The sequence below is a fragment of the Chiloscyllium punctatum genome, chromosome 18 (assembly GCF_047496795.1).
Source record: "Chiloscyllium punctatum isolate Juve2018m chromosome 18, sChiPun1.3, whole genome shotgun sequence".
In the NCBI taxonomy this organism is placed as follows: domain Eukaryota; kingdom Metazoa; phylum Chordata; class Chondrichthyes; order Orectolobiformes; family Hemiscylliidae; genus Chiloscyllium; species Chiloscyllium punctatum.
In genome coordinates, this window is record NC_092756.1 from 81,145,883 (window position 1) to 81,290,061 (window position 144,179).

Genomic DNA, 144,179 nt, shown 5'->3' on the forward strand with positions numbered 1-144,179 from the left:
CAGAAATACCAAAATACCAACGACCGACACTCCATCACAAGGTCAGAAATACCAAAATACTGACACACGACCCTCCATCACAAGGTCAGAAATACCAAAATACGGACTCCCGAACCCCCCGACACAAGGTCAGAAATACCAAAATAGTAACGACCGACACTCCATCACAAGGTCAGAAATTCCTAAATACCAACAACAGACCCTCCATCACAAGGTCAGAAGTACCAAAATACTGACACCCGACCCACGATCACAAGGTCAGAAATACCAAAATACTGACACCCGACCCTCCATCACAAGGTCAGAAATACCAAAATACGGACACCCGACCCTAAATCACAAGGTCAGAAATACCAAAACACCAACGACCGACTCTCCATCACAAGGTCAGAAATACCAAAATGCCAACGACCGACCCTCCATCACAAGGTCAGAAATACCAAAATCCCAGCAACCGACTCTCGATCACAAGGTCAGATATACCAAAATACTGACAAGCGACCCCCCCATCACAAGGTCAGAAATACCAAAATACGGACACGTGACACCCCCCATCACAAGGTCAGAAAAACCAAAATACCAACAACCGACACTCTATCACAAGGTCAGAAATACCAAAATACCAACGACCAACACTCCATCACAAGGTCAGAAATACCAAAATACCAACAACCGACTCTCCATCACAAGGTCAGAAATACCAAAATACCAACAACCGACCCTCCATCACAAGGTCAGAAATACCAAAATACCAACGACCAACACACCATCACAAGGTCAGAAATAACAAATTACCAACAACCGACTCTCCATCACAAGGTCAGAAATACCAAAATACCAACAACCGACACTCCATCACAAGGTCAGTAATACCAAAATACGGACACCCGACCCTAAATCACAAGGTCAGAAATACCAAAACACCAACGACCGACTCTCCATCACAAGGTCAGAAATACCAAAATGCCAACGACCGACCCTCCATCACAAGGTCAGAAATACCAAAATCCCAGCAACCGACTCTCGATCACAAGGTCAGATATACCAAAATACTGACAAGCGACCCCCCCATCACAAGGTCAGAAATACCAAAATACGGACACGTGACACCCCCCATCACAAGGTCAGAAAAACCAAAATACCAACAACCGACACTCTATCACAAGGTCAGAAATACCAAAATACCAACGACCAACACTCCATCACAAGGTCAGAAATACCAAAATACCAACAACCGACTCTCCATCACAAGGTCAGAAATACCAAAATACCAACAACCGACCCTCCATCACAAGGTCAGAAATACCAAAATACCAACGACCAACACACCATCACAAGGTCAGAAATAACAAATTACCAACAACCGACTCTCCATCACAAGGTCAGAAATACCAAAATACCAACAACCGACACTCCATCACAAGGTCAGAAATACCAAAAAACTGACACCCGACACTCCATCACAAGGTCAGAAATACCAAAATACTGACACCAGACACTCCATCACAAGGTCCGAAATACCAAAATACCAACAATTGACACTCCATCACAAGGTCAGAAATACGAAAATACCAACGACCGACCCTCGATCACAAGGTCAGAAATACCAAAATACTGACACCCGACACTCCATCATAAGGTTAGAAATACCAAAATACCAACAACCGACACTCCATCACAATGTCAGAAATACCAAAACACCAACAACCGACTCTCCATCACAAGGTCAGAAATACCAAAATACCAACAATTGACACTCCATCACAAGGTCAGAAATACCAAAATACCAACGATTGACACTCCATCACAAGGTCAGAATTAGCAAAAAACTGACACCCGACACTCCATCACAAGGTCAGAAATATCAAAATACTGACACCCGACACTCCATCACAAGGTTAGAAATACCAAAATACCAACAACCGACACTCCATCACAAGGTCAGAAATACCAAAAAACTGACACCCGACACTCCATCACAAGGTCCGAAATACCAAAATACTGACACCCGACACTCCATCACAAGGTCAGAAATACCAAAATACCAACGAGCGACCCTCGATCACAAGGTCAGAAGTACCAAAATACTGACACCCGACACTCCATCACAAGGTTAGAAATACCAAAATACCAACAACCGACACTCCATCACAAGGTCAGAAATACCAAAACACCAACAACCGACTCTCCATCACAAGGCCAGAAATATCAAAATACCAACGACCGAACCTTAATCTCAAGGTCAGAAATACCAAGATACCAACAACCGACACTCCATCACAAGGTCAGAAATACCAAAATACCAACGATTGACAATCCATCACAAGGTCAGAATTACCAAAAAACTGACACCCGACACTCCATCACAAGGTCAGAAATACCAAAATACTGACACCCGACACTCCATCACAAGGTTAGAAATACCAAAATACCAACAACCGACACTCCATAACAAGGTCAGAAATACCAAAAAACTGACACCCGACACTCCATCACAAGGTCCGAAATAACAAAATACTGACACCCGACCCCCCATCACAAGGTCAGAAATACCAAAATACGGACACCTGACCCCCCCATCACAAGGTCAGAAATACCAAAATACCAACAACCGACCCTCCATCACAAGGTCAGAAACACCAAAACACCGACGACCGACTCTCCATCACAAGGTCAGAAATACCAAAATACCAACGGCCGAACCTCCATCACAAGGTCAGAAATACCAAAATACTGACACCCGACACTCCATCACAAGGTTAGAAATACCAAAATACCAACAACCGACACTCCATCACAAGGTCAGAAATACCAAAACACCAACAACAGACTCTCCATCACAAGGCCAGAAATATCAAAATACCAACGACCGACCCTTAATCTCAAGGTCAGAAATAACAAAATACCAACAACCGACACTCCATCACAAGGTCAGAAATACCAAAATACCAACAATTGACTCTACATCACAAGGTCAGAAATACCAAAATACCAACGATTGACACTCCATCACAAGGTCAGAATTACCAAAAAACTGACACCCGACACTCCATCACAAGGTCAGAAATACCAAAATACTGACACCCGACACTCCATCACAAGGTTAGAAATACCAAAATACCAACAACCGACACTCCATCACAAGGTCAGAAATACCAAAATATCAACAATTGACACTCCATCACAAGGTCAGAAACACCAAAACACCAACGACCGACTCTCCATCACAAGGTCAGAAATACCAAAATACCAACAATTGACACTGCATTACAAGGTCAGAAATACCAAAATACCAACAACCGACCCTCCATCACAAGGTCAGAAATACCAAAATACTGACACCCGACACTCCATCACAAGGTTAGAAATACCAAAATACCAACAACCGACACTCCATCACAAGGTCAGAAATACCAAAACACCAACAACCGACTCTCCATCACAAGGCCAGAAATATCAAAATCCCAACGACCGACCCTTAATCTCAAGGTCAGAAATACCAAAATACCAACAACCGACACTCCATCACAAAGTCAGAAATACCAAAATATTAACAATTGACACTGCATAACAAGGTCAGAAATACCAAAATACCAACGATTGACACTCCATCACAAGGTCAGAATTACCAAAAAACTGACACCCGACACTCCATCACAAGGTCAGAAATAGCAAAATACCAACGACCGACACTCCATCACAAGGTCAGAAATACCAAAATACTGACACCCGACACTCCATCACAAGGTTAGAAATACCAAAAATACCAACAACCGACACTCCATCACAAAGTCAGAAATACCCAAAAACTGACACCCGACACTCCATCACAAGGTCCGAAATACCAAAATACTGACACCCGACACTTCATCACAAGGTCAGAAATACCAAAATACCAACGACCGACCCTCGATCACAAGGTCCGAAATACCAAAATACTGACACCCGACACTCCATCACAAGGTCATAAATGCCAAAATACCAACGACCGACACTCCATTACAAGGTCAGAAAAACCAAAATACCAACAACCGACTCTCCATCGCAAGGTCAGAAATACCAAAATACCAACAACCGACACTCCATCACAAGGTCAGAAATACCAAAATACTGACACACGACACTCCATCACAAGGTCAGAAATACCAAAATACCAACGACCGACACTCCATCACAAGGTCAGAAATACCAAAATACTGACACCCGACACTCCATCACAAGGTCAGAAATACCAAAATACCAACGACCGACACTCCATCACAAGGTCAGAAATACCAAAATACTGACACACGACCCTCCATCACAAGGTCAGAAATCCCAAAATACGGACTCCCGAACCCCTCGACACAAGGTCAGAAATACCAAAATACCAACGACCGACACTCCATCACAAGGTCAGAAATACCAAAATACCAACGACCAACACTCCATCACAAGGTCAGAAATACCAAAATACCAACGACCGACACTCCATCACAAGGTCAGAAATACCAAAATACTGACACCCGACACTCCATCACAAGGTTAGAAATACCAAAATACCGACAACCGACACTCCATCACAAGGTCAGAAATACCAAAAAACTGACACGCGACACTCCATCACAAGGTCCGAAATACCAAAATACTGACACCCGACACTCCATCACAAGGTCAGAAATACCAAAATACCAACGACCGACACTCCATCACAAGGTCCGAAATACCAAAAAACTGACACCCGACACTCCATCACAAGGTCAGAAATACCAAAATACCAACAACCGACTCTCCATCACAAGGACAGAAATACCAAAATACCAATGATCGACACCCCATCACAAGGACAGAAATACCAAAATACCAACAACCGACACTCCATGACAAGGTCAGAAATACCAAAATACCAACAACCGACACTCCATCACAAGGTCAGAAATACCAAAATACTGACACCCGACACTCCATCACAAGGTTAGAAATACCAAAATACCGACAACCGACACTCCATCACAAGGTCAGAAATACCAAAAAACTGACACCCGACACTCCATCACAAGGTCCGAAATACCAAAATACTGACACCCGACACTCCATCACAAGGTCAGAAATACCAAAATACCAACGACCGACCCTCGATCACATGGTCCGAAATACCAAAATACTGACACCCGACACTCAATCACAAGGTCAGAAATACCAAAATACCAACGACCGACACTCCATCACAAGGTCATAAATACCAAAATACCAACGACCGACACTCCATCACAAGGTCAGAAATACCAAAATACCAACAACCGACTCTCCATCACAAGGACAGAAATACCAAAATACCAATGATCGACACCCCATCACAAGGACAGAAATACCAAAATACCAACAACCGACACTCCATCACAAGGTCAGAAATACCAAAATACCAACAACCGACTCTCCATCACAAGGTCAGAAATCCCAAAAAACTGACACCCGACACTCCATCACAAGGTCCGAAATACCAAAATACCAACAACCGACACTCCATCACAAGGTCAGAAATACCAAAATACCAACAATTGACACTCCATCACAAGGTCAGAAATACCAAAATACCAACAACCGACACTCCATCACAAGGTCAGAAATACCAAAAAACTGACACCCGACACTCCATCACAAGGTCAGAAATAACAAAATACCAACGACCGATCCTCGATCACAAGGTCCGAAATACCAAAATACTGACACCCGACACTCCATCACAAGGTCAGAAATACCAAAATACCAACGACCGACACTCCATCACAAGGTCATAAATACCAAAATACCAACGACCGACACTCCATCACAAGGTCAGAAATACCAAAATACCAACAACCGACTCTCCATCACAAGGACAGAAATACCAAAATACCAATGATCGACACCCCATCACAAGGACAGAAATACCAAAATACCAACAACCGACACTCCATGACAAGGTCAGAAATACCAAAATACCAACAACCGACACTCCATCACAAGGTCAGAAATACCAAAAAACTGACACCCGACACTCCATCACAAGGTCCGAAATACCAAAATACTGACACCCGACACTCCATCACAAGGTCAGAAATACCAAAATACCAACAACCGACTCTCCATCACTAGGACAGAAATACCAAAATACCAATGATCGACACCCCATGACAAGGACAGAAATACCAAACTACCAACAACCGACACTCCATGACAAGGTCAGAAATACCAAAATACCAACAACCGACTCTCCATCACAAGGTCAGAAATCCCAAAAAACTGACACCCGACACTCCATCACAAGGTCCGAAATACCAAAATACCAACAACCGACACTCCATCACAAGGTCAGATATACCAAAATACCAACAATTGACACTCCATCACAAGGTCAGAAATACCAAAATACCAACAACCAACACTCCATCACAAGGTCAGAAATACCAAAAAACTGACACCCGACACTCCATCACAAGGTCAGAAATACCAAAATACGGACTCCCGAACCCCCCGACATAAGGTCAGAAATACCAAAATACCAACGACCGACACTCCATCACAAGGTCAGAAATACCAAAATACTGAAACCCGACCCTCCATCACAAGGTCAGAAATACCAAAATACGGACACCCGACCCTAAATCACAAGGTCAGAAATACCAAACACCAACGACCGACTCTCCATCACAAGGTCAGAAATATCAAAATACCAACGACCGTCCCACCATCACAAGGTCAGAAATACCAAATCCCAGCAACCGACTCTCGATCACAAGGTCAGATATACCAAAATACTGACACCCGACCCCCCCATCACAAGGTCAGAAATACCAAAATACGGACACGTGACTCCCCCCATCACAAGGTCAGAAAAACAAAAATACCAACGACCGACACTCCATCACAAGGTCAGAAATACCAAAATACCAACGACCAACACTCCATCACAAGGTCAGAAATACCAAAATACCAACAACCGACTCTCCATCAAAAGGTCAGAAATACCAAAATACCAACAACCGACTCTCCATCACAAGGTCAGAAATACCAAAAAACTGACACCCGACACTCCATCACAAGGTCAGAAATACCAAAATACTGACACCCGACACTCCATCACAAGGTCCGAAATACCAAAATACCAACAATTGACACTCCATCACAAGGTCAGAAATACCAAAATACCAATGGCCGACCCTCCATCACAAGGTCAGAAATACCAAAATACCAACGACCGACCCTCCATCACAAGGTCAGAAATACCAAAATACTGACACTCGACACTCCATCATAAGGTTAGAAATACCAAAATACCAACAACCGACACTCCATCACAAGGTCAGAAATACCAAAACACCAACAACCGAATCTCCATCACAAGGCCAGAAATATCAAAATACCAACGACCGACTCTTAATCTCAAGGTCAGAAATACCAAAATACTGACACCAGACACGCCATCACAAGGTCTGAAATACCAAAATACCAACAATTGACACTCCATCACAAGGTCAGAAATACGAAAATACCAACGACCGACCCTCGATCACAAGGTCAGAAATACCAAAATACTGACACCCGACACTCCATCATAAGGTTAGAAATACCAAAATACCAACAACCGACACTCCATCACAATGTCAGAAATACCAAAACACCAACAACCGACTCTCCATCACAAGGTCAGAAATACCAAAATACCAACAATTGACACTCCATCACAAGGTCAGAAATACCAAAATACCAACGATTGACACTCCATCACAAGGTCAGAATTAGCAAAAAACTGACACCCGACACTCCATCACAAGGTCAGAAATATCAAAATACTGACACCCGACACTCCATCACAAGGTTAGAAATTCCAAAATACCAACAACCGACACTCCATCACAAGGTCAGAAATACCAAAAAACTGACACCCGACACTCCATCACAAGGTCCGAAATACCAAAATACTGACACCCGACACTCCATCACAAGGTCAGAAATACCAAAATACCAACGAGCGACCCTCGATCACAAAGTCAGAAGTACCAAAATACTGACACCCGACACTCCATCACAAGGTTAGAAATACCAAAATACCAACAACCGACACTCCATCACAAGGTCAGAAACACCAAAACACCAACAACCGACTCTCCATCACAAGGCCAGAAATATCAAAATACCAACGACCGACCCTTAATCTCAAGGTCAGAATTACCAAAAAACTGACACCCGACACTCCATCACAAGGTCCGAAATAACAAAATACTGACACCCGACCCCCCATCACAAGGTCAGAAATACCAAAATACGGACACCTGACCCCCCCATCACAAGGTCAGAAATACCAAAATACGGACACCTGACCCCCCCATCACAAGGTCAGAAACACCAAAACACCAACGACCGACTCTCCATCACAAGGTCATAAATACCAAAATACCAACGGCCGAACCTCCATCACAAGGTCAGAAATACCAAAATACTGACACCCGACACTCCATCACAAGGTTAGAAATACCAAAATACCAACAACCGACACTCCATCACAAGGTCAGAAATACCAAAACACCAACAACCGACTCTCCATCACAAGGCCAGAAATATCAAAATACCAACGACCGACCCTTAATCTCAAGGTCAGAAATAACAAAATACCAACAACCGACACTCCATCACAAGGTCAGAAATACCAAAATACCAACAATTGACTCTCCATCACAAGGTCAGAAATACCAAAATACCAACGATTGACATTCCATCACAAGGTCAGAATTACCAAAAAACTGACACCCGACACTCCATCACAAGGTCAGAAATACCAAATCCCAGCAACCGACTCTCGATCACAAGGTCAGATATACCAAAATACTGACACCCGACCCCCCCATCACAAGGTCAGAAATACCAAAATACGGACACGTGACTCCCCCCATCACAAGGTCAGAAAAACAAAAATACCAACGACCGACACTCCATCACAAGGTCAGAAATACCAAAATACCAACGACCAACACTCCATCACAAGGTCAGAAATACCAAAATACCAACAACCGACTCTCCATCAAAAGGTCAGAAATACCAAAATACCAACAACCGACTCTCCATCACAAGGTCAGAAATACCAAAAAACTGACACCCGACACTCCATCACAAGGTCAGAAATACCAAAATACTGACACCCGACACTCCATCACAAGGTCCGAAATACCAAAATACCAACAATTGACACTCCATCACAAGGTCAGAAATGCCAAAATACCAACGGCGGACCCTCCATCACAAGGTCAGAAATACCAAAATACCAACGACCGACCCTCGATCACAAGGTCAGAAATACCAAAATACTGACACTCGACACTCCATCATAAGGTTAGAAATACCAAAATACCAACAACCGACACTCCATCACAAGGTCAGAAATACCAAAACACCAACAACCGACTCTCCATCACAAGGCCAGAAATATCAAAATACCAACGACCGACCCTTAATCTCAAGGTCAGAAATACCAAAATACCAACAACCGACACTCCATCACAAGGTCAGAAATACCAAAATACCAACAATTGACACTCCATCAAAAGGTCAGAAATACCAAAATACCAACGATTGACACTCCATCACACGGTCAGAATTACCAAAAAACTGACACCCAACACTCCATCACAAGGTCAGAAATACCAAAATACCAACAACCGACACTCCATCACAAGGTCAGAAATACCAAAAAACTGAGACCCGACACTCCATCACAAGGTCAGAAATACCAAAATACCAACGACCGACACTCCATCACAAGGTCAGAAATACCAAAATACTGACACACGACCCTCCATCACAAGGTCAGAAATACCAAAATACGGACTCCCGAACCCCCCGACACAAGGTCAGAAATACCAAAATAGCAACGACCGACACTCCATCACAAGGTCAGAAATTCCTAAATACCAACAACAGACCCTCCATCACAAGGTCAGAAATACCAAAATACTGACACCCAACCCTCGATCACAAGGTCAGAAATACCAAAATACTGACACCCGACCCTCCATCACAAGGTCAGAAATACCAAAATACGGACACCCGACCCTAAATCACAAGGTCAGAAATACCAAAACACCAACGACCGACTCTCCATCACAAGGTCAGAAATATCAAAATACCAACGAACGACCCTCCATCACAAGGTCAGAAATACCAAACTCCCAGCAACCGACTCTCGATCACAAGGTCAGATATACCAAAATACTGACAAGCGACCCCCCCATCACAAGGTCAGAAATACCAAAATACGGACACGTGACACCCCCCATCACAAGGTCAGAAAAACCAAAATACCAACGACCGACACTCTATCACAAGGTCAGAAATACCAAAATACCAACGACCAACACTCCATCACAAGGTCAGAAATACCAAAATACCAACAACCGACTCTCCATCACAAGGTCAGAAATACCAAAATACCAACGACCGACACTCTATCACAAGGTCAGAAATACCAAATAACCAACGACCAACACTCCATCACAAGGTCAGAAATACCAAAATACCAACAACCGACACTCCATCACAAGGTCAGAAATACCAAAATACCAACGACCAACACTCCATCACAAGGTCAGAAATAACAAAATACCAACAACCGACTCTCCATCACAAGGTCAGAAATAACAAAATACCAACAACCGACACTCCATCACAAGGTCAGAAATACCAAAAAACTGACACCCGACACTCCATCACAAGGTCAGAAACACCAAAATACTGACACCTGACACTCCATCACAAGGTCCGAAATACCAAAATACCAACAATTGACACTCCATCACAAGGTCAGAAATACCAAAATACCAACGGCCGACCCTCCATCACAAGGTCAGAAATACGAAAATACCAACGACTGACCCTCGATCACAAGGTCAAAAATACCAAAATACTTACAACCGACACTCCATCATAAGGTTAGAAATACCAAAATACCAACAACCGACACTCCATCACAATGTCAGAAATACCAAAACACCAACAACCGACTCTCCATCACAAGGCCAGAAATATCAAAATACCAATGACCGACCCTTAATCTCAAGGTCAGAAATACCAAAATACCAACAACCGACACTCCATCACAAGGTCAGAAATACCAAAATACCAACAATTGACACTCCATCACAAGGTCAGAAATACCAAAATACCAACGATTGACACTCCATCACAAGGTCAGAATTACCAAAAAACTGACACCCGACACTCCATCACAAGGTCAGAAATATCAAAATACTGACTCCCGACACTCCATCACAAGGTTAGAAATACCAAAATACCAACGATTGACACTCCATCACAAGGTCAGAATTACCAAAAAACTGACACCCGACACTCCATCACAAGGTCAGAAATACCAAAATACTGACACCCGACACTCCATCACAAGGTTAGAAATACCAAAATACCAACAACCGACACTCCATAACAAGGTCAGAAATACCAAAAAACTGACACCCGACACTCCATCACAAGGTCCGAAATAACAAAATACTGACACCCGACCCCCCATCACAAGGTCAGAAATGCCAAAATACGGACACCTGACCCCCCCATCACAAGGTCAGAAATACCAAAATACCAACAACCGACCCTCCATCACAAGGTCAGAAATACCAAAATACCAACGGCCGAACCTCCATCACAAGGTCAGAAATACCAAAATACTGACACCCGACACTCCATCACAAGGTCAGAAATACCAAAACACCAACAACCGACTCTCCATCACAAGGCCAGAAATATCAAAATACCAACGACCGACCATTAATCTCAAGGTCAGAAATAACAAAATACCAACAACCGACACTCCATCACAAGGTCAGAAATACCAAAATACCAACAATTGACTCTCCATCACAAGGTCAGAAATACCAAAATACCAACGATTGACACTCCATCACAAGGTCAGAATTACCAAAAAACTGACACCCGACACTCCATCACAAGGTCAGAAATACCAAAATACTGACACCCGACACTCCATCACAAGGTTAGAAATACCAAAATACCAACAACCGACACTCCATCACAAGGTCAGAATTACCAAAATATCAACAATTGACACTCCATCGAAAGGTCAGAAACACCAAAACACCAACGACCGACTCTCCATCACAAGGTCAGAAATACCAAAATACCAACGACCGACCCTCCATCACAAGGTCAGAAATACCAAAATACTGACACCCGACACTCCATCACAAGATTAGAAATACCAAAATACCAACAACCGACACTCCATCACAAGGTCAGAAATACCAAAACACCAACAACCGACTCTCCATCACAAGGCCAGAAATATCAAAATCCCAATGACCGACCCTTAATCTCAAGGTCAGAAATACCAAAATACCAACAACCGACACTCCATCACAAGGTCAGAAATACCAAAATATTAACAATTGACACTCCATAACAAGGTCAGAAATACCAAAATACCAACGATTGACACTCCATCACAAGGTCAGAATTACCAAAAAACTGACACCCGACACTCCATCACAAGGTCAGAAATACCAAAATACTGACACCCGACACTCCATCACAAGGTTAGAAATACCAAAATACCAACAACCGACACTCCATCACAAGGTCAGAAATACCAAAAAACTGACACCCGACACTCCATCACAAGGTCCGAAATTACAAAATACTGACACCCCACCCCCCATCACAAGGTCAGAAATACCAAAATACGGACACCTGACCCCCCCATCACAAGATCAGAAAAACCAAAATACCAACGACCGACCCTCCATCACAAGGTCAGAAACACCAAAACACCAACGACCGACTCTCCATCACAAGGTCAGAAATACCAAAATACCAACGACCGACCCTCGATCACAAGGTCAGAAATACCAAAATACCAACGACCGACCCTCGATCACAAGGTCAGAAAAACCAAAATACCGACACCCGACACTCCATCACAAGGTTAGAAATACCAAAATACCAACAACCGACACTCCATGACAAGGTCAGAAATACGAAAACACCAACAACCGACTCTCCATCACAAGGCCAGAAATATCAAAATACCAATGACCGACCCTTAATCTCAAGGTCAGAAATACCAAAATACCAACAACCGACACTCCATCACAAGGTCAGAAATACCAAAATACCAACAATTGACACTCCATCACAAGGTCAGAAATACCAAAATACCAACGATTGACACTCCATCACAAGGTCAGAATTACCAAAAAACTGACACCCGACACTCCATCACAAGGTCAGAAATACCAAAATACTGACACCCGACACTCCATCACAAGATTAGAAATACCAAAATACCAACAACCGACACTCCATCACAAGGTCAGAAATACAAAAAAAACTGACACCCGACACTCCATCACAAGGTCCGAAATACGAAAATACTGACACCCGACACTCCATCACAAGGTCAGAAATACCAAAATACCAACGAACGACCCTCAATCACAAGGTCTGAAATACCAAAATACCAACAATTGACACTCCATCACAAGGTCAGAAATACCAAAATACCAACGACCGACCCTCCATCACAAGGTCAGAAATACCAAAATACCAACGACCGACACTCCTTCACAAGGTCAGAAATACCAAAATACCAACGACCAACACTCCATCACAAGGTCAGAAATACCAAAATACCAACAACCGACTCTCCATCACAAGGTCACAAATACCAAAATACCAACGACCGACACTCCATCACAAGGTCAGAAATACCAAAAAACTGACACCCGACACTCCATCACAAGGTCAGAGATACCAAAATACCAACGACCGACACTCCATCACAATGTCAGAAATACCAAAACACCAACAACCGACTCTCCATCACAAGGTCAGAAATACCAAAATACCAACAATTGACACTCCATCACAAGGTCAGAAATACCAAAATACCAACGATTGACACTCCATCACAAGGTCAGAATTAGCAAAAAACTGACACCCGACACTCCATCACAAGGTCAGAAATATCAAAATACTGACACCCGACACTCCATCACAAGGTTAGAAATTCCAAAATACCAACAACCGACACTCCATCACAAGGTCAGAAATACCAAAAAACTGACACCCGACACTCCATCACAAGGTCCGAAATACCAAAATACTGACACCCGACACTCCATCACAAGGTCAGAAATACCAAAATACCAACGAGCGACCCTCGATCACAAAGTCAGAAGTACCAAAATACTGACACCCGACACTCCATCACAAGGTTAGAAATACCAAAATACCAACAACCGACACTCCATCACAAGGTCAGAAACACCAAAACACCAACAACCGACTCTCCATCACAAGGCCAGAAATATCAAAATACCAACGACCGACCCTTAATCTCAAGGTCAGAATTACCAAAAAACTGACACCCGACACTCCATCACAAGGTCCGAAATAACAAAATACTGACACCCGACCCCCCATCACAAGGTCAGAAATACCAAAATACGGACACCTGACCCCCCCATCACAAGGTCAGAAATACCAAAATACGGACACCTGACCCCCCCATCACAAGGTCAGAAACACCAAAACACCAACGACCGACTCTCCATCACAAGGTCATAAATACCAAAATACCAACGGCCGAACCTCCATCACAAGGTCAGAAATACCAAAATACTGACACCCGACACTCCATCACAAGGTTAGAAATACCAAAATACCAACAACCGACACTCCATCACAAGGTCAGAAATACCAAAACACCAACAACCGACTCTCCATCACAAGGCCAGAAATATCAAAATACCAACGACCGACCCTTAATCTCAAGGTCAGAAATACCAAAATACCAACAACCGACACTCCATCACAAGGTCAGAAATACCAAAATACCAACAATTGACTCTCCATCACAAGGTCAGAAATACCAAAATACCAACGATTGACACTCCATCACAAGGTCAGAATTACCAAAAAACTGACACCCGACACTCCATCACAAGGTCAGAAATATCAAAATACTGACTCCCGACACTCCATCACAAGGTTAGAAATACCAAAATACCAACGATTGACACTCCATCACAAGGTCAGAATTACCAAAAAACTGACACCCGACACTCCATCACAAGGTCAGAAATACCAAAATACTGACACCCGACACTCCATCACAAGGTTAGAAATACCAAAATACCAACAACCGACACTCCATAACAAGGTCAGAAATACCAAAAAACTGACACCCGACACTCCATCACAAGGTCCGAAATAACAAAATACTGACACCCGACCCCCCATCACAAGGTCAGAAATGCCAAAATACGGACACCTGACCCCCCCATCACAAGGTCAGAAATACCAAAATACCAACAACCGACCCTCCATCACAAGGTCAGAAATACCAAAATACCAACGGCCGAACCTCCATCACAAGGTCAGAAATACCAAAATACTGACACCCGACACTCCATCACAAGGTCAGAAATACCAAAACACCAACAACCGACTCTCCATCACAAGGCCAGAAATATCAAAATACCAACGACCGACCATTAATCTCAAGGTCAGAAATAACAAAATACCAACAACCGACACTCCATCACAAGGTCAGAAATACCAAAATACCAACAATTGACTCTCCATCACAAGGTCAGAAATACCAAAATACCAACGATTGACACTCCATCACAAGGTCAGAATTACCAAAAAACTGACACCCGACACTCCATCACAAGGTCAGAAATACCAAAATACTGACACCCGACACTCCATCACAAGGTTAGAAATACCAAAATACCAACAACCGACACTCCATCACAAGGTCAGAATTACCAAAATATCAACAATTGACACTCCATCGCAAGGTCAGAAACACCAAAACACCAACGACCGACTCTCCATCACAAGGTCAGAAATACCAAAATACCAACGACCGACCCTCCATCACAAGGTCAGAAATACCAAAATACTGACACCCGACACTCCATCACAAGATTAGAAATACCAAAATACCAACAACCGACACTCCATCACAAGGTCAGAAATACCAAAACACCAACAACCGACTCTCCATCACAAGGCCAGAAATATCAAAATCCCAATGACCGACCCTTAATCTCAAGGTCAGAAATACCAAAATACCAACAACCGACACTCCATCACAAGGTCAGAAATACCAAAATATTAACAATTGACACTCCATAACAAGGTCAGAAATACCAAAATACCAACGATTGACACTCCATCACAAGGTCAGAATTACCAAAAAACTGACACCCGACACTCCATCACAAGGTCAGAAATACCAAAATACTGACACCCGACACTCCATCACAAGGTTAGAAATACCAAAATACCAACAACCGACACTCCATCACAAGGTCAGAAATACCAAAAAACTGACACCCGACACTCCATCACAAGGTCCGAAATTACAAAATACTGACACCCCACCCCCCATCACAAGGTCAGAAATACCAAAATACGGACACCTGACCCCCCCATCACAAGATCAGAAAAACCAAAATACCAACGACCGACCCTCCATCACAAGGTCAGAAACACCAAAACACCAACGACCGACTCTCCATCACAAGGTCAGAAATACCAAAATACCAACGACCGACCCTCGATCACAAGGTCAGAAATACCAAAATACCAACGACCGACCCTCGATCACAAGGTCAGAAAAACCAAAATACCGACACCCGACACTCCATCACAAGGTTAGAAATACCAAAATACCAACAACCGACACTCCATGACAAGGTCAGAAATACGAAAACACCAACAACCGACTCTCCATCACAAGGCCAGAAATATCAAAATACCAATGACCGACCCTTAATCTCAAGGTCAGAAATACCAAAATACCAACAACCGACACTCCATCACAAGGTCAGAAATACCAAAATACCAACAATTGACACTCCATCACAAGGTCAGAAATACCAAAATACCAACGATTGACACTCCATCACAAGGTCAGAATTACCAAAAAACTGACACCCGACACTCCATCACAAGGTCAGAAATACCAAAATACTGACACCCGACACTCCATCACAAGATTAGAAATACCAAAATACCAACAACCGACACTCCATCACAAGGTCAGAAATACAAAAAAAACTGACACCCGACACTCCATCACAAGGTCCGAAATACGAAAATACTGACACCCGACACTCCATCACAAGGTCAGAAATACCAAAATACCAACGAACGACCCTCAATCACAAGGTCTGAAATACCAAAATACCAACAATTGACACTCCATCACAAGGTCAGAAATACCAAAATACCAACGACCGACCCTCCATCACAAGGTCAGAAATACCAAAATACCAACGACCGACACTCCTTCACAAGGTCAGAAATACCAAAATACCAACGACCAACACTCCATCACAAGGTCAGAAATACCAAAATACCAACAACCGACTCTCCATCACAAGGTCACAAATACCAAAATACCAACGACCGACACTCCATCACAAGGTCAGAAATACCAAAAAACTGACACCCGACACTCCATCACAAGGTCAGAGATACCAAAATACCAACGACCGACACTCCATCACAATGTCAGAAATACCAAAACACCAACAACCGACTCTCCATCACAAGGTCAGAAATACCAAAATACCAACAATTGACACTCCATCACAAGGTCAGAAATACCAAAATACCAACGATTGACACTCCATCACAAGGTCAGAATTAGCAAAAAACTGACACCCGACACTCCATCACAAGGTCAGAAATATCAAAATACTGACACCCGACACTCCATCACAAGGTTAGAAATTCCAAAATACCAACAACCGACACTCCATCACAAGGTCAGAAATACCAAAAAACTGACACCCGACACTCCATCACAAGGTCCGAAATACCAAAATACTGACACCCGACACTCCATCACAAGGTCAGAAATACCAAAATACCAACGAGGGACCCTCGATCACAAAGTCAGAAGTACCAAAATACTGACACCCGACACTCCATCACAAGGTTAGAAATACCAAAATACCAACAACCGACACTCCATCACAAGGTCAGAAACACCAAAACACCAACAACCGACTCTCCATCACAAGGCCAGAAATATCAAAATACCAACGACCGACCCTTAATCTCAAGGTCAGAATTACCAAAAAACTGACACCCGACACTCCATCACAAGGTCCGAAATAACAAAATACTGACACCCGACCCCCCATCACAAGGTCAGAAATACCAAAATACGGACACCTGACCCCCCCATCACAAGGTCAGAAATACCAAAATACGGACACCTGACCCCCCCATCACAAGGTCAGAAACACCAAAACACCAACGACCGACTCTCCATCACAAGGTCATAAATACCAAAATACCAACGGCCGAACCTCCATCACAAGGTCAGAAATACCAAAATACTGACACCCGACACTCCATCACAAGGTTAGAAATACCAAAATACCAACAACCGACACTCCATCACAAGGTCAGAAATACCAAAACACCAACAACCGACTCTCCATCACAAGGCCAGAAATATCAAAATACCAACGACCGACCCTTAATCTCAAGGTCAGAAATAACAAAATACCAACAACCGACACTCCATCACAAGGTCAGAAATACCAAAATACCAACAATTGACTCTCCATCACAAGGTCAGAAATACCAAAATACCAACGATTGACACTCCATCACAAGGTCAGAATTACCAAAAAACTGACACCCGACACTCCATCACAAGGTCAGAAATACCAAAATACTGACACCCGACACTCCATCACAAGGTTAGAAATACCAAAATACGAACAACCGACACTCCATCACAGGGTCAGAAATACCAAAATATCAACAATTGACACTCCATCACAAGGTCAGAAACACCAAAACACCAACGACCGACTCTCCATCACAAGGTCAGAAATACCAAAATACCAACGACCGACCCTCCATCACAAAGTCAGAAATACCAAAATACTGACACCCGACACTCCATCACAAGGTTAGAAATACCAAAATACCAACAACCGACACTCCATCAAAAGGTCAGAAATACCAAAACACCAACAACCGACTCTCCATCACAAGGCCAGAAATATCAAAATCCCAATGACCGACCCTTAATCTCAAGGTCAGAAATACCAAAATACCAACAACCGACACTCCATCACAAGGTCAGAAATACCAAAATATTAACAATTGACACTGCATAACAAGGTCAGAAATACCAAAATACCAACGATTGACACTCCATCACAAGGTCAGAATTACCAAAAAACTGACACCCGACACTCCATCACAAGGTCAGAAATAGCAAAATACCAACGACCGACACTCCATCACAAGGTCAGAAATACCAAAATACTGACACCCGACACTCCATCACAAGGTTAGAAATACCAAAATACCAACAACCGACACTCCATCACAAAGTCAGAAATACCAAAAAACTGACACCCGACACTCCATCACAAGGTCCGAAATACCAAAATACTGACACCCGACACTTCATCACAAGGTCAGAAATACCAAAATACCAACGACCGACCCTCGATCACAAGGTCCGAAATACCAAAATACTGACACCCGACACTCCATCACAAGGTCATAAATGCCAAAATACCAACGACCGACACTCCATTACAAGGTCAGAAAAACCAAAATACCAACAACCGACTCTCCATCGCAAGGTCAGAAATACCAAAATACCAACAACCGACACTCCATCACAAGGTCAGAAATACCAAAATACTGACACACGACACTCCATCACAAGGTCAGAAATACCAAAATACCAACGACCGACACTCCATCACAAGGTCAGAAATACCAAAATACTGACACCCGACACTCCATCACAAGGTCAGAAATACCAAAATACCAACGACCGACACTCCATCACAAGGTCAGAAATACCAAAATACTGACACACGACCCTCCATCACAAGGTCAGAAATCCCAAAATACGGACTCCCGAACCCCTCGACACAAGGTCAGAAATACCAAAATACCAACGACCGACACTCCATCACAAGGTCAGAAATACCAAAATACCAACGACCAACACTCCATCACAAGGTCAGAAATACCAAAATACCAACGACCGACACTCCATCACAAGGTCAGAAATACCAAAATACTGACACCCGACACTCCATCACAAGGTTAGAAATACCAAAATACCGACAACCGACACTCCATCACAAGGTCAGAAATACCAAAAAACTGACACGCGACACTCCATCACAAGGTCCGAAATACCAAAATACTGACACCCGACACTCCATCACAAGGTCAGAAATACCAAAATACCAACGACCGACCCTCGATCACAAGGTCCGAAATACCAAAATACTGACACCCGACACTCCATCACAAGGTCAGAAATACCAAAATACCAACGACCGACACTCCATCACAAGGTCATAAATACCAAAATACCAACGACCGACACTCCATCACAAGGTCAGAAATACCAAAATACCAACAACCGACTCTCCATCACAAGGACAGAAATACCAAAATACCAATGATCGACACCCCATCACAAGGACAGAAATACCAAAATACCAACAACCGACACTCCATGACAAGGTCAGAAATACCAAAATACCAACAACCGACACTCCATCACAAGGTCAGAAATACCAAAATACTGACACCCGACACTCCATCACAAGGTTAGAAATACCAAAATACCGACAACGGACACTCCATCACAATGTCAGAAATACCAAAAATCTGACACCCGACACTCCATCACAAGGTCCGAAATACCAAAATACTGACACCCGACACTCCATCACAAGGTCAGAAATACCAAAATACCAACGACCGACCCTCGATCACAAGGTCCAAAATACCAAAATACTGACACCCGACACTCCATCACAAGGTCAGAAATACCAAAATACCAACGACCGACACTCCATCACAAGGTCATAAATACCAAAATACCAACGACCGACACTCCATCACAAGGTCAGAAATACCAAAATACCAACAACCGACTCTCCATCACAAGGACAGAAATACCAAAATACCAATGATCGACACCCCATCACAAGGACAGAAATACCAAAATACCAACAACCGACACTCCATCACAAGGTCAGAAATACCAAAATACCAACAACCGACTCTCCATCACAAGGTCAGAAATCCCAAAAAACTGACACCCGACACTCCATCACAAGGTCCGAAATACCAAAATACCAACAACCGACACTCCATCACAAGGTCAGAAATACCAAAATACCAACAATTGACACTCCATCACAAGGTCAGAAATACCAAAATACCAACAACCGACACTCCATCACAAGGTCAGAAATACCAAAAAACTGACACCCGACACTCCATCACAAGGTCAGAAATACCAAAATACGGACTCCCGAACCCCCCGACACAAGGTCAGAAATACCAAAATACCAACGACCGACACTCCATCACAAGGTCAGAAATTCCAAAATACCAACAACAGACCCTCCATCACAAGGTCAGAAATACCAAAATACTGACACCCGACCCTCGATCACAAGGTCAGAAATACCAAAATACTGAAACCCGACCCTCCATCACAAGGTCAGAAATACCAAAATACGGACACCCGACCCTAAATCACAAGGTCAGAAATACCAAACACCAACGACCGACTCTCCATCACAAGGTCAGAAATATCAAAATACCAACGACCGTCCCACCATCACAAGGTCAGAAATACCAAATCCCAGCAACCGACTCTCGATCACAAGGTCAGATATACCAAAATACTGACACCCGACCCCCCCATCACAAGGTCAGAAATACCAAAATACGGACACGTGACTCCCCCCATCACAAGGTCAGAAAAACAAAAATACCAACGACCGACACTCCATCACAAGGTCAGAAATACCAAAATACCAACGACCAACACTCCATCACAAGGTCAGAAATACCAAAATACCAACAACCGACTCTCCATCAAAAGGTCAGAAATACCAAAATACCAACAACCGACTCTCCATCACAAGGTCAGAAATACCAAAAAACTGACACCCGACACTCCATCACAAGGTCAGAAATACCAAAATACTGACACCCGACACTCCATCACAAGGTCCGAAATACCAAAATACCAACAATTGACACTCCATCACAAGGTCAGAAATGCCAAAATACCAACGGCGGACCCTCCATCACAAGGTCAGAAATACCAAAATACCAACGACCGACCCTCGATCACAAGGTCAGAAATACCAAAATACTGACACTCGACACTCCATCATAAGGTTAGAAATACCAAAATACCAACAACCGACACTCCATCACAAGGTCAGAAATACCAAAACACCAACAACCGACTCTCCATCACAAGGCCAGAAATATCAAAATACCAACAACCGACTCTCCATCACAAGGACAGAAATACCAAAATACTGACACCCGACACTCCATCACAAGGTCAGAAATACCAAAATACCAACGACCGACCCTCGATCACAAGGTCCAAAATACCAAAATACTGACACCCGACACTCCATCACAAGGTCAGAAATACCAAAATACCAACGACCGACACTCCATCACAAGGTCATAAATACCAAAATACCAACGACCGACACTCCATCACAAGGTCAGAAATACCAAAAAACTGACACCCGACACTCCATCACAAGGTCCGAAATACCAAAATACTGACACCCGACACTCCATCACAAGGTCAGAAATACCAAAATACCAACGACCGACCCTCGATCACAAGGTCCAAAATACCAAAATACTGACACCCGACACTCCATCACAAGGTCAGAAATACCAAAATACCAACGACCGACACTCCATCACAAGGTCATAAATACCAAAATACCAACGACCGACACTCCATCACAAGGTCAGAAATACCAAAATACCAACAACCGACTCTCCATCACAAGGACAGAAATACCAAAATACCAATGATCGACACCCCATCACAAGGACAGAAATACCAAAATACCAACAACCGACACTCCATCACAAGGTCAGAAATACCAAAATACCAACAACCGACTCTCCATCACAAGGTCAGAAATCCCAAAAAACTGACACCCGACACTCCATCACAAGGTCCGAAATACCAAAATACCAACAACCGACACTCCATCACAAGGTCAGAAATACCAAAATACCAACAATTGACACTCCATCACAAGGTCAGAAATACCAAAATACCAACAACCGACACTCCATCACAAGGTCAGAAATACCAAAAAACTGACACCCGACACTCCATCACAAGGTCAGAAATATCAAAATACTGACTCCCGACACTCCATCACAAGGTTAGAAATACCAAAATACCAACGATTGACACTCCATCACAAGGTCAGAATTACCAAAAAACTGACACCCGACACTCCATCACAAGGTCAGAAATACCAAAATACTGACACCCGACACTCCATCACAAGGTTAGAAATACCAAAATACCAACAACCGACACTCCATAACAAGGTCAGAAATACCAAAAAACTGACACCCGACACTCCATCACAAGGTCCGAAATAACAAAATACTGACACCCGACCCCCCATCACAAGGTCAGAAATGCCAAAATACGGACACCTGACCCCCCCATCACAAGGTCAGAAATACCAAAATACCAACAACCGACCCTCCATCACAAGGTCAGAAATACCAAAATACCAACGGCCGAACCTCCATCACAAGGTCAGAAATACCAAAATACTGACACCCGACACTCCATCACAAGGTCAGAAATACCAAAACACCAACAACCGACTCTCCATCACAAGGCCAGAAATATCAAAATACCAACGACCGACCATTAATCTCAAGGTCAGAAATAACAAAATACCAACAACCGACACTCCATCACAAGGTCAGAAATACCAAAATACCAACAATTGACTCTCCATCACAAGGTCAGAAATACCAAAATACCAACGATTGACACTCCATCACAAGGTCAGAATTACCAAAAAACTGACACCCGACACTCCATCACAAGGTCAGAAATACCAAAATACTGACACCCGACACTCCATCACAAGGTTAGAAATACCAAAATACCAACAACCGACACTCCATCACAAGGTCAGAATTACCAAAATATCAACAATTGACACTCCATCGCAAGGTCAGAAACACCAAAACACCAACGACCGACTCTCCATCACAAGGTCAGAAATACCAAAATACCAACGACCGACCCTCCATCACAAGGTCAGAAATACCAAAATACTGACACCCGACACTCCATCACAAGATTAGAAATACCAAAATACCAACAACCGACACTCCATCACAAGGTCAGAAATACCAAAACACCAACAACCGACTCTCCATCACAAGGCCAGAAATATCAAAATCCCAATGACCGACCCTTAATCTCAAGGTCAGAAATACCAAAATACCAACAACCGACACTCCATCACAAGGTCAGAAATACCAAAATATTAACAATTGACACTCCATAACAAGGTCAGAAATACCAAAATACCAACGATTGACACTCCATCACAAGGTCAGAATTACCAAAAAACTGACACCCGACACTCCATCACAAGGTCAGAAATACCAAAATACTGACACCCGACACTCCATCACAAGGTTAGAAATACCAAAATACCAACAACCGACACTCCATCACAAGGTCAGAAATACCAAAAAACTGACACCCGACACTCCATCACAAGGTCCGAAATTACAAAATACTGACACCCCACCCCCCATCACAAGGTCAGAAATACCAAAATACGGACACCTGACCCCCCCATCACAAGATCAGAAAAACCAAAATACCAACGACCGACCCTCCATCACAAGGTCAGAAACACCAAAACACCAACGACCGACTCTCCATCACAAGGTCAGAAATACCAAAATACCAACGACCGACCCTCGATCACAAGGTCAGAAATACCAAAATACCAACGACCGACCCTCGATCACAAGGTCAGAAAAACCAAAATACCGACACCCGACACTCCATCACAAGGTTAGAAATACCAAAATACCAACAACCGACACTCCATGACAAGGTCAGAAATACGAAAACACCAACAACCGACTCTCCATCACAAGGCCAGAAATATCAAAATACCAATGACCGACCCTTAATCTCAAGGTCAGAAATACCAAAATACCAACAACCGACACTCCATCACAAGGTCAGAAATACCAAAATACCAACAATTGACACTCCATCACAAGGTCAGAAATACCAAAATACCAACGATTGACACTCCATCACAAGGTCAGAATTACCAAAAAACTGACACCCGACACTCCATCACAAGGTCCGAAATACCAAAATACCAACAACCGACACTCCATCACAAGGTCAGAAATACCAAAATACCAACAATTGACACTCCATCACAAGGTCAGAAATACCAAAATACCAACAACCGACACTCCATCACAAGGTCCGAAATACCAAAAAACTGACACCCGACACTCCATCACAAGGTCAGAAATATCAAAATACTGACTCCCGACACTCCATCACAAGGTTAGAAATACCAAAATACCAACGATTGACACTCCATCACAAGGTCAGAATTACCAAAAAACTGACACCCGACACTCCATCACAAGGTCAGAAATACCAAAATACTGACACCCGACACTCCATCACAAGGTTAGAAATACCAAAATACCAACAACCGACACTCCATAACAAGGTCAGAAATACCAAAAAACTGACACCCGACACTCCATCACAAGGTCCGAAATAACAAAATACTGACACCCGACCCCCCATCACAAGGTCAGAAATGCCAAAATACGGACACCTGACCCCCCCATCACAAGGTCAGAAATACCAAAATACCAACAACCGACCCTCCATCACAAGGTCAGAAATACCAAAATACCAACGGCCGAACCTCCATCACAAGGTCAGAAATACCAAAATACTGACACCCGACACTCCATCACAAGGTCAGAAATACCAAAACACCAACAACCGACTCTCCATCACAAGGCCAGAAATATCAAAATACCAACGACCGACCATTAATCTCAAGGTCAGAAATAACAAAATACCAACAACCGACACTCCATCACAAGGTCAGAAATACCAAAATACCAACAATTGACTCTCCATCACAAGGTCAGAAATACCAAAATACCAACGATTGACACTCCATCACAAGGTCAGAATTACCAAAAAACTGACACCCGACACTCCATCACAAGGTCAGAAATACCAAAATACTGACACCCGACACTCCATCACAAGGTTAGAAATACCAAAATACCAACAACCGACACTCCATCACAAGGTCAGAATTACCAAAATATCAACAATTGACACTCCATCGCAAGGTCAGAAACACCAAAACACCAACGACCGACTCTCCATCACAAGGTCAGAAATACCAAAATACCAACGACCGACCCTCCATCACAAGGTCAGAAATACCAAAATACTGACACCCGACACTCCATCACAAGATTAGAAATACCAAAATACCAACAACCGACACTCCATCACAAGGTCAGAAATACCAAAACACCAACAACCGACTCTCCATCACAAGGCCAGAAATATCAAAATCCCAATGACCGACCCTTAATCTCAAGGTCAGAAATACCAAAATACCAACAACCGACACTCCATCACAAGGTCAGAAATACCAAAATATTAACAATTGACACTCCATAACAAGGTCAGAAATACCAAAATACCAACAACCGACACTCCATAACAAGGTCAGAAATACCAAAAAACTGACACCCGACACTCCATCACAAGGTCAGAAATACCAAAATACTGACACCCGACCCCCCATCACAAGGTCAGAAATGCCAAAATACGGACACCTGACCCCCCCATCACAAGGTCAGAAATACCAAAATACCAACAACCGACCCTCCATCACAAGGTCAGAAATACCAAAATACCAACGGCCGAACCTCCATCACAAGGTCAGAAATACCAAAATACTGACACCCGACACTCCATCACAAGGTCAGAAATACCAAAACACCAACAACCGACTCTCCATCACAAGGCCAGAAATATCAAAATACCAACGACCGACCATTAATCTCAAGGTCAGAAATAACAAAATACCAACAACCGACACTCCATCACAAGGTCAGAAATACCAAAATACCAACAATTGACTCTCCATCACAAGGTCAGAAATACCAAAATACCAACGATTGACACTCCATCACAAGGTCAGAATTACCAAAAAACTGACACCCGACACTCCATCACAAGGTCAGAAATACCAAAATACTGACACCCGACACTCCATCACAAGGTTAGAAATACCAAAATACCAACAACCGACACTCCATCACAAGGTCAGAATTACCAAAATATCAACAATTGACACTCCATCGCAAGGTCAGAAACACCAAAACACCAACGACCGACTCTCCATCACAAGGTCAGAAATACCAAAATACCAACGACCGACCCTCCATCACAAGGTCAGAAATACCAAAATACTGACACCCGACACTCCATCACAAGATTAGAAATACCAAAATACCAACAACCGACACTCCATCACAAGGTCAGAAATACCAAAACACCAACAACCGACTCTCCATCACAAGGCCAGAAATATCAAAATCCCAATGACCGACCCTTAATCTCAAGGTCAGAAATACCAAAATACCAACAACCGACACTCCATCACAAGGTCAGAAATACCAAAATATTAACAATTGACACTCCATAACAAGGTCAGAAATACCAAAATACCAACGATTGACACTCCATCACAAGGTCAGAATTACCAAAAAACTGACACCCGACACTCCATCACAAGGTCAGAAATACCAAAATACTGACACCCGACACTCCATCACAAGGTTAGAAATACCAAAATACCAACAACCGACACTCCATCACAAGGTCAGAAATACCAAAAAACTGACACCCGACACTCCATCACAAGGTCCGAAATTACAAAATACTGACACCCCACCCCCCATCACAAGGTCAGAAATACCAAAATACGGACACCTGACCCCCCCATCACAAGATCAGAAAAACCAAAATACCAACGACCGACCCTCCATCACAAGGTCAGAAACACCAAAACACCAACGACCGACTCTCCATCACAAGGTCAGAAATACCAAAATACCAACGACCGACCCTCGATCACAAGGTCAGAAATACCAAAATACCAACGACCGACCCTCGATCACAAGGTCAGAAAAACCAAAATACCGACACCCGACACTCCATCACAAGGTTAGAAATACCAAAATACCAACAACCGACACTCCATGACAAGGTCAGAAATACGAAAACACCAACAACCGACTCTCCATCACAAGGCCAGAAATATCAAAATACCAATGACCGACCCTTAATCTCAAGGTCAGAAATACCAAAATACCAACAACCGACACTCCATCACAAGGTCAGAAATACCAAAATACCAACAATTGACACTCCATCACAAGGTCAGAAATACCAAAATACCAACGATTGACACTCCATCACAAGGTCAGAATTACCAAAAAACTGACACCCGACACTCCATCACAAGGTCAGAAATACCAAAATACTGACACCCGACACTCCATCACAAGATTAGAAATACCAAAATACCAACAACCGACACTCCATCACAAGGTCAGAAATACAAAAAAAACTGACACCCGACACTCCATCACAAGGTCCGAAATACGAAAATACTGACACCCGACACTCCATCACAAGGTCAGAAATACCAAAATACCAACGAACGACCCTCAATCACAAGGTCTGAAATACCAAAATACCAACAATTGACACTCCATCACAAGGTCAGAAATACCAAAATACCAACGACCGACCCTCCATCACAAGGTCAGAAATACCAAAATACCAACGACCGACACTCCTTCACAAGGTCAGAAATACCAAAATACCAACGACCAACACTCCATCACAAGGTCAGAAATACCAAAATACCAACAACCGACTCTCCATCACAAGGTCACAAATACCAAAATACCAACGACCGACACTCCATCACAAGGTCAGAAATACCAAAAAACTGACACCCGACACTCCATCACAAGGTCAGAGATACCAAAATACCAACGACCGACACTCCATCACAATGTCAGAAATACCAAAACACCAACAACCGACTCTCCATCACAAGGTCAGAAATACCAAAATACCAACAATTGACACTCCATCACAAGGTCAGAAATACCAAAATACCAACGATTGACACTCCATCACAAGGTCAGAATTAGCAAAAAACTGACACCCGACACTCCATCACAAGGTCAGAAATATCAAAATACTGACACCCGACACTCCATCACAAGGTTAGAAATTCCAAAATACCAACAACCGACACTCCATCACAAGGTCAGAAATACCAAAAAACTGACACCCGACACTCCATCACAAGGTCCGAAATACCAAAATACTGACACCCGACACTCCATCACAAGGTCAGAAATACCAAAATACCAACGAGCGACCCTCGATCACAAAGTCAGAAGTACCAAAATACTGACACCCGACACTCCATCACAAGGTTAGAAATACCAAAATACCAACAACCGACACTCCATCACAAGGTCAGAAACACCAAAACACCAACAACCGACTCTCCATCACAAGGCCAGAAATATCAAAATACCAACGACCGACCCTTAATCTCAAGGTCAGAATTACCAAAAAACTGACACCCGACACTCCATCACAAGGTCCGAAATAACAAAATACTGACACCCGACCCCCCATCACAAGGTCAGAAATACCAAAATACGGACACCTGACCCCCCCATCACAAGGTCAGAAATACCAAAATACGGACACCTGACCCCCCCATCACAAGGTCAGAAACACCAAAACACCAACGACCGACTCTCCATCGCAAGGTCATAAATACCAAAATACCAACGGCCGAACCTCCATCACAAGGTCAGAAATACCAAAATACTGACACCCGACACTCCATCACAAGGTTAGAAATACCAAAATACCAACAACCGACACTCCATCACAAGGTCAGAAATACCAAAACACCAACAACCGACTCTCCATCACAAGGCCAGAAATATCAAAATACCAACGACCGACCCTTAATCTCAAGGTCAGAAATAACAAAATACCAACAACCGACACTCCATCACAAGGTCAGAAATACCAAAATACCAACAATTGACTCTCCATCACAAGGTCAGAAATACCAAAATACCAACGATTGACACTCCATCACAAGGTCAGAATTACCAAAAAACTGACACCCGACACTCCATCACAAGGTCAGAAATACCAAAATACTGACACCCGACACTCCATCACAAGGTTAGAAATACCAAAATACGAACAACCAACACTCCATCACAGGGTCAGAAATACCAAAATATCAACAATTGACACTCCATCACAAGGTCAGAAACACCAAAACACCAACGACCGACTCTCCATCACAAGGTCAGAAATACCAAAATACCAACGACCGACCCTCCATCACAAAGTCAGAAATACCAAAATACTGACACCCGACACTCCATCACAAGGTTAGAAATACCAAAATACCAACAACCGACACTCCATCAAAAGGTCAGAAATACCAAAACACCAACAACCGACTCTCCATCACAAGGCCAGAAATATCAAAATCCCAATGACCGACCCTTAATCTCAAGGTCAGAAATACCAAAATACCAACAACCGACACTCCATCACAAGGTCAGAAATACCAAAATATTAACAATTGACACTGCATAACAAGGTCAGAAATACCAAAATACCAACGATTGACACTCCATCACAAGGTCAGAATTACCAAAAAACTGACACCCGACACTCCATCACAAGGTCAGAAATAGCAAAATACCAACGACCGACACTCCATCACAAGGTCAGAAATACCAAAATACTGACACCCGACACTCCATCACAAGGTTAGAAATACCAAAATACCAACAACCGACACTCCATCACAAAGTCAGAAATACCAAAAAACTGACACCCGACACTCCATCACAAGGTCCGAAATACCAAAATACTGACACCCGACACTTCATCACAAGGTCAGAAATACCAAAATACCAACGACCGACCCTCGATCACAAGGTCCGAAATACCAAAATACTGACACCCGACACTCCATCACAAGGTCATAAATGCCAAAATACCAACGACCGACACTCCATTACAAGGTCAGAAAAACCAAAATACCAACAACCGACTCTCCATCGCAAGGTCAGAAATACCAAAATACCAACAACCGACACTCCATCACAAGGTCAGAAATACCAAAATACTGACACACGACACTCCATCACAAGGTCAGAAATACCAAAATACCAACGACCGACACTCCATCACAAGGTCAGAAATACCAAAATACTGACACCCGACACTCCATCACAAGGTCAGAAATACCAAAATACCAACGACCGACACTCCATCACAAGGTCAGAAATACCAAAATACTGACACACGACCCTCCATCACAAGGTCAGAAATCCCAAAATACGGACTCCCGAACCCCTCGACACAAGGTCAGAAATACCAAAATACCAACGACCGACACTCCATCACAAGGTCAGAAATACCAAAATACCAACGACCAACACTCCATCACAAGGTCAGAAATACCAAAATACCAACGACCGACACTCCATCACAAGGTCAGAAATACCAAAATACTGACACCCGACACTCCATCACAAGGTTAGAAATACCAAAATACCGACAACCGACACTCCATCACAAGGTCAGAAATACCAAAAAACTGACACGCGACACTCCATCACAAGGTCCGAAATACCAAAATACTGACACCCGACACTCCATCACAAGGTCAGAAATACCAAAATACCAACGACCGACCCTCGATCACAAGGTCCGAAATACCAAAATACTGACACCCGACACTCCATCACAAGGTCAGAAATACCAAAATACCAACGACCGACACTCCATCACAAGGTCATAAATACCAAAATACCAACGACCGACACTCCATCACAAGGTCAGAAATACCAAAATACCAACAACCGACTCTCCATCACAAGGACAGAAATACCAAAATACCAATGATCGACACCCCATCACAAGGACAGAAATACCAAAATACCAACAACCGACACTCCATGACAAGGTCAGAAATACCAAAATACCAACAACCGACACTCCATCACAAGGTCAGAAATACCAAAATACTGACACCCGACACTCCATCACAAGGTTAGAAATACCAAAATACCGACAACGGACACTCCATCACAATGTCAGAAATACCAAAAAACTGACACCCGACACTCCATCACAAGGTCCGAAATACCAAAATACTGACACCCGACACTCCATCACAAGGTCAGAAATACCAAAATACCAACGACCGACCCTCGATCACAAGGTCCAAAATACCAAAATACTGACACCCGACACTCCATCACAAGGTCAGAAATACCAAAATACCAACGACCGACACTCCATCACAAGGTCATAAATACCAAAATACCAACGACCGACACTCCATCACAAGGTCAGAAATACCAAAATACCAACAACCGACTCTCCATCACAAGGACAGAAATACCAAAATACCAATGATCGACACCCCATCACAAGGACAGAAATACCAAAATACCAACAACCGACACTCCATCACAAGGTCAGAAATACCAAAATACCAACAACCGACTCTCCATCACAAGGTCAGAAATCCCAAAAAACTGACACCCGACACTCCATCACAAGGTCCGAAATACCAAAATACCAACAACCGACACTCCATCACAAGGTCAGAAATACCAAAATACCAACAATTGACACTCCATCACAAGGTCAGAAATACCAAAATACCAACAACCGACACTCCATCACAAGGTCAGAAATACCAAAAAACTGACACCCGACACTCCATCACAAGGTCAGAAATACCAAAATACGGACTCCCGAACCCCCCGACACAAGGTCAGAAATACCAAAATACCAACGACCGACACTCCATCACAAGGTCAGAAATTCCAAAATACCAACAACAGACCCTCCATCACAAGGTCAGAAATACCAAAATACTGACACCCGACCCTCGATCACAAGGTCAGAAATACCAAAATACTGAAACCCGACCCTCCATCACAAGGTCAGAAATACCAAAATACGGACACCCGACCCTAAATCACAAGGTCAGAAATACCAAACACCAACGACCGACTCTCCATCACAAGGTCAGAAATATCAAAATACCAACGACCGTCCCACCATCACAAGGTCAGAAATACCAAATCCCAGCAACCGACTCTCGATCACAAGGTCAGATATACCAAAATACTGACACCCGACCCCCCCATCACAAGGTCAGAAATACCAAAATACGGACACGTGACTCCCCCCATCACAAGGTCAGAAAAACAAAAATACCAACGACCGACACTCCATCACAAGGTCAGAAATACCAAAATACCAACGACCAACACTCCATCACAAGGTCAGAAATACCAAAATACCAACAACCGACTCTCCATCAAAAGGTCAGAAATACCAAAATACCAACAACCGACTCTCCATCACAAGGTCAGAAATACCAAAAAACTGACACCCGACACTCCATCACAAGGTCAGAAATACCAAAATACTGACACCCGACACTCCATCACAAGGTCCGAAATACCAAAATACCAACAATTGACACTCCATCACAAGGTCAGAAATGCCAAAATACCAACGGCGGACCCTCCATCACAAGGTCAGAAATACCAAAATACCAACGACCGACCCTCGATCACAAGGTCAGAAATACCAAAATACTGACACTCGACACTCCATCATAAGGTTAGAAATACCAAAATACCAACAACCGACACTCCATCACAAGGTCAGAAATACCAAAACACCAACAACCGACTCTCCATCACAAGGCCAGAAATATCAAAATACCAACGACCGACCCTTAATCTCAAGGTCAGAAATACCAAAATACCAACAACCGACACTCCATCACAAGGTCAGAAATACCAAAATACCAACAATTGACACTCCATCACAAGGTCAGAAATACCAAAATACCAACGATTGACACTCCATCACACGGTCAGAATTACCAAAAAACTGACACCCAACACTCCATCACAAGGTCAGAAATACCAAAATACCAACAACCGACACTCCATCACAAGGTCAGAAATACCAAAAAACTGAGACCCGACACTCCATCACAAGGTCAGAAATACCAAAATACCAACGACCGACACTCCATCACAAGGTCAGAAATACCAAAATACTGACACACGACCCTCCATCACAAGGTCAGAAATACCAAAATACGGACTCCCGAACCCCCCGACACAAGGTCAGAAATACCAAAATAGCAACGACCGACACTCCATCACAAGGTCAGAAATTCCTAAATACCAACAACAGACCCTCCATCACAAGGTCAGAAATACCAAAATACTGACACCCGACCCTCGATCACAAGGTCAGAAATACCAAAATACTGACACCCGACCCTCCATCACAAGGTCAGAAATACCAAAATACGGACACCCGACCCTAAATCACAAGGTCAGAAATACCAAAACACCAACGACCGACTCTCCATCACAAGGTCAGAAATATCAAAATACCAACGAACGACCCTCCATCACAAGGTCAGAAATACCAAACTCCCAGCAACCGACTCTCGATCACAAGGTCAGATATACCAAAATACTGACAAGCGACCCCCCCATCACAAGGTCAGAAATACCAAAATACGGACACGTGACACCCCCCATCACAAGGTCAGAAAAACCAAAATACCAACGACCGACACTCTATCACAAGGTCAGAAATACCAAAATACCAACGACCAACACTCCATCACAAGGTCAGAAATACCAAAATACCAACAACCGACTCTCCATCACAAGGTCAGAAATACCAAAATACCAACGACCGACACTCTATCACAAGGTCAGAAATACCAAATAACCAACGACCAACACTCCATCACAAGGTCAGAAATACCAAAATACCAACAACCGACACTCCATCACAAGGTCAGAAATACCAAAATACCAACGACCAACACTCCATCACAAGGTCAGAAATAACAAAATACCAACAACCGACTCTCCATCACAAGGTCAGAAATAACAAAATACCAACAACCGACACTCCATCACAAGGTCAGAAATACCAAAAAACTGACACCCGACACTCCATCACAAGGTCAGAAACACCAAAATACTGACACCTGACACTCCATCACAAGGTCCGAAATACCAAAATACCAACAATTGACACTCCATCACAAGGTCAGAAATACCAAAATACCAACGGCCGACCCTCCATCACAAGGTCAGAAATACGAAAATACCAACGACCGACCCTCGATCACAAGGTCAAAAATACCAAAATACTTACAACCGACACTCCATCATAAGGTTAGAAATACCAAAATACCAACAACCGACACTCCATCACAATGTCAGAAATACCAAAACACCAACAACCGACTCTCCATCACAAGGCCAGAAATATCAAAATACCAATGACCGACCCTTAATCTCAAGGTCAGAAATACCAAAATACCAACAACCGACACTCCATCACAAGGTCAGAAATACCAAAATACCAACAATTGACACTCCATCACAAGGTCAGAAATACCAAAATACCAACGATTGACACTCCATCACAAGGTCAGAATTACCAAAAAACTGACACCCGACACTCCATCACAAGGTCAGAAATATCAAAATACTGACTCCCGACACTCCATCACAAGGTTAGAAATACCAAAATACCAACGATTGACACTCCATCACAAGGTCAGAATTACCAAAAAACTGACACCCGACACTCCATCACAAGGTCAGAAATACCAAAATACTGACACCCGACACTCCATCACAAGGTTAGAAATACCAAAATACCAACAACCGACACTCCATAACAAGGTCAGAAATACCAAAAAACTGACACCCGACACTCCATCACAAGGTCCGAAATAACAAAATACTGACACCCGACCCCCCATCACAAGGTCAGAAATGCCAAAATACGGACACCTGACCCCCCCATCACAAGGTCAGAAATACCAAAATACCAACAACCGACCCTCCATCACAAGGTCAGAAATACCAAAATACCAACGGCCGAACCTCCATCACAAGGTCAGAAATACCAAAATACTGACACCCGACACTCCATCACAAGGTCAGAAATACCAAAACACCAACAACCGACTCTCCATCACAAGGCCAGAAATATCAAAATACCAACGACCGACCATTAATCTCAAGGTCAGAAATAACAAAATACCAACAACCGACACTCCATCACAAGGTCAGAAATACCAAAATACCAACAATTGACTCTCCATCACAAGGTCAGAAATACCAAAATACCAACGATTGACACTCCATCACAAGGTCAGAATTACCAAAAAACTGACACCCGACACTCCATCACAAGGTCAGAAATACCAAAATACTGACACCCGACACTCCATCACAAGGTTAGAAATACCAAAATACCAACAACCGACACTCCATCACAAGGTCAGAATTACCAAAATATCAACAATTGACACTCCATCGCAAGGTCAGAAACACCAAAACACCAACGACCGACTCTCCATCACAAGGTCAGAAATACCAAAATACCAACGACCGACCCTCCATCACAAGGTCAGAAATACCAAAATACTGACACCCGACACTCCATCACAAGATTAGAAATACCAAAATACCAACAACCGACACTCCATCACAAGGTCAGAAATACCAAAACACCAACAACCGACTCTCCATCACAAGGCCAGAAATATCAAAATCCCAATGACCGACCCTTAATCTCAAGGTCAGAAATACCAAAATACCAACAACCGACACTCCATCACAAGGTCAGAAATACCAAAATATTAACAATTGACACTCCATAACAAGGTCAGAAATACCAAAATACCAACGATTGACACTCCATCACAAGGTCAGAATTACCAAAAAACTGACACCCGACACTCCATCACAAGGTCAGAAATACCAAAATACTGACACCCGACACTCCATCACAAGGTTAGAAATACCAAAATACCAACAACCGACACTCCATCACAAGGTCAGAAATACCAAAAAACTGACACCCGACACTCCATCACAAGGTCCGAAATTACAAAATACTGACACCCCACCCCCCATCACAAGGTCAGAAATACCAAAATACGGACACCTGACCCCCCCATCACAAGATCAGAAAAACCAAAATACCAACGACCGACCCTCCATCACAAGGTCAGAAACACCAAAACACCAACGACCGACTCTCCATCACAAGGTCAGAAATACCAAAATACCAACGACCGACCCTCGATCACAAGGTCAGAAATACCAAAATACCAACGACCGACCCTCGATCACAAGGTCAGAAAAACCAAAATACCGACACCCGACACTCCATCACAAGGTTAGAAATACCAAAATACCAACAACCGACACTCCATGACAAGGTCAGAAATACGAAAACACCAACAACCGACTCTCCATCACAAGGCCAGAAATATCAAAATACCAATGACCGACCCTTAATCTCAAGGTCAGAAATACCAAAATACCAACAACCGACACTCCATCACAAGGTCAGAAATACCAAAATACCAACAATTGACACTCCATCACAAGGTCAGAAATACCAAAATACCAACGATTGACACTCCATCACAAGGTCAGAATTACCAAAAAACTGACACCCGACACTCCATCACAAGGTCAGAAATACCAAAATACTGACACCCGACACTCCATCACAAGATTAGAAATACCAAAATACCAACAACCGACACTCCATCACAAGGTCAGAAATACAAAAAAAACTGACACCCGACACTCCATCACAAGGTCCGAAATACGAAAATACTGACACCCGACACTCCATCACAAGGTCAGAAATACCAAAATACCAACGAACGACCCTCAATCACAAGGTCTGAAATACCAAAATACCAACAATTGACACTCCATCACAAGGTCAGAAATACCAAAATACCAACGACCGACCCTCCATCACAAGGTCAGAAATACCAAAATACCAACGACCGACACTCCTTCACAAGGTCAGAAATACCAAAATACCAACGACCAACACTCCATCACAAGGTCAGAAATACCAAAATACCAACAACCGACTCTCCATCACAAGGTCACAAATACCAAAATACCAACGACCGAAACTCCATCACAAGGTCAGAAATACCAAAAAACTGACACCCGACACTCCATCACAAGGTCAGAGATACCAAAATACCAACGACCGACACTCCATCACAAGGTCAGAAATACCAAAATACTGACACACGACCCTCCATCACAAGGTCAGAAATCCCAAAATACGGACTCCCGAACCCCCCGACACAAGGTCAGAAATACCAAAATACCAACGACCGACACTCCATCACAAGGTCAGAAATACCAAAATACCAACAACCGACTCTCCATCACAAGGTCAGAAATACCAAAATACCAACAACCGACTCTCCATCACAAGGTCAGAAATACCAAAAAACTGACACACGACACTCCATCACAAGGTCAGAAATACCAAAATACTGACACCCGACACTCCATCACAAGGTCCGAAATACCAAAATACCAACAATTGACACTCCATCACAAGGTCAGAAATACCAAAATACCAACGACCGACACTCCATCACAAGGTCAGAAATACCAAAATACTGACACCCGACACTCCATCACAAGGTCAGAAATACCAAAAAACTGACACCCGACACTCCATCACAAGGTCAGAAATACCAAAATACCAACGACCGACCCTCGATCACAAGGTCCGAAATACCAAAATACTGACACCCGACACTCCATCACAAGGTCAGAAATACCAAAATACCAACGACCGACACTCCATCACAAGGTCATAAATACCAAAATACCAACGACCGACACTCCATCACAAGGTCAGAAATACCAAAATACCAACAACCGACTCTCCATCACAAGGACAGAAATACCAAAATACCAATGATCGACACCCCATGACAAGGACAGAAATACCAAACTACCAACAACCGACACTCCATGACAAGGTCAGAAATACCAAGATACCAACAACCGACTCTCCATCACAAGGTCAGGAATCCCAAAAAACTGACACCCGACACTCCATCACAAGGTCAGAAATACCAAAATACGGACACGTGACACCCCCCATCACAAGGTCAGAAAAACCAAAATACCAACGACCGACACTCCATCACAAGGTCAGAAATACCAAAATACCAACGACCAACACTCCATCACAAGGTCAGAAATACCAAAATACCAACAACCGACTCTCCATCACAAGGTCAGAAATACCAAAAAACTGACACCCGACACTCCATCACAAGGTCCGAAATACCAAAATACTGACACCCGACACTCCATCACAAGGTCAGAAATACCAAAATACCAACGACTGACCCTCGATCACAAGGTCTGAAATACCAAAATACCAACAATTGACACTCCATCACAAGGTCAGAAATACCAAAATACCAACGGCCGACCCTCCATCACAAGGTCAGAAATACCAAAATACCAACGACCGACACTCCATAACAAGGTCAGAAATACCAAAAAACTGACACCCGACACTCCATCACAAGGTCAGAAATACCAAAATACCAACGAACGACACTCCATCACAAGGTCAGAAATACCAAAATACTGACACACGAACCTCCATCACAAGGTCAGAAATACCAAAATACGGACTCCCGAACCCCCCGACACAAGTTCAGAAATACCAAAATACCAACGACCGACACTCCATCACAAGGTCAGAAATACCAAAATACCAACGACCAACACTCCATCACAAGGTCAGAAATACCAAAATACCAACGACCGAAACTCCATCACAAGGTCAGAAATACCAAAAAACTGACACCCGACACTCCATCACAAGGTCAGAAATACCAAAATACTGACACCCGACACTCCATCACAAGGTCCGAAATACCAAAATACCAACAATTGACACTCCATCACAAGGTCAGAAATACCAAAATACCAACAGCCGACCCTCCATCACAAGGTCAGAAATACCAAAATACCAACGACCGACACTCCATCACAAGGTCAGAAATACCAAAATACTGACACCCGACACTCCATCACAAGGTTTGAAATACCAAAATACCAACAACCGACACTCCATCACAAGGTCAGAAATACCAAAAAACTGACACCCGACACTCCATCACAAGGTCCGAAATACCAAAATACTGACACCCGACACTCCATCACAAGGTCAGAAATACCAAAATACCAACGACCGACCCTCGATCACAAGGTCCGAAATACCAAAATACTGACACCCGACACTCCATCACAAGGTCAGAAATACCAAAATACCAACGACCGACACTCCATCACAAGGTCATAAATACCAAAATACCAACGACCGACACTCCATCACAAGGTCAGAAATACCAAAATACCTACAACCGACTCTCCATCACAAGGACAGAAATACCAAAATACCAATGATCGACACCCCATGACAAGGACAGAAATACCAAACTACCAAGAACCGACACTCCATGACAAGGTCAGAAATACCAAAATACCAACAACCGACTCTCCATCACAAGGTCAGGAATCCCAAAAAACTGACACCCGACACTCCATCACAAGGTCAGAAATACCAAAATACGGACACGTGACTCCCCCCATCACAAGGTCAGAAAAACAAAAATACTAACGACCGACACTCCATCACAAGGTCAGAAATACCAAAATACCAACGACCAACACTCAATCACAAGGTCAGAAATACCAAAATACCAACAACCGACTCTCCATCACAAGGTCAGAAATACCAAAAAACTGACACCCGACACTCCATCACAAGGTCCGAAATACCAAAATACTGACACCCGACACTCCATCACAAGGTCAGAAATACCAAAATACCAACGACCGACCCTCGATCACAAGGTCTGAAATACCAAAATACCAACAATTGACACTCCATCACAAGGTCAGAAATACCAAAATACCAACGGCCGACCCGCCATCACAAGGTCAGAAATACCAAAATACCAACGACCGACACTCCATCACAAGGTCAGAAATACCAAAAAACTGACACCCGACACTCCATCACAAGGTCAGAAATACCAAAATACCAACGAACGACACTCCATCACAAGGTCAGAAATACCAAAATACTGCCACACGAAACTCCATCACAAGGTCAGAAATACCAAAATACGGACTCCCGAACCCCCCGACACAAGTTCAGAAATACCAAAATACCAACGACCGACACTCCATCACAAGGTCAGAAATACCAAAATACCAACGACCAACACTCCATCACAAGGTCAGAAATACCAAAATACCAACAACCGACTCTCCATCACAAGGTCAGAAATACCAAAATACCAACGACCGACACTCCATCACAAGGTCAGAAATACCAAAAAACTGACACCCGACACTCCATCACAAGGTCAGAAATACCAAAATACCAACGACCGGCACTCCATCACAAGGTCAGAAATACCAAAATACTGACACACGACCCTCCATCACAAGGTCAGAAATCCCAAAATACGGACTCCTGAACCCCCCGACACAAGGTCAGAAATACCAAAATACCAACGACCGACACTCCATCACAAGGTCAGAAATACCAAAATACCAATGACCAACACTCCATCACAAGGTCAGAAATACCAAAATACCAACAACCGACTCTCCATCACAAGGTCAGAAATACCAAAATACCAACAACCGACTCTCCATCACAAGGTCAGAAATACCAAAATACTGACACCCGACACTCCATCACAAGGTTAGAAATACCAAAATACCAACAACCGACACTCCATCACAAGGTCAGAAATACCAAAAAACTGACACCCGACACTCCATCACAAGGTCCGAAATACCGAAATACTGACACCCGACACTCCATCACAAGGTCAGAAATACCAAAATACCAACGACCGACCCTCGATCACAAGGTCCGAAATACCAAAATACTGACACCCGACACTCCATCACAAGGTCAGAAATACCAAAATACCAACGACCGACACTCCATCACAAGGTCATAAATACCAAAATACCAACGACCGACACTCCATCACAAGGTCAGAAATACCAAAATACCTACAACCGACTCTCCATCACAAGGACAGAAATACCAAAATACCAATGATCGACACCCCATGACAAGGACAGAAATACCAAACATACCAACAACCGACACTCCATGACAAGGTCAGAAATACCAAAATACCAACAACCGACTCTCCATCATAAGGTCAGGAATCCCAAAAAACTGACACCCGACACTCCATCACAAGGTCAGAAATACCAAAATACGGACACGTGACACCCCCCATCACAAGGTCAGAAAAACCAAAATACCAACGACCGACACTCCATCACAAGGTCAGAAATACCAAAATACCAACGACCAACACTCCATCACAAGGTCAGAAATACCAAAATACCAACAACCGACTCTCCATCACAAGGTCAGAAATACCAAAAAACTGACACCCGACACTCCATCACAAGGTCCGAAATACCAAAATACTGACACCCGACACTCCATTACAAGGTCAGAAATACCAAAATACCAACGACCGACCCTCGATCACAAGGTCTGAAATACCAAAATACCAACAATTGACACTCCATCACAAGGTCAGAAATACCAAAATACCAACGGCCGACCCTCCATCACAAGGTCAGAAATACCAAAATACCAACGACCGACACTCCATCACAAGGTCAGAAATACCAAAAAACTGACACCCGACACTCCATCACAAGGTCAGAAATACCAAAATACCAACGAACGACACTCCATCACAAGGTCAGAAATACCAAAATACTGCCACACGACCCTCCATCACAAGGTCAGAAATACCAAAATACGGACTCCCGAACCCCCCGACACTAGTTCAGAAATACCAAAATACCAACGACCGACACTCCATCACAAGGTCAGAAATACCAAAATACCACCAACCGACTCTCCATCACAAGGTCAGAAATACCAAAATACCAACGACCGACACTCCATCACAAGGTCAGAAATACCCAAAAAACTGACACCCGACACTCCATCACAAGGTCAGAAATACTAAAATACCAACGACCGGCACTCCATCACAAGGTCAGAAATACCAAAATACTGCCACACGACCCTCCATCACAAGTTCAGAAATACCAAAATACGGACTCCCGAACCCCCCGACACAAGTTCAGAAATACCAAAATACCAACGACCGACACTCCATCACAAGGTCAGAAATACCAAAATACCAACGACCGACACTCCATCACAAGGTCAGAAATACCAAAATACCAACAACCGACACTCCATCACAAGGTCAGAAATACAAAAAAAACTGACACCCGACACTCCATCACAAGGTCCGAAATACGAAAATACTGACACCCGACACTCCATCACAAGGTCAGAAATACCAAAATACCAACGAACGACCCTCAATCACAAGGTCTGAAATACCAAAATACCAACAATTGACACTCCATCACAAGGTCAGAAATACCAAAATACCAACGACCGACCCTCCATCACAAGGTCAGAAATACCAAAATACCAACGAACGACCCTCAATCACAAGGTCTGAAATACCAAAATACCAACAATTGACACTCCATCACAAGGTCAGAAATACCAAAATACCAACGACCGACACTCCTTCACAAGGTCAGAAATACCAAAATACCAACGACCAACACTCCATCACAAGGTCAGAAATACCAAAATACCAACAACCGACTCTCCATCACAAGGTCAGAAATACCAAAATACCAACGACCGACACTCCATCACAAGGTCAGAAATACCAAAAAACTGACACCCGACACTCCATCACAAGGTCAGAGATACCAAAATACCAACGACCGACACTCCATCACAAGGACAGAAATACCAAAATACCAACAACCGACTCTCCATCACAAGGTCAGAAATACCAAAATACCAACAACCGACTCTCCATCACAAGGTCAGAAATACCAAAAAACTGACACACGACACTCCATCACAAGGTCAGAAATACCAAAATACTGACACCCGACACTCCATCACAAGGTCCGAAATACCAAAATACCAACAATTGACACTCCATCACAAGGTCAGAAATACCAAAATACCAACGACCGACACTCCATCACAAGGTCAGAAATACCAAAATACTGACACCCGACACTCCATCACAAGGTCAGAAATACCAAAAAACTGACACCCGACACTCCATCACAAGGTCAGAAATACCAAAATACCAACGACCGACACTCCATCACAAGGTCATAAATACCAAAATACCAACGACCGACACTCCATCACAAGGTCAGAAATACCAAAATACCAACAACCGACTCTCCATCACAAGGACAGAAATACCAAAATACCAATGATCGACACCCCATGACAAGGACAGAAATACCAAACTACCAACAACCGACACTCCATGACAAGGTCAGAAACACCAAGATACCAACAACCGACTCTCCATCACAAGGTCAGGAATCCCAAAAAACTGACACCCGACACTCCATCACAAGGTCAGAAATACCAAAATACGGACACGTGACACCCCCCATCACAAGGTCAGAAAAACCAAAATACCAACGACCGACACTCCATCACAAGGTCAGAAATACCAAAATACCAACGACCAACACTCCATCACAAGGTCAGAAATACCAAAATACCAACAACCGACTCTCCATCACAAGGTCAGAAATACAAAAAAAACTGACACCCGACACTCCATCACAAGGTCCGAAATACGAAAATACTGACACCCGACACTCCATCACAAGGTCAGAAATACCAAAATACCAACGAACGACCCTCAATCACAAGGTCTGAAATACCAAAATACCAACAATTGACACTCCATCACAAGGTCAGAAATACCAAAATACCAACGACCGACCCTCCATCACAAGGTCAGAAATACCAAAATACCAACGACCGACACTCCTTCACAAGGTCAGAAATACCAAAATACCAACGACCAACACTCCATCACAAGGTCAGAAATACCAAAATACCAACAACCGACTCTCCATCACAAGGTCAGAAATACCAAAATACCAACGACCGACACTCCATCACAAGGTCAGAAATACCAAAAAACTGACACCCGACACTCCATCACAAGGTCAGAGATACCAAAATACCAATGACCGACACTCCATCACAAGGTCAGAAATACCAAAATACTGACACACGACCCTCCATCACAAGGTCAGAAATCCCAAAATACGGACTCCCGAAACCCCCGACACAAGGTCAGAAATACCAAAATACCAACGACCGACACTCCATCACAAGGTCAGAAATACCAAAATACCAACAACCGACTCTCCATCACAAGGTCAGAAATACCAAAATACCAACAACCGACTCTCCATCACAAGGTCAGAAATACCAAAAAACTGACACACGACACTCCATCACAAGGTCAGAAATACCAAAATACTGACACCCGACACTCCATCACAAGGTCCGAAATACCAAAATACCAACAATTGACACTCCATCACAAGGTCAGAAATACCAAAATACCAACGACCGACACTCCATCACAAGGTCAGAAATACCAAAATACTGACACCCGACACTCCATCACAAGGTCAGAAATACCAAAAAACTGACACCCGACACTCCATCACAAGGTCCGAAATACCAAAATACTGACACCCGACACTCCATCACAAGGTCAGAAATACCAAAATACCAACGACCGACCCTCGATCACAAGGTCCGAAATACCAAAATACTGACACCCGACACTCCATCACAAGGTCAGAAGTACCAAAATACCAACGACCGACACTCCATCACAAGGTCATAAATACCAAAATACCAACGACCGACACTCCATCACAAGGTCAGAAATACCAAAATACCAACAACCGACTCTCCATCACAAGGACAGAAATACCAAAATACCAATGATCGACACCCCATGACAAGGACAGAAATACCAAACTACCAACAACCGACACTCCATGACAAGGTCAGAAATACCAAGATACCAACAACCGACTCTCCATCACAAGGTCAGGAATCCCAAAAAACTGACACCCGACACTCCATCACAAGGTCAGAAATACCAAAATACGGACACGTGACACCCCCCATCACAAGGTCAGAAAAACCAAAATACCAACGACCGACACTCCATCACAAGGTCAGAAATACCAAAATACCAACGACCAACACTCCATCACAAGGTCAGAAATACCAAAATACCAACAACCGACTCTCCATCACAAGGTCAGAAATACCAAAAAACTGACACCCGACACTCCATCACAAGGTCCGAAATACCAAAATACTGACACCCGACACTCCATCACAAGGTCAGAAATACCAAAATACCAACGACCGACCCTCGATCACAAGGTCTGAAATACCAAAATACCAACAATTGACACTCCATCACAAGGTCTGAAATACCAAAATACCAACGGCCGACCCTCCATCACAAGGTCAGAAATACCAAAATACCAACGACCGACACTCCATCACAAGGTCAGAAATACCAAAAAACTGACACCCGACACTCCATCACAAGGTCAGAAATACCAAAATACCAACGAACGACACTCCATCACAAGGTCAGAAATACCAAAATACTGACACACGACCCTCCATCACAAGGTCAGAAATACCAAAATACGGACTCCCGAACCCCCCGACACAAGTTCAGAAATACCAAAATACCAACGACCGACACTCCATCACAAGGTCAGAAATACCAAAATACCAACGACCAACACTCCATCACAAGGTCAGAAATACCAAAATACCAACGACCGAAACTCCATCACAAGGTCAGAAATACCAAAAAACTGACACCCGACACTCCATCACAAGGTCAGAAATACCAAAATACTGACACCCGACACTCCATCACAAGGTCCGAAATACCAAAATACCAACAATTGACACTCCATCACAAGGTCAGAAATACCAAAATACCAACAGCCGACCCTCCATCACAAGGTCAGAAATACCAAAATACTAACGACCGACACTCCATCACAAGGTCAGAAATACCAAAATACTGACACCCGACACTCCATCACAAGGTTTGAAATACCAAAATACCAACAACCGACACTCCATCACAAGGTCAGAAATACCAAAAAACTGACACCCGACACTCCATCACAAGGTCCGAAATACCAAAATACTGACACCCGACACTCCATCACAAGGTCAGAAATACCAAAATACCAACGAGCGACCCTCGATCACAAGGTCCGAAATACCAAAATACTGACACCCGACACTCCATCACAAGGTCAGAAATACCAAAATACCAACGACCGACACTCCATCACAAGGTCATAAATACCAAAATACCAACGACCGACACTCCATCACAAGGTCAGAAATACCAAAATACCTACAACTGACTCTCCATCACAAGGACAGAAATACCAAAATACCAATGATCGACACCCCATGACAAGGACAGAAATACCAAACTACCAACAACCGACACTCCATGACAAGGTCAGAAATACCAAAATACCAACAACCGACTCTCCATCACAAGGTCAGGAATCCCAAAAAACTGACACCCGACACTCCATCACAAGGTCAGAAATACCAAAATACGGACACGTGACTCCCCCCATCACAAGGTCAGAAAAACAAAAATACCAACGACCGACACTCCATCACAAGGTCAGAAATACCAAAATACCAACGACCAACACTCCATCACAATGTCAGAAATACCAAAATACCAACAACCGACTCTCCATCACAAGGTCAGAAATACCAAAAAACTGACACCCGACACTCCATCACAAGGTCCGAAATACCAAAATACTGACACCAGACACTCCATCACAAGGTCAGAAATACCAAAATACCAACGACCGACCCTCGATCACAAGGTCTGAAATACCAAAATACCAACAATTGACACTCCATCACAAGGTCAGAAATACCAAAATACCAACGGCCGACCCGCCATCACAAGGTCAGAAATACCAAAATACCAACGACCGACACTCCATCACAAGGTCAGAAATACCAAAAAACTGACACCCGACACTCCATCACAAGGTCAGAAATACCAAAATACCAACGAACGACACTCCATCACAAGGTCAGAAATACCAAAATACTGCCACACGACCCTCCATCACAAGGTCAGAAATACCAAAATACGGACTCCCGAACCCCCCGACACTAGTTCAGAAATACCAAAATACCAACGACCGACACTCCATCACAAGGTCAGAAATACCAAAATACCAACAACCGACTCTCCATCACAAGGTCAGAAATACCAAAATACCAACGACCGACACTCCATCACAAGGTCAGAAATACCCAAAAAACTGACACCCGACACTCCATCACAAGGTCAGAAATACTAAAATACCAACGACCGGCACTCCATCACAAGGTCAGAAATACCAAAATACTGCCACACGACCCTCCATCACAAGTTCAGAAATACCAAAATACGGACTCCCGAACCCCCCGACACAAGTTCAGAAATACCAAAATACCAACGACCGACACTCCATCACAAGGTCAGAAATACCAAAATACCAACGACCGACACTCCATCACAAGGTCAGAAATACCAAAATACCAACGACCAACACTCCATCACAAGGTCAGAAATACCAAAATACCAACAACCGACACTCCATCACAAGGTCAGAAATACAAAAAAAACTGACACCCGACACTCCATCACAAGGTCCGAAATACGAAAATACTGACACCCGACACTCCATCACAAGGTCAGAAATACCAAAATACCAACGAACGACCCTCAATCACAAGGTCTGAAATACCAAAATACCAACAATTGACACTCCATCACAAGGTCAGAAATACCAAAATACCAACGACCGACCCTCCATCACAAGGTCAGAAATACCAAAATACCAACGACCGACACTCCTTCACAAGGTCAGAAATACCAAAATACCAACGACCAACACTCCATCACAAGGTCAGAAATACCAAAATACCAACAACCGACTCTCCATCACAAGGTCACAAATACCAAAATACCAACGACCGACACTCCATCACAAGGTCAGAAATACCAAAAAACTGACACCCGACACTCCATCACAAGGTCAGAGATACCAAAATACCAACGAACGACACTCCATCACAAGGTCAGAAATACCAAAATACTGACACACGACCCTCCATCACAAGGTCAGAAATCCCAAAATACGGACTCCCGAACCCCCCGACACAAGGTCAGAAATACCAAAATACCAACGACCGACACTCCATCACAAGGTCAGAAATACCAAAATACCAACAACCGACTCTCCATCACAAGGTCAGAAATACCAAAATACCAACAACCGACTCTCCATCACAAGGTCAGAAATACCAAAAAACTGACACACGACACTCCATCACAAGGTCAGAAATACCAAAATACTGACACCCGACACTCCATCACAAGGTCCGAAATACCAAAATACCAACAATTGACACTCCATCACAAGGTCAGAAATACCAAAATACCAACGACCGACACTCCATCACAAGGTCAGAAATACCAAAATACTGACACCCGACACTCCATCACAAGGTCAGAAATACCAAAAAACTGACACCCGACACTCCATCACAAGGTCCGAAATACCAAAATACTGACACCCGACACTCCATCACAAGGTCAGAAATACCAAAATACCAACGACCGACACTCCATCACAAGGTCAGAAATACCAAAATACCAACAACCGACTCTCCATCACAAGGTCAGAAATACCAAAATACCAACAACCGACTCTCCATCACAAGGTCATAAATACCAAAATACCAACGACCGACACTCCATCACAAGGTCAGAAATACCAAAATACCAACAACCGACTCTCCATCACAAGGACAGAAATACCAAAATACCAATGATCGACACCCCATGACAAGGACAGAAATACCAAACTACCAACAACCGACACTCCATGACAAGGTCAGAAATACCAAGATACCAACAACCGACTCTCCATCACAAGGTCAGGAATCCCAAAAAACTGACACCCGACACTCCATCACAAGGTCAGAAATACCAAAATACGGACACGTGACACCCCCCATCACAAGGTCAGAAAAACCAAAATACCAACGACCGACACTCCATCACAAGGTCAGAAATACCAAAATACCAACGACCAACACTCCATCACAAGGTCAGAAATACCAAAATACCAACAACCGACTCTCCATCACAAGGTCAGAAATACCAAAAAACTGACACCCGACACTCCATCACAAGGTCCGAAATACCAAAATACTGACACCCGACACTCCATCACAAGGTCAGAAATACCAAAATACCAACGACCGACCCTCGATCACAAGGTCTGAAATACCAAAATACCAACAATTGACACTCCATCACAAGGTCAGAAATACCAAAATACCAACGGCCGACCCTCCATCACAAGGTCAGAAATACCAAAATACCAACGACCGACACTCCATAACAAGGTCAGAAATACCAAAAAACTGACACCCGACACTCCATCACAAGGTTTGAAATACCAAAATACCAACAACCGACACTCCATCACAAGGTCAGAAATACCAAAATACTGCCACACGACCCTCCATCACAAGGTCAGAAATACCAAAATACGGACTCCCGAACCCCCCGACACTAGTTCAGAAATACCAAAATACCAATGACCGACACTCCATCACAAGGTCAGAAATACCAAAATACCAACAACCGACTCTCCATCACAAGGTCAGAAATACCAAAATACCAACGACCGACACTCCATCACAAGGTCAGAAATACCCAAAAAACTGAAACCCGACACTCCATCACAAGGTCAGAAATACTAAAATACCAACGACCGGCACTCCATCACAAGGTCAGAAATACCAAAATACTGCCACACGACCCTCCATCACAAGTTCAGAAATACCAAAATACGGACTCCCGAACCCCCCGACACAAGTTCAGAAATACCAAAATACCAACGACCGACACTCCATCACAAGGTCAGAAATACCAAAATACCAACGACCGACACTCCATCACAAGGTCAGAAATACCAAAATACCAACGACCAACACTCCATCACAAGGTCAGAAATACCAAAATACCAACAACCGACACTCCATCACAAGGTCAGAAATACAAAAAAAACTGACACCCGACACTCCATCACAAGGTCCGAAATACGAAAATACTGACACCCGACACTCCATCACAAGGTCAGAAATACCAAAATACCAACGAACGACCCTCAATCACAAGGTCTGAAATACCAAAATACCAACAATTGACACTCCATCACAAGGTCAGAAATACCAAAATACCAAAGACCGACCCTCCATCACAAGGTCAGAAATACCAAAATACCAACGACCGACACTCCTTCACAAGGTCAGAAATACCAAAATACCAACGACCAACACTCCATCACAAGGTCAGAAATACCAAAATACCAACAACCGACTCTCCATCACAAGGTCAGAAATACCAAAATACCAACAACCGACACTCCATCACAAGGTCAGAAATACCAAAAAACTGACACCCGACACTCCATCACAAGGTCAGAGATACCAAAATACCAACGACCGACACTCCATCACAAGGTCAGAAATACCAAAATACTGACACACGACCCTCCATCACAAGGTCAGAAATCCCAAAATAAGGACTCCCGAACCCCCCGACACAAGGTCAGAAATACCAAAATACCAACGACCGACACTCCATCACAAGGTCAGAAATACCAAAATACCAACAACCGACTCTCCATCACAAGGTCAGAAATACCAAAATACCAACAACCGACTCTCCATCACAAGGTCAGAAATACCAAAAAACTGACACACGACACTCCATCACAAGGTCAGAAATACCAAAATACTGACACCCGACACTCCATCACAAGGTCCGAAATACCAAAATACCAACAATTGACACTCCATCACAAGGTCAGAAATACCAAAATACCAACGACCGACACTCCATCACAAGGTCAGAAATACCAAAATACTGACACCCGACACTCCATCACAAGGTCAGAAATACCAAAAAACTGACACCCGACACTCCATCACAAGGTCCGAAATACCAAAATACTGACACCCGACACTCCATCACAAGGTCAGAAATACCAAAATACCAACGACCGACCCTCGATCACAAGGTCCGAAATACCAAAATACTGACACCCGACACTCCATCACAAGGTCAGAAATACCAAAATACCAACGACCGACACTCCATCACAAGGTCATAAATACCAAAATACCAACGACCGACACTCCATCACAAGGTCAGAAATACCAAAATACCAACAACCGACTCTCCATCACAAGGACAGAAATACCAAAATACCAATGATCGACACCCCATGACAAGGACAGAAATACCAAACTACCAACAACCGACACTCCATGACAAGGTCAGAAATACCAAGATACCAACAACCGACTCTCCATCACAAGGTCAGGAATCCCAAAAAACTGACACCCGACACTCCATCACAAGGTCAGAAATACCAAAATACGGACACGTGACACCCCCCATCACAAGGTCAGAAAAACCAAAATACCAACGACCGACACTCCATCACAAGGTCAGAAATACCAAAATACCAACGACCAACACTCCATCACAAGGTCAGAAATACCAAAATACCAACAACCGACTCTCCATCACAAGGTCAGAAATACAAAAAAAACTGACACCCGACACTCCATCACAAGGTCCGAAATACGAAAATACTGACACCCGACACTCCATCACAAGGTCAGAAATACCAAAATACCAACGAACGACCCTCAATCACAAGGTCTGAAATACCAAAATACCAACAATTGACACTCCATCACAAGGTCAGAAATACCAAAATACCAACGACCGACCCTCCATCACAAGGTCAGAAATACCAAAATACCAACGACCGACACTCCTTCACAAGGTCAGAAATACCAAAATACCAACGACCAACACTCCATCACAAGGTCAGAAATACCAAAATACCAACAACCGACTCTCCATCACAAGGTCAGAAATACCAAAATACCAACGACCGACACTCCAGCACAAGGTCAGAAATACCAAAAAACTGACACCCGACACTCCATCACAAGGTCAGAGATACCAAAATACCAACGACCGACACTCCATCACAAGGTCAGAAATACCAAAATACTGACACACGACCCTCCATCACAAGGTCAGAAATCCCAAAATACGGACTCCCGAACCCCCCGACACAAGGTCAGAAATACCAAAATACCAACGACCGAAACTCCATCACAAGGTCAGAAATACCAAAATACCAACAACCGACTCTCCATCACAAGGTCAGAAATACCAAAATACCAACAACCGACTCTCCATCACAAGGTCAGAAATACCAAAAAACTGACACACGACACTCCATCACAAGGTCAGAAATACCAAAATACTGACACCCGACACTACATCACAAGGTCCGAAATACCAAAATACCAACAATTGACACTCCATCACAAGGTCAGAAATACCAAAATACCAACGACCGACACTCCATCACAAGGTCAGAAATACCAAAATACTGACACCCGACACTCCATCACAAGGTCAGAAATACCAAAAAACTGACACCCGACACTCCATCACAAGGTCCGAAATACCAAAATACTGACACCCGACACTCCATCACAAGGTCAGAAATACCAAAATACCAACGACCGACCCTCGATCACAAGGTCCGAAATACCAAAATACTGACACCCGACACTCCATCACAAGGTCAGAAGTACCAAAATACCAACGACCGACACTCCATCACAAGGTCATAAATACCAAAATACCAACGACCGACACTCCATCACAAGGTCAGAAATACCAAAATACCAACAACCGACTCTCCATCACAAGGACAGAAATACCAAAATACCAATGATCGACACCCCATGACAAGGACAGAAATACCAAACTACCAACAACCGACACTCCATGACAAGGTCAGAAATACCAAGATACCAACAACCGACTCTCCATCACAAGGTCAGGAATCCCAAAAAACTGACACCCGACACTCCATCACAAGGTCAGAAATACCAAAATACGGACACGTGACACCCCCCATCACAAGGTCAGAAAAACCAAAATACCAACGACCGACACTCCATCACAAGGTCAGAAATACCAAAATACCAACGACCAACACTCCATCACAAGGTCAGAAATACCAAAATACCAACAACCGACTCTCCATCACAAGGTCAGAAATACCAAAAAACTGACACCCGACACTCCATCACAAGGTCCGAAATACCAAAATACTGACACCCGACACTCCATCACAAGGTCAGAAATACCAAAATACCAACGACCGACCCTCGATCACAAGGTCTGAAATACCAAAATACCAACAATTGACACTCCATCACAAGGTCTGAAATACCAAAATACCAACGGCCGACCCTCCATCACAAGGTCAGAAATACCAAAATACCAACGACCGACACTCCATCACAAGGTCAGAAATACCAAAAAACTGACACCCGACACTCCATCACAAGGTCAGAAATACCAAAATACCAACGAACGACACTCCATCACAAGGTCAGAAATACCAAAATACTGACACACGACCCTCCATCACAAGGTCAGAAATACCAAAATACGGACTCCCGAACCCCCCGACACAAGTTCAGAAATACCAAAATACCAACGACCGACACTCCATCACAAGGTCAGAAATACCAAAATACCAACGACCAACACTCCATCACAAGGTCAGAAATACCAAAATACCAACGACCGAAACTCCATCACAAGGTCAGAAATACCAAAAAACTGACACCCGACACTCCATCACAAGGTCTGAAATACCAAAATACTGACACCCGACACTCCATCACAAGGTCCGAAATACCAAAATACCAACAATTGACACTCCATCACAAGGTCAGAAATACCAAAATACCAACAGCCGACCCTCCATCACAAGGTCAGAAATACCAAAATACTAACGACCGACACTCCATCACAAGGTCAGAAATACCAAAATACTGACACCCGACACTCCATCACAAGGTTTGAAATACCAAAATACCAACAACCGACACTCCATCACAAGGTCAGAAATACCAAAAAACTGACACCCGACACTCCATCACAAGGTCCGAAATACCAAAATACTGACACCCGACACTCCATCACAAGGTCAGAAATACCAAAATACCAACGACCGACCCTCGATCACAAGGTCCGAAATACCAAAATACTGACACCCGACACTCCATCACAAGGTCAGAAATACCAAAATACCAACGACCGACACTCCATCACAAGGTCATAAATACCAAAATACCAACGACCGACACTCCATCACAAGGTCAGAAATACCAAAATACCTACAACCGACTCTCCATCACAAGGACAGAAATACCAAAATACCAATGATCGACACCCCATGACAAGGACAGAAATACCAAACTACCAACAACCGACACTCCATGACAAGGTCAGAAATACCAAAATACCAACAACCGACTCTCCATCACAAGGTCAGGAATCCCAAAAAACTGACACCCGACACTCCATCACAAGGTCAGAAATACCAAAATACGGACACGTGACTCCCCCCATCACAAGGTCAGAAAAACAAAAATACCAACGACCGACACTCCATCACAAGGTCAGAAATACCAAAATACCAACGACCAACACTCCATCACAATGTCAGAAATACCAAACTACCAACAACCGACTCTCCATCACAAGGTCAGAAATACCAAAAAACTGACACCCGACACTCCATCACAAGGTCCGAAATACCAAAATACTGACACCCGACACTCCATCACAAGGTCAGAAATACCAAAATACCAACGACCGACCCTCGATCACAAGGTCTGAAATACCAAAATACCAACAATTGACACTCCATCACAAGGTCAGAAATACCAAAATACCAACGGCCGACCCGCCATCACAAGGTCAGAAATACCAAAATACCAACGACCGACACTCCATCACAAGGTCAGAAATACCAAAAAACTGACACCCGACACTCCATCACAAGGTCAGAAATACCAAAATACCAACGAACGACACTCCATCACAAGGTCAGAAATACCAAAATACTGCCACACGAAACTCCATCACAAGGTCAGAAATACCAAAATACGGACTCCCGAACCCCCCGACACAAGTTCAGAAATACCAAAATACCAACGACCGACACTCCATCACAAGGTCAGAAATACCAAAACACCAACGACCAACACTCCATCACAAGGTCAGAAATACCAAAATACCAACAACCGACTCTCCATCACAAGGTCAGAAATACCAAAATACCAACGACCGACACTCCATCACAAGGTCAGAAATACCAAAAAACTGACACCCGACACTCCATCACAAGGTCAGAAATACCAAAACACCAACGACCGGCACTCCATCACAAGGTCAGAAATACCAAAATACTGACACACGACCCTCCATCACAAGGTCAGAAATCCCAAAATACGGACTCCTGAACCCCCCGACCCAAGGTCAGAAATACCAAAATACCAACGACCGACACTCCATCACAAGGTCAGAAATACCAAAATACCAATGACCAACACTCCATCACAAGGTCAGAAATACCAAAATACCAACAACCGACTCTCCATCACAAGGTCAGAAATACCAAAATACCAACAACCGACTCTCCATCACAAGGTCAGAAATACCAAAATACTGACACCCGACACTCCATCACAAGGTTAGAAATACCAAAATACCAACAACCGACACTCCATCACAAGGTCAGAAATACCAAAAAACTGACACCCGACACTCCATCACAAGGTCCGAAATACCAAAATACTGACACCCGACACTCCATCACAAGGTCAGAAATACCAAAATACCAACGACCGACACTCCATCACAAGGTCATAAATACCAAAATACCAACGACCGACACTCCATCACAAGGTCAGAAATACCAAAATACCTACAACCGACTCTCCATCACAAGGACAGAAATACCAAAATACCAATGATCGACACCCCATGACAAGGACAGAAATACCAAACATACCAACAACCGACACTCCATGACAAGGTCAGAAATACCAAAATACCAACAACCGACTCTCCATCATAAGGTCAGGAATCCCAAAAAACTGACACCCGACACTCCATCACAAGGTCAGAAATACCAAAATACGGACACGTGACACCCCCCATCACAAGGTCAGAAAAACCAAAATACCAACGACCGACACTCCATCACAAGGTCAGAAATACCAAAATACCAACGACCAACACTCCATCACAAGGTCAGAAATACCAAAATACCAACAACCGACTCTCCATCACAAGGTCAGAAATACCAAAAAACTGACACCCGACACTCCATCACAAGGTCCGAAATACCAAAATACTGACACCCGACACTCCATTACAAGGTCAGAAATACCAAAATACCAACGACCGACCCTCGATCACAAGGTCTGAAATACCAAAATACCAACAATTGACACTCCATCACAAGGTCAGAAATACCAAAATACCAACGGCCGACCCTCCATCACAAGGTCAGAAATACCAAAATACCAACGACCGACACTCCATCACAAGGTCAGAAATACCAAAAAACTGACACCCGACACTCCATCACAAGGTCAGAAATACCAAAATACCAACGAACGACACTCCATCACAAGGTCAGAAATACCAAAATACTGCCACACGACCCTCCATCACAAGGTCAGAAATACCAAAATACGGACTCCCGAACCCCCCGACACTAGTTCAGAAATACCAAAATACCAACGACCGACACTCTATCACAAGGTCAGAAATACCAAAATACCAACAACCGACTCTCCATCACAAGGTCAGAAATACCAAAATACCAACGACCGACACTCCATCACAAGGTCAGAAATACCCAAAAAACTGACACCCGACACTCCATCACAAGGTCAGAAATACTAAAATACCAACGACCGGCACTCCATCACAAGGTCAGAAATACCAAAATACTGCCACACGACCCTCCATCACAAGTTCAGAAATACCAAAATACGGACTCCCGAACCCCCCGACACAAGTTCAGAAATACCAAAATACCAACGACCGACACTCCATCACAAGGTCAGAAATACCAAAATACCAACGACAAACACTCCATCACAAGGTCAGAAATACCTAAATACCAACAACCGACTCTCCATCACAAGGTCAGAAATACCAAAATACCAACAACCGACACTCCATCACAAGGTCAGAAATACCAAAATACCAATGACCAACACTCCATCACAAGGTCAGAAATACCAAAATACCAACAACCGACTCTCCATCACAAGGTCAGAAAAACCAAAATACTGACACCAGACACTCCATCACAAGGTTAGAAATACCAAAATACCAACAACCGACACTCCATCACAAGGTCAGAAATACCAAAAAACTGACACCCGACACTCCATCACAAGGTCCGAAATACCAAAATACTGACACCCGACACTCCGTCACAAGGTCAGAAATACCAAAATACCAACGACCGACCCTCGATCACAAGGTCCGAAATACCAAAATACTGACACCCGACACTCCATCACAAGGTCAGAAATACCAAAATACCAACGACCGACACTCCATCACAAGGTCATAAATACCAAAATACCAACGACCGACACTCCATCACAAGGTCAGAAATACCAAAATACCAACAACCGACTCTCCATCACAAGGTCAGAAATACCAAAATACCAACGACCGACACTCCATCACAAGGTCAGAAATACCCAAAAAACTGACACCCGACACTCCATCACAAGGTCAGAAATACTAAAATACCAACGACCGGCACTCCATCACAAGGTCAGAAATACCAAAATACTGCCACACGACCCCCCATCACAAGGTCAGAAATACCAAAATACGGACTCCCGAACCCCCCGACACAAGTTCATAAATACCAAAATACCAACGACCGACACTCCATCACAAGGTCAGAAATACCAAAATACCAACGACCAACACTCCATCACAAGGTCAGAAATACCAAAATACCAACAAACGACACTCCATCACAAGGTCAGAAATACCAAAATACCAACGACCGACACTCCATCACAAGGTCAGAAATACCAAAATACCAATGACCAACACTCCATCACAAGGTCAGAAATACCAAAATACCAACAACCGACTCTCCATCACAAGGTCAGAAATACCAAAACACCAACAACCGACTCTCCATCACAAGGTCAGAAATACCAAAATACTGACACCCGACACTCCATCACAAGGTTAGAAATACCAAAATACCAACAACCGACACTCCATCACAAGGTCAGAAATACCAAAAAACTGACACCCGACACTCCATCACAAGGTCCGAAATACCAAAATACTGACACCCGACACTCCATCACAAGGTCAGAAATACCAAAATACCAACGACCGACCCTCGATCACAAGGTCCGAAATACCAAAATACTGACACCCGACACTCCATCACAAGGTCAGAAATGCCAAAATACCAACGACCGACACTCCATCACAAGGTCATAAATACCAAAATACCAACGACCGACACTCCATCACAAGGTCAGAAATACCAAAATACCTACAACCGACTCTCCATCACAAGGACAGAAATACCAAAATACCAATGATCGACACCCCATGACAAGGACAGAAATACCAAACATACCAACAACCGACACTCCATGACAAGGTCAGAAATACCAAAATACCAACAACCGACTCTCCATCACAAGGTCAGGAATCCCAAAAAACTGACACCCGACACTCCATCACAAGGTCAGAAATACGAAAATACGGACACGTGACACCCCCCATCACAAGGTCAGAAAAACCAAAATACCAACGACCGACACTCCATCACAAGGTCAGAAATACCAAAATACCAACGACCAACACTCCATCACAAGGTCAGAAATACCAAAATACCAACAACCGACTCTCCATCACAAGGTCAGAAATACCAAAAAACTGACACCCGACACTCCATCACAAGGTCCGAAATACCAAAATACTGACACCCGACACTCCATCACAAGGTCAGAAATACCAAAATACCAACGAACGACACTCCATCACAAGGTCAGAAATACCAAAATACTGCCACACGACCCTCCATCACAAGGTCAGAAATACCAAAATACGGACTCCCGAACCCCCCGACACTAGTTCAGAAATACCAAAATACCAACGACCGACACTCCATCACAAGGTCAGAAATACCAAAATACCAACGACCAACACTCCATCACAAGGTCAGAAATACCAAAATACCAACAACCGACTCTCCATCACAAGGTCAGAAATACCAAAATACCAACGACCGACACTCCATCACAAGGTCAGAAATACCCAAAAAACTGACACCCGACACTCCATCACAAGGTCAGAAATACTAAAATACCAACGACCGGCACTCCATCACAAGGTCAGAAATACCAAAATACTGCCACACGACCCTCCATCACAAGGTCAGAAATACCAAAATACGGACTCCCGAACCCCCCGACACAAGTTCAGAAATACCAAAATACCAACGACCGACACTCCATCACAAGGTCAGAAATACCAAAATACCAACGACCAACACTCCATCACAAGGTCAGAAATACCAAAATACCAACAACCGACTCTCCATCACAAGGTCAGAAATACCAAAATACCAACGACCGCCACTCCATCACAAGGTCAGAAATACCCAAAAAACTGACACCCGACACTCCATCACAAGGTCAGAAATACTAAAATACCAACGACCGGCACTCCATCACAAGGTCAGAAATACCAAAATACTGACACACGACCCTCCATCACAAGGTCAGAAATCCCAAAATACGGACTCCTGAACCCCCCGACACAAGGTCAGAAATACCAAAATACCAACGACCGACACTCCATCACAAGGTCAGAAATACCAAAATACCAATGACCAACACTCCATCACAAGGTCAGAAATACCAAAATACCAACGACCGACTCTCCATCACAAGGTCAGAAATACCAAAATCCCAACAACCGACTCTCCATCACAAGGTCAGAAATACCAAAAAACTGACACCCGACACTCCATCACAAGGTCAGAAATACCAAAATACTGACACCCGACACTCCATCACAAGGTCCGAAATACCAAAATACCAACAATTGACACTCCATCACAAGGTCAGAAATACCAAAATACCAACGGCCGACCCTCCATCACAAGGTCAGAAATACCAAAATACCAACGACCGACACTCAATCACAAGGTCAGAAATACCAAAATACTGACACCCGACACTCCATCACAAGGTTAGAAATACCAAAATACCAACAACCGACACTCCATCACAAGGTCAGAAATACCAAAAAACTGACACCCGACACTCCCTCACAAGGTCCGAAATACCAAAATACTGACACCCGACACTCCGTCACAAGGTCAGAAATACCAAAATACCAACGACCGACCCTCGATCACAAGGTCCGAAATACCAAAATACTGACACCCGACACTCCATCACAAGGTCAGAAATACCAAAATACCAACGACCGACACTCCATCACAAGGTCATAAATACCAAAATACCAAGGACCGACACTCCATCACAAGGTCAGAAATACCAAAATACCAACAACCGACTCTCCATCACAAGGACAGAAATACCAAAATTCCAATGATCGACACCCCATGACAAGGACAGAAATACCAAACTACCAACAACCGACACTCCATGACAAGGTCAGAAATACCAAAATACCAACAACCGACACTCCATCACAAGGTCAGAAATACCAAAATACTGACACCCGACACTCCATCACAAGGTTAGAAATACCAAAATACCGACAACCGACACTCCATCACAAGGTCAGAAATACCAAAAAACTGACACCCGACACTCCATCACAAGGTCCGAAATACCAAAATACTGACACCCGACACTCCATCACAAGGTCCGAAATACCAAAATACCAACGACCGACACTCCATCACAAGGTCAGAAATACCTAAATACCAACAACCGACTCTCCATCACAAGGTCAGAAATACCAAAATACCAATGACCAACACTCCATCACAAGGTCAGAAATACCAAAATACCAACAACCGACTCTCCATCACAAGGTCAGAAATACCAAAATACCAACAACCGACTCTCCATCACAAGGTCAGAAATACCAAAATACTGACACCCGACACTCCATCACAAGGTTAGAAATACCAAAATACCAACAACCGACACTCCATCACAAGGTCAGAAATACCAAAAAACTGACACCCGACACTCCATCACAAGGTCCGAAATACCAAAATACTGACACCCGATACTCCGTCACAAGGTCAGAAATACCAAAATACCAACGACCGACCCTCGATCACAAGGTCCGAAATACCAAAATACTGACACCCGACACTCCATCACAAGGTCAGAAATACCAAAATACCAACGACCGACACTCCATCACAAGGTCATAAATACCAAAATACCAACGACCGACACTCCATCACTAGGTCAGAAATACCAAAATACCAACAACCGACTCTCCATCACAAGGTCAGAAATACCAAAATACCAACGACCGACACTCCATCACAAGGTCAGAAATACCCAAAAAACTGACACCCGACACTCCATCACAAGGTCAGAAATACTAAAATACCAACGACCGGCACTCCATCACAAGGTCAGAAATACCAAAATACTGCCACACGACCCTCCATCACAAGGTCAGAAATACCAAAATACGGACTCCCGAACCCCCCGACACAAGTTCAGAAATACCAAAATACCAACGACCGACACTCCATCACAAGGTCAGAAATACCAAAATACCAACGACCAACACTCCATCACAAGGTCAGAAATACCAAAATACCAACGAACGACTCTCCATCACAAGGTCAGAAATACCAAAATACCAACGACCGACACTCCATCACAAGGTCAGAAATACCAAAATACCAATGACCAACACTCCATCACAAGGTCAGAAATACCAAAATACCAACAACCGACTCTCCATCACAAGGTCAGAAATACCAAAACACCAACAACAGACTCTCCATCACAAGGTCAGAAATACCAAAATACTGACACCTGACACTCCATCACAAGGTTAGAAATACCAAAATACCAACAACCGACACTCCATCACAAGGTCAGAAATACCAAAAAACTGACACCCGACACTCCATCACAAGGTCCGAAATACCAAAATACTGACACCCGACACTCCATCACAAGGTCAGAAATACCAAAATACCAACGACCGACCCTCGATCACAAGGTCCGAAATACCAAAATACTGACACCCGACACTCCATCACAAGGTCAGAAATGCCAAAATACCAACGACCGACACTCCATCACAAGGTCATAAATACCAAAATACCAACGACCGACACTCCATCACAAGGTCAGAAATACCAAAATACCTACAACCGACTCTCCATCACAAGGACAGAAATACCAAAATACCAATGATCGACACCCCATGACAAGGACAGAAATACCAAACATACCAACAACCGACACTCCATGACAAGGTCAGAAATACCAAAATACCAACAACCGACTCTCCATCACAAGGTCAGGAATCCCAAAAAACTGACACCCGACACTCCATCACAAGGTCAGAAATACCAAAATACGGACACGTGACACCCCCCATCACAAGGTCAGAAAAACCAAAATACCAACGACCGACACTCCATCACAAGGTCAGAAATACCAAAATACCAACAACCGACACTCCATCACAAGGTCAGAAATACCAAAATACCAACGACCAACACTCCATCACAAGGTCAGAAATACCAAAATACCAACAACCGACTCTCCATCACAAGGTCAGAAATACCAAAAAACTGACACCCGACACTCCATCACAAGGTCCGAAATACCAAAATACTGACACCCGACACTCCATTACAAGGTCAGAAATACCAAAATACCAACGACCGACCCTCGATCACAAGGTCTGAAATACCAAAATACCAACAATTGACACTCCATCACAAGGTCAGAAATACCAAAATACCAACGGCCGACCCTCCATCACAAGGTCAGAAATACCAAAATACCAACGACCGACACTCCATCACAAGGTCAGAAATACCAAAAAACTGACACCCGACACTCCATCACAAGGTCAGAAATACCAAAATACCAACGAACGACACTCCATCACAAGGTCAGAAATACCAAAATACTGACACCCGACACTCCATCACAAGGTCCGAAATACCAAAATACTGACACCCGACACTCCATCACAAGGTCAGAAATACCAAAATACCAACGACCGACCCTCGATCACAAGGTCCGAAATACCAAAATACTGACACCCGACACTCCATCACAAGGTCAGAAATGCCAAAATACCAACGACCGACACTCCATCACAAGGTCATAAATACCAAAATACCAACGACCGACACTCCATCACAAGGTCAGAAATACCAAAATACCTACAACCGACTCTCCATCACAAGGTCAGAAATACCAAAATACCAATGATCGACACCCCATGACAAGGACAGAAATACCAAACATACCAACATCCGACACTCCATGACAAGGTCAGAAATACCAAAATACCAACAACCGACTCTCCATCACAAGGTCAGGAATCCCAAAAAACTGACACCCGACACTCCATCACAAGGTCAGAAATACCAAAATACGGACACGTGACACCCCCCATCACAAGGTCAGAAAAACCAAAATACCAACGACCGACACTCCATCACAAGGTCAGAAATACCAAAATACCAACAACCGACACTCCATCACAAGGTCAGAAATACCAAAATACCAACGACCAACACTCCATCACAAGGTCAGAAATACCAAAATACCAACAACCGACTCTCCATCACAAGGTCAGAAATACCAAAAAACTGACACCCGACACTCCATCACAAGGTCCGAAATACCAAAATACTGACACCCGACACTCCATTACAAGGTCAGAAATACCAAAATACCAACGACCGACCCTCGATCACAAGGTCTGAAATACCAAAATACCAACAATTGACACTCCATCACAAGGTCAGAAATACCAAAATACCAACGGCCGACCCTCCATCACAAGGTCAGAAATACCAAAATACCAACGACCGACACTCCATCACAAGGTCAGAAATACCAAAAAACTGACACCCGACACTCCATCACAAGGTCAGAAATACCAAAATACCAACGAACGACACTCCATCACAAGGTCAGAAATACCAAAATACTGCCACACGACCCTCCATCACAAGGTCAGAAATACCAAAATACGGACTCCCGAACCCCCCGACACTAGTTCAGAAATACCAAAATACCAACGACCGACACTCCATCACAAGGTCAGAAATACCAAAATACCAACGACCGACACTCCATCACAAGGTCAGAAATACCAAAATACCAATGACCAACACTCCATCACAAGGTCAGAAATACCAAAATACCAACAACCGACTCTCCATCACAAGGTCAGAAATACCAAAACACCAACAACAGACTCTCCATCACAAGGTCAGAAATACCAAAATACTGACACCTGACACTCCATCACAAGGTTAGAAATACCAAAATACCAACAACCGACACTCCATCACAAGGTCAGAAATACCAAAAAACTGACACCCGACACTCCATCACAAGGTCCGAAATACCAAAATACTGACACCCGACACTCCATCACAAGGTCAGAAATACCAAAATACCAACGACCGACCCTCGATCACAAGGTCCGAAATACCAAAATACTGACACCCGACACTCCATCACAAGGTCAGAAATGCCAAAATACCAACGACCGACACTCCATCACAAGGTCATAAATACCAAAATACCAACGACCGACACTCCATCACAAGGTCAGAAATACCAAAATACCTACAACCGACTCTCCATCACAAGGACAGAAATACCAAAATACCAATGATCGACACCCCATGACAAGGACAGAAATACCAAACATACCAACAACCGACACTCCATGACAAGGTCAGAAATACCAAAATACCAACAACCGACTCTCCATCACAAGGTCAGGAATCCCAAAAAACTGACACCCGACACTCCATCACAAGGTCAGAAATACCAAAATACGGACACGTGACACCCCCCATCACAAGGTCAGAAAAACCAAAATACCAACGACCGACACTCCATCACAAGGTCAGAAATACCAAAATACCAACAACCGACACTCCATCACAAGGTCAGAAATACCAAAATACCAACGACCAACACTCCATCACAAGGTCAGAAATACCAAAATACCAACAACCGACTCTCCATCACAAGGTCAGAAATACCAAAAAACTGACACCCGACACTCCATCACAAGGTCCGAAATACCAAAATACTGACACCCGACACTCCATTACAAGGTCAGAAATACCAAAATACCAACGACCGACCCTCGATCACAAGGTCTGAAATACCAAAATACCAACAATTGACACTCCATCACAAGGTCAGAAATACCAAAATACCAACGGCCGACCCTCCATCACAAGGTCAGAAATACCAAAATACCAACGACCGACACTCCATCACAAGGTCAGAAATACCAAAAAACTGACACCCGACACTCCATCACAAGGTCAGAAATACCAAAATACCAACGAACGACACTCCATCACAAGGTCAGAAATACCAAAATACTGACACCCGACACTCCATCACAAGGTCCGAAATACCAAAATACTGACACCCGACACTCCATCACAAGGTCAGAAATACCAAAATACCAACGACCGACCCTCGATCACAAGGTCCGAAATACCAAAATACTGACACCCGACACTCCATCACAAGGTCAGAAATGCCAAAATACCAACGACCGACACTCCATCACAAGGTCATAAATACCAAAATACCAACGACCGACACTCCATCACAAGGTCAGAAATACCAAAATACCTACAACCGACTCTCCATCACAAGGTCAGAAATACCAAAATACCAATGATCGACACCCCATGACAAGGACAGAAATACCAAACATACCAACATCCGACACTCCATGACAAGGTCAGAAATACCAAAATACCAACAACCGACTCTCCATCACAAGGTCAGGAATCCCAAAAAACTGACACCCGACACTCCATCACAAGGTCAGAAATACCAAAATACGGACACGTGACACCCCCCATCACAAGGTCAGAAAAACCAAAATACCAACGACCGACACTCCATCACAAGGTCAGAAATACCAAAATACCAACAACCGACACTCCATCACAAGGTCAGAAATACCAAAATACCAACGACCAACACTCCATCACAAGGTCAGAAATACCAAAATACCAACAACCGACTCTCCATCACAAGGTCAGAAATACCAAAAAACTGACACCCGACACTCCATCACAAGGTCCGAAATACCAAAATACTGACACCCGACACTCCATTACAAGGTCAGAAATACCAAAATACCAACGACCGACCCTCGATCACAAGGTCTGAAATACCAAAATACCAACAATTGACACTCCATCACAAGGTCAGAAATACCAAAATACCAACGGCCGACCCTCCATCACAAGGTCAGAAATACCAAAATACCAACGACCGACACTCCATCACAAGGTCAGAAATACCAAAAAACTGACACCCGACACTCCATCACAAGGTCAGAAATACCAAAATACCAACGAACGACACTCCATCACAAGGTCAGAAATACCAAAATACTGCCACACGACCCTCCATCACAAGGTCAGAAATACCAAAATACGGACTCCCGAACCCCCCGACACTAGTTCAGAAATACCAAAATACCAACGACCGACACTCCATCACAAGGTCAGAAATACCAAAATACCAACGACCAACACTCCATCACAAGGTCAGAAATACCAAAATACCAACAACCGACTCTCCATCACAAGGTCAGAAATACCAAAATACCAACGACCGACACTCCATCACAAGGTCAGAAATACCCAAAAAACTGACACCCGACACTCCATCACAAGGTCAGAAATACTAAAATACCAACGACCGGCACTCCATCACAAGGTCAGAAATACCAAAATACTGCCACACGACCCTCCATCACAAGGTCAGAAATACCAAAATACGGACTCCCGAACCCCCCGACACAAGTTCAGAAATACCAAAATACCAACGACCGACACTCCATCACAAGGTCAGAAATACCAAAATACCAACGACCAACACTCCATCACAAGGTCAGAAATACCAAAATACCAACAACCGACTCTCCATCACAAGGTCAGAAATACCAAAATACGAACGACCGCCACTCCATCACAAGGTCAGAAATACCCAAAAAACTGACACCCGATACTCCATCACAAGGTCAGAAATACTAAAATACCAACGACCGGCACTCCATCACAAGGTCAGAAATACCAAAATACTGACACACGACCCTCCATCACAAGGTCAGAAATCCCAAAATACGGACTCCTGAACCCCCCGACACAAGGTCAGAAATACCAAAATACCAACGACCGACACTCCATCACAAGGTCAGAAATACCAAAATACCAATGACCAACACTCCATCACAAGGTCAGAAATACCAAAATACCAACGACCGACTCTCCATCACAAGGTCAGAAATACCAAAATCCCAACAACCGACTCTCCATCACAAGGTCAGAAATACCAAAAAACTGACACCCGACACTCCATCACAAGGTCAGAAATACCAAAATACTGACACCTGACACTCCATCACAAGGTCCGAAATACCAAAATACCAACAATTGACACTCCATCACAAGGTCAGAAATACCAAAATACCAACGGCCGACCCTCCATCACAAGGTCAGAAATACCAAAATACCAACGACCGACACTCCATCACAAGGTCAGAAATACCAAAATACTGACACCCGACACTCCATCACAAGGTTAGAAATACCAAAATACCAACAACCGACACTCCATCACAAGGTCAGAAATACCAAAAAACTGACACCCGACACTCCCTCATAAGGTCCGAAATACCAAAATACTGACACCCGACACTCCATCACAAGGTCAGAAATACCAAAATACCAACGACCGACCCTCGATCACAAGGTCCGAAATACCAAAATACTGACACCCGACACTCCATCACAAGGTCAGAAATACCAAAATACCAACGACCGACACTCCATCACAAGGTCATAAATACCAAAATACCAAGGACCGACACTCCATCACAAGGTCAGAAATACCAAAATACCAACAACCGACTCTCCATCACAAGGACAGAAATACCAAAATTCCAATGATCGATACCCCATGACAAGGACAGAAATACCAAACTACCAACAACCGACACTCCATGACAAGGTCAGAAATACCAAAATACCAACAACCGACTCTCCATCACAAGGTCAGGAATCCCAAAAAACTGACAGACGACACTCCATCACAAGGTCCGAAATACCAAAATACCAACGACCGACACTCCATCACAAGGTCAGAAATACCAAAATACCAACAATTGACACTCCATCACAAGGTCAGAAATACCAAAATACCAACAACCGACACTCCATCACAAGGTCAGAAATACCAAAAAACTGACACCCGACACTCCATCACAAGGTCAGAAATACCAAAATACCAACGACCGACACTCCATCACAAGGTCAGAAATACCAAAATACTGACACACGACCCTCCATCACAAGGTCAGAAATACCAAAATACGGACTCCCGAACCCCCCGACACAAGGTCAGAAATACCAAAATACCAACGACCGACACTCCATCACAAGGTCAGAAATTCCAAATTACCAACAACAGACCCTCCATCACAAGGTCAGAAATACCAAAATACTGACACCCGACCCTCGATCACAAGGTTAGAAATACCAAAATACTGACACCCGACCCTCCATCACAAGGTCAGAAATACCAAAATACGGACACCCGACCCTAAATCACAAGGTCAGAAATACCAACACACCAACGACCGACCCTCCATCACAAGGTCAGAAATACCAAAATACCAACGACCGACCCTCCATCACAAGGTCAGAAATACCAAATCCCAGCAACCGACTCTCGATCACAAGGTCAGATATACCAAAATACTGACACCCGACCCCCCCATCACAAGGTCAGAAATACCAAAATACGGACACGTGACACCCCCCATCACAAGGTCAGAAAAACCAAAATACCAACGACCGACACTCCATCACAAGGTCAGAAATACCAAAATACCAACGACCAACACTCCATCACAAGGTCAGAAATACCAAAATACCAACAACCGACTCTCCATCACAAGGTCAGAAATACCAAAAAACTGACACCCGACACTCCATCACAAGGTCCGAAATACCAAAATACTGACACCCGACACTCCATCACAAGGTCAGAAATACCAAAATACCAACGACCGACCCTCGATCACAAGGTCTGAAATACCAAAATACCAACAATTGACACTCCATCACAAGGTCAGAAATACCAAAATACCAACGGCCGACCCTCCATCACAAGGTCAGAAATACCAAAATACCAACGACCGACCCTCGATCACAAGGTCAGAAATACCAAAATACTGACACCCGACCCTCCATCACAAGGTCAGAAATACCAAAATACCAACGACCGACACTCCATCACAAGGTCAGAAATTCCAAATTACCAACAACAGACCCTCCATCACAAGGTCAGAAATACCAAAATACTGACACCCGACCCTCGATCACAAGGTTAGAAATACCAAAATACTGACACCCGACCCTCCATCACAAGGTCAGAAATACCAAAATACGGACACCCGACCCTAAATCACAAGGTCAGAAATACCAACACACCAACGACCGACCCTCCGTCACAAGGTCAGAAATACCAAAATACCAATGACCGACCCTCCATCACAAGGTCAGAAATACCAAATCCCAGCAACCGACTCTCGATCACAAGGTCAGATATACCAAAATACTGACACCCGACCCCCCCATCACAAGGTCAGAAATACCAAAATACGGACACGTGACACCCCCCATCACAAGGTCAGAAAAACCAAAATACCAACGACCGACACTCCATCACAAGGTCAGAAATACCAAAATACCAACGACCAACACTCCATCACAAGGTCAGAAATACCAAAATACCAACAACCGACTCTCCATCACAAGGTCAGAAATACCAAAAAACTGACACCCGACACTCCATCACAAGGTCCGAAATACCAAAATACTGACACCCGACACTCCATCACAAGGTCAGAAATACCAAAATACCAACGACCGACCCTCGATCACAAGGTCTGAAATACCAAAATACCAACAATTGACACTCCATCACAAGGTCAGAAATACCAAAATACCAACGGCCGAACCTCCATCACAAGGTCAGAAACACCAAAATACCAACGACCGACCCTCGATCACAAGGTCAGAAATACCAAAATACTGACACCCGACCCTCCATCACAAGGTCAGAAATACCAAAATACTGACACCCGACACTCCATCACAAGGTTAGAAATACCAAAATACCAACAACCGACACTCCATCACAAGGTCAGAAATACCAAAAAACTGACACCCGACACTCCATCACAAGGTCCGAAATACCAAAATACTGACACCCGACACTCCATCACAAGGTCAGAAATACCAAAATACCAACGACCGACCCTCGATCACAAGGTCCGAAATACCAAAATACTGACACCCGACACTCCATCACAAGGTCAGAAATACCAAAATACCAACGACCGACACTCCATCACAAGGTCATAAATACCAAAATACCAAGGACCGACACTCCATCACAAGGTCAGAAATACCAAAATACCAACAACCGACTCTCCATCACAAGGACAGAAATACCAAAATTCCAATGATCGACACCCCATGACAAGGACAGAAATACCAAACTACCAACAACCGACACTCCATGACAAGGTCAGAAATACCAAAATACCAACAACCGACTCTCCATCACAAGGTCAGGAATCCCAAAAAACTGACAGACGACACTCCATCACAAGGTCCGAAATACCAAAATACCAACGACCGACACTCCATCACAAGGTCAGATTTACCAAAATACCAACAATTGACACTCCATCACAAGGTCAGAAATACCAAAATACCAACAACCGACACTCCATCACAAGGTCAGAAATACCAAAAAACTGACACCCGACACTCCATCACAAGGTCAGAAATACCAAAATACCAACGACCGACACTCCATCACAAGGTCAGAAATACCAAAATACTGACACACGACCCTCCATCACAAGGTCAGAAATACCAAAATACGGACTCCCGAACCCCCCGACACAAGGTCAGAAATACCAAAATACCAACGACCGACACTCCATCACAAGGTCAGAAATTCCAAATTACCAACAACAGACCCTCCATCACAAGGTCAGAAATACCAAAATACTGACACCCGACCCTCGATCACAAGGTTAGAAATACCAAAATACTGACACCCGACCCTCCATCACAAGGTCAGAAATACCAAAATACGGACACCCGACCCTAAATCACAAGGTCAGAAATACCAACACACCAACGACCGACCCTCCATCACAAGGTCAGAAATACCAAAATACCAACGACCGACCCTCCATCACAAGGTCAGAAATACCAAATGCCAGCAACCGACTCTCGATCACAAGGTCAGATATACAAAAATACTGACACCCGACCCCCCCATCACAAGGTCAGAAATACCAAAATACGGACACGTGACACCCCCCATCACAAGGTCAGAAAAACCAAAATACCAACGACCGACACTCCATCACAAGGTCAGAAATACCAAAATACCAACGACCAACACTCCATCACAAGGTCAGAAATACCAAAATACCAACAACCGACTCTCCATCACAAGGTCAGAAATACCAAAAAACTGACACCCGACACTCCATCACAAGGTCCGAAATACCAAAATACTGACACCCGACACTCCATCACAAGGTCAGAAATACCAAAATACCAACGACCGACCCTCGATCACAAGGTCTGAAATACCAAAATACCAACAATTGACACTCCATCACAAGGTCAGAAATACCAAAATACCAACGGCCGACCCTCCATCACAAGGTCAGAAATACCAAAATACCAACGACCGACCCTCGATCACAAGGTCAGAAATACCAAAATACTGACACCCGACCCTCCATCACAAGGTCAGAAATACCAAAATACCAACGACCGACATTCCATCACAACGTCAGAAATACCAAAATACTGACACCCGACACTCCATCACAAGGTTAGAAATACCAAAATACCAACAACCGACACTCCATCACAAGGTCAGAAATACCAAAAAACTGACACCCGACACTCCATCACAAGGTCCGAAATACCAAAATACTGACACCCGACACTCCATCACAAGGTCAGAAATACCAAAATACCAACGACCGACCCTCGATCACAAGGTCCGAAATACCAAAATACTGACACCCGACACTCCATCACAAGGTCAGAAATACCAAAATACCAACGACCGACACTCCATCACAAGGTCATAAATACCAAAATACCAAGGACCGACACTCCATCACAAGGTCAGAAATACCAAAATACCAACAACCGACTCTCCATCACAAGGACAGAAATACCAAAATTCCAATGATCGACACCCCATGACAAGGACAGAAATACCAAACTACCAACAACCGACACTCCATGACAAGGTCAGAAATACCAAAATACCAACAACCGACTCTCCATCACAAGGTCAGGAATCCCAAAAAACTGACAGACGACACTCCATCACAAGGTCCGAAATACCAAAATACCAACGACCGACACTCCATCACAAGGTCAGAAATACCAAAATACCAACAATTGACACTCCATCACAAGGTCAGAAATACCAAAATACCAACAACCGACACTCCATCACAAGGTCAGAAATACCAAAAAACTGACACCCGACACTCCATCACAAGGTCAGAAATACCAAAATACCAACGACCGACACTCCATCACAAGGTCAGAAATACCAAAATACTGACACACGACCCTCCATCACAAGGTCAGAAATACCAAAATACGGACTCCCGAACCCCCCGACACAAGGTCAGAAATACCAAAATACCAACGACCGACACTCCATCACAAGGTCAGAAATTCCAAATTACCAACAACAGACCCTCCATCACAAGGTCAGAAATACCAAAATACTGACACCCGACCCTCGATCACAAGGTTAGAAATACCAAAATACTGACACCCGACCCTCCATCACAAGGTCAGAAATACCAAAATACGGACACCCGACCCAAAATCACAAGGTCAGAAATACCAACACACCAACGACCGACCCTCCATCACAAGGTCAGAAATACCAAAATACCAACGACCGACCCTCCATCACAAGGTCAGAAATACCAAATCCCAGCAACCGACTCTCGATCACAAGGTCAGATATACCAAAATACTGACACCCGACCCCCCCATCACAAGGTCAGAAATACCAAAATACGGACACGTGACACCCCCCATCACAAGGTCAGAAAAACCAAAATACCAACGACCGACACTCCATCACAAGGTCAGAAATACCAAAATACCAACGACCAACACTCCATCACAAGGTCAGAAATACCAAAATACCAACAACCGACTCTCCATCACAAGGTCAGAAATACCAAAAAACTGACACCCGACACTCCATCACAAGGTCCGAAATACCAAAATACTGACACCCGACACTCCATCACAAGGTCAGAAATACCAAAATACCAACGACCGACCCTCGATCACAAGGTCTGAAATACCAAAATACCAACAATTGACACTCCATCACAAGGTCAGAAATACCAAAATACCAACGGCCGACCCTCCATCACAAGGTCAGAAATACCAAAATACCAACGACCGACCCTCGATCACAAGGTCAGAAATACCAAAATACTGACACTCGACACTCCATCATAAGGTTAGAAATACCAAAATACCAACAACCGACACTCCATCACAAGGTCAGAAATACCAAAACACCAACAACCGACTCTCCATCACAAGGCCAGAAATATCAAAATACCAACGACCGACCCTTAATCTCAAGGTCAGAAATACCAAAATACCAACAACCGACACTCCATCACACGGTCAGAAATACCAAAATACCAACAATTGACACTCCATCACAAGGTCAGAAATACCAAAATACCAACGATTGACACTCCATCACAAGGTCAGTATTACCAAAAAACTGACACCCGACACTCCATCACAAGGTCAGAAATACCAAAATACTGACTTCCGACACTCCATCACACGATTAGAAATACCAAAATACCAACAACCGACACTCCATCGCAAGGTCAGAAATACCAAAAAACTGACACCCGACATTCCATCACAAGGTCCGAAATACCAAAATACTGACACCCGACACTCCATCACAAGGTCAGAAATACCAAAATACCAACGACCGACCCTCGATCACAAGGTCTGAAATACCAAAATACTGACACCCGACACTCCATCACAAGGTCAGAAATACCAAAATACCAACGACCGACACTCCATCACAAGGTCATAAATACTAAAATACCAACGACCGACACTCCATCACAAGGTCAGACATACCAAAAAACTGACACCCGACACTCCATCACAAGGTCAGAAATACCAAAATACCAACGAACGACACTCCATCACAAGGTCAGAAATACCAAAATACTGACACACGACCCTCCATCACAAGGTCAGAAATACCAAAATACGGACTCCCGAACCCCCCGACACAAGGTCAGAAATACCAAAATACCAACGACCGACACTCCATCACAAGGTCAGAAATACCAAAATACCAACGACCAACACTCCATCACAAGGTCAGAAATACCAAAATACCAACAACCGACTCTCCATCACAAGGTCAGAAATACCAAAATACCAACGACCGACACTCCATCACAAGGTCAGAAATACCAAAAAACTGACACCCGACACTCCATCACAAGGTCAGAAATACCAAAATACCAACGACCGGCACTCCATCACAAGGTCAGAAATACCAAAATACTGACACACGACCCTCCATCACAAGGTCAGAAATCCCAAAATACGGACTCCTGAACCCCCCGACACAAGGTCAGAAATACCAAAATACCAACGACCGACACTCCATCACAAGGTCAGAAATACCAAAATACCAATGACCAACACTCCATCACAAGGTCAGAAATACCAAAATACCAACAACCGACTCTCCATCACAAGGTCAGAAATACCAAAATACCAACAACCGACTCTCCATCACAAGGTCAGAAATACCAAAATACTGACACCCGACACTCCATCACAAGGTTAGAAATACCAAAATACCAACAACCGACACTCCATCACAAGGTCAGAAATACCAAAATACTGACACCCGACACTCCATCACAAGGTCAGAAATACCAAAATACGGACACGTGACACCCCCCATCACAAGGTCAGAAAAACCAAAATACCAACGACCGACACTCCATCACAAGGTCAGAAATACCAAAATACCAACGACCAACACTCCATCACAAGGTCAGAAATACCAAAATACCAACAACCGACTCTCCATCACAAGGTCAGAAATACCAAAAAACTGACACCCGACACTCCATCACAAGGTCCGAAATACCAAAATACTGACACCCGACACTCCATTACAAGGTCAGAAATACCAAAATACCAACGACCGACCCTCGATCACAAGGTCTGAAATACCAAAATACCAACAATTGACACTCCATCACAAGGTCAGAAATACCAAAATACCAACGGCCGACCCTCCATCACAAGGTCAGAAATACCAAAATACCAACAACCGACTCTCCATCACAAGGTCAGAAATACCAAAATACCAACGACCGACACTCCATCACAAGGTCAGAAATTCCCAAAAAACTGACACCCGACACTCCATCACAAGGTCAGAAATACTAAAATACCAACGACCGGCACTCCATCACAAGGTCAGAAATACCAAAATACTGACACACGACCCTCCATCACAAGGTCAGAAATCCCAAAATACGGACTCCTGAACCCCCCGACACAAGGTCAGAAATACCAAAATACCAACGACCGACACTCCATCACAAGGTCAGAAATACCAAAATACCAATGACCAACACTCCATCACAAGGTCAGAAATACCAAAATACCAACGACCGACTCTCCATCACAAGGTCAGAAATACCAAAATACCAACAACCGACTCTCCATCACAAGGTCAGAAATACCAAAAAACTGACACCCGACACTCCATCACAAGGTCAGAAATACCAAAATACTGACACCCGACACTCCATCACAAGGTCCGAAATACCAAAATACCAACAATTGGCACTCCATCACAAGGTCAGAAATATCAAAATACCAACGGCCGACCCTCCATCACAAGGTCAGAAATACCAAAATACCAACGAACGACACTCCATCACAAGGTCAGAAATACCAAAATACTGACACTCGACACTCCATCACAAGGTTAGAAATACCAAAATACCAACAACCGACACTCCATCACAAGGTCAGAAATACCAAAAAACTGACACCCGACACTCCATCACAAGGTCCGAAATACCAAAATACTGACACCCGACACTCCATCACAAGGTCAGAAATACCAAAATACCAACGACCGACCCTCGATCACAAGGTCCGAAATACCAAAATACTGACACCCGACACTCCATCACAAGGTCAGAAATACCAAAATACCAACGACCGACACTCCATCACAAGGTCATAAATACCAAAATACCAAGGACCGACACTCCATCACAAGGTCAGAAATACCAAAATACCAACAACCGACTCTCCATCACAAGGACAGAAATACCAAAATTCCAATGATCGACACTCCATGACAAGGACAGAAATACCAAACTACCAACAACCGACACTCCATGACAAGGTCAGAAATACCAAAATACCAACAACCGACTCTCCATCACAAGGTCAGGAATCCCAAAAAACTGACAGACGACACTCCATCACAAGGTCCGAAATACCAAAATACCAACGACCGACACTCCATCACAAGGTCAGAAATACCAAAATACCAACAATTGACACTCCATCACAAGGTCAGAAATACCAAAATACCAACAACCGACACTCCTTCACAAGGTCAGAAATACCAAAAAACTGACACCCGACACTCCATCACAAGGTCAGAAATACCAAAATACCAACGACCGACACTCCATCACAAGGTCAGAAATACCAAAATACTGACACACGACCCTCCATCACAAGGTCAGAAATACCAAAATACGGACTCCCGAACACCCCGACACAAGGTCAGAAATACCAAAATACCAACGACCGACACTCCATCACAAGGTCAGAAATTCCAAATTACCAACAACAGACCCTCCATCACAAGGTCAGAAATACCAAAATACTGACACCCGACCCTCGATCACAAGGTTAGAAATACCAAAATACTGACACCCGACCCTCCATCACAAGGTCAGAAATACCAAAATACGGACACCCGACCCTAAATCACAAGGTCAGAAATACCAACACACCAACGACCGACCCTCCATCACAAGGTCAGAAATACCAAAATACCAACGACCGACCCTCCATCACAAGGTCAGAAATACCAAATCCCAGCAACCGACTCTCGATCACAAGGTCAGATATACCAAAATACTGACACCCGACCCCCCCATCACAAGGTCAGAAATACCAACATACGGACACGTGACACCCCCCATCACAAGGTCAGAAAAACCAAAATACCAACGACCGACACTCCATCACAAGGTCAGAAATACCAAAATACCAACGACCAACACTCCATCACAAGGTCAGAAATACCAAAATACCAACAACCGACTCTCCATCACAAGGTCAGAAATACCAAAAAACTGACACCCGACACTCCATCACAAGGTCCGAAATACCAAAATACTGACACCCGACACTCCATCACAAGGTCAGAAATACCAAAATACCAACGACCGACCCTCGATCACAAGGTCTGAAATACCAAAATACCAACAATTGACGCTCCATCACAAGGTCAGAAATACCAAAATACCAACGGCCGACCCTCCATCACAAGGTCAGAAATACCAAAATACCAACGACCGACCCACGATCACAAGGTCAGAAATACCAAAATACTGACACCCGACACTCCATCATAAGGTTAGAAATACCAAAATACCAACAACCGACACTCCATCACAAGGTCAGAAATACCAAAACACCAACAACCGACTCTCCATCACAAGGCCAGAAATATCAAAATACCAACGACCGACCCTTAATCTCAAGGTCAGAAATACCAAAATACCAACAACCGACACTCCATCACAAGGTCAGAAATACCAAAATACCAACAATTGACACTCCATCACAAGGTCAGAAATACCAAAATACCAACGATTGACACTCCATCACAAGGTCAGTATTACCAAAAAACTGACACCCGACACTCCATCACAAGGTCCGAAATACCAAAATACTGACTTCCGACACTCCATCACACGATTAGAAATACCAAAATACCAACAACCGACACTCCATCACAAGGTCAGAAATACCAAAAAACTGACACCCGACACTCCATCACAAGGTCCGAAATACCAAAATACTGACACCCGACACTCCATCACAAGGTCAGAAATACCAAAATACCAACGACCGACCCTCGATCACAAGGTCTGAAATACCAAAATACTGACACCCGACACTCCATCACAAGGTCAGAAATACCAAAATACCAACGACCGACACTCCATCACAAGGTCATAAATACTAAAATACCAACGACCGACACTCCATCACAAGGTCAGATATACCAAAAAACTGACACCCGACACTCCATCACAAGGTCAGAAATACCAAAATACCAACGAACGACACTCCATCACAAGGTCAGAAATACCAAAATACTGACACACGACCCTACATCACAAGGTCAGAAATACCAAAATACGGACTCCCGAACCCCCCGACACAAGGTCAGAAATACCAAAATACCAACAACCGACTCTCCATCACAAGGTCAGAAATACCAAAATACCAACGACCGACACTCCATCACAAGGTCAGAAATACCCAAAAAACTGACACCCGACACTCCATCACAAGGTCAGAAATACTAAAATACAAACGACCGGCACTCCATCACAAGGTCAGAAATACCAAAATACTGACACACGACCCTCCATCACAAGGTCAGAAATCCCAAAATACGGACTCCTGAACCCCCCGACACAAGGTCAGAAATACCAAAATACCAACGACCGACACTCCATCACAAGGTCAGAAATACCAAAATACCAATGACCAACACTCCATCACAAGGTCAGAAATACCAAAATACCAACGACCGACTCTCCATCACAAGGTCAGAAATACCAAAATACCAACAACCGACTCTCCATCACAAGGTCAGAAATACCAAAAAACTGACACCCGACACTCCATCACAAGGTCAGAAATACCAAAATACTGACACCCGACACTCCATCACAAGGTCCGAAATACCAAAATACCAACAATTGACACTCCATCACAAGGTCAGAAATACCAAAATACCAACGGCCGACCCTCCATCACAAGGTCAGAAATACCAAAATACCAACGACCGACACTCCATCACAAGGTCAGAAATACCAAAATACTGACACCCGACACTCCATCACAAGGTTAGAAATACCAAAAATACCAACAACCGACACTCCATCACAAGGTCAGAAATACCAAAAAACTGACACCCGACACTCCATCACAAGGTCCGAAATACCAAAAAACTGACACCCGACACTCCATCACAAGGTCAGAAATACCAAAATACCAACGACCGACCCTCGATCACAAGGTCCGAAATACCAAAATACTGACACCCGACACTCCATCACAAGGTCAGAAATACCAAAATACCAACGACCGACACTCCATCACAAGGTCATAAATACCAAAATACCAAGGACCGACACTCCATCACAAGGTCAGAAATACCAAAATACCAACAACCGACTCTCCATCACAAGGACAGAAATACCAAAATTCCAATGATCGACACCCCATGACAAGGACAGAAATACCAAACTACCAACAACCGACACTCCATGACAAGGTCAGAAATACCAAAATACCAACAACCGACTCTCCATCACAAGGTCAGGAATCCCAAAAAACTGACAGACGACACTCCATCACAAGGTCCGAAATACCAAAATACCAACGACCGACACTCCATCACAAGGTCAGAAATACCAAAATACCAACAATTGACACTCCATCACAAGGTCAGAAATACCAAAATACCAACAACCGACACTCCATCACAAGGTCAGAAATACCAAAAAACTGACACCCGACACTCCATCACAAGGTCAGAAATACCAAAATACCAACGACCGACACTCCATCACAAGGTCAGAAATACCAAAAAACTGACACACGACCCTCCATCACAAGGTCAGAAATACCAAAATACGGACTCCCGAACCCCCCGACACAAGGTCAGAAATACCAAAATACCAACGACCGACACTCCATCACAAGGTCAGAAATTCCAAATTACCAACAACAGACCCTCCATCACAAGGTCAGAAATACCAAAATACTGACACCCGACCCTCGATCACAAGGTTAGAAATACCAAAATACTGACACCCGACCCTCCATCACAAGGTCAGAAATACCAAAATACGGACACCCGACCCTAAATCACAAGGTCAGAAATACCAACACACCAACGACCGACCCTCCATCACAAGGTCAGAAATACCAAAATACCAACGACCGACCCTCCATCACAAGGTCAGAAATACCAAATCCCAGCAACCGACTCTCGATCACAAGGTCAGATATACCAAAATACTGACACCCGACCCCCCCATCACAAGGTCAGAAATACCAAAATACGGACACGTGACACCCCCCATCACAAGGTCAGAAAAACCAAAATACCAACGACGGACACTCCATCACAAGGTCAGAAATACCAAAATACCAACGACCAACACTCCATCACAAGGTCAGAAATACCAAAATACCAACAACCGACTCTCCATCACAAGGTCAGAAATACCAAAAAACTGACACCCGACACTCCATCACAAGGTCCGAAATACCAAAATACTGACACCCGACACTCCATCACAAGGTCAGAAATACCAAAATACCAACGACCGACCCTCGATCACAAGGTCTGAAATACCAAAATACCAACAATTGACGCTCCATCACAAGGTCAGAAATACCAAAATACCAACGGCCGACCCTCCATCACAAGGTCAGAAATACCAAAATACCAACGACCGACCCTCGATCACAAGGTCAGAAATACCAAAATACTGACACCCGACACTCCATCATAAGGTCAGAAATACCAAAACACCAACAACCGACTCTCCATCACAAGGCCAGAAATATCAAAATACCAATGACCGACCCTTAATCTCAAGGTCAGAAATACCAAAATACCAACAACCGACACTCCATCACAAGGTCAGAAATACCAAAATACCAACAATTGACACTCCATCACAAGGTCAGAAATACTAAAAATACCAACGATTGACACTCCATCACAAGGTCAGTTTTACCAAAAAACTGACACCCGACACTCCATCACCAGGTCAGAAATACCAAAATACTGACTTCCGACACTCCATCACACGATTAGAAATACCAAAATACCAACAACCGACACTCCATCACAAGGTCAGAAATATCAAAAAACTGACACCCGACATTCCATCACAAGGTCCGAAATACCAAAATACTGACACCCGACACTCCATCACAAGGTCAGAAATACCAAAATACCAACGACCGACCCTCGATCACAAGGTCTGAAATACCAAAATACTGACACCCGACACTCCATCACAAGGTCAGAAATACCAAAATACCAACGACCGACACTCCAACACAAGGTCATAAATACTAAAATACCAACGACCGACACTCCATCACAAGGTCAGATATAACAAAAAACTGACACCCGACACTCCATCACAAGGTCAGAAATACCAAAATACCAACGAACGACACTCCATCACAAGGTCAGAAATACCAAAATACTGACACACGACCCTCCATCACAAGGTCAGAAATACCAAAATACGGACTCCCGAACCCCCCGACACAAGGTCAGAAATACCAAAATACCAACGACCGACACTCCATCACAAGGTCAGAAATACCAAAATACCAACGACCAACACTCCATCACAAGGTCAGAAATACCAAAATACCAACAACCGACTCTCCATCACAAGGTCAGAAATACCAAAATACCAACGACCGACACTCCATCACAAGGTCAGAAATACCAAAAAACTGACACCCGACACTCCATCACAAGGTCAGAAATACCAAAATACCAACGACCGGCACTCCATCACAAGGTCAGAAATACCAAAATACTGACACACGACCCTCCATCACAAGGTCAGAAATCCCAAAATACGGACTCCTGAACCCCCCGACCCAAGGTCAGAAATACCAAAATACCAACGACCGACACTCCATCACAAGGTCAGAAATACCAAAATACCAATGACCAACACTCCATCACAAGGTCAGAAATACCAAAATACCAACAACCGACTCTCCATCACAAGGTCAGAAATACCAAAATACCAACAACCGACTCTCCATCACAAGGTCAGAAATACCAAACTACTGACACCCGACACTCCATCACAAGGTCCGAAATACCAAAATACTGACACCCGACACTCCATCACAAGGTCAGAAATACCAAAATACCAACGACCGACCCTCGATCACAAGGTCCGAAATACCAAAATACTGACACCCGACACTCCATCACAAGGTCAGAAATACCAAAATACCAACGACCGACACTCCATCACAATGTCATAAATACCAAAATGCCAACGACCGACACTCCATCACAAGGTCAGAAATACCAAAATACCTACAACCGACTCTCCATCACAAGGACAGAAATACCAAAATACCAATGATCGACACCCCATGACAAGGACAGAAATACCAAACTACCAACAACCGACACTCCATGACAAGGTCAGAAATACCAAAATACCAACAACCGACTCTACATCACAAGGTCAGGAATCCCAAAAAACTGACACCCGACACTCCATCACAAGGTCCGAAATACCAAAATACCAACGACCGACACTCCATCACAAGGTCAGAAATACCAAAATACCAACGACCAACACTCCATCACAAGGTCAGAAATACCAAAATACCAACAACCGACTCTCCATCACAAGGTCAGAAATACCAAAAAACTGACACCCGACACTCCATCACAAGGTCCGAAATACCAAAATACTGACACCCGACACTCCATCACAAGGTCAGAAATACCAAAATACCAACGACCGACCCTCGATCACAAGGTCTGAAATACCAAAATACCAACAATTGACACTCCATCACAAGGTCAGAAATACCAAAATACCAACGGGCGACCCTCCATCACAAGGTCAGAAATACCAAAATACCAACGACCGACACTCCATCACAAGGTCAGAAATACCAAAAAACTGACACCCGACACTCCATCACAAGGTCAGAAATACCAAAATACCAACGAACGACACTCCATCACAAGGTCAGAAATACCAAAATACTGCCACACGACCCTCCATCACAAGGTCAGACATACCAAAACACGGAGTCCCGAACCCCCCGACACAAGTTCAGAAATACCAAAATACCAACGACCGACACTCCATCACAAGGTCAGAAATACCAAAATACCAACGACCAACACTCCATCACAAGGTCAGAAATACCAAAATACCAACAACCGACTCTCCATCACAAGGTCAGAAATACCAAAATACCAACGACCGACACTCCATCACAAGGTCAGAAATACCCAAAAAACTGACACCCGACACTCCATCACAAGGTCAGAAATACTAAAATACCAACGACCGGCACTCCATCACAAGGTCAGAAATACCAAAATACTGACACACGACCCTCCATCACAAGGTCAGAAATCCCAAAATACCAACAACCGACTCTCCATCACAAGGTCAGAAATACCAAAAAACTGACACCCGACACTCCATCACAAGGTCCGAAATACCAAAATACCAACAATTGACACTCCATCACATGGTCAGAAATACCAAAATACCAACGGCCGACCCTCCATCACAAGGTCAGAAATACCAAAATACCAACGACCGACACTCCATCACAAGGTCAGAAATACCAAAATACTGACACCCGACACTCCATCACAAGGTTAGAAATACCAAAATACCAACAACCGACACTCCATCACAAGGTCAGAAATACCAAAAAACTGACACCCGACACTCCATCACAAGGTCCGAAATACCAAAATACTGACACCCGACACTCCATCACAAGGTCAGAAATACCAAAATACCAACGACCGACCCTCGATCACAAGGTCCGAAATACCAAAATACTGACACCCGACACTCCATCACAAGGTCAGAAATACCAAAATACCAACGACCGACACTCCATCACAAGGTCATAAATACCAAAATACCAAGGACCGACACTCCATCACAAGGTCAGAAATACAAAAATACCAACAACCGACTCTCCATCACAAGGACAGAAATACCAAAATTCCAATGATCGACACCCCATGACAAGGACAGAAATACCAAACTACCAACAACCGACACTCCATGACAAGGTCAGAAATACCAAAATACCAACAACCGACTCTCCATCACAAGGTCAGGAATCCCAAAAAACTGACAGACGACACTCCATCACAAGGTCCGAAATACCAAAATACCAACGACCGACACTCCATCACAAGGTCAGAAATACCAAAATACCAACAATTGACACTCCATCACAAGGTCAGAAATACCAAAATACCAACAACCGACACTCCATCACAAGGTCAGAAATACCAAAAAACTGACACCCGACACTCCATCACAAGGTCAGAAATACCAAAATACCAACGACCGACACTCCATCACAAGGTCAGAAATACCAAAATACTGACACACGACCCTCCATCACAAGGTCAGAAATACCAAAATACGGACTCCCGAACACCCCGACACAAGGTCAGAAATACCAAAATACCAACGACCGACACTCCATCACAAGGTCAGAAATTCCAAATTACCAACAACAGACCCTCCATCACAAGGTCAGAAATACCAAAATACTGACACCCGACCCTCGATCACAAGGTTAGAAATACCAAAATACTGACACCCGACCCTCCATCACAAGGTCAGAAATACCAAAATACGGACACCCGACCCTAAATCACAAGGTCAGAAATACCAACACACCAACGACCGACCCTCCATCACAAGGTCAGAAATACCAAAATACCAACGACCGACCCTCCATCACAAGGTCAGAAATACCAAATCCCAGCAACCGACTCTCGATCACAAGGTCAGATATACCAAAATACTGACACCCGACCCCCCCATCACAAGGTCAGAAATACCAAAATACGGACACGTGACACCCCCCATCACAAGGTCAGAAAAACCAAAATACCAACGACCGACACTCCATCACAAGGTCAGAAATACCAAAATACCAACGACCAACGCTCCATCACAAGGTCAGAAATACCAAAATACCAAAAACCGACTCTCCATCACAAGGTCAGAAATACCAAAAAACTGACACCCGACACTCCATCACAAGGTCCGAAATACCAAAATACTGACACCCGACACTCCATCACAAGGTCAGAAATACCAAAATACCAACGACCGACCCTCGATCACAAGGTCTGAAATACCAAAATACCAACAATTGACACTCCATCACAAGGTCAGAAATACCAAAATACCAACGGCCGACCCTCCATCAAAAGGTCAGAAATACCAAAATACCAACGACCGACCCTCGATCACAAGGTCAGAAATACCAAAATACTGACCCCCGACCCTCCATCACAAGGTCTGAAATACCAAAATACCAACGACCGACACTCCATCACAAGGTCAGAAATACCAAAATACCAACGATTGACACTCCATCACAAGGTCAGTATTACCAAAAAACTGACACCCGACACTCCATCACAAGGTCAGAAATACCAAAATACTGACTTCCGACACTCCATCACACGATTAGAAATACCAAAATACCAACAACCGACACTCCATCACAAGGTCAGAAATACCAAAAAACTGACACCCGACACTCCATCACAAGGTCCGAAATACCAAAATACTGACACCCGACACTCCATCACAAGGTCAGAAATACCAAAATACCAACGACCGACCCTCGATCACAAGGTCTGAAATACCAAAATACTGACACCCGACACTCCATCACAAGGTCAGAAATACCAAAATACCAACGACCGACACTCCATCACAAGGTCATAAATACTAAAATACCAACGACCGACACTCCATCACAAGGTCAGATATACCAAAAAACTGACACCCGACACTCCATCACAAGGTCAGAAATACCAAAATACCAACGAACGACACTCCATCACAAGGTCAGAAATACCAAAATACTGACACACGACCCTCCATCACAAGGTCAGAAATACCAAAATACGGACTCCCGAACCCCCCGACACAAGGTCAGAAATACCAAAATACCAACGACCGACACTCCATCACAAGGTCAGAAATACCAAAATACCAACGACCAACACTCCATCACAAGGTCAGTAATACCAAAATACCAACAACCGACTCTCCATCACAAGGTCAGAAATACCAAAATACCAACGACCGACACTCCATCACACGGTCAGAAATACCAAAAAACTGACACCCGACACTCCATCACAAGGTCAGAAATACCAAAATACCAACGACCGACACTCCATCACAAGGTCAGAAATACCAAAATACTGACACACGACCCTCCATCACAAGGTCAGAAATCCCAAAATACGGACTCCCGAACCCCCCGACACAAGGTCAGAAATACCAAAATACCAACGACCGACACTCCATCACAAGGTCAGAAATACCAAAATACCAACGACCAACACTCCATCACAAGGTCAGAAATACCAAAATACCAACAACCGACCCTCCATCACAAGGTCAGAAATACCAAAATACCAACAACCGACTCTCCATCACAAGGTCAGAAATACCAAAAAACTGACACCCGACACTCCATCACAAGGTCAGAAATACCAAAATACTGACACCCGACACTCCATCACAAGGTCCGAAATACCAAAATACCAACAATTGACACTCCATCACAAGGTCAGAAATACCAAAATACCAACGGCCGACCCTCCATCACAAGGTCAGAAATACCAAAATACCAACGACCGACATTCCATCACAAGGTCAGAAATACCAAAATACTGACACCCGACACTCCATCACAAGGTTAGAAATACCAAAATACCAAGAACCGACAATCCATCACAAGGTCAGAAATACCAAAAAACTGACACCCGACACTCCATCACAAGGTCCGAAATACCAAAAAACTGACACCCGACACTCCATCACAAGGTCCGAAATACCAAAATACTGACACCCGACACTCCATCACAAGGTCAGAAATACCAAAATACCAACGACCGACCCTCGATCACAAGGTCCGAAATACCAAAATACTGACACCCGACACTCCATCACAAGGTCAGAAATACCAAAATACCAACGACCGACACTCCATCACAAGGTCATAAATACCAAAATACCAACGACCGACACTCCATCACAAGGTCAGAAATACCAAAATACCAACAACCGACTCTCCATCACAAGGACAGAAATACCAAAATACCAATGATCGACACCCCATGACAAGGACAGAAATACCAAACTACCAACAACCGACACTCCATGACAAGGTCAGAAATACCAAAATACCAACAACCGACTCTCCATCACAAGGTCAGGAATCCCAAAATACTGACACCCGACATTCCATCACAAGGTCCGAAATACCAAAATACCAAAGACCGACACTCCATCACAAAGTCAGAAATACCAAAATACCAACAATTGACACTCCATCACAAGGTCAGAAATACCAAAATACCAACAACCGACACTCCATCACAAGGTCAGAAATACCAAAAAACTGACACCCGGCACTCCATCACAAGGTCAGAAATACCAAAATACCAACGACTGACACTCCATCACAAGGTCAGAAATACCAATATACTGACACACGACCCTCCATCACAAGGTCGGAAATACCAAAATACGGACTCCCGAACTGCCCGACACAAGGTCTGAAATACCAAAATACCAACGACCGGCACTCCATCACAAGGTCAGAAATTCCAAAATATCAACAACAGACCCTCCATCACAAGGTCAGAAATACCAAAATACTGACACCCGACCCTCGATCACAAGGTCAGAAATACCAAAATACTGACACCCGACCCTCCATCACAAGGTCAGAATTACCAAAATACGGACACCCGACCCTAAATCACAAGGTCAGAAATACCAAAACACCAACGACCGACTCTCCATCACAAGGTCAGAAATACCAAAATACCAACGACCGACCCGCCCTCACAAGGTCAGAAATACCAACATCCCAGCAACCGACTCTCGATCACAAGGTCAGATATACCAAAATACTGACACCCGACCCCCCCATCACAAGGTCAGAAATACCTAAATACGGACACGTGACACCCCCCATCACAAGGTCAGAAAAACCAAAATACCAACGACCGACACTCCATCACAAGGTCAGAAATACCAAAATACCAACGACCAACACTCCATCACAAGGTCAGAAATACCAAAATACCAACAAACGACTCTCCATCACAAGGTCAGAAATACCAAAATACCAACGACCGACACTCCATCACAAGGTCAGAAATACCAAAATACCAACAACCGACTCTCCATCACAAGATCAGAAATACCAAAAAACTGACACCCGACACTCCATCACAAGGTCAGAAATACCAAAATACTGACACCCGACACTCCATCACAAGGTCCGAAATACCAAAATACCAACAATTGACACTCCATCACAAGGTCAGAAATACCAAAATACCAACGGCCGACCCTCCATCACAAGGTCAGAAATACCAAAATACCAACGACCGACCCTCGATCACAAGGTCAGAAATACCAAAATACTGACACCCGACACTCCATCATAAGGTTAGAAATACCAAAATACCAAAGACCGACACTCCATCACAAGGTCAGAAATACCAAAATACCAACAATTGACACTGCATCACAAGGTCAGAAATACCAAAATACCAACAACCGACACTCCATCACAAGGTCAGAAATACCAAAAAACTGACACCCGACACTCCATCACAAGGTCAGAAATACCAAAATACCAACGACCGACACTGCATCACAAGGTCAGAAATACCAAAATACTGACACCCGACCCCCACAACACAATGACAGAAATACCAAAATACCAACGACCGACCCTCCATTACAAGGTCAGAAATACCAAAATCACAGCAACCGACTCTCGATCACAAGGTCAGATATACCAAAATACTGACACCCGACCCCCCCATCACAAGGTCAGAAATACCAAAATACCAACAATTGACACTCCATCACAAGGTCAGAAATACCAAAATACCAACATCTGACACTCCATCACAAGTTCAGAAATACCAAAAAACTGACACCCGACACTACATCACAAGGTCAGAAATACCAAAATACCAACGACCGACACTGCATCACAAGGTCAGAAAAACCAAAATACCAACAACAGACCCTCCATTACAACGTCAGAAATACCAAAATACTGACACCCGACCCTCGATAACAAGGTCAGAAATACCAAAATACTGACACCCGACCCTTGATCACAAGGTCAGAAATACCAAAATACTGACACCCGACCCTCCATCACAAGGTCAGAAATACCAAAATACGGACAACCGACTCTCAATCACAAGGTCAGAAATACCAAAACACCAACGAACGACTCTCCATCACAAGGTCAGAAATACCAAAATACCAACGACCGACACTCCATCACAAGGTCAGAAATACCAAAATACCAACGACCGACACTCCATCACAAGGTCAGAAATACCAAAATACCAACAACCGACACTCCATCAAAAGGTCAGAAATACCAAAAAACTGACACCCGACACTCCATCACAAGGTCAGAAATACCAAAATACCAACGACCGACACTCCATCACAAGGTCAGAAATACCAAAATACTGACACCCGACACTCCATCACAAGGTCAGAAATACCAAAATACCAACACCCAACCCTCCATCACAAGGTCAGACAAACCGAAATACCAACGACCGACACTCCATCACAAGGTCCGAAATACCAAAATACCAACGACCGACACTCCATCACAAGGTCAGAAATACCAAAATACCAACGACCGACACTCCATCACAAGGTCAGAAATACCAAAATACCAACGACCGACACTCCATCACAAGGTCAGAAATACCAAAATACCAACGGCCGAACCTCCATCACAAGGTCAGAAATACCAAAATACTGACACCCGACACTCCATCACAAGGCCAGAAATATCAAAATACCAACGACCGACCCTTAATCTCAAGGTCAGAAATAACAAAATACCAACAACCGACACTCCATCACAAGGTCAGAAATACCAAAATACCAACAATTGACACTCCATCACAAGGTCAGAAATACCAAAATACCAACGATTGACACTCCATCACAAGGTCAGAATTACCAAAAAACTGACACCCGACACTCCATCACAAGGTCAGAAATACCAAAATACTGACACCCGACACTCCATCACAAGGTTAGAAATACCAAAATACCAACAACCGACACTCCATCACAAGGTCAGAAATACCAAAAAACTGACACCCGACACTCCATCACAAGGTCCAAAATACCAAAATACTGACACCCGACACTCCATCACAAGGTCAGAAATACCAAAATACCAACGGCCGACCCTCGATCACAAGGTCCGAAATACCAAAATACTGACACCCGACACTCCATCACAAGGTCAGAAATAGCAAAAAACTGACACCCGACACACCATCACAAGGTCAGAAATACCAAAATACCAACGACCGACACTCCATAACAAGGTCAGGAATACTAAAATACCAACGAACGACACTCCATCACAAGGTCAGAAATACCAAACTACCAACAACCAACACTCCATCACAAGGTCAGAAATACCTAAATGCCAACAACCGACTCTCCATCACAAGGTCAGAAATACCAAAAAACTGACACCCGACACTCCATCACAAGGTCAGAAATACCAAAATACTGACACCCGACACTCCATCACAAGGTCGTAAATACCAAAATACCAAAGACCAACATTCCATCACAAGGTCAGAAATACCAAAATACCAACAATTGACACTGCATCACAAGGTCAGAAATACCAAAATACCAACAACCGACACTCCATCACAAGGTCAGAAATACCAAAAAACTGACACCCGACACTCCATCACAAGGTCAGAATTACCAAAATACCAACGACCGACACTGCATCACAAGGTCAGAAATACCAAAATACTGACACCCGACCCCCACAACACAATGTCAGAAATACCAAAATACCAACGACAGACCCTCCATTACAAGGTCAGAAATACCAAAATCACAGCAACCGACTCTCGATCACAAGGTCAGATATACCAAAATACTGACACCCGACCCCCCCATCACAAGGTCAGAAATACCAAAATACCAACAATTGACACTCCATCACAAGGTCAGAAATACCAAAATACCAACATCTGACACTCCATCACAAGTTCAGAAATACCAAAAAACTGACACCCGACACTCCATCACAAGGTCAGAAATACCAAAATACCAACGACCGACACTGCATCACAAGGTCAGAAAAACCAAAATACCAACAACAGACCCTCCATTACAACGTCAGAAATACCAAAATACTGACACCCGACCCTCGATAACAAGGTCAGAAATACCAAAATACTGACACCCGACCCTTGATCACAAGGTCAGAAATACCAAAATACTGACACCCGACCCTCCATCACAAGGTCAGAAATACCAAAATACGGACAACCGACTCTCAATCACAAGGTCAGAAATACCAAAACACCAACGAACGACTCTCCATCACAAGGTCAGAAATACCAAAATACCAACGACCGACACTCCATCACAAGGTCAGAAATACCAAAATACCAACGACCGACACTCCATCACAAGGTCAGAAATACCAAAATACCAACAACCAACACTCCATCACAAGGTCAGAAATACCAAAATACCAACACCCAACCCTCCATCACAAGGTCAGACAAACCGAAATACCAACGACCGACACTCCATCACAAGGTCCGAAATACCAAATTACCAACGACCGACACTCCATCACAAGGTCAGAAATACCAAAATACCAACGACCGACACTCCATCACAAGGTCAGAAATACCAAAATACCAACGACCGACACTCCATCACAAGGTCAGAAATACCAAAATACCAACGACCGACACTCCATCACAAGGTCAGAAATACCAAAATACCAACAACCAACACTCCATCACAAGGTCAGAAATAACAAAATACCAACAACCAACACTCCATCACAAGGTCAGAAATACCAAAATACCAACGACCGACACTCCATCACAAGGTCAGAAATACCAAAATACCAACGACCGACACTCCATCACAAGGTCCGAAATACCAAAACACCAACGACCGACACTCCATCACAAGGTCAGAAATACCAAAATACCAACGACCGACACTCCATCACAAGGTCAGAAATACCAAAATACCAACGACCGACACTCCATCACAAGGTCAGAAATACCAAAATACCAACACCCAACCCTCCATCACAAGGTCAGACAAACCGAAATACCAACGACCGACACTCCATCACAAGGTCCGAAATACCAAAATACCAACGACCGACACTCCATCACAAGGTCAGAAATACCAAAATACCAACGACCGACACTCCATCACAAGGTCAGAAATACCAAAATACCAACGACCGACACTCCATCCCAAGGTCAGAAATACCAAAATACCAACGACCGACTCTCCATCACAAGGTCAGATATACCAAAATACTGACACCCGACCCCCCCATCACAAGGTCAGAAATACCAAAATACGGACACCTGACCCCCCCTTCACAAGGTCAGAAATACCAAATTACCAACGACCGACCCTCCATCACAAGGTCAGAAATACCAAAATACCAACGACCGACTCTCCATCACAAGGTCAGAAATACTAAAATACCAATGACCGAGCCTCCATCACAAGGTCAGAAATACCAAAATACGGACAACCGACCCACAATCACAAGGTCAGAAATACCAAAACACCAACGAACGACTCTCCATCACAAGGTCAGAAATACCAAAATACCAACGACCGACACTCCACCACAAGGTCAGAAATACCAAAATACCAACGACCGACACTCCATCACAAGGTCAGAAATACCAAAATACCAACGACCGACACTACATCACAAGGTCAGAAATACCAAAATACCAACAACCAACACTCCATCACAAGGTCAGAAATACCAAAATACCAACAACCAACACTCCATCACAAGGTCAGAAATACCAAAATACCAACGACCGACACTCCATCACAAGGTCAGAAATACCAAAATACCAACGACCGACACTCCATCACAAGGTCCGAAATACCAAAATACCAACGACCGACACTCCATCACAAGGTCAGAAATACCAAAATACCAACGACCGACACTCCATCACAAGGTCAGAAATACCAAAATACCAACGACCGACACTCCATCACAAGGTCAGAAATACCAAAATACCAACACCCAACCCTCCATCACAAGGTCAGACAAACCGAAATACCAACGACCGACACTCCATCACAAGGTCCGAAATACCAAAATACCAACGACCGACACTCCATCACAAGGTCAGAAATACCAAAATACCAACGACCGACACTCCATCACAAGGTCAGAAATACCAAAATACCAACGACCGACACTCCATCCCAAGGTCAGAAATACCAAAATACCAACGACCGACTCTCCATCACAAGGTCAGAAATACCAAAATACGGACACCTGACCCCCCCTTCACAAGGTCAGAAATACCAAATTACCAACGACCGACCCTCCATCACAAGGTCAGAAATACCAAAATACCAACGACCGACTCTCCATCACAAGGTCAGAAATACCAAAATACCAATGACCGAGCCTCCATCACAAGGTCAGAAATACCAAAATACGGACAACCGACCCACAATCACAAGGTCAGAAATACCAAAACACCAACGAACGACTCTCCATCACAAGGTCAGAAATACCAAAATACCAACGACCGACACTCCATCACAAGGTCAGAAATACCAAAATACCAACGACCGACACTCCATCACAAGGTCAGAAATACCAAAATATAAACAACCGACACTCCATCACAAGGTCAGAAATACCAAAAAACTGACACCCGACACTCCATCACAAGGTCAGAAATACCAAAATACCAACGACCGACACTCCATCACAAGGTCAGAAATACCAAAATACTGACACACGACCCTCCATCACAAGGTCAGAAATACCAAAATACCAACACCCAACCCTCCATCACAAGGTCAGACAAACCGAAATACCAACGACCGACACTCCATCACAAGGTCCGAAATACCAAAATACCAACGACCGACACTCCATCACAAGGTCAGAAATACCAAAATACCAACGACCGACACTCCATCACAAGGTCAGAAATACCAAAATACCAACAACCAACACTCCATCACAAGGTCAGAAATACCAAAATGCCAACAACCGACTCTCCATCACAAGGTCAGAAATACCAAAATACTGACACCCGACACTCCATCACAAGGTCCGAAATACCAAAATACCAACGACCGACACTGCATCACAAGGTCAGAAATACCAAAATACTGACACCCGACCCCCCCAACACAATGTCAGAAATACCAAAATACCAACGACCGACCCTCCATCACAAGGTCAGAAATACCAAAATACCAACAACCGACACTCCATCACAAGGTCAGAAATACCAAAAAACTGACACCCGACACTCCATCACAAGGTCAGAAATACCAAAATACCAACGACCGACACTGCATCACAAGGTCAGAAATACCAAAATACTGACACCCGACCCCCCTAACACAATGTCAGAAATACCAAAATACCAACGACAGACCCTCCATCACAAGGTCAGAAATACCAAAATCACAGCAACCGACTCTCGATCACAAGGTCAGATATACCAAAATACTGACACGCGACCACCCCATCACAAGGTCAGAAATACCAAAATATGGACACCTGACCCCCCCATCACAAGGTGAGAAATACCAAAATACCAATGACCGACCCTCCATCTCAAGGTCAGAAATACCAACTACCAACGACCGACTCTCCATCACAAGGTCAGAAATACCAAAATACCAACGACCGACCCTCCATCACAAGGTCAGAAATGCCAAAATACCAACGACCGACCCTCGATCACAAGGTCAGAAATACCAAAAAACTGACACCCGACACTCCATCACAAGGTTAGAATTACCAAAATACCAACAACCGACACGCCATCACAAGGTCAGAAATATCAAAACACCAACGACCGACTCTCCATCCCAAGGTCAGAAATACCAAAATACCAACGACCGACTCTCCATCACAAGGTCAGATATACCAAAATACTGACACCCGACCCCCCCATCACAAGGTCAGAAATACCAAAATACGGACACCTGACCCCCCCTTCACAAGGTCAGAAATACCAAATTACCAACGACCGACCCTCCATCACAAGGTCAGAAATACCAAAATACCAACGACCGACTCTCCATCACAAGGTCAGAAATACCAAAATACCAACGACCGACACTCCATCACAAGGTCAGAAATACCAAAATACCAACAACCGACACTCCATCACAAGGTCAGAAATACCAAAAAACTGACACCCGACACTCCATCACAAGGTCAGAAATATCAAAATACCAACAATTGACACTCCATCACAAGGTCAGATATACCAAAATTACAACAACCGACACTCCATCACAAGGTCACAAATACCAAAATACCAACAACCGACTCTCCATCACAAGGTCAGAAATACCAAAATACCAGCGACCGACACTCCATCACAAGGTCAGAAATACCAAAATTACAACAACCGACACTCCATCACGAGGTCACAAATACCAAAATACCAACAACTGACTCTCCATCACAAGGTCAGAAATGCCAAAAAACTGACAACCGACAATCCATCACAAGGTCAGAAACACCAAAATAACAACGACCGACACTCCATCACAAGGTCAGAAATTCCAAAATACCAACAACCGACTCTCCATCACAAGGTCAGAAATACCAAAATACTGACACCCGACACTCCATCACAAGATCCGAAATTCCAAAATACCAACAATTGACACTCCATCACAAGGTCAGAAATACCAAAATACCAACAACCGACACTACATCACAAGGTCAGAAATACCAAAATACTGATACCCGACCCTCCATTACAAGGTCAGAAATACCAAAATACGGACACCCGACCCTCAATCACAAGGTCAGAAATACCAAAACACCAACGACCGACTCTCCATCACAAGGTCAGAAATACCAAAATACCAACGACCGACACTCCATCACAAGGTCAGAAATACCAAAATACCAACGACCGACACTCCATCACAAGGTCAGAAATACCAAAATACCAACAACCGACACTCCATCACAAGGTCAGAAATACCAAAATACCAACAACCGACTCTCCATCACACGGTCAGAAATACCAAAAAACTGACACCCGACACTCCATCACAAGGTCAGAAATACCAAAATACCAACGACCGACACTCCATCACAAGGTCAGAAATACCAAAATACCAACAACCGACACTCCATCACAAGGTCAGAAATACCAAAAAACAACGACCGACACTCCATCACAAGGTCAGAAATACCAAAATACCAACACCCAACCCTCCATCACAAGGTCAGAAATACCAAAATACCAACGACCAACACTCCATCACAAGGTCCGAAATACCAAAATACCAACGACCGACACTCCATCACAAGGTCAGAAATACCAAAATACCAACAACCGACACTCCATCACAAGGTCAGATCTACCAAAATGCCAACAACCGACTCTCCATCACAAGGTCAGAAATACCAAAAAACTGACACCCGACCCTCCATCACAAGTTCAGAAATACCAAAATACCAACACCCAACCCTCCGTCACAAGGTCAGAAATACCGAAATACCAACGACCGACACTCCATCACAAGGTCCGAAATACCAATATACCAACGACCGATACTCCATCACAAGGTCAGAAATACCAAAATACCAATGACCGACACTCCATCACAAGGTCAGAAATACCAAAATACCAACAACCGACACTCCATCACAAGGTCAGAAATACCAAAATGCCAACAACCGACTCTCCATCACAAGGTCAGAAATACCAAAAAACTGACACCCGACACTCCATCACAAGGTCAGAAATACCAAAATACCAAAGACCGACACTCCATCACAAGGTCAGAAATACCAAAATACCAACAATTGACACTGCATTACAAGGTCAGAAATACCAAAATACCAACAACCGACACTCCATCACAAGGTCAGAAATACCAAAAAACTGACACCCGACACTCCATCACAAGGTCAGAAATACCAAAATACCAATGACCAACACTGCATCACAAGGTCAGAAATACCAAAATGCTGGCACCCGACCCACCCATCACAAGGTCAGAAATACCAAAATACCAACGACCGACACTCCATCACAAGGTCAGAAATACCAAAATACCAACGACCGACACTCCATCACAAGGTCCGAAATACCAAAATACCAACGACCGACACTCCATCACAAGGTCAGAAATACCAAAATACCAACGACCGACACTCCATCACAAGGTCAGAAATACCAAAATACCAACGACCGACACTCCATCACAAGGTCAGAAATACCAAAATACCAACACCCAACCCTCCATCACAAGGTCAGACAAACCGAAATACCAACGACCGACACTCCATCACAAGGTCCGAAATACCAAAATACCAACGACCGACACTCCATCACAAGGTCAGAAATACCAAAATACCAACGACCGACACTCCATCACAAGGTCAGAAATACCAAAATACCAACGACCGACACTCCATCCCAAGGTCAGAAATACCAAAATACCAACGACCGACTCTCCATCACAAGGTCAGAAATACCAAAATACGGACACCTGACCCCCCCTTCACAAGGTCAGAAATACCAAATTACCAACGACCGACCCTCCATCACAAGGTCAGAAATACCAAAATACCAACGACCGACTCTCCATCACAAGGTCAGAAATACCAAAATACCAATGACCGAGCCTCCATCACAAGGTCAGAAATACCAAAATACGGACAACCGACCCACAATCACAAGGTCAGAAATACCAAAACACCAACGAACGACTCTCCATCACAAGGTCAGAAATACCAAAATACCAACGACCGACACTCCATCACAAGGTCAGAAATACCAAAATACCAACGACCGACACTCCATCACAAGGTCAGAAATACCAAAATACCAACAACCGACACTCCATCACAAGGTCAGAAATACCAAAAAACTGACACCCGACACTCCATCACAAGGTCAGAAATACCAAAATACCAACGACCGACACTCCATCACAAGGTCAGAAATACCAAAATACTGACACACGACCCTCCATCACAAGGTCAGAAATACCAAAATACCAACACCCAACCCTCCATCACAAGGTCAGACAAACCGAAATACCAACGACCGACACTCCATCACAAGGTCCGAAATACCAAAATACCAACGACCGACACTCCATCACAAGGTCAGAAATACCAAAATACCAACGACCGACACTCCATCACAAGGTCAGAAATACCAAAATACCAACAACCAACACTCCATCACAAGGTCAGAAATACCAAAATGCCAACAACCGACTCTCCATCACAAGGTCAGAAATACCAAAATACTGACACCCGACACTCCATCACAAGGTCCGAAATACCAAAATACCAACGACCGACACTGCATCACAAGGTCAGAAATACCAAAATACTGACACCCGACCCCCCCAACACAATGTCAGAAATACCAAAATACCAACGACCGACCCTCCATCACAAGGTCAGAAATACCAAAATACCAACAACAGACACTCCATCACAAGGTCAGAAATACCAAAAAACTGACACCCGACACTCCATCACAAGGTCAGAAATACCAAAATACCAACGACCGACACTGCATCACAAGGTCAGAAATACCAAAATACTGACACCCGACCCCCCTAACACAATGTCAGAAATACCAAAATACCAACGACAGACCCTCCATCACAAGGTCAGAAATACCAAAATCACAGCAACCGACTCTCGATCACAAGGTCAGATATACCAAAATACTGACACGCGACCACCCCATCACAAGGTCAGAAATACCAAAATATGGACACCTGACCCCCCCATCACAAGGTGAGAAATACCAAAATACCAATGACCGACCCTCCATCTCAAGGTCAGAAATACCAACTACCAACGACCGACTCTCCATCACAAGGTCAGAAATACCAAAATACCAACGACCGACCCTCCATCACAAGGTCAGAAATGCCAAAATACCAACGACCGACCCTCGATCACAAGGTCAGAAATACCAAAAAACTGACACCCGACACTCCATCACAAGGTTAGAATTACCAAAATACCAACAACCGACACGCCATCACAAGGTCAGAAATATCAAAACACCAACGACCGACTCTCCATCCCAAGGTCAGAAATACCAAAATACCAACGACCGACTCTCCATCACAAGGTCAGATATACCAAAATACTGACACCCGACCCCCCCATCACAAGGTCAGAAATACCAAAATACGGACACCTGACCCCCCCTTCACAAGGTCAGAAATACCAAATTACCAACGACCGACCCTCCATCACAAGGTCAGAAATACCAAAATACCAACGACCGACTCTCCATCACAAGGTCAGAAATACCAAAATACCAACGACCGACACTCCATCACAAGGTCAGAAATACCAAAATACCGACAACCGACACTCCATCACAAGGTCAGAAATACCAAAAAACTGACACCCGACACTCCATCACAAGGTCAGAAATATCAAAATACCAACAATTGACACTCCATCACAAGGTCAGATATACCAAAATTACAACAACCGACACTCCATCACAAGGTCACAAATACCAAAATACCAACAACCGACTCTCCATCACAAGGTCAGAAATACCAAAATACCAGCGACCGACACTCCATCACAAGGTCAGAAATACCAAAATTACAACAACCGACACTCCATCACGAGGTCACAAATACCAAAATACCAACAACTGACTCTCCATCACAAGGTCAGAAATGCCAAAAAACTGACAACCGACAATCCATCACAAGGTCAGAAACACCAAAATAACAACGACCGACACTCCATCACAAGGTCAGAAATTCCAAAATACCAACAACCGACTCTCCATCACAAGGTCAGAAATACCAAAATACTGACACCCGACACTCCATCACAAGATCCGAAATTCCAAAATACCAACAATTGACACTCCATCACAAGGTCAGAAATACCAAAATACCAACAACCGACACTACATCACAAGGTCAGAAATACCAAAATACTGATACCCGACCCTCCATTACAAGGTCAGAAATACCAAAATACGGACACCCGACCCTCAATCACAAGGTCAGAAATACCAAAACACCAACGACCGACTCTCCATCACAAGGTCAGAAATACCAAAATACCAACGACCGACACTCCATCACAAGGTCAGAAATACCAAAATACCAACGACCGACACTCCATCACAAGGTCAGAAATACCAAAATACCAACAACCGACACTCCATCACAAGGTCAGAAATACCAAAATACCAACAACCGACTCTCCATCACACGGTCAGAAATACCAAAAAACTGACACCCGACACTCCATCACAAGGTCAGAAATACCAAAATACCAACGACCGACACTCCATCACAAGGTCAGAAATACCAAAATACCAACAACCGACACTCCATCACAAGGTCAGAAATACCAAAAAACAACGACCGACACTCCATCACAAGGTCAGAAATACCAAAATACCAACACCCAACCCTCCATCACAAGGTCAGAAATACCAAAATACCAACGACCAACACTCCATCACAAGGTCCGAAATACCAAAATACCAACGACCGACACTCCATCACAAGGTCAGAAATACCAAAATACCAACAACCGACACTCCATCACAAGGTCAGAACTACCAAAATGCCAACAACCGACTCTCCATCACAAGGTCAGAAATACCAAAAAACTGACACCCGACCCTCCATCACAAGTTCAGAAATACCAAAATACCAACACCCAACCCTCCGTCACAAGGTCAGAAATACCGAAATACCAACGACCGACACTCCATCACAAGGTCCGAAATACCAATATACCAACGACCGATACTCCATCACAAGGTCAGAAATACCAAAATACCAATGACCGACACTCCATCACAAGGTCAGAAATACCAAAATACCAACAACCGACACTCCATCACAAGGTCAGAAATACCAAAATGCCAACAACCGACTCTCCATCACAAGGTCAGAAATACCAAAAAACTGACACCCGACACTCCATCACAAGGTCAGAAATACCAAAATACCAAAGACCGACACTCCATCACAAGGTCAGAAATACCAAAATACCAACAATTGACACTGCATTACAAGGTCAGAAATACCAAAATACCAACAACCGACACTCCATCACAAGGTCAGAAATACCAAAAAACTGACACCCGACACTCCATCACAAGGTCAGAAATACCAAAATACCAATGACCAACACTGCATCACAAGGTCAGAAATACCAAAATACTGACACCCGACCCCTCCAACACAATGTCAGAAATACCAAAATACCAACGACCGACCCTCCATCACAAGGTCAGATATACCAAAATCACAGCAACCGACTCTCGATCACAAGGTCAGATATACCAAAATACTGACACCCGACCCCCCCCATCACAAGGTCAGAAATACCAAAATACGGACACCTGACCCCCCCATCACAAGGTCAGAAACACCAAAATACCAACGACCGACCCTCCATCACAAGGTCAGAAATACCAAACTACCAACGACCGACTCTCCATCACAATGTCAGAAATACCAAAATACCAACGACCGACCCTCCATCACAAGGTCAGAAATACCAAAATACCAACGACCGACCCTCGATCACAAGGTCAGAAATGCCAAAATACTGACACCCGGCACTCCATCACAAGGTCCGAAATATCAAAACACCAACAACCGACACTCCATCACAAGGTCAGAAATACCAAAACACCAACGACCGACTCTCAATCACAAGGTCAGAAATACCAAAATACCAACGACCGACCCTCCATCACAAGGTCAGAAATACCAAAATCCCAGCAACCGACTCTCGATCACAAGGTCAGATATACCAAAATACTGACACCCGACCTCCCCATCACAAGGTCAGAAATACCAAAATACGGACACCTGACCCCCCCATCACAAGGTCAGAAATACCAAAATACCAACGACCGACCCTCCATCACAAGGTCAGAAATACCAAAATACCAACGACCGACTCTCCATCACAAGGTCAGAAATACCAAAATACCAACGACCGACCCTCCATCACAAGCTCAGAAATAACAAAATACCAACAACCGACACTCCATCACAAGGTCAGAAATACCAAAACACCAACAACCGACACTCCATCACAAGGTCAGAAATACCAAAATACCAAGAATTGACACTCCATCACAAGGTCAGAAATACCAAAATACCAACGATTGACACTCCATCACAAGGTCAGAAATCCCAAAATACCAACACCCGACACTCCATCACAAGGTCAGGAATAACAAAATACCAACGATCGACACTCCATCACATGGTCAGAAATACCAAAATACCAACAACCGACTCTTCATCACAAGGTCAGAAATACCAAAATACCAACAACAGACCCTCCATCACAAGGTCCGAAATACCAAAATACTGACACCCGACACTCCATCACAAGGTCAGAAATACCAAAATACCAACGACCGACCCTCCATCACAAGGTCAGAAATACCAAAATCCCAACGACGGACCCTCGATCACAAGGTCAGAAATACCAAAATACTGACACCCGACACTCCATCACAAGGTTAGAAATACCAAAATACCAACAACCGACACTCCATCACAAGGTCAGAAATACCAAAATACCAACAGTTGACACTCCATCACAAGGTCAGAAATACCAAAATCCCAACGACGGACCCTCGATCACAAGGTCAGAAATACCAAAATACTGACACCCGACACTCCATCACAAGATCCGAAATTCCAAAATACCAACAATTGACACTCCATCACAAGGTCAGAAATACCAAAATACCAACAACCGACACTACATCACAAGGTCAGAAATACCAAAATACTGATACCCGACCCTCCATTACAAGGTCAGAAATACCAAAATACGGACACCCGACCCTCAATCACAAGGTCAGAAATACCAAAACACCAACGACCGACTCTCCATCACAAGGTCAGAAATACCAAAATACCAACGACCGACACTCCATCACAAGGTCAGAAATACCAAAATACCAACGACCGACACTCCATCACAAGGTCAGAAATACCAAAATACCAACAACCGACACTCCATCACAAGGTCAGAAATACCAAAATACCAACAACCGACTCTCCATCACACGGTCAGAAATACCAAAAAACTGACACCCGACACTCCATCACAAGGTCAGAAATACCAAAATACCAACGACCGACACTCCATCACAAGGTCAGAAATACCAAAATACCAACAACCGACACTCCATCACAAGGTCAGAAATACCAAAATACCAACAACCGACTCTCCATCACAAGGTCAGAAATACCAAAAAACTGACACCCGACACTCCATCACAAGGTCAGAAATACCAAAAAACAACGACCGACACTCCATCACAAGGTCAGAAATACCAAAATACCAACACCCAACCCTCCATCACAAGGTCAGAAATACCAAAATACCAACGACCAACACTCCATCACAAGGTCCGAAATACCAAAATACCAACGACCGACACTCCATCACAAGGTCAGAAATACCAAAATACCAACAACCGACACTCCATCACAAGGTCAGAACTACCAAAATGCCAACAACCGACTCTCCATCACAAGGTCAGAAATACCAAAAAACTGACACCCGACCCTCCATCACAAGTTCAGAAATACCAAAATACCAACACCCAACCCTCCGTCACAAGGTCAGAAATACCGAAATACCAACGACCGACACTCCATCACAAGGTCCGAAATACCAATATACCAACGACCGATACTCCATCACAAGGTCAGAAATACCAAAATACCAATGACCGACACTCCATCACAAGGTCAGAAATACCAAAATACCAACAACCGACACTCCATCACAAGGTCAGAAATACCAAAATGCCAACAACCGACTCTCCATCACAAGGTCAGAAATACCAAAAAACTGACACCCGACACTCCATCACAAGGTCAGAAATACCAAAATACCAAAGACCGACACTCCATCACAAGGTCAGAAATACCAAAATACCAACAATTGACACTGCATTACAAGGTCAGAAATACCAAAATACCAACAACCGACACTCCATCACAAGGTCAGAAATATCAAAACACCAACAACCGACACTCCATCACAAGGTCAGAAATACCAAAACACCAACGACCGACTCTCAATCACAAGGTCAGAAATACCAAAATACCAACGACCGACCCTCCATCACAAGGTCAGAAATACCAAAATCCCAGCAACCGACTCTCGATCACAAGGTCAGATATACCAAAATACTGACACCCGACCTCCCCATCACAAGGTCAGAAATACCAAAATACGGACACCTGACCCCCCCATCACAAGGTCAGAAATACCAAAATACCAACGACCGACCCTCCATCACAAGGTCAGAAATACCAAAATACCAACGACCGACTCTCCATCACAAGGTCAGAAATACCAAAATACCAACGACCGACCCTCCATCACAAGCTCAGAAATAACAAAATACCAACAACCGACACTCCATCACAAGGTCAGAAATACCAAAACACCAACAACCGACACTCCATCACAAGGTCAGAAATACCAAAATACCAAGAATTGACACTCCATCACAAGGTCAGAAATACCAAAATACCAACGATTGACACTCCATCACAAGGTCAGAAATTCCAAAATACCAACACCCGACACTCCATCACAAGGTCAGGAATAACAAAATACCAACGATCGACACTCCATCACATGGTCAGAAATACCAAAATACCAACAACCGACTCTTCATCACAAGGTCAGAAATACCAAAATACCAACAACAGACCCTCCATCACAAGGTCCGAAATACCAAAATACTGACACCCGACACTCCATCACAAGGTCAGAAATACCAAAATACCAACGACCGACCCTCCATCACAAGGTCAGAAATACCAAAATCCCAACGACGGACCCTCGATCACAAGGTCAGAAATACCAAAATACTGACACCCGACACTCCATCACAAGGTTAGAAATACCAAAATACCAACAACCGACACTCCATCACAAGGTCAGAAATACCAAAATACCAACAGTTGACACTCCATCACAAGGTCAGAAATACCAAAATCCCAACGACGGACCCTCGATCACAAGGTCAGAAATACCAAAATACTGACACCCGACACTCCATCACAAGATCCGAAATTCCAAAATACCAACAATTGACACTCCATCACAAGGTCAGAAATACCAAAATACCAACAACCGACACTACATCACAAGGTCAGAAATACCAAAATACTGATACCCGACCCTCCATTACAAGGTCAGAAATACCAAAATACGGACACCCGACCCTCAATCACAAGGTCAGAAATACCAAAACACCAACGACCGACTCTCCATCACAAGGTCAGAAATACCAAAATACCAACGACCGACACTCCATCACAAGGTCAGAAATACCAAAATACCAACGACCGACACTCCATCACAAGGTCAGAAATACCAAAATACCAACAACCGACACTCCATCACAAGGTCAGAAATACCAAAATACCAACAACCGACTCTCCATCACACGGTCAGAAATACCAAAAAACTGACACCCGACACTCCATCACAAGGTCAGAAATACCAAAATACCAACGACCGACACTCCATCACAAGGTCAGAAATACCAAAATACCAACAACCGACACTCCATCACAAGGTCAGAAATACCAAAATACCAACAACCGACTCTCCATCACAAGGTCAGAAATACCAAAAAACTGACACCCGACACTCCATCACAAGGTCAGAAATACCAAAAAACAACGACCGACACTCCATCACAAGGTCAGAAATACCAAAATACCAACACCCAACCCTCCATCACAAGGTCAGAAATACCAAAATACCAACGACCAACACTCCATCACAAGGTCCGAAATACCAAAATACCAACGACCGACACTCCATCACAAGGTCAGAAATACCAAAATACCAACAACCGACACTCCATCACAAGGTCAGAACTACCAAAATGCCAACAACCGACTCTCCATCACAAGGTCAGAAATACCAAAAAACTGACACCCGACCCTCCATCACAAGTTCAGAAATACCAAAATACCAACACCCAACCCTCCGTCACAAGGTCAGAAATACCGAAATACCAACGACCGACACTCCATCACAAGGTCCGAAATACCAATATACCAACGACCGATACTCCATCACAAGGTCAGAAATACCAAAATACCAATGACCGACACTCCATCACAAGGTCAGAAATACCAAAATACCAACAACCGACACTCCATCACAAGGTCAGAAATACCAAAATGCCAACAACCGACTCTCCATCACAAGGTCAGAAATACCAAAAAACTGACACCCGACACTCCATTACAAGGTCAGAAATACCAAAATACCAAAGACCGACACTCCATCACAAGGTCAGAAATACCAAAATACCAACAATTGACACTGCATTACAAGGTCAGAAATACCAAAATACCAACAACCGACACTCCATCACAAGGTCAGAAATACCAAAAAACTGACACCCGACACTCCATCACAAGGTCAGAAATACCAAAATACCAATGACCAACACTGCATCACAAGGTCAGAAATACCAAAATACTGACACCCGACCCCTCCAACACAATGTCAGAAATACCAAAATACCAACGACCGACCCTCCATCACAAGGTCAGAAATACCAAAATCACAGCAACCGACTCTCGATCACAAGGTCAGATATACCAAAATACTGACACCCGACCCCCCCCATCACAAGGTCAGAAATACCAAAATACGGACACCTGACCCCCCCATCACAAGGTCAGAAACACCAAAATACCAACGACCGACCCTCCATCACAAGGTCAGAAATACCAAACTACCAACGACCGACTCTCCATCACAATGTCAGAAATACCAAAATACCAACGACCGACCCTCCATCACAAGGTCAGAAATACCAAAATACCAACGACCGACCCTCGATCACAAGGTCAGAAATGCCAAAATACTGACACCCGGCACTCCATCACAAGGTCCGAAATATCAAAACACCAACAACCGACACTCCATCACAAGGTCAGAAATACCAAAACACCAACGACCGACTCTCAATCACAAGGTCAGAAATACCAAAATACCAACGACCGACCCTCCATCACAAGGTCAGAAATACCAAAATCCCAGCAACCGACTCTCGATCACAAGGTCAGATATACCAAAATACTGACACCCGACCTCCCCATCACAAGGTCAGAAATACCAAAATACGGACACCTGACCCCCCCATCACAAGGTCAGAAATACCAAAATACCAACGACCGACCCTCCATCACAAGGTCAGAAATACCAAAATACCAACGACCGACTCTCCATCACAAGGTCAGAAATACCAAAATACCAACGACCGACCCTCCATCACAAGGTCAGAAATAACAAAATACCAACAACCGACACTCCATCACAAGGTCAGAAATACCAAAACACCAACAACCGACACTCCATCACAAGGTCAGAAATACCAAAATACCAAGAATTGACACTCCATCACAAGGTCAGAAATACCAAAATACCAACGATTGACACTCCATCACAAGGTCAGAAATCCCAAAATACCAACACCCGACACTCCATCACAAGGTCAGGAATAACAAAATACCAACGATCGACACTCCATCACATGGTCAGAAATACCAAAATACCAACAACCGACTCTTCATCACAAGGTCAGAAATACCAAAATACCAACAACAGACCCTCCATCACAAGGTCCGAAATACCAAAATACTGACACCCGACACTCCATCACAAGGTCAGAAATACCAAAATACCAACGACCGACCCTCCATCACAAGGTCAGAAATACCAAAATCCCAACGACGGACCCTCGATCACAAGGTCAGAAATACCAAAATACTGACACCCGACACTCCATCACAAGGTTAGAAATACCAAAATACCAACAACCGACACTCCATCACAAGGTCAGAAATACCAAAATACCAACAGTTGACACTCCATCACAAGGTCAGAAATACCAAAATACCAACGATTGACACTCCAAAACAAGGTCAGAAATACCAAAATACCAACAATTGACACTCCATCACAAGGTCAGAAATACCAAAATATCAACACCCGACACTCCATCACAAGGTCAGGAATAACAAAATACCAACGATCGACACTCCATCACATGGTCAGAAATACCAAAATACCAACAACCGACTCTCCATCACAAGGTCAGAAATACCAAAATACCAACGACCGACCCTCCATCACAAGGTCAGAAATAACAAAATACCAACAACCGACACTCCATCACAAGGTCAGAAATACCAAAACACCAACAACCGACACTCCATCACAAGGTCAGAAATACCAAAATACCAACAATTGACACTCCATCACAAGGTCAGAAATACCAAAATACCAACGATTGACACTCCATCACAAGGTCAGAAATCCCAAAATACCAACACCCGACACTCCATCACAAGGTCAGGAATAACAAAATACCAACGATCGACACTCCATCACATGGTCAGAAATACCAAAATACCAACGATTGACACTCCAAAACAAGGTCAGAAATACCAAAATACCAACAATTGACACTCCATCACAAGGTCAGAAATACCAAAATACCAACACCCGACACTCCATCACAAGGTCAGGAATAACAAAATACCAACGATCGACACTCCATCACATGGTCAGAAATACCAAAATACCAACAACTGACTCTCCATCACAAGTTCAGAAATAACAAAATACCAACAACCGACACTCCATCACAAGGTCAGAAATACCAAAACACCAACAACCGACACTCCATCACAAGGTCAGAAATACCAAAATACCAACAATTGACACTCCATCACAAGGTCAGAAATACCAAAATACCAACGATTGACACTCCATCACAAGGTCAGAAATCCCAAAATACCAACACCCGACACTCCATCACAAGGTCAGGAATTACAAAATACCAACGATCGACACTCCATCACATGGTCAGAAATACCAAAATACCAACAACCGAATCTTCATCACAAGGTCAGAAATACCAAAATACCAACAACAGACCCTCCATCACAAGGTCCGAAATACCAAAATACTGACACCCGACACTCCATCACCAGGTCAGAAATACCAAAATACTGACACCCGACACTCCATCACAAGGTCCGAAATACCAAAATACCAACGACCGACACTCCATCACAAGGTCAGAAATACCAAAATACCAACGACCGACCCTTCATCACAAGGTCAGAAATACCAAAATACTGACACCCGACCCTCGATCACAAGGTCAGAAATACCAAAATACTGACACCTGACACTCGATCACAAGGTCAGAAATACGAAAATACTGACAGCCGACCCTCCATCACAAGGTCAGAAATACCAAAATACGGACACCCGACCCTCAATCACAAGGTCAGAAATACCAAAACACCTACGACCGACTCTCCATCACAAGGTCAGAAATACCAAAATACCAACGACCGACCCTCCATCACAAGATCAGAAAACCAAGATCCCAGCAACCGACTTTCGATCACAAGGTCAGATATACCAAAATACTGACACCCGACCCCCCCATCACAAGGTCAGAAATACCAAAATACGGACACCTGACATCCCCATCACAAGGTCAGAAATACCAAAATACCAACGACCGACCCTCCATCACAAGGTCAGAAGTACCAAAATACCAACGACCGACTCTCCATCACAAGGTCAGAAATACCAAAATACCAACAATTGACACTCCATCACAAGGTCAGAAATGCCAAAATACCAACGACCGACACTCCATCACAAGGTCAGAAATACCAAAATACCAACAATTGACACTCCATCAAAAGGTCAGAAATACCAAAATACCAACAACCGACACTCCATCACAAGGTCAGAAATACCAAAAAACTGACACCCGACACTCCATCACAAGGTCAGAAATACCAAAATACCAACAACCGACACTCCATCACAACGTCAGAAATACCAAAACACCAACAACCGACACTCCATCACAAGGTCAGAAATACCAAAATACCAACAATTGACACTCCATCAGAAGGTCAGAAATACCAAAATACCAACGATTGACACTCCATCACAAGGTCAGAAATACCAAAACACCAACAACCGACACTCCATCACAACGTCAGGAATAACAAAATACCAACAACCGACTCTTCATCACAAGGTCAGAAATACCAAAATGCCAACAACAGACCCTCCATCACAAGGTCCGAAATACCAAAATACTGACACCCGACACTCCATCACAAGGTCAGAAATACCAAAATACCAACGACCGACACTCCATCACAAGGTCAGAAAAACCAAAAAACTGATACCCGACACTCCATCACAAGGTCAGAAATACCAAAATACTGACACCCGACACTCCATCACAAGGTCCGAAAGACCAAAATACCAACAATTGACACTCCATCACAAGGTCAGAAATACCAAAATACCAACAACTGACACTCCATCACAAGGTCAGAAATACCAAAATGCCAACAATTGACACTCCATCACAAGGTCAGAAATACCAAAATACCAACGACCGACACTCCATCACAAGGTCAGAAATACCAAAATACCAACAATTGACACTCCATCAAAAGGTCAGAAATACCAAAATACCAACAACCGACACTCCATCACAAGGTCAGAAATACCAAAAAACTGACACCCGACACTCCATCACAAGGTCAGAAATACCAAAATACCAAGGGCCGACACTCCATCACAAGGTCAGAAAAACCAAAAAACTGATACCCGACACTCCATCACAAGGTCAGAAATACCAAAATACTGACACCCGACACTCCATCACAAGGTCCGAAATCCCAAAATACCAACAATTGACACTCCATCACAAGGTCAGAAATACCAAAATACCAACAACTGACACTCCATCACAAGGTCAAAAATACCAAAATACCAACAATTGACACTCCATCACAAGGTCAGAAATACCAAAATACCAACGACCGACACTCCATCACAAGGTCAGAAATACCAAAATACCAACAACCGACACTCCATCACAAGGTCAGAAATACCAAAAAACTGACACCGGACACTCCATCACAAGGTCAGAAATACCAAAATACTAACAGCCGACACTCCATCACAAGGTCAGAAATACCAAAATACTGACACCCGACCCTCCATCACAAGGTCAGAAATACCAAAATACGGACACCCGACCCCCCCATCACCAGGTCAGAAATACCAAAATACCAACGACCGACACTCCATCACAAGGTCCGAAATACCAAAATACCAACGACCGACACTCCATCACAAGGTCAGAAATACCAAAATACCAACAATTGACACTCCATCACAAGGACAGAAATACCAAAACACCAACAACCGACACTCCATCACAAGGTCAGAAATACCAAAAAACTGACACCCGACACTCCATCACAAGGTCAGATATACCAAAATACCAACGACCGACACTGCATCACAAGGTCAGAAATACCAAAATACTGACACCCGACCCTCCATCACAAGGTCAGAAAAACCAAAATAGGGACACCCGACCCCCCCATCACAAGGTCAGAAATACCAAAATACCAAGAATTGACACTCCATCACAAGGTCAGAAATACCAAAATACCAACGATTGACACTCCATCACAAGGTCAGAAATCCCAAAATACCAACACCCGACACTCCATCACAAGGTCAGGAATAACAAAATACCAACGATCGACACTCCATCACATGGTCAGAAATACCAAAATACCAACAACCGACTCTTCATCACAAGGTCAGAAATACCAAAATACCAACAACAGACCCTCCATCACAAGGTCCGAAATACCAAAATACTGACACCCGACACTCCATCACAAGGTCAGAAATACCAAAATACCAACGACCGACCCTCCATCACAAGGTCAGAAATACCAAAATCCCAACGACGGACCCTCGATCACAAGGTCAGAAATACCAAAATACTGACACCCGACACTCCATCACAAGGTTAGAAATACCAAAATACCAACAACCGACACTCCATCACAAGGTCAGAAATACCAAAATACCAACAGTTGACACTCCATCACAAGGTCAGAAATACCAAAATCCCAACGACGGACCCTCGATCACAAGGTCAGAAATACCAAAATACTGACACCCGACACTCCATCACAAGATCCGAAATTCCAAAATACCAACAATTGACACTCCATCACAAGGTCAGAAATACCAAAATACCAACAACCGACACTACATCACAAGGTCAGAAATACCAAAATACTGATACCCGACCCTCCATTACAAGGTCAGAAATACCAAAATACGGACACCCGACCCTCAATCACAAGGTCAGAAATACCAAAACACCAACGACCGACTCTCCATCACAAGGTCAGAAATACCAAAATACCAACGACCGACACTCCATCACAAGGTCAGAAATACCAAAATACCAACGACCGACACTCCATCACAAGGTCAGAAATACCAAAATACCAACAACCGACACTCCATCACAAGGTCAGAAATACCAAAATACCAACAACCGACTCTCCATCACACGGTCAGAAATACCAAAAAACTGACACCCGACACTCCATCACAAGGTCAGAAATACCAAAATACCAACGACCGACACTCCATCACAAGGTCAGAAATACCAAAATACCAACAACCGACACTCCATCACAAGGTCAGAAATACCAAAATACCAACAACCGACTCTCCATCACAAGGTCAGAAATACCAAAAAACTGACACCCGACACTCCATCACAAGGTCAGAAATACCAAAAAACAACGACCGACACTCCATCACAAGGTCAGAAATACCAAAATACCAACACCCAACCCTCCATCACAAGGTCAGAAATACCAAAATACCAACGACCAACACTCCATCACAAGGTCCGAAATACCAAAATACCAACGACCGACACTCCATCACAAGGTCAGAAATACCAAAATACCAACAACCGACACTCCATCACAAGGTCAGAACTACCAAAATGCCAACAACCGACTCTCCATCACAAGGTCAGAAATACCAAAAAACTGACACCCGACCCTCCATCACAAGTTCAGAAATACCAAAATACCAACACCCAACCCTCCGTCACAAGGTCAGAAATACCGAAATACCAACGACCGACACTCCATCACAAGGTCCGAAATACCAATATACCAACGACCGATACTCCATCACAAGGTCAGAAATACCAAAATACCAATGACCGACACTCCATCACAAGGTCAGAAATACCAAAATACCAACAACCGACACTCCATCACAAGGTCAGAAATACCAAAATGCCAACAACCGACTCTCCATCACAAGGTCAGAAATACCAAAAAACTGACACCCGACACTCCATCACAAGGTCAGAAATACCAAAATACCAAAGACCGACACTCCATCACAAGGTCAGAAATACCAAAATACCAACAATTGACACTGCATTACAAGGTCAGAAATACCAAAATACCAACAACCGACACTCCATCACAAGGTCAGAAATATCAAAACACCAACAACCGACACTCCATCACAAGGTCAGAAATACCAAAACACCAACGACCGACTCTCAATCACAAGGTCAGAAATACCAAAATACCAACGACCGACCCTCCATCACAAGGTCAGAAATACCAAAATCCCAGCAACCGACTCTCGATCACAAGGTCAGATATACCAAAATACTGACACCCGACCTCCCCATCACAAGGTCAGAAATACCAAAATATGGACACCTGACCCCCCCATCACAAGGTCAGAAATACCAAAATACCAACGACCGACCCTCCATCACAAGGTCAGAAATACCAAAATACCAACGACCGACTCTCCATCACAAGGTCAGAAATACCAAAATACCAACGACCGACCCTCCATCACAAGCTCAGAAATAACAAAATACCAACAACCGACACTCCATCACAAGGTCAGAAATACCAAAACACCAACAACCGACACTCCATCACAAGGTCAGAAATACCAAAATACCAAGAATTGACACTCCATCACAAGGTCAGAAATACCAAAATACCAACGATTGACACTCCATCACAAGGTCAGAAATTCCAAAATACCAACACCCGACACTCCATCACAAGGTCAGGAATAACAAAATACCAACGATCGACACTCCATCACATGGTCAGAAATACCAAAATACCAACAACCGACTCTTCATCACAAGGTCAGAAATACCAAAATACCAACAACAGACCCTCCATCACAAGGTCCGAAATACCAAAATACTGACACCCGACACTCCATCACAAGGTCAGAAATACCAAAATACCAACGACCGACCCTCCATCACAAGGTCAGAAATACCAAAATCCCAACGACGGACCCTCGATCACAAGGTCAGAAATACCAAAATACTGACACCCGACACTCCATCACAAGGTTAGAAATACCAAAATACCAACAACCGACACTCCATCACAAGGTCAGAAATACCAAAATACCAACAGTTGACACTCCATCACAAGGTCAGAAATACCAAAATCCCAACGACGGACCCTCGATCACAAGGTCAGAAATACCAAAATACTGACACCCGACACTCCATCACAAGATCCGAAATTCCAAAATACCAACAATTGACACTCCATCACAAGGTCAGAAATACCAAAATACCAACAACCGACACTACATCACAAGGTCAGAAATACCAAAATACTGATACCCGACCCTCCATTACAAGGTCAGAAATACCAAAATACGGACACCCGACCCTCAATCACAAGGTCAGAAATACCAAAACACCAACGACCGACTCTCCATCACAAGGTCAGAAATACCAAAATACCAACGACCGACACTCCATCACAAGGTCAGAAATACCAAAATACCAACGACCGACACTCCATCACAAGGTCAGAAATACCAAAATACCAACAACCGACACTCCATCACAAGGTCAGAAATACCAAAATACCAACAACCGACTCTCCATCACACGGTCAGAAATACCAAAAAACTGACACCCGACACTCCATCACAAGGTCAGAAATACCAAAATACCAACGACCGACACTCCATCACAAGGTCAGAAATACCAAAATACCAACAACCGACACTCCATCACAAGGTCAGAAATACCAAAATACCAACAACCGACTCTCCATCACAAGGTCAGAAATACCAAAAAACTGACACCCGACACTCCATCACAAGGTCAGAAATACCAAAAAACAACGACCGACACTCCATCACAAGGTCAGAAATACCAAAATACCAACACCCAACCCTCCATCACAAGGTCAGAAATACCAAAATACCAACGACCAACACTCCATCACAAGGTCCGAAATACCAAAATACCAACGACCGACACTCCATCACAAGGTCAGAAATACCAAAATACCAACAACCGACACTCCATCACAAGGTCAGAACTACCAAAATGCCAACAACCGACTCTCCATCACAAGGTCAGAAATACCAAAAAACTGACACCCGACCCTCCATCACAAGTTCAGAAATACCAAAATACCAACACCCAACCCTCCGTCACAAGGTCAGAAATACCGAAATACCAACGACCGACACTCCATCACAAGGTCCGAAATACCAATATACCAACGACCGATACTCCATCACAAGGTCAGAAATACCAAAATACCAATGACCGACACTCCATCACAAGGTCAGAAATACCAAAATACCAACAACCGACACTCCATCACAAGGTCAGAAATACCAAAATGCCAACAACCGACTCTCCATCACAAGGTCAGAAATACCAAAAAACTGACACCCGACACTCCATTACAAGGTCAGAAATACCAAAATACCAAAGACCGACACTCCATCACAAGGTCAGAAATACCAAAATACCAACAATTGACACTGCATTACAAGGTCAGAAATACCAAAATACCAACAACCGACACTCCATCACAAGGTCAGAAATACCAAAAAACTGACACCCGACACTCCATCACAAGGTCAGAAATACCAAAATACCAATGACCAACACTGCATCACAAGGTCAGAAATACCAAAATACTGACACCCGACCCCTCCAACACAATGTCAGAAATACCAAAATACCAACGACCGACCCTCCATCACAAGGTCAGAAATACCAAAATCACAGCAACCGACTCTCGATCACAAGGTCAGATATACCAAAATACTGACACCCGACCCCCCCCATCACAAGGTCAGAAATACCAAAATACGGACACCTGACCCCCCCATCACAAGGTCAGAAACACCAAAATACCAACGACCGACCCTCCATCACAAGGTCAGAAATACCAAACTACCAACGACCGACTCTCCATCACAATGTCAGAAATACCAAAATACCAACGACCGACCCTCCATCACAAGGTCAGAAATACCAAAATACCAACGACCGACCCTCGATCACAAGGTCAGAAATGCCAAAATACTGACACCCGGCACTCCATCACAAGGTCCGAAATATCAAAACACCAACAACCGACACTCCATCACAAGGTCAGAAATACCAAAACACCAACGACCGACTCTCAATCACAAGGTCAGAAATACCAAAATACCAACGACCGACCCTCCATCACAAGGTCAGAAATACCAAAATCCCAGCAACCGACTCTCGATCACAAGGTCAGATATACCAAAATACTGACACCCGACCTCCCCATCACAAGGTCAGAAATACCAAAATACGGACACCTGACCCCCCCATCACAAGGTCAGAAATACCAAAATACCAACGACCGACCCTCCATCACAAGGTCAGAAATACCAAAATACCAACGACCGACTCTCCATCACAAGGTCAGAAATACCAAAATACCAACGACCGACCCTCCATCACAAGGTCAGAAATAACAAAATACCAACAACCGACACTCCATCACAAGGTCAGAAATACCAAAACACCAACAACCGACACTCCATCACAAGGTCAGAAATACCAAAATACCAAGAATTGACACTCCATCACAAGGTCAGAAATACCAAAATACCAACGATTGACACTCCATCACAAGGTCAGAAATCCCAAAATACCAACACCCGACACTCCATCACAAGGTCAGGAATAACAAAATACCAACGATCGACACTCCATCACATGGTCAGAAATACCAAAATACCAACAACCGACTCTTCATCACAAGGTCAGAAATACCAAAATACCAACAACAGACCCTCCATCACAAGGTCCGAAATACCAAAATACTGACACCCGACACTCCATCACAAGGTCAGAAATACCAAAATACCAACGACCGACCCTCCATCACAAGGTCAGAAATACCAAAATCCCAACGACGGACCCTCGATCACAAGGTCAGAAATACCAAAATACTGACACCCGACACTCCATCACAAGGTTAGAAATACCAAAATACCAACAACCGACACTCCATCACAAGGTCAGAAATACCAAAATACCAACAGTTGACACTCCATCACAAGGTCAGAAATACCAAAATACCAACGATTGACACTCCAAAACAAGGTCAGAAATACCAAAATACCAACAATTGACACTCCATCACAAGGTCAGAAATACCAAAATATCAACACCCGACACTCCATCACAAGGTCAGGAATAACAAAATACCAACGATCGACACTCCATCACATGGTCAGAAATACCAAAATACCAACAACCGACTCTCCATCACAAGGTCAGAAATACCAAAATACCAACGACCGACCCTCCATCACAAGGTCAGAAATAACAAAATACCAACAACCGACACTCCATCACAAGGTCAGAAATACCAAAACACCAACAACCGACACTCCATCACAAGGTCAGAAATACCAAAATACCAACAATTGACACTCCATCACAAGGTCAGAAATACCAAAATACCAACGATTGACACTCCATCACAAGGTCAGAAATCCCAAAATACCAACACCCGACACTCCATCACAAGGTCAGGAATAACAAAATACCAACGATCGACACTCCATCACATGGTCAGAAATACCAAAATACCAACGATTGACACTCCAAAACAAGGTCAGAAATACCAAAATACCAACAATTGACACTCCATCACAAGGTCAGAAATACCAAAATACCAACACCCGACACTCCATCACAAGGTCAGGAATAACAAAATACCAACGATCGACACTCCATCACATGGTCAGAAATACCAAAATACCAACAACTGACTCTCCATCACAAGTTCAGAAATAACAAAATACCAACAACCGACACTCCATCACAAGGTCAGAAATACCAAAACACCAACAACCGACACTCCATCACAAGGTCAGAAATACCAAAATACCAACAATTGACACTCCATCACAAGGTCAGAAATACCAAAATACCAACGATTGACACTCCATCACAAGGTCAGAAATCCCAAAATACCAACACCCGACACTCCATCACAAGGTCAGGAATTACAAAATACCAACGATCGACACTCCATCACATGGTCAGAAATACCAAAATACCAACAACCGAATCTTCATCACAAGGTCAGAAATACCAAAATACCAACAACAGACCCTCCATCACAAGGTCCGAAATACCAAAATACTGACACCCGACACTCCATCACCAGGTCAGAAATACCAAAATACTGACACCCGACACTCCATCACAAGGTCCGAAATACCAAAATACCAACGACCGACACTCCATCACAAGGTCAGAAATACCAAAATACCAACGACCGACCCTTCATCACAAGGTCAGAAATACCAAAATACTGACACCCGACCCTCGATCACAAGGTCAGAAATACCAAAATACTGACACCTGACACTCGATCACAAGGTCAGAAATACGAAAATACTGACAGCCGACCCTCCATCACAAGGTCAGAAATACCAAAATACGGACACCCGACCCTCAATCACAAGGTCAGAAATACCAAAACACCTACGACCGACTCTCCATCACAAGGTCAGAAATACCAAAATACCAACGACCGACCCTCCATCACAAGATCAGAAAACCAAGATCCCAGCAACCGACTTTCGATCACAAGGTCAGATATACCAAAATACTGACACCCGACCCCCCCATCACAAGGTCAGAAATACCAAAATACGGACACCTGACATCCCCATCACAAGGTCAGAAATACCAAAATACCAACGACCGACCCTCCATCACAAGGTCAGAAGTACCAAAATACCAACGACCGACTCTCCATCACAAGGTCAGAAATACCAAAATACCAACAATTGACACTCCATCACAAGGTCAGAAATGCCAAAATACCAACGACCGACACTCCATCACAAGGTCAGAAATACCAAAATACCAACAATTGACACTCCATCAAAAGGTCAGAAATACCAAAATACCAACAACCGACACTCCATCACAAGGTCAGAAATACCAAAAAACTGACACCCGACACTCCATCACAAGGTCAGAAATACCAAAATACCAACAACCGACACTCCATCACAACGTCAGAAATACCAAAACACCAACAACCGACACTCCATCACAAGGTCAGAAATACCAAAATACCAACAATTGACACTCCATCAGAAGGTCAGAAATACCAAAATACCAACGATTGACACTCCATCACAAGGTCAGAAATACCAAAACACCAACAACCGACACTCCATCACAACGTCAGGAATAACAAAATACCAACAACCGACTCTTCATCACAAGGTCAGAAATACCAAAATGCCAACAACAGACCCTCCATCACAAGGTCCGAAATACCAAAATACTGACACCCGACACTCCATCACAAGGTCAGAAATACCAAAATACCAACGACCGACACTCCATCACAAGGTCAGAAAAACCAAAAAACTGATACCCGACACTCCATCACAAGGTCAGAAATACCAAAATACTGACACCCGACACTCCATCACAAGGTCCGAAAGACCAAAATACCAACAATTGACACTCCATCACAAGGTCAGAAATACCAAAATACCAACAACTGACACTCCATCACAAGGTCAGAAATACCAAAATGCCAACAATTGACACTCCATCACAAGGTCAGAAATACCAAAATACCAACGACCGACACTCCATCACAAGGTCAGAAATACCAAAATACCAACAATTGACACTCCATCAAAAGGTCAGAAATACCAAAATACCAACAACCGACACTCCATCACAAGGTCAGAAATACCAAAAAACTGACACCCGACACTCCATCACAAGGTCAGAAATACCAAAATACCAAGGGCCGACACTCCATCACAAGGTCAGAAAAACCAAAAAACTGATACCCGACACTCCATCACAAGGTCAGAAATACCAAAATACTGACACCCGACACTCCATCACAAGGTCCGAAATCCCAAAATACCAACAATTGACACTCCATCACAAGGTCAGAAATACCAAAATACCAACAACTGACACTCCATCACAAGGTCAAAAATACCAAAATACCAACAATTGACACTCCATCACAAGGTCAGAAATACCAAAATACCAACGACCGACACTCCATCACAAGGTCAGAAATACCAAAATACCAACAACCGACACTCCATCACAAGGTCAGAAATACCAAAAAACTGACACCGGACACTCCATCACAAGGTCAGAAATACCAAAATACTAACAGCCGACACTCCATCACAAGGTCAGAAATACCAAAATACTGACACCCGACCCTCCATCACAAGGTCAGAAATACCAAAATACGGACACCCGACCCCCCCATCACCAGGTCAGAAATACCAAAATACCAACGACCGACACTCCATCACAAGGTCCGAAATACCAAAATACCAACGACCGACACTCCATCACAAGGTCAGAAATACCAAAATACCAACAATTGACACTCCATCACAAGGACAGAAATACCAAAACACCAACAACCGACACTCCATCACAAGGTCAGAAATACCAAAAAACTGACACCCGACACTCCATCACAAGGTCAGATATACCAAAATACCAACGACCGACACTGCATCACAAGGTCAGAAATACCAAAATACTGACACCCGACCCTCCATCACAAGGTCAGAAAAACCAAAATAGGGACACCCGACCCCCCCATCACAAGGTCAGAAATACCAAAATACCAACGACCGACACTCCATCAAAAGGTCAGAAAAACCAAAATACCAACAACAGACCCTCCATCACAAGGTCAGAAATACCAAAATACTGACACCCGACCCTTGATCACAAGGTCAGAAATACCAAAATACTGACACCCGACCGTCCATTACAAGGTCAGAAATACCAAAATACGGACACCCGACCCCCCCATCACAAGGTCAGAAATACCAAAACACCAACGACCGACTCTCCATCACAAGGTCAGAAATACCAAAATACCAACGACCGACACTCCATCACAAGGTCAGAAATACCAAAATACCAACGACCGACACTCCATCACAAGGTCAGAAATACCAAAATACCAACAACCGACACTCCATCACAAGGTCAGAAATACCAAAATACCAACAACCGACTCTCCATCACAAGGTCAGAAATACAAAAAAACTGACACCCGACACTCCATCACAAGGTCAGAAATACCAAAAAACAACGACCGACACTCCATCACAAGGTCAGAAATACCAAAATATTGACACCCGACCCTCCATCACAAGGTCAGAAATACCAAAATACCAACACCCAACCCTCCATCACAGGGTCAGAAATACCAAAATACCAACAACCAACACTCCATCACAAGGTCGGAAATACCAAAATACCAACGACCGACACTCCATCACAAGGTCAGAAATACCAAAATACCAACAACCGACACTCCATCACAAGGTCAGAACTACCGAAATGCCAACAACCGACTCTCCATCACAAGGTCAGAAATACCAAAAAACTGACACCTGACACTCCATCACAAGGTCAGAAATACCAAAATACTGACACCCGACACTCCATCACAAGGTCCGAAATACCAAAATACCAAAGACCGACACGCCATCGCAAGGTCAGAAATACCAAAATACCAACAATTGACACTGCATCACAAGGTCAGAAATACCAAAATACCAACAACCGACACTCCATCACAAGGTCAGAAATACCAAAAAACTGACACCCGACACTCCATCACAAGGTCAGAAATACCAAAATACCAACGACCGACACTGCATCACAAGGTCAGAAATACCAAAATACTGACACCCGACCCCCCCAACACAATGTCAGAAATACCAAAATACCAACGAACGACCCTCCATCACAAGGTCAGAAATACCAAAATCACAGCAACCGACTCTCGATCACAAGGTCAGATATACCAAAATACTGACACCCGACACCCCCATCACAAGGACAGAAATACCAAAATACGGACACCTGACCCCCCCATCACAAGGTCAGAAATACCAAAAAACAACGACCGACACTCCATCACAAGGTCAGAAATACCAAAATATTGACACCCGACCCTCCATCACAAGGTCAGAAATACCAAAATACCAACACCTAACCCTCGATCACAAGGTCAGAAATACCAAAATACCAACGACCAACACTCCATCACAAGGTCCGAAATACCAAAATACCAACGACCGACACTCCATCACAAGGTCAGAAATACCAAAATACCAACAACCGACACTCCATCACAAGGTCAGAACTACCAAAATGCCAACAACCGACTCTCCATCACAAGGTCAGATGTACCAAAAAACTGACACCTGACACTCCATCACAAGGTCAGAAATACCAAAATACTGACACCCGACACTCCATCACAAGGTCCGAAATACCAAAATACCAAAGACCGACACTCCATCACAAGGTCAGAAATACCAAAATACCAACAATTGACACTGCATCACAAGGTCAGAAATACCAAAATACCAACAACCGACACTCCATCACAAGGTCAGAAATACCAAAAAACTGACACCAGACACTCCATCACAAGGTCAGAAATACCAAAATACCAACGACCGACACTGCATCACAAGGTCAGAAATACCAAAATACTGACACCCGACCCTCCCAACACAATGTCAGAAATACCAAAATACCAACGACCGACCCTCCTTCACAAGGTCAGAAATACCAAAATCACAGCAACAGACTCTCGATCACAAGGTCAGATATACCAAAATGCTGGCACCCGACCCACCCATCACAAGGTCAGAAATACCAAAATACCAACGACTGACACTCCATCACAAGGTCAAAAATACCAAAATACCAACAATTGACACTCCATCACAAGGTCAGAAATACCAAAATACCAATGACCGACACTCCATCACAAGGTCAGAAATACCAAAATACCAACAACCGACTCTCCATCACAAGGTCAGAAATACCAAAAAACTGACACCCGACACTCCATCACAAGGTCAGAAATACCAAAATACAAACGGCCGACACTCCATCACAAGGTCAGAAATACCAAAATACTGACACCCGACCCTCCATCACAAGGTCAGAAATACCAAAATACGGACACCCGACCCCCCCATCACAAGGTCAGAAATACCAAAATACCAACGACCGACACTCCATCACAAGGTCCGAAATACCAAAATACCAACGACCGACACTCCATCACAAGGTCCGAAATACCAAAATACCAATGACCGACACTCCATCACAAGGTCAGAAATACCAAAATACCAACAATTGACACTCCATCACAAGGTCAGAAATACCAAAATACCAACAACCGACACTCCATCACAAGGTCAGAAATACCAAAAAACTGACACCCGACACTCCATCACAAGGTCAGATATACCAAAATACCAACGACCGACACTGCATCACAATGTCAGAAATACCAAAATACTGACACCCGACCCTCCATCACAAGGTCAGAAAAACCAAAATACGGACACCCGACCCCCCCATCACAAGGTCAGAAATACCAAAATACCAACGACCGACACTCCATCACAAGGTCAGAAAAACCAAAATACCAACAACAGACCCTACATCACAAGGTCAGAAATACCAAAATACTGACACCCGACCCTTGATCCCAAGGTCAGAAATACCAAAATACTGACACCCGACCCTCCATTACAAGGTCAGAAATACCAAAATACGGACACCCGACCCCCCCATCACAAGGTCAGAAATACCAAAACACCAACAACCGACTCTCCATCACAAGGTCAGAAATACCAAAATACCAACGACCGACACTCCATCACAAGGTCAGAAATACCAAAATACCAACGACCGACACTCCATCACAAGGTCAGAAATACCAAAATACCAACAACCGACACTCCATCACAAGGTCAGAAACACCAAAATACCAACAACCGACTCTCCATCACAAGGTCAGAAATACCAAAAAACTGACACCCGACACTCCATCACAAGGTCAGAAATACCAAAAAACAACGACCGACACTCCATCACAAGGTCAGAAATACCAAAATATTGACACCCGACCCTCCATCACAAGGTCAGAAATACCAAAATACCAACGACCGACTCTCCATCACAAGGTCAGAAATACCAAAATACCAACGACCGACCCTCCATCACAAGGTCTGAAATACCAAAATCCCAGCAACCGACTCTCGATCAAAAGGTCAGAAATACCAAAATACTGACACCCGACACCCCCATCACAAGGTCAGAAATACCAAAATACGGACACCTGACTCCCCCATCACAAGGTCAGAAATACCAAAATACCAACGACCGACCCTCCATCACAAGGTCAGAAATACTAAAATACCAACGACCGACTCTCCATCACAAGGTCAGAAATACCAAAATACCAACGACCGACCCTCCATCACAAGGTCAGAAATACCAAAATACCAACAAGTGACACTCCATCACAAGGTCAGAAATACCAAAACACCAACAACCGACACTCCATCACAAGGTCAGAAATACCAAAATACCAACAATTGACACTCCATCACAAGGTCAGAAATACCAAAATACCAACGATTGACACTCCATCACAAGGTCAGAAATCCCAAAATACCAACACCCGACACTCCATCACAAGGTCAGAAATACCAAAATACCAACAATTGACATTCCATCACAAGGTCAGGAATAACAAAATACCAACGATCGACACTCCATCACATGGTCAGAAATACCAAAATACCAACAACCGACTCTTCATGACAAGGTCAGAAATAACAAAATACCAACAACAGACCCTCCATCACAAGGTCAGAAATACCAAAAAACTGACACCCGACACTCCATCACAAGGTCAGAAATACCAAAATACCAACGACCGACACTCCATCACAAGGTCAGAAATACCAAAATACCACCGACCGACACTCCATCACAAGGTCAGAAATACCAAAATACCAACGACCGACACTCCATCACAAGGTCAGAAATACCAAAATACCAACAACCGACTCTCCATCACAAGGTCAGAAATACCAAAAAACTGACACCCGACACTCCATCACAAGGTCAGAAATACCAAAATACTGACACCCGACACTCCATCACAAGGTCCGAAATACCAAAATACCAACGACCGACACTCCATCACAAGGTCAGAAATACCAAAATACCAACGACCGTCCATTCATCACAAGGTAAGAAATACCAAAAAACTAAAACCCGACACTCCATCACAAGGTCAGAAATACCAAAATACCAACGACCGACACTGCATCACAAGGTCAGAAATACCAAAAAACTGACACCCGACCCTCCATCACAAGGTCAGAAATACCAAAATACGGACACCCGACCACCCCAACACAAGGTCAGAAATACCAAAATACCAACAACAGACCCTCCATCACAAGGTCAGAAATAACAAAATACTGACACCAGACCCTCGATCACAAGGATAGAAATACCAAAATACTGACACCTGACCCTCCATCACAAGGTCAGAAATACCAAAATACGGACACCCGACCCTCAATCACAAGGTCAGAAATACCAAAACACCTACGACCGACTCTCCATCACAAGGTCACAAATACCAAAATACCAACGACTGACCCTCCATCACAAGGTCAGAAATACCAAAATCCCAGCAACCGACTTTCGATCACAAGGTCAGATATACCAAAATACTGACACACGACCCCCCCATCACAAGGTCAGAAATACCAAAATACGGACACCTGACCCCCCCATCACAAGGTCAGAAATACCAAAATACCAACAACCGACACTCCATCACAAGGTCAGAAATACCAAAATACCAACAACCGACTCTCCATCACAAGGTCAGAAATACCAAAAAACTGACACCCGACACTCCATCACAAGGTCAGAAATACCAAAATACCAACGATCGACACTCCATCACATGGTCAGAAATACCAAAATACCAACAACCGACTCTTCATCAAAAGGTCAGAAATACCAAAATACCAACAACAGACCCTCCATCACAAGGTCCGAAATACCAAAATACTGACACCCGACACTCCATCACAAGGTCAGAAATACCAAAATACCAACGACCGACACTCCAGCACAAGGTCAGAAATACCAAAATACCAACGACCGACCCTCCATCACAAGGTCAGAAATACCAAAATACCAACGACCGACCCTCGATCACAAGGTCAGAAATACCAAAATACTGACACCCGACACTCCATCACAAGGTTAGAAATACCAAAATACCAACAACCGACACTCCATCACAAGGTCAGAAATACCAAAACACCAACAACCGACACTCGATCACAAGGTCAGAAATACCAAAATACCAACAATTGACACTCCATCACAAGGTCAGAAATACCAAAATACCAACGATTGACACTCCATCACAAGGTCAGAAATACCAAAATACCAACAACCGACTCTCCATCACAATGTCAGAAATACAAAAAACCTGACACCCGACACTCCATCACAAGGTCAGAAATACCAAAATGCTGACACCCGACACTCCATCACAAGGTCCGAAATACCAAAATACCAACGACCGACACTCCATCACAAGGTCAGAAATACCAAAATACCAACGACAGACGCTTCATCACAAGGTCAGAAATACCAAAAAACTGACACGATACACTCCGTCACAAGGTCAGAAATACCAAAATACCAACGACCGACACTGCATCACAAGGTCAGAAATACCAAAATACTGACACCCAACCCTCCATCACAAGGTCAGAAATACCAAAATACCGACACCCGACCACCCCAACACAAGGTCAGAAATACCAAAATACCAACGACCGACACACCATCACAAGGTCAGAAATACCAAAATACCAACAACAGACCCTCCATCAGAAGGTCAGAAATACCAAAATACTGACACCCGACCCTCGATCACAAGGTCAGAAATACCAAAATACTGACACCTGACCCTCGATCACAAGGTCAGAAATACCAAAACACCTACGACAGACTCTCCATCACAAGGTCAGAAATACCAAAATACCAACGACCGACCCTCCATCACAAGGTCAGAAATACCAAAATACCAACGACCGACCCTCCATCACAAGGTCAGAAATACCAAAATCCCAGCAACCGACTTTCGATCACAAGGTCAGATATACCAAAATACTGACACCCGACCCCCCCATCACAAGGTCAGAAATACCAAAATACGGACACCTGACCCCCCCATCACAAGGTCAGAGATACCAAAATACCAACGACCGACCCTCCATCACAAGGTCAGAAATACCAAAAAACTGACACCCGACACTCCATCACAAGGTCAGAAATACCAAAATACTGACACCCGACCCCCCCAACACAATGTCAGAAATACCAAAATACCAACGACCGACCCTCCATCACAAGGTCAGAAATACCAAAATCACAGCAACCGACTCTCGATCACAAGGTCAGATATACCAAAATACTGACACCCGACCCCCCCTTCACAAGGTCAGAAATACCAAAATACGGACACCTGACCCCCCCATCACAAGGTCAGAGATACCAAAATACCAACGACCGACCCTCCATCACAAGGTCAGAAATACCAAAATACCAACGACCGACTCTCCATCACAAGGTCAGAAATACCAAAATACCAACGACCGACCCTCGCTCACAAGGTCAGAAATACCAAAATACTGACACCCGACACTCCATCACAAGGTTAGAAATACCAAAATACCAACAACCGACACTCCATCACAAGGTCACCAATACCAAAATACCAACAACCGACTCTTCATCACAAGGTCAGAAATACCAAAATACCAACAACAGACCCTCCATCACAAGGTCCGATATACCAAAATACTGACACCCGCCACTCCATCACAAGGTCAGAAATACCAAAATACCAACGATCGGCACTCCAGCACAAGGTCAGAAATACCAAAATACCAACGACCGACGCTCCATCACAAGGTCAGAAATACCAAAATACCAATGACCGACCCTCGATCACGAGGTCAGAAATACCAAAATACCGACACCCGACACTCCATCACAAGGTTAGAAATACCAAAATACCAACAACCGACACTCCATCACAAGGTCAGAAAGACCAATACACCAACAAACGACACTCCATCACAAGGTCAGAAATACCAAAATACCCACAATTGACACTCCATCACAAGGTCAGAAATACCAAAATACCAACGATTGACACTCCATCACAAGATCAGAAATACCAAAATACCAACGCCCGACACTCCATCAAGAGGTCAGGAATAACAAAATACCAACGATCGACACTCCATCACATGGTCAGAAATACCAAAATACCAACAACCGACTCTTCATCACAAGGTCAGAAATACCAAAATACCAACAACAGACCCTCCATCACAAGTTCCGAAATACCAAAATACTGACACCCGACTCTCAATCACAAGGTCAGAAATACCAAAACACCAACGACCGACCTCCATCACAAGGTCAGAAATACCAAAATACCACCGACCGACACTCCATCACAAGGTCAGAAATACCAAAATACCAACGACCGACACTCCATCACAAGGTCAGAAATACCAAAATACCAACAACCGACACTCCATCACAAGGTCAGAAATACCAAAATACCAACAACCGACTCTCCATCACAAGGTCAGAAATACCAAAAAACTGACACCCGACACTCCATCACAAGGTCAGAAATACCAAAATACTGACACCCGACACTCCATCACAAGGTCCGAAATACCAAAATACCAAAGACCGACACTCCATCACAAGGTCAGAAATACCAAAATACCAACAATTGACACTGCATCACAAGGTCAGAAATACCAAAATACCAACAACCGACACTCCATCACAAGGTCAGAAATACCAAAAAACTGACACCGACACTCCATCACAAGGTCAGAAATACCAAAATACCAACGACCGACACTGCATCACAAGGTCAGAAATACCAAAATACTGACACCCGACCCCCCAACACAATGTCAGAAATACCAAAATACCAACGACCGATCCTCCATCACAAGGTCAGAAATACCAAAATCACAGCAACCGACTCTCGATCACAAGGTCAGATATACCAAAATACTGACACCCGACCCCCCAACACAATGTCAGAAATACCAAAATACCAATGACCGATCCTCCATCACAAGGTCAGAAATACCAAAATCACAGCAACCGACCCTCGATCACAAGGTCAGAAATACCAAAATACTGACACCCGACACTCCATCACAAGGTTAGAAATACCAAAATACCAACTACCGACACTCCATCACAAGGTCAGAAATACCAAAACACCAACGACCGACTCTCCATCACAAGGTCAGAAATACCAAAATACCAACGACCGACCCACCATCACAAGGTCAGAAATACCAAAATCCCAGCAACCGACTCTCGATCACAAGGTCAGATATACGAAAATAGTGACACCCGACCCCCCCATCACAAGGTCCGAAATACCAAAATACGGACACCTGACCCCCCCACCACAAGGTCATAATACCAAAATACCAACGACCGACCCTCCACCACAAGGTCAGAAATACTAAAATACCACCGACCGACTCTCCATCACAAGGTCAGAAATACCAAAATACGAACGACCGACCCTCCATCACAAAATCAGAAATACTAAAATACCAACGACCGACTCTCCATCACAAGGTTAGAAATACCAAAATACCAACAACCGACACTCCATCACAAGGTCAGAAATACCAAAACACCAACAACCGACACTCCATCACAAGGTCAGAAATACCAAAATACCAACAATTGACACTCCATCACAAGGTCAGAAACACCAAAATACCAACGATTGACACTCCATCACAAGGTCAGAAATACCAAAATACCAACACCCGACACTCCATCACAAGGTCAGCAATAACAAAATACCAACAACCGACTCTCCATCACAAGGTCAGAAATACCAAAATACCAACAACAGACCCTCCATCACAAGGTCCGAAATACCAAAATACTGACACCCGACACTCCATCACAAGGTCAAAAATACCATAATACCAACGACCGACACTCCAGCACAAGGTCAGAAATACCAAAATTCCAACGACCGACACTCCATCACAAGGTCAGAAATACCAAAAAACTGAGACCCGACACTCCATCACAAGGTCAGAAATACCAAAACACCAACGACCGACTCTCCATCACAAGGTCAAAATACCAAAAAAGCAACGACCGACCCTCCATCACAAGGTCAGAAATACCAAAATACCAACGACCGACCCTCGATCACAAGGTCAGAAATGCCAAAATACTGACACCCGACACTCCATCACAAGGTCCGAAATACCAAAATACCAACAACCGACACTCCATCACAAGGTCAGAAATACCAAAACACCAACGACCGACTCTCCGTCACAAGGTCAGAAATACCAAAATACCAACGACCGACCATCCATCACAAGGTCAGAAATACCAAAATCCCAGCAACCGACTCTCGATCACAAGGTCAGATATACCAAAATACTGACACCCGACAGCCCCATCACAAGGTCAGAAAGACCAAAATACGGACACCTGACCCCCCCATCACAAGGTCAGAAATACCAAAATACCAACGACCGACCCTCCATCACAAGGTCAGAAATACCAAAATACCAACGACCGACTCTCCATCACAAGGTCAGAAATACCAAAATACCAACGACCGACCCTCCATCACAAGGTCAGAAATACCAAAATACCAACAACCGACACTCCATCACAAGGTCAGAAATACCAAAACACCAACAACCGACACTCCATCACAAGGTCAGAAATACCAAAATACCAACAATTGACACTCCATCACAAGGTCACAAATACCAAAATACCAACGATTGACACTCCATCACAAGGTCAGAAATACCAAAATACCAACAACCGACTCTTCATCACAAGGTCAGAAATACCAAAATACCAACAACAGACGCTCCATCACAAGGTCCGAAATACCAAAATACTGACACCCGACACTCCAGCACAAGGTCAGAAATACCAAAATACCAACGACCGACCCTCCATCACAAGGTCAGAAATACCAAAATACCAACGACCGACACTCGATCACAAGGTCAGAAATACCAAAATACTGACACCCGACACTCCATCACAAGGTTAGAAATACCAAAACACCAACAACCGACACTCCATCACAAGGTCAGAAATACCGAAATACCAACAATTGACACTCCATCACAAGGTCAGAAATATTAAAATACCAACGATTGACACTCCATCACAAGGTCAGAAATACCAAAATACCAACACCCGACACTCCATCACAAGGTCAGGAATAACAAAATATCAACGATCGACACTCCATCACATGGTCAGAAATACCAAAATACCAACAACCGACTCTTCATGACAAGGTCAGAAATACCAAAATACCAACAACAGACCCTCCATCACAAGGTCCAAAATACCAACATACTGACACCCGACACTCCATCACAAGGTCAGAAATACCATAATACCAACGACCGACACTCCAGCACAAGGTCAGAAATACCAAACTACCAACGACCGACACTCCATCACAAGGTCAGAAAGACCAAAATACGAACAACCGACACTCCATCACAAGGTCAGAAATACCAAAATACCAACAATTCACACTCCATCACAAGGTCAGAAATAGCAAAATACCAACGACCGACACTCCATCACAAGGTCAGAAAAGCCAAAGTACCAACGACCGACCCTCCATCACAAGGTCAGAAATACCAAAATACCAACGACCGACCCTCGATCACAAGGTCAGAAATACCAAAATACTGACACCCGACACTCCATCACAAGGTTAGAAATACCAAAATACCAACAACCGACACTCCATCACAAGGTCAGAAATACCAAAACACCAACAACTGACACTCCATCACAAGGTCAGAAATACCAAAATACCAACAACCGACTCTCCATCACAAGGTCAGAAATACCAAAAAACTGACACCCGACACTCCATCACAAGGTCAGAAATACCAAAATACTGACACCCGACACTCTATCACAAGGTCCGAAATACCAAAATACCAAAGACCGACACTCCATCACAAGGTCAGAAATACCAAAATACCAACAATTGACACTGCATCACAAGGTCAGAAATACCAAAATACCAACAACCGACACTCCATCACAAGGTCAGAAATACCAAAAAACTGACACCCGACACTCCATCACAAGGTCAGAAATACCAAAATACCAATGACCGACACTGCATCACAAGGTCAGAAATACCAAAATACTGACACCCGACCCCCCAACACAATGTCAGAAATACCAAAATACCAACGACCGATCCTCCATCACAAGGTCAGAAATACCAAAATCACAGCAACCGACTCTCGATCACAAGGTCAGATATACCAAAATACTGACACCTGACACCCCCATCACAAGGTCAGAAATACCAAAATACGGAAACCTGTCCCCCCATCACAAGGTCTGAAATACCAACATACCAACGACCGACACTCCATCACAAGGTCAGAAATACCAAACTACCAACGACCGACTCTCCATCACAAGGTCAGAAATACCAAAATACCAACGACCGACCCTCCATCACAAGGTCAGAAATACCAAAATTCCAACGACCGACGCTCGATCACAAGGTCAGAAATACCAAAATACTGACACCCGACACTCCATCACAAGGTTAGAAATACCAAAATACCAACAACCGACACTCCATCACAAGGTCAGAAATACCAAAACACCAACGACCGACTCTCCATCACAAGGTCAGAAATACCAAAATACCAACGACCGACCCTCCATCACAAGGTCAGAAATACCAAAATCCCAGCAACCGACTCTCGATCACAAGGTCAGATATACCAAAATACTGACACCCGACCCCCCCATCACAAGGTCCGAAATACCAAAATACGGACACCTGACCCCCCATCACAAGGTCAGAAATACCAAAATACCAACGACCGACCCTCCATCACAAGGTCAGAAATACTAAAATACCATCGACCGACCCTCCATCACAAGGTCAGAAATACCAAAATACCAACAACCGACACTCCATCACAAGGTCAGAAATACCAAAACACCAACAACCGACACTCCATCACAAGGTCAGAAATACCAAAATACCAACAATTGACACTCCATCACAAGGTCAGAAATACCAAAACACCAACGATCGACACTCCATCACATGGTCAGAAATACCAAAATACCACCAACCGACTCTTCATCACAAGGTCAGAAATACCAAAGTACCAACAACAGACCCTCCATCACAAGGTCAGAAATACCAACATACCAACGAGCGACACTCCATCACAAGGTCAGAAATACCAAACTACCAACGACCGACTCTCCATCACAAGGTCAGAAATACCAAAATACCAACGACCGACCCTCCATCACAAGGTCAGAAATACCAAAATACCAACGACCGACCCTCGATCACAAGGTCAGAAACACCAAAATACTGACACCCGACACTCCATCACAAGGTTAGAAATACCAAAATACCAACTACCGAGACTCCATCACAAGGTCAGAAATACCAAAACACCAACGACCGACTCTCCATCACAAGGTCAGAAATACCAAAATACCAACGACCGACCCACCATCACAAGGTCAGAAATACCAAAATCCCAGCAACCGACTCTCGATCACAAGGTCAGATATACGAAAATAGTGACACCCGACCCCCCCATCACAAGGTCCGAAATACCAAAATACGGACACCTGACCCCCCCACCACAAGGTCAGAAATACCAAAATACCAACGACCGACCCTCCATCACAAGGTCAGAAATACTAAAATACCACCGACCGACTCTCCATCACAAGGTCAGAAATACCAAAATACCAACGACCGACCCTCCATCACAAGGTCAGAAATACTAAAATACCAACGACCGACTCTCCATCACAAGGTTAGAAATACCAAAATACCAACAACCGACACTCCATCACAAGGTCAGAAATACCAAAACACCAACAACCGACACTCCATCACAAGGTCAGAAATACCAAAATACCAACAATTGACACTCCATCACAAGGTCAGAAACACCAAAATACCAACGATTGACACTCCATCACAAGATCAGAAATACCAAAATACCAACACCCGACACTCCATCACAAGGTCAGCAATAACAAAATACCAACAACCGACTCTCCATCACAAGGTCAGAAATACCAAAATACCAACAACAGACCCTCCATCACAAGGTCCGAAGTACCAAAATACTGACACCCGACACTCCATCACAAGGTCAAAATACCAAAATACCAACGACCGACCCTCCATCACAAGGTCAGAAATACCAAAATACCAACGACCGACCCTCGATCACAAGGTCAGAAATGCCAAAATACTGACACCCGACACTCCATCACAAGGTCCGAAATACCAAAATACCAACAACCGACACTCCATCACAAGGTCAGAAATACCAAAACACCAACGACCGACTCTCCGTCACAAGGTCAGAAATACCAAAATACCAACGACCGACCATCCATCACAAGGTCAGAAATACCAAAATCCCAGCAACCGACTCTCGATCACAAGGTCAGATATACCAAAATACTGACACCCGACACCCCCATCACAAGGTCAGAAAGACCAAAATACGGACACCTGACCCCCCCATCACAAGGTCAGAAATACCAAAATACCAACGACCGACCCTCCATCACAAGGTCAGAAATACCAAAATACCAACGACCGACTCTCCATCACAAGGTCAGAAATACCAAAATACCAACGACCGACCCTCCATCACAAGGTCAGAAATACCAAAATACCAACAACCGACACTCCATCACAAGGTCAGAAATACCAAAACACCAACAACCGACACTCCATCACAAGGTCAGAAATACCAAAATACCAACAATTGACACTCCATCACAAGGTCACAAATACCAAAATACCAAAGATTGACACTCCATCACAAGGTCAGAAATACCAAAATACCAACAACCGACTCTTCATCACAAGGTCAGAAATACCAAAATACCAACAACAGACCCTCCATCACAAGGTCCGAAATACCAAAATACTGACACCCGACACTCCAGCACAAGGTCAGAAATACCAAAATACCAACGACCGACCCTCCATCACAAGGTCAGAAATACCAAAATACCAACGACCGACCCTCGATCACAAGGTCAGAAATACCAAAATACTGACACCCGACACTCCATCACAAGGTTAGAAATACCAAAACACCAACAACCGACACTCCATCACAAGGTCAGAAATACCGAAATACCAACAATTGACACTCCATCACAAGGTCAGAAATATTAAAATACCAACGATTGACACTCCATCACAAGGTCAGAAATACCAAAATACCAACACCCGACACTCCATCACAAGGTCAGGAATAACAAAATATCAACGATCGACACTCCATCACATGGTCAGAAATACCAATATACCAACAACCGACTCTTCATGACAAGGTCAGAAATACCAAAATACCAACAACAGACCCTCCATCACAAGGTCCAAAATACCAACATACTGACACCCGACACTCCATCACAAGGTCAGAAATACCATAATACCAACGACCGACACTCCAGCACAAGGTCAGAAATACCAAACTACCAACGACCGACACTCCATCACAAGGTCAGAAAGACCAAAATACGAACAACCGAAACTCCATCACAAGGTCAGAAATACCAAAATACCAACAATTGGCACTCCATCACAAGGTCAGAAATAGCAAAATACCAACGACCGACACTCCATCACAAGGTCAGAAAAGCCAAAGTAACAACGACCGACCCTCCATCACAAGGTCAGAAATACCAAAATACCAACGACCGACCCTCGATCACAAGGTCAGAAATACCAAAATACTGACACCCGACACTCCATCACAAGGTTAGAAATACCAAAATACCAACAACCGACACTCCATCACAAGGTCAGAAATACCAAAACACCAACAACCGACACTCCATCACAAGGTCAGAAATACCAAAATACCAACAATTGACACTCCATCACAAGGTCAGAAATACCAAAATACCAACGATCGACACTCCATCACATGGTCAGAAATACCAAAATACCAACAACGGACTCTTCATCACAAGGTCAGAAATACCAAAATACCAACAAGAGACCCTCCATCACAAGGTCCGAAATACCAACATACCAACGACCGATACTCCATCGCAAGGTCAGAAATACTAAACTACCAACGACAGACTCTCCATCACAAGGTCAGAAATACCAAAATACCAACGACCGACCCTCCATCACAAGGTCAGATATACCAAAATACCAATGACCGACCCTCGATCACAAGGTCAGAAATACCAAAATACTGACACCCGACACTCCATCACAAGGTTAGAAATACCAAAATACCAACAACCGACACTCCATCACAAGGTCAGAAATACCAAAACACCAACGACCGACTCTCCATCACAAGGTCAAAATACCAAAATACCAACGACCGACCCTCCATCGCAAGGTCAGAAATACCAAAATACCAACGACCGACACTCCATCACATGGTCAGAAATACCAAAATACCAACAACGGACTCTTCATCACAAGGTCAGAAATACCAAAATACCAACAAGAGACCCTCCATCACAAGTTCCGAAATACCAACATACCAACGACCGATACTCCATCGCAAGGTCAGAAATACCAAACTACCAACGACCGACTCTCCATCACAAGGTCAGAAATACCAAAATACCAACGACCGACCCTCCATCACAAGGTCAGAAATACCAAAATACCAATGACCGACCCTCGATCACAAGGTCAGAAATACCAAAATACTGACACCCGACACTCCATCACAAGGTTAGAAATACCAAAATACCAACAACCGACACTCCATCACAAGGTCAGAAATACCAAAACACCAACGACCGACTCTCCATCACAAGGTCAAAATACCAAAATACCAACGACCGACCCTCCATCGCAAGGTCAGAAATACCAAAATACCAACGACCGACCCTCGATCACAAGGTCAGAAATGCCAAAATACTGACACCCGACACTCCATCACAAGGTCCGAAATACCAAAATACCAACAACCGACACTCCATCACAAGGTCAGAAATACCAAAACACCAACGACCGACTCTCCGTCACAAGGTCAGAAATACCAAAATACCAACGACCGACCATCCATCACAAGGTCAGAAATACCAAAATCCCAGCAACCGACTCTCGATCACAAGGTCAGATATACCAAAATACCAACAACCGACTCTTCATCACAAGGTCAGAAAGACCAAAATACGGACACCTGACCCCCCCATCACAAGGTCAGAAATACCAAAATACCAACGACCGACCCTCCATCACAAGGTCAGAAATAACAAAATACCAACGACCGACTCTCCATCACAAGGTCAGAAATACCAAAACACCAACAACCGACACTCCATCACAAGGTCAGAAATACCAAAATACCAACAATTGACACTCCATCACAAGGGCAGAAATACCAAAATACCAACGATTGACACTCCATCACAAGGTCAGAAATACCAAAATACCAACAACAGACCCTCCATCACAAGGTCCGAAATACCAAAATACTGACACCCGACACTCCAGCACAAGGTCAGAAACACCAAAGTACCAACGAACGACCCTCCATCACAAGGTCAGAAATACCAAAATACCAACGACCGACCCTCGATCACAAGGTCAGAAATACCAAAATACTGACACCCGACACTCCATCACAAGGTTAGAAATACCAAAACACCAACAACTGACACTCCATCACAAGGTCAGAAATACCGAAATACCAACAATTAACACTCCATCACAAGGTCAGGAATAACAAAATATCAACGATCGACACTCCATCACATGGTCAGAAATACCAAAATACCAACAACCGACTCTTCATGACAAGGTCAGAAATACCAAAATACCAACAACAGACCCTCCATCATAAGGTCCAAAATACCAACATACTGACACCCGACACTCCATCACAAGGTCAGAAATACCATAATACCAACGACCGACACTCCAGCACAAGGTCAGAAATACCAAACTACCAACGACCGACACTCCATCACAAGGTCAGAAAGACCAAAATACCAACAACCGACACTCCATCACAAGGTCAGAAATACCAAAATACCAACAATTGACACGCCATCACAAGGTCAGAAATAGCAAAATACCAACGACCGACACTCCATCACAAGGTCAGAAAAGCCAAAATACCAACGACCGACCCTCCATCACAAGGTCAGAAATACCAAAATACCAACGACCGACCCTTGATCACAAGGTCAGAAATACCAAAATACTGACACCCGACACTCCATCACAATGTTAGAAATACCAAAATACCAACAACCGACACTCCATCACAAGGTCAGAAATACCAAAACACCAACAACCGACACTCCATCACAAGGTCAGAAATACCAAAATACCAACAATTGACACTCCATCACAAGGTCAGAAATACCAAAATACCAACGATCGACACTCCATCACATGGTCAGAAATACCAAAATAACAACAACCGACTCTTCATCACAAGGTCAGAAATACCAAAATACCAACAACAGACCCTCCATCACAAGGTCCGAAATACCAACATTCCAACGACCGATACTCCATCACAAGGTCAGAAATACCAAACTACCAACGACCGACTCTCCATCACAAGGTCAGAAATACCAAAATACCAACGACCGACCCTCCATCACAAGGTCAGAAATACCAAAATACCAACGACCGACCCTGGATCACAAGGTCAGAAATACCAAAATACTGACACCCGACACTCCATCACAAGGTTAGAAATACCAAAATACCAACAACCGACACTCCATCACAAGGTCAGAAATACCAAAACACCAACAACCGACACTCCATCACAAGGTCAGAAATACCAAAATACCAACAATTGACACTCCATCACAAGGTCAGAAATACCAAAATACCAACGATCGACACTCCATCACATGGTCAGAAATACCAAAATACCAACAACGGACTCTTCATCACAAGGTCAGAAATAACAAAATACCAACAAGAGACCCTCCATCACAAGGTCCGAAATACCAACATACCAACGACCGATACTCCATCACAAGGTCAGAAATACCAAACTACCAACGACCGACTCTCCATCACAAGGTCAGAAATACCAAAATACCAACGACCGACCCTCCATCACAAGGTCAGAAATACCAAAATACCAACGACCGACCCTTGATCACAAGGTCAGAAATACCAAAATACTGACACCCGACACTCCATCACAAGGTTAGAAATACCATAATACCAACAACCGACACTCCATCACAAGATCAGAAATACCAAAAAAACCAACGACCGACTCTCCATCACAAGGTCAAAATACCAAAATACCAACGACCGACCCTCCATCACAAGGTCAGAAATACCAAAATACCAACGACCGACCCTCGATCACAAGGTCAGAAATGCCAAAATACTGACACCCGACACTCCATCACAAGGTCCGAAATACCAAAATACCAACAACCGACACTCCATCACAAGGTCAGAAATACCAAAACACCAACGACCGACTCTCCGTCACAAGGTCAGAAATACCAAAATACCAACGACCGACCATCCATCAGAAGGACAGAAATACCAAAATCCCAGCAACCGACTCTCGATCACAAGGTCAGATATACCAAAATACCAACAACCGACTCTTCATCACAAGGTCAGACAGACCAAAATACGGACACCTGACCCCCCCATCACAAGGTCAGAAATACCAAAATACCAACGACCGACCCTCCATCACAAGGTCAGAAATACCAAAATACCAACGACCGACCCTCCATCACAAGGTCAGAAATACCAAAATACCAACAACCGACACTCCATCACAAGGTCAGAAATACCAAAACACCAACAACCGACACTCCATCACAAGGTAAGAAATACCAAAATACCAACAATTGACACTCCATCACAAGGTCAGAAATACCAAAATACCAACGATTGACACTCCATCACAAGGTCAGAAATACCAAAATACCAACAACCGACTCTTCATCACAAGGTCAGAAATTCCAAAATACCAACAACAGACCCTCCATCACAAGGTCCGAAATACCAAAATACTGACACCCGACACTCCAGCACAAGGTCAGAAAAACCAAAATACCAACGAACGACCCTCCATCACAAGGTCAGAAATACCAAAATACCAACGACCGACCCTCGATCACAAGGTCAGAAATACCAAAATACTGACACCCGACACTCCATCACAAGGTTAGAAATACCAAAACACCAACAACCGACACTCCATCACAAGGTCAGAAATACCGAAATACCGACAATTAACACTCCATCACAAGGTCAGAAATATTAAAATACCAACGATTGACACTCCATCACAAGGTCAGAAATACCAAAATACCAACACACGACACTCCATCACAAGGTCAGGAATAACAAAATATCAACGATCGACACTCCATCACATGGTCAGAAATACCAAAATACCAACAACCGACTCTTCATGACAAGGTCAGAAATACCAAAATACCAACAACAGACCCTCCATCACAAGGTCCAAAATACCAACATACTGACACCCGACACTCCATCACAAGGTCAGAAATACCATAATACCAACGACCGACACTCCAGCACAAGGTCAGAAATACCAAACTACCAACGACCGACACTCCATCACAAGGTCAGAAAGACCAAAATACCAACAACCGACACTCCATCACAAGGTCAGAAATACCAAAATACCAACAATTGACACTCCATCACAAGGTCAGAAATAGCAAAATACCAACGACCGACACTCCATCACAAGGTCAGAAAAGCCAAAATACCAACGACCGACCCTCCATCACAAGGTCAGAAATACCAAAATACCAACGACCGACCCTTGATCACAAGGTCAGAAATACCAAAATACTGACACCCGACACTCCATCACAAGGTTAGAAATACCAAAATACCAACAACCGACACTCCATCACAAGGTCAGAAATACCAAAACACCAACAACCGACACTCCATCACAAGGTCAGAAATACCAAAATACCAACAAATGACACTCCATCACAAGGTCAGAAATACCAAAATACCAACGATCGACACTCCATCACATGGTCAGAAATACCAAAATACCAACAACCGACTCTTCATCACAAGGTCAGAAATACCAAAATACCAACAACAGACCCTCCGTCACAAGGTCCGAAATACCAAAATACTGACACCCGACACTCCATCACAAGGTCAGAAATACCAAAATACCAACGATGGACACTGCATCGCAAGGTCCGAAATACCAAAATACTGACACCCGACACTCCATCACAAGGTCCGGAATACCAAAATACCAACAATTGACACTCCATCACAAGGTCAGAAATACCAAAATACCAACGACCGACCCTCCATCAGAAGGTCAGAAATACCAAAATACCAATGACCGACCCTCGATCACAAGGTCAGAAATACCAAAATACTGACACCCGACACTCCATCACAAGGTCAGAAATACTAAAATACCAACGACCGACTCTCCATCACAATGTCAGAAATACCAAAATACCAATGACCGACCCTCCATCACAAGGTCAGAAATACCAAAATACCAACAACCGACACTCCATCACAAGGTCAGAAATACCAAAACACCAACAACCGACACTCCATCACAAGGTCAGAAATACCAAAATACCAACAATTGACACTCCATCACAAGGTCAGAAATACCAAAATACCAACGATCGACACTCCATCACATGGTCAGAAATACCAAAATACCAACAACCGACTCTTCATCACAAGGTCAGAAATACCAAAATACCAACAACAGACCCTCCGTCACAAGGTCCGAAATACCAAAATACCAACGACCGACCATCGATCACAAGGTCAGAAATACCAAAATACTGACACCCGACACTCCATCACAAGGTTAGAAATACCAAAATACCAACAACCGACACTCCATCACAAGGTCAGAAATACCAAAACACCAACAACCGACACTCCATCACAAGGTCAGAAATACCAAAATACCAACAATTGACACTCCATCACGAGGTCAGAAATACCAAAATACCAACGATTGACACTCCATCACAAGGTCAGAAATACCAAAATACCAACAACCGACTCTCCATCACAAGGTCAGAAATACCAAAAAACTGA